This window comes from Phyllostomus hastatus, unplaced genomic scaffold (assembly GCF_019186645.2).
Source record: "Phyllostomus hastatus isolate PE091 unplaced genomic scaffold, TTU_PhHast_1.1 phas_contig_62, whole genome shotgun sequence".
NCBI classification, from domain to species: Eukaryota; Metazoa; Chordata; class Mammalia; order Chiroptera; family Phyllostomidae; genus Phyllostomus; species Phyllostomus hastatus.
Window position 1 is genome coordinate 16,491,301 of NW_025333921.1, and position 124,501 is coordinate 16,615,801.

General features: G+C 45.7%; 3 protein-coding genes across 11 annotated transcripts; all 3 read right to left on the minus strand.

Annotated features, from left to right (window-relative positions):
- Positions 1 to 965: 965 nt before the first annotated feature.
- GRAMD2A (GRAM domain containing 2A) lies at positions 966 to 39,946 on the minus strand. The gene is made up of 11 exons (XM_045848441.1): positions 39,850 to 39,946; positions 6,830 to 6,922; positions 5,891 to 5,948; positions 5,473 to 5,548; positions 4,760 to 4,863; positions 4,054 to 4,152; positions 3,872 to 3,943; positions 3,273 to 3,335; positions 2,127 to 2,271; positions 1,783 to 1,882; positions 966 to 1,074 (listed from the first exon to the last, which is right to left on the minus strand). The coding sequence occupies exons 1-11, from the start codon at positions 39,888 to 39,890 to the stop codon at positions 966 to 968; spliced, it is 960 nt and encodes a 319-aa protein (XP_045704397.1). The 5' UTR covers positions 39,891 to 39,946.
- A 1,321-nt stretch (positions 39,947 to 41,267) lies between these two features.
- PKM (pyruvate kinase M1/2) lies at positions 41,268 to 65,883 on the minus strand. 3 transcript variants are annotated; one of them, XM_045848461.1, is made up of 11 exons: positions 65,729 to 65,883; positions 55,165 to 55,331; positions 54,443 to 54,534; positions 51,897 to 52,028; positions 51,235 to 51,421; positions 50,393 to 50,663; positions 48,760 to 48,910; positions 48,399 to 48,551; positions 44,686 to 44,852; positions 42,682 to 42,863; positions 41,268 to 41,981 (listed from the first exon to the last, which is right to left on the minus strand). In XM_045848461.1, the coding sequence occupies exons 2-11, from the start codon at positions 55,316 to 55,318 to the stop codon at positions 41,875 to 41,877; spliced, it is 1,596 nt and encodes a 531-aa protein (XP_045704417.1). In that variant the 5' UTR covers positions 55,319 to 55,331; positions 65,729 to 65,883; the 3' UTR covers positions 41,268 to 41,874. The 3 variants fall into 3 exon arrangements, with proteins under 3 accessions (XP_045704417.1, XP_045704418.1, XP_045704419.1); XM_045848462.1 differs by lacking the exon at positions 44,686 to 44,852 and adding an exon at positions 45,230 to 45,396; XM_045848463.1 differs by lacking the exon at positions 65,729 to 65,883 and adding an exon at positions 65,572 to 65,596.
- Positions 65,884 to 72,509: 6,626 nt separating this feature from the next.
- Positions 72,510 to 104,112, minus strand: PARP6 (poly(ADP-ribose) polymerase family member 6). 7 transcript variants are annotated; one of them, XM_045848626.1, is made up of 24 exons: positions 103,974 to 104,112; positions 102,560 to 102,813; positions 100,448 to 100,645; positions 99,731 to 99,808; positions 98,894 to 98,988; positions 98,379 to 98,439; positions 98,049 to 98,139; positions 97,535 to 97,601; positions 91,293 to 91,442; positions 89,896 to 90,106; positions 89,175 to 89,228; positions 87,507 to 87,602; positions 86,801 to 86,893; positions 85,305 to 85,430; positions 84,093 to 84,158; positions 83,128 to 83,195; positions 81,602 to 81,650; positions 81,247 to 81,359; positions 80,253 to 80,325; positions 79,480 to 79,549; positions 73,912 to 73,991; positions 73,440 to 73,503; positions 73,187 to 73,271; positions 72,510 to 72,870 (listed from the first exon to the last, which is right to left on the minus strand). In XM_045848626.1, exons 3-24 carry the CDS (start codon positions 100,448 to 100,450, stop codon positions 72,768 to 72,770), a joined length of 1,896 nt encoding a protein of 631 aa, XP_045704582.1. In that variant the 5' UTR covers positions 100,451 to 100,645; positions 102,560 to 102,813; positions 103,974 to 104,112; the 3' UTR covers positions 72,510 to 72,767. The 7 variants fall into 7 exon arrangements, 6 of the variants coding, with proteins under 6 accessions (XP_045704582.1, XP_045704585.1, XP_045704584.1 ...); XM_045848629.1 differs by having other exon boundaries at positions 81,247 to 81,356; positions 89,956 to 90,106; positions 102,560 to 102,816; positions 103,974 to 104,104; XM_045848628.1 differs by having other exon boundaries at positions 89,956 to 90,106; positions 102,560 to 102,816; positions 103,974 to 104,104.
- Between the last annotated feature and the right edge of the window lie 20,389 nt (positions 104,113 to 124,501).

Sequence of the window (124,501 nt, forward strand, 5' to 3'; positions counted from 1 at the left end):
CCTGACCGGGAATAGAACTCGCAACCTTTTGGTTTCCGAGATGATGCTCCAACCAAGTGAGGTACACTGGCCAGGGCAAATATTCCTTTCTTGATGGAATCCTGGCCACAGGCCCTTCCCTCTCCCCTTCATAATTTGCCCACACCTCCCTCCAGTCTGCCCTAGTCCTGAAAGGTGGGTACCTGGACCCCTGCAGAGAAGTCCTGTGGGCCAAAGAGCAGGGACTCTTTGTATGTGGAGAGAGAACAGAGCCCACACTCCTGGTCTGAGTGCTGGCGTCGCTCCCAGCACTGGACTGAGCCATGTGACAAAGAGCTGCCTCTCACATGTCAAAACATGGCCTCTGTCCCTTGGTGTGGCCCCTAGTGCTCTGCCTGTGTGCCAGAACTGTTTCTGAGGAACAAGGTAAATTTTTTTTTTCACTGAACTGGTTGCTGAAGCTTAGTGTACAGGATTCCTCCATTGGTTCTAAAAATCTGGCTTTTTGTCTGAGTTCAAAAATTGTAGGAGCTTTTTAAACAGATACTTCAGTTCACTCAGAGGAAGCAGAAGAGTCAGGGGAAGAGGAGGGGTTCTGGGCTATTTTCCTTCATAGTCAGTCCCAGCGCAGCAGCAGCGTCATGGACCCAAGGGGGCCGCTGATGGACCCTGAGCACCCAAGGCATTCTTCTGGGCGGAGTGAGGACAGAGGCCGAGAGGCTGTTACCTGCACACAGGAGAGATGCCCAGATCAGAGAAAGGGCCTGGATGGTAGAAAGGTCAACGAAGCCTCCCCTCCTGACCTCGTAAAGTGGGTCGGGTGGGGTCTGCACACCCTGCACACTCTGCCCAGCCTTGCTTGGGGCCAGCCAGCCAGATTGTGGAGGGCAGGGCCAGCCCAGCGAGGGTCACAAGCAGCCTGGCTGTAGGTTTTAGTCCCTGTCCTTAGCCCTGAATCCCAGAGGCACTGGGAAGAGAAAGGGGCATCACCTGTGCCCAGGGACTGGGCCGTCCCAGTTCAGGGAGCACAGCTGCTGTTCCAGCCGGGAGATGCGGAATGCCAGATAGGATGAGGACGCGACCAGGAAGCAGATCCTGGAGGGAAAGGGGCAGGGGGGCTGAATCTCTCTTCTAGAAGAGGGGCATTTTTAGAGGCTCACCAAAAGTAGGAGCGGGACTGAGCTACTCTGGCAACTGGAAGAATTACAGAACCCCTCACCCCGCAGCCGCAGTCGAGCCTGCGACCACATGGGCGTGCTGAGACTCCTGTCCCTGGAGGTGTCCTCAAGGCCCAGCAGGAGTTCGGGTTCTTCAGCTGGTCCCGCCTTCCCTCTAACCAGCCACCTTGGTCCGGCACCTCCTCTGGGAGAGTAAAATCACCCTCTAAGGAGGTAGGCCCCAGCCAGCTGAGTTAGGGGAAGGCAATGAGGCTAGATGAGAGGAAGCCAGGGGCTGGCTATTCATGACACAGCCCACCCAGCTCACTGCCCGAATGGCGGCTTTCCCCTAGTCTGTCTGATGCCGGCCCTCCCCAGTTCGGTGCAACTTGTCCTTTTCCCAACAGTTTCATATCCTGCCCTCCTCTAACCCTAAATTACAGGGTTGTAAAAATAAAAACTAGAGATACTCTGTCTCACCACAGAAGGGTCTGCCAGGTAACCTCCAGACACCACCCAGGAGCTTCTAGTTGACTCAGAATCTTCCCCTCGCTCTTGACAGTGACCTCCCCACACACCAGGGCCCCTGTTCCAAACACCCAGACAGCCAGATGGGTCTACCCCCTTCCCTAATACAGTCACCTACAACACAAAGAAGACCTTGAGGAGCCGGTAATTCCAGAGCCTCAGTTCCTCGTTGCTCCTGGGCTCCTCCTCCAGTGTGTCCTGCTCACAGGAGGCATTTTCTGCAGTGAGAGAGCAGTTAGTCACCTTCCTGGGACTGGCAGGGCCCCAGCTCAGCATGGGCATGCCCATGTTCTGCCATCCTCTGAAGCAGCTGGGACTCTTGGCTTGCCCTATGGACTTGGAGGAAGAAAGGAACAGCTCTCAGAAGCCCTGCTGGCCGTGATGACCCCTTTACACAGAAGTGAGAGGAGGAGAAGCCTGGTTTTTGCCTGCCGCTACTGTGTACAAGCCCCCTGAACTCACCAGACCGAGGGGGTTTCCTGGAGAGGAACAGGCTATCCGGGGAGTCCACGGATGCCCGAGGGGCACAGGGGATGCTGTCTGGGTGGGACAGGGACCTCGAAGCAGGGCACACTTTTCTCCACTTCATCTCAGGGATGAGGACTTCCTGCAGGGAAAGCAGGAGAAGCTGTCCCATCATGACCCTTGGGATCTTACTTGCCCTAAGGGGCCCATACCAGCTTTATCAAAGCTTTCTTGACATATTACCAACGCAGATGCACAGCATAGCATGGAAGCAGATGCCCAGGAGGGGAACCACTGCCAGGGCAACCATGGCCTCTCCTATCTGTTTCCTTGCTGTGACCAGCTGCTCTTCCAGGGAACAATGTCTTTGCAGACTGCTAGTGTAGAGCCACAGCAGGATCCAAGATGTGAGACCACCCAAGTACGTGCTTGGGTCAGCTGAGTCCAAGAAGGCTCAGCACAACCTGTCTCAGGTGGGATAAGTCATGACTCCTAATCTGGACTCTTGGCCTAAGCACGTCACTGGTCTTGGCAGTGGGCACTTAAGGTCCCCGTCAACAAAAATGGGAACATCACCTTCTGTCTCCCTACATGGCATTGTGCATACTGCATGCTTGGCTGACTGCTTAATAGTTACTGAAGGAGGCTTCAAACACCACCATGGGGCCACTTCCACCTCCCATCCCTGCTCTAAAAACTCAACTCTGCCTACCCAGAACCCCAGCTGACAAAAGAAACTGCTAGAATCTCAGCAGGTCTAAAACGAGTCTCAGTTCTGCAGTAATAGCCTTCAAAGTTCTTCTCCAGGGATATCTCTATCCTCTAAAAGGCCCCCCTGACTTTGATAAAAGAAAAAGGATGGGTCACTGGTTCTGTCCCTATAAAGGTGTGGGATCCGATCTGGACTGTTCTGAGGGCTAAATATCTGTTCTGCTCACAAGGCAAGCAGATCTGCCCAGGACCTGGTGCCTCTGCATGGTATAGGGTGTGGTGGGTCTAGGAGACCCCTGATACAGCACGGCTGCTGGGTCTTGAGCTTGGTGCCTCGGTTGTGTGTCATGGCCCCTCCCTGCCTGGAAGGCCTGAGCCTCAAGCCACAGGCAACCCCAGCCAGCAATGGTCACTCCTGACCTCAGCTCTCACCAGGGACTCGCACTCAGGCTCCTCTGGAAATTCTCTTACACTCAGACTCTTCTTGCTGGAAGGCTGAGGAGGAAAGGGAATAGGGGTGACTTGTCCATTTGGAACAGCCATGGTCAGGCATGGCAAGGCATTAGCTTGCCTTAAGAGAGCTCTACCTCCCTTTTGGATCAGATGGAGCCTAGCTCCCAGCATTTGCAGGGGTGCCCGATTTAATGCTAGAGCAGAGGGGCAAGTCCAAGGCAACTCCTCTCCCGAGCTGCTGCCGCCCCTCCCCTTCCACACCTTACGCTCCAGGGAGCTACAGGCATCCAGGGAAGCAGCCCATGCTGCCATCTGCCTGTACACTGAGGAAGCAAGCCCAGGGGAGGGCATACATGTGGGGACACACCAGGTCCAGCTGGCCTCACAGAGGCATGCTCACAAATACACACAGTCCAAGGATGGCCTCTGACACAGAGGCTGAGCCCATTACTCTCCTCTCCCTGCCCCTGTTCCCTGTGCTCAAGAAATGGGCCGATCTCCCCAACAGCCTCATTCCCAAGACCTCAGTCCGGGCCGGAGTAGCCTCCCTGCCTCACTCCTCCTTCTGAGCTCCATACCTGTAGGTGAGTGCAGACCCTCCTCAGCATGTCATACACACTGTCCCGGGAGAGCAGTGACACAAAAACATACTGGGACAAGGGAAGAAAACAAAGGGGTGGGGTGAGTAAAGACTTGGGAGTGTGCGCAGCCCGGCTGCGGGGGTGGGAGACTGGCGAGAGTGCAGCTTGGAGACACAGACCTTCTGGCTCGTGTTGGTGGTGATGGCCAGGCCATTGGGAAGGAGCCGTGCCATCTTGTGTTTCTTGATCATTTGCACAGACACCACAGGAATGACCACCTTCGGGGGGGAGAAACATGCTGCTCTCAGGACTCATTCCCAAGGACGTTGTCCCTTTGCTTCTGGCACAGGGCCCCAGCCCTAGCCGGCAGTGAGCCAAGCACGGGTACCAAGGAGAAGCCTGGCCACACGTGGCAGAGAATGCCTGGAGCTTCCCCTTCCCATGCAGGCTTCCCTTCCAGCTGTCCCCCGCCGCGCCCAGCCCCGGCAGCACATCACTCCAGGCTTTCACCCTCTTACCCAAGAGGCCAAGGATGCGGCTCTGTTGAACCTATACCCTAGTGATGGACTTCCCTGAGCTACTTCCTGACCACAGTTATGGCTGCCCCTAAGTGTGACATCCCACTCTGATTCTGAAGGCATTTCAGAGGCAGAACAATTTGGCTGAGAACTATTCAGGCCAACTCAGGCCAGATGTAGAGGTGAGGCCCCTGTTTTGGAAGGGGCAGCACTGACACCAGGCAGGATGCTGCACGGCCGCTCATCCAACCAGCAAGCGGCGAGACAGGCGTGAGAAAAGGCATGCCCATGGGGTGGGGGCTATCTCTTCCCTGGGCTGGGGCTGGACCCTCACTGGGCTGTAACAGACCTTGCCATTCTTTACTACCTTGATATCCTTGCCAAAGAGGCTGGCATGGAAGCAGAGCCAGTTGGGGGAGATATAGAGCCGGCCCTGGAGAAGGAGGTCCCTCTGGAGAGCGCAGGAGCACACTGGGAAGTCACAGGAGAAAAGACCACCATGAGGGAGGTCAATCAGGAAGCCCCAGGGCCTGGGTCCTCACCCTCAAGAGTCCAGAATCCAGCCTCAGGAATGGTCTTCCTCAGACCCCCACTTCCCAAACAACCTGTCCCCAGTACCCCAAGAGTCCTGACTGCCCCCACCCCATGCCAGCAGACTGCTAGATGTTTCCTCTCTCTCCTTTCACACTCCGAAGGGCCTGGGCAGGTTTCTGCCCTGGTGCCCCCAGCCTGGATTCTCACTGCCTCAGGGAGAATCCCTTGCCGTGCCCGCCCTGCCCGCCCTGCCCACTCTGCCTGCAGAGAGGACTCCCACAGGCTCAAGGAGAGGCCCAGGCAGGAAAGAATAATCACTGATAAGAGCAGAACAGATATAAGATTTGGAAGCCCTGACATTTCCTCAAGAAAACTTTCATAAATTCAACTTCAGACCCAAACCAGCCTAGTCTTCTCACACTTTTGAAGAAAAATGGACCAACCACATCCAAAGGGCAGCCAGTTCCCATTTCTAAAGTGTGAGGCCAGTACCTGGGCCTCGGGCACTGTGGGCGCCTGCCCGGGCATGCAGGGGAGATAGCTCACCTTTGAGAACCACCTCCTCTAAGGGGATGTCCTTGAACAGCTTATGGTATTGCTGGTTGTATTTACTCAGCAGTGTCTGCAAACACACGGGGTAGGGCTGAGAAGTCCTGGGAGATCACACACCAAAGGGGCCCTGCTCCAGGCACCAGGTCATGCCGCAGGCCCCCCAGGGACTGAGCATGAAGAGGCCGGTAAGTAGCCAGCGGGTGCAGAGGGCTGAGTTCTGAGCACAGCTTGTTCTCTGGTCACGCTGGGTGCTGACAGGCAGCCTATTCCTGGAAGGGAACTGCACCACTCCCACCCAGGAGGGGACACCATTCAGGTGCACTGGTGGCCAAGGAGCCAGCAGTCACTGAATTCAGGTTGTCCAGGGCCCCTCCCTTGCTGGGCAGTGAGAAGTCAGCCTTCACACACTTACCCCTTCTCGGCTGTATTTCTTGATCTCTTCACTCTTCAGGCCTTCTGGCCAGTGCAGACTGCAAAGGAGACATTCCATTCCAGGGGCAAGGAAACTTTGAGCCCTACCCATGCATCCTCAGTGCCAGTTCTGCCCTGGCTTCAAGCCAGAAGCTTGAGGCAGAGATTGGAGAAGGGCCCTTCTCTAGGGGCTACAGCACAGCGATAAGCACAGCGATAAGCACAGCAGCTGAGTAACTCGACCCTAGGGAAGGATGCTCCAGTCTGCACAGAGGGGCCACACAAAGGAGTCCCAGTGACCCCTCCCTCCAGACAGCTGTGAGCAGTGCCTCCCCCCGGGAGATTTGCTCAGCCTGAGCTTAGATCTCCCAGAGATGCTTAGGAGCCATCCACCTCTGGGTGTTAAAAACCCTTCCCTATTTCTCTGGCCAAGGGGTAAGCAGAGGAACAGAGTCAAGAATAAAGGAGTAGGAGGCACAGGGAGGAAAGAGAACCAGTCTGGGGAGTGGGTGAGATGGTGGTGTCAGACTCACAGCTCCGGGTCCTGACTATGAGCCATGATCCCAGCTGGGCTGCCCTCCCAGCAGCCTCCTCCTGGTGGCCTGGAGCTCTGCAGTGAGGTGTTCTGCAGACTCACCTGACCTCACAGAGGCTACCAAGGTTGGGGGAGAATGGGGAGGTGCTGAAACGCAAACCTTTGTTCTAGCCAAGTTGGCCTGAGGACAGGTGGGCAGGGGAGGAGGCTGGTAACCTGAGAAGTAGGGACTCTGCTAGGTCCCAGTGCACTGGGTCAGGCCTGGGAGTGTGAGGAAGAGGCCCTGGGCAACCTAGGCTCCACCTAACATCCTCACTCAGCCTTAAGGTCCCATTTCCAACAGGTCACCTCCCCAGGGCTTCCCACTCCCAGTCCATATGCCTATCTGACTTAGCAGGGCCTCACCTGGAGTCCTGGGGTGTCGGAACCCTGTCCAGTTTCTCTGAGCAGAACACAGGGCTCTTCAGAGAAGTCGTCTTCCCAAGCATCTGTTGGTTGCTAAGAAGAAATAGGTCCACGTTGGGAAGGGGGGCTTCATGGGAACCCCTTTCCCTACCAGCTCCACCATACCCAGGGCAGCTGCCTCTGCTTTCCACCCCAGACTAGCCCCACTATTCAGGGTGAGACTGAAGACACTGCAGCCCTCAGGTAGCAGCTCAGACAGGTGTTCTGGAACAGCCAACAGAGGAAGGAGTCTCACTAGTTGTCTTTCCTAGAAGTCTGAGTTCAGTTTATCAGTGAGCTGGAAGAAAATCAATCCACCTCATGCAGATGCCAGGCAGAATTAGGCCTCTGGTCCCACCCTTAACGCACACTGGGAGGGAGGACTCTGAGACTCACTCAAGGCTGAAAGCCAGATCTGAGCTTTACTGTGAATCGTCAGTTTCTGGGAAAGGACGCTGGACACAGGAGCCTCTTCAAAGCTGAGGAACTGAGGTGGCCTAGGGTGTGGGGGTGGATTCTAGAGAGCCCACAGGGAAATGTGGGCCAGGAGGGGAGGGGCTGCCCCACACCAGGAAGTCACCACTGGCTGCCTTTGGACAATCAGGGTAGTGCAGCCTGAGAGCCAATCCGTCTCAAAAACATCCCAGACTGAAGGCCCTGGAAGGAGGAGCCTCCTCTCCCTGGGAAGAGTGAGCTCCTCAATTGCCTTTGAGTTCATGTCTCCACTAAATGGCTCCAAATAATAGGGTTCCCAGCTTTCTGCCCCTCCAGGAAGACAGGCTTGAAATAATAAAGCCTGAGCAGTCAAATCGGGCCCAGGGCTAATGGGAAGAGAGGGTGGCCAACACGCAGAGCTGAGGCAGGACAGTGCGGTGGCGGGAATAGGTAACAGGCCCTGTGCAGTGGTCTCTCCCAGGTGAGGAGCTGGAACCCAGAGCCTGCCGATCACAGCCCTCAGTTGCTCTCAGCTCGGTGACTCAGGCAAGTCCAAGTTCTCTCCTTTAAGAACAGAGTTACAGACTCAGCAGAGATCTGCCAGGACTCTCCGAGATTATTTAGTCTGATTCCCACCCCTACTCCCCTGCCACCAGACCCTTGTACAGATTAGGAAACAGGCCAAGCATGGCACAGGCTGTACACATATCACAACCAAGTGACCTCACCTGCAAAATCAGCCCAGCCACAGCTCTGTGACCTGGTGGCCTCCACCCCAGATTTACGGAGGGTTTTGATATACACATCAACATACATTTCAAATCTTGCAAAGTGACAGATTGTAGTGATTTGACACTTTGACTCCCAAAGTTAATTTCAGAATTTATTTTGTTCCATCATTTCACATTTCACAGAGGCTTTTTCCCCTTTGATTTAAAAATTTTTTTTTCTTTCATTGATTCTAGAGAGAGGGGTAAGGCAGGAGAAAAAGAGGGAGAGAAGCATCAGTGTGAGAGACCCACAACCCAGGCATGTGCCCAAAATCAAGCCCATGACCTTGGGTTTGCAGGATGATACCCAACTAAGGGTGCCATACCAGCCAGGCCCCCCCCTTGTTTTTTTTAATGCTAATTATAGAAAAAATATAAATATAATGATCAAAATCACCCATAAGAAAAATATCCCCCCAAATCACCCAAAGATACATTGTGCATAAATTTATAATTTATGTGAGTGGGATTATGTATCATATAATTTGTATGCCCTATTTTTCTTTCTTAACATAATTTCATAAGAAATTCTCCATATCACTGTCACTGTTCTAAGATACAGTCTCAGAAGGGAAATTAGTGGATTGAGAGTGAACATTTCTCAGGTTCATTAGACTCACTTCCAAAATGCTTTCCAGACGCTTTACCAGTGGACACGGTCTTAGCACTGACTCAGGGTGCCCGCGTCCTTACGTCCAAGCCCTACACTGGGCATTATCTTTTTCTCACCTTTTGCAAATTTGATAGGTGAGAATGTATTGTTTTTATTTCCATTTCTACTTACTGGTAGGTTGAACACTTTTTCCCAAATATTTATTAACCACTGAAATGTGAATTCTCTGTAAGGATCTTCCTATTTTTCTTACTGATTTGTACAAAGTCTTTATTGATAATATTAATCCTTGGCTTATCATTTTTGCAAATATTTCCCCCAGTTAGTCATTTGTCTTTTAGTTTTGTCCGGTATTGTTGCTATACTTGTGTTTAAGTTTTGTGTGGTAGATTCTATCCGTCTCATCTGTCTGTCCCTTCTTTGCTTTGAGTGCTTTGACAAGAGCAGCCCGTAGGGTGGCACACATCCAGGTCAAACCACTGAGCCCTCAGAGAGAATCATCTGGGCAGCCCCTGACCCCACTGGGCCACCAGGGACGAGGAGGGCATGGGCTCCACCCTAAGGAACAAGCACTTGAGCCTGAAGACCAGGGGATAAAACAGGACCTGGAGGAGAAGGAGATGGAGCCTGGCTCGTGGTTTCAGAGGCAGGAAGACTGTTCCTCAGGCACTGGAGAGTGTGATTTGAGCTGGAGGGGCTGCCGGAACTCAGAGGCACGTACATTGTTGGGTGAAAGAATTACAGGAGGGCTCTGAGAGAAAAGGAAGCTGAGCCTTACCCATGGGGTAGGACTATGACCTTGCATAATCTCACTGTGCATGGATAATCATGCCCTTGCATGGATAGATTCTAAACCTCTCGCCTTTAGGTTTAAATGTGACTTTCTTGGGGAGGGGAGGCTTCCCTCGGCCCTCCACAGCCCAGGGTGGAGGCCCTGCTGGGGCTCTCCCAGCACCCAGATCACACCTGTCCTGCTACTGGGGTACTCTCGCTGTTCTCCTCCAGGGCTCTAGACCTGAGGGACCCTGCCTGCTCCACACTGACCCCCTGAGCCTGAACCCCAGGCTACATGCAGGCACACGTTTGAGGAATGACTGGGAGAAGACAGTGTAAGCAAGGTAAAGAGCAGAAGCTGGAGGAGCTACAGACCATGAGGACAACAAAAGAGGGCTGTGCACATTACCACGGCATCTCCATGAAGAAAATCACAGTAATAAATGGTGTCATTTGGGAACACACAACTTCCAAATATCTTTAAACTAAAAGTGACCCCTTTACTTGTGGTCAGTAGGATGGTTACAAGTCATTCCTTCATGTCCATTCATGAGCCAGCTCTCCTGGCTGTCCCGGCGAGGAGACCGCCCTGTGGCCAAAATGCATGGCTTTCAAAATTGCCTTCAACTCAGATGTTCTGCTAATCAGTCTTCACCCCTACAGTATTTGTCCAGATGAGTTAAAATAAAGAAAGGAGAGTAAAGATCTAGCGTGGAGTGACCACTGAGCATTCACCAGCAGAACCAGGCAGGTGGGTGGGCACCCAGAGGCTAACTGGGTTCCACCCAGAGGACTAGGAAGGAGGCTTCAAGAGCAGGGAGCAGGGGGTGGGGTGGGTGGGGAACGACTGTGGACCCCCCACACTGCTGACAGCTTCCATCCATTCCTGCATAGACGTCTTCGCGTGAGTTGCTCCTACGCTGTGCGCTGTGAATTACACCCCCTGCCCATCCATGTCCATCCCACCTCCACGTGCACACTGTGGAGTTAATAATATTACAGGTTCTCCAAGAAGGCAAAAGACCTACACTCAGAGAATTATAAGATACTGAAGAAACTGAAGAAGATTCATATAAATGGAAGCATATACTGTGTTCACGGATAGGAAGAATTAACATCATTAAAATGCCCATACTACCCAAAGCAATCTATAGATTCAACCCAATTCCTATCAAAATACCAATAATATTTTTATTTAAATACCAATAATATATTTTTAAAGATTTTATTTATTTTTAGAGAGAAGGAAAGGGAGGGAGAGAAGGAGAGAAACATTGATGTGACAGAGATACATTGATCGATTGCCCTTCATGCACCCCCTTCTGGGGACCTGGCCCACAACCCAGGTATGTGCCCTGAGTGGGAACCGAACTGGTAGCCTTTAGGTTTGCAGGCTGGAACTCAATCCCCTGAGCCACACCAGCCCCGGCTACCAATAATATTTTATTTTTATTGATCTTGGGAAGAGAGAGAGGTGGGGGGAGAGAGAGAGAAACATTGACCCATTTCTCCACCTGTCCATCCATTCATTGATTGACCCTTGTATGTACCCTCACTGGGGATCAAACCCGCAACCTTGGACAAGACTCTTGCCAACTGAGCTACTCAACCAGGGCCCAATGGCACATTTCACAGTACTAGAACAAGAAATCCAAAAATTTATATGGAACCACAAAGAACAAATAGCCTCAGGAATACTGAGAAAGAAGGGAAAATTAGAGGTATATACTACCTGATAATCAAACTATACTACAAGGCTATAGTAATCAAAATAGAATAGTACTGGCATAAAAACAGACATATAGCTCAATGGAATAGAACAGAGAGCCCAGAAACAAACCTATGTCTATATGGTCAATTAATATTTGACAAAGGGGGCTAGAACATATGATGAGGTAAAGACAGTCTATTAAATACATGGTGTGGGGAAAATTGAACAGATATACACACAAAAAAATGAAACTAGATTACCTTCTTACACCATATTCAAGAATAAACTCAAAATGGATTAAAGACTTAAATGTAAGACTCAAAACCATAAAACTCCTAGAAGAAAACAAACAGTAAAATCTCTGACATTTTTTGCCCTGGCTGGTATGGTTCATTTGGTTGAAGAGTCAACCTGTAGACCAAAAGTTGTTGAGGGTTCAATTCTTGGTGTGGGTGCATACCCAGGTTGTGGGTCCAATCCCTGGTTGGGGCATGTATGGGAAACAACCAATCAATGTATGTCTGCCTGTCTGTCTCTCTCTTTCTCTCAAAGCAATGAAAACAATGCCCTTGGGTGAGGATAAAAAAAAATGAGTAAATAAAAAATCTCTGACTCTTCTCTTAGCAATTTTCTTCTGATATATCTCCTTGGGAAGGAACATAAAAAAATAAATAAATGGGATCACATCAAACTAAAAAGTTTTTGCACAGCAAAGGAACCCGTCAACAAAACAAAAGACAACCTGCTGAATTAGATTTGTCAATGATACATCCAACAAGGGGGTAATATCCAAAATTTATAAAGAACTCATACTACTCAAAGTAAACAATCCAATTAAGAAATGGGCAGAGGACCTGAATAGACACTTCTCCAAAGAGGACATACAGATGGCCAGTAGACATGAAAAAATACTCAATGTCACTAATCAGGGAAATACCACAATGAGATATCATCTCACACCTGTCAGAGTGGTTATCATCAATAAATTAACAAACAAGTGTTGACAAGGATGTGGCGAAAAGGGAACCCTCGTGCACTGTTGGTGGGAATGTAGATTGATGCAGCCACTGTGGAAACAGGATAGAGGCTCCTTAAAAGATTAAAAGTGGACCTGTCTTATGACCCAGCAGTTCTACTTCTGGGTCTATATCCAAAGAAACCCAAAACACTAATTTGAAGGAATATGTGCACCCCTGTGTTCATTGCAGTGTTATTTACAATATATGGAAGCAACCGAAGTGCCCATCAATAGATGATTACATATAGAAAAGGTGGTACATATATACAATGAAATATTATTTGGCCATAAAAAAGAATGGAATCCTTTTCCTTCCGATCAAGATGGTGGCATAGGTAAACACAGCTCATCTCATTGCACAATAACATCAAAATTACAACTAAATTATAGAACAATCATTACTCAGAACTGTCAGAAATTGAGTTGAATGGAAGTCTGACATCTATGGATTTAAAGAAACCACATCATTCCAGACTGAGTCACAGAGAAAGTAGGTGGGTACCATATCTGACACTCCAATAACCTTGCTAACACTGCTTTCCCTACCCTGGAGACTCCCTGAGACTCTGTCCCACCCAACTTATGGGCCCACCCAAGCTGCTTTTCATTAATATGGCTGGTCTTGGCTCATACTTCACAACTTCCTAAATCTTCTCGAAAGCAACAGCCAATCTCAGTGAGCCCTGAGCCCCCATACCCTTTTCTAAGTGGCCCCAGGCATGGCACTGGCAGCAGCCAGCCTAGATTCACAGTTTGGCTTTACCTGGGAATCTCTCAGACCAGGACAAGTAGCAACAATCTCAGAGTGCTTTAGAGCCCAAGCAGGGTGGCCCTGGGCAAAGACAGGTGGGGTTGACCCTGACCTGCACCACCCAGGAAACCCCAGAGCCTGTGCACCTAGTGGACAGCTACAGACCATATTGGAGCACCACCACCCTGCCCCTGGACAGCTGATCCTCCACAGAGGGTGTAGGTTGGTGGTCAGTGGTCACAGCCAGTCCCTACAACTGACTGGCTTGGGTAAATCCCTCCCATTGACCTGCCAACAGCAACCAATGCTCATCTACAAGAGGAGGGTATACTCAGCCCACACAAAGGGCACACCTTAAGTACCCAACTTGGGTGATAGGGAGGCTGTGCCACTGGACCTTACAGGACACCTAATACATTAGGCCACACTACCAGACACAGAGTCAAAGCAGCTCTACCTAATATACAGAAACAAACACAGGGAGGCTGCCAAAAGGAGGAGACAAAGAAACATGGTCCAAATGAAAAAAACAGATCAAATCTCCAGAAAAAGAGCTAAACAAAATGGAGACGAGCAATCTATCAGATTCAGAGTTCAAAACACTGGTTATAAAGATGTGCAAGGAACTTAGTGAGGACCTCAACAGCATAAAAATGATCCAGTCAGAAATGAAGGCTTCACTAATTGAAATAAAGAACAATTTATGGGGAAACAACAGTAGAGTGGATGAAGCCAAGAATCAAAAACATAAAGAAGCAAAAAACAATGAATCAGAACAACAGGAAGTAAAAAGAATCCAAAAACAATGAGGATAGTATAAGCAACCTCTGGGACAACTTCAAGGGGCCCAACATTCACATCACAGAGATGCCAGAAGGAAAAGAGAAAGAGCAAAAAAATGGAAATCTTTTTGAAAGGATAATGAAAGAAAATTCCCCCAATTTGGTGAAGGAAATAGACATGCAAGTCCAGGAAGCACAAAGACTCCCAAACAAGATGGATGCAAAGAGGCCCACTTCAAGACATATCATAATTAAAATGCCAAATGTTAAAGATAAAGAGAGAATCTTAAAAGCGGCAAGAGAAAAGCACTTAGTTACCTACAGGGGAGTTCCTATAAGACTGTCAGCTGATTCCTGAAAAGAAACTGTGCAAGCCAGAAGGGATTAGTAAGAAATATTCAAAGTCATGAAAAGCAGGAACCTACAGCCAATATTGCCCTACCCACCAAAGATATCATTTAGAGTTGAAGGTAAAGAGCTTACCAGAAGAAAAAACTAAAGGAGTTCATCATCACTGAACCACTACTATGTGAAATTTTAAAAGAACTCATTTAAGAAAAAGAAGATCAAAACTATGAATAATAAAATGGCAATAAATACATATCCATGAACAATTAAATCTAAAAAGCAAACTAAGCAAACAAGAAGAATACAGACAGAATCACAGATACGGAGAGCATTTTGACGGTTGCCAGATGGGAGGAGGATGTGGGGGGAAGGGTGAAGAGGTGAGAGGATTAAAAGTACAGATAGTTACAGAATAGCCAGGGGGATGTAAGGTACAGTACAGGAAATCAAGTAGCCAAAGAATTTATACATATGACCCATGGACATGAACAATGGTGTGAGGATTGCCTGAGGGAATGGGGGTTGTTGGGTGGAGGTTGGAAAAGGGGGAAAGTTGGGACAACTGTGACAGCATAATCGACAAAATATAACTAAAAAAAAAAAAGAATGAAATCTTACCATTTGTGACAGCATGGATGGACCTTGAGGGTATTGTGCTCAGTTAAATAAGTTAGAGATAGAAAGACAAATTATATATCACTTATATATGGAACCTAAAGAACAAAATAAACAAATAGAATTAAAACAGACTCAAAGATGCAGAGAGCACCAAGGAGAGAGGAGAGGGATTGGGGGGCTGGGTGAATAAGGTGAAGGGATTAAGTACAAATTGGCAGTTATGAAACCATCATGGGGATGTAAACTACAGACAGCATAGGAAATGCAGTCAATAATATTGTAATAACTGTGTATGGTGCCAGGTCAGTTTTGGAAATATCAGGGGGAACACTTTATAAAGTATATGATTGTCTAACAACTATGCTGTATGCCTGAAACCAATACCAAATAACATTGAAAGTAAACTATAATTGAAAACAAATATCAGAGCTTCTCAAATCCATATTTATTTTTTCAATCAAAGCCACAAACAATATTATTGTCATGAGGGTAATGGGGCAGGGGAGGCCCAGTATTTTGTACACTGAAGGGGTAGAAAAGTTTGGGAAAATCCTCAGACAAGGTCCTTTTACCCTGCTGAGCCTGCTTGGAAGGCAGGACACCTGTGCAGAAGACACAGCAGGGGCCTGCTCTGCCCTCCCGCCTCATTGGCTAGAGTGGGAACTGAGGTCACCTGCCCATTCCTTCATTCCTTCTGCAAATACTTACTGAGTTTATCATTCCAGGAGGCTGGTATGTGGCCTGCCAAGATGGCAGGGATGGGCAGCTAGCACCAGATGTCAGTTGGGGAGCCAGGCCCATCAAGAAAGGGGAGACACTAAGAAGGTAGGAGAGGGAGAGAGGCAAAGAGTAGGGAACCCAGAGATAGCGAGTGAAGCTGCTTCCCACAGACCTCACGGACTTGGCCTCACAGGACACCCGGCCCACACACTCTGCTCTGAATGCCTCCCCCAGGCACTCACTCCCACATTTACGCCTCTACCCAGCACCTCTGCTCCATCATCTAGGCGTATCCATCATTAAAGTGAGCTCAGTGTCATACCCCAGCCCTTCTCACTTCTGAGCACCCAGTGTCCCTGAAAGGCCCCATCCTCCACAGTGACCAGAGCCAGAGTCCTCCACTCATTCTTCACCCCACCACTCAACCAATCAGTCCCCAAGGCCCTGAGAGCCTTACCACTACTTAACCCACAGTATCATCCACTTTCTCCGTTCCTGCTGCACCATGCAAGCCCAGGCCACCATTGTCTTTTTCCTGGATACTGGCAACAGCTCCCTAACTGAACTTGCCCCAGGCTTGCCCTTCCTTACCTGGCCCTCTGCTGCATGCACACTGCCAAATAGCCATCTGGTGCCCAGATCTGATCTGGCCCCTCTCCTGCTGACTTTCCTTCTTTAGTTCCCTCTTGCCTCCTCAGCTGGTCTTCCTGATTCTCCTGCTTCCCTTTCTAGACTCCCCTGCAGCTCTGTTGAGCCCCTTTACTTCCTCACCACAGCAGCCCTTCACACCTCCATGTTCACTGTACCTGGAATTACTTCCTATGCTTATTTACCTGATCATCTTATAAATTCCAGTTCAAAGGTCACCTGCTCTGTGAAGCCTTCCCTGGTTTCCCTACAGCAGAGCTGTGGTCCCTTGTCCTCTGTGGTCCCTTGTCCCTTTTATTCTGCGCCAGCACTTAGTACAATAGGCTGTGCTTGTCCTTTTATGTCCATCCCCCCATCAACTATGGGCTCCCCCGGGCAGGTGTGTGAAACATCTCTGATCCCTGGGACACAGCAAGCACCCAGTGTTTGCTAAATGAATGAGTGAAGGAGAGACAGAGAAAGGAGATGACAACACACCGAGAGGGAGCAGGGGACACAAGACGGCAAGGCAATCAGAGTGAAGGGACAAACAGAATGCCTGATGCCCAGCAGGAGAGGGAGGAGGGGGCTGGACAGGAGCTGGTGGGTCACCCACAAATGGGCCCTTTCCTCTAGGAGCCCTGGCCTGTAGGGTGGGCAGGCAGCCCTGGCCCAGCACAAGTAGGCACTCAATCCACGTGGCTGACTGATCAAAGGAGGCAGACAACACATGGAAAAGGATAAAGTGGCCCAGACAGGATGGGATGGACTACTCAGTAAAGCACAATCTGGGTCCCTGCTGCCCCGACTGCACTGTTCCCTTGACTACAGCCCCCTGGGCTGTGGCTTGTCTGGGCAACACTCCTCCAGTGACCCGGCCCCCTTTCCCCAGCCCAGTCCTGTTGGCAGGTCAGGCCCCCCTGCAGGGCTCCCCCACATCTCCACAGAAGTAGTGCCACAGCCAATGCTGAGGCAAAAAGCATGGCCAGGCCTCACTGCCTGACCCAGCTGGGCCTTCGTGGTCACAAGTGGGTCCCCTTTGGTGTCTCCTGCTCCAGAGAGAAGCCCACACTCTCCCCGGAACATCTTGTGGATGTGGGAAATACCAGAGCATCCCCATGGATCTTGCCAGCTCTTCTCAAAGCCAGGCCCAGCGACAGCTGCACCCTCTCCTGCAGCCAGGCAGGGACCTGTGCCTCAGGGAACTACAAGGAGAGACCTTCCCTTCCAAACAGCAAAGCCACCTTAGCAGCAGGCATCTGTGATCACAAACCTGACGACCACGGAAATAGCCATCTAGGGACAGGGCGCTGAGTGGACATCTGTCCTAGAAGGAATGTTGACCACTGGGGCTCATTTGCTTCTTGGGGATGTTCTTTGAATGGAATCATATCTTATGTGTTCTTTTATGTGGCTCCTTTTACTTGGCAATGCACTAGTGACATTCACCCAGTGTTCCACGTAGTTTTGAACTGTGCGTTTTTGCTAGTGTTTAGAATTCTGTTCTATGGACCTACTACAATTGATTTTTTCATTTTACTACTGATAGGCATCTGGGTGGTTTCTGTTTTTGCCTGTTTCAAAAGTGCTGCTGTGAACATTCCAGTACCTGTCTTATGGACACAAGTATTCATTTGTATGGGTAGACACTTGGCATTGGAATTGCTGGGTCATAAAGTAGATGTATGTTCAGCCTCAAAAGGTTCTCAGGTGATGTCCAGCTCATGGCCAGGTTTATGAAACCACTGGACAAATCTTGACTCATTCCTACTTCCTTTGCAGTTTCTGGACTTGAGGGTCAATCCTTCTACACGGCCTCTGGACCCAGGGCCCTGACCTTCCGGTGCCTTCACCCTGCCCCTCTGGAGTTCCAGGAACATCCTTGGCAAGACAGAGAATTGCACTGTTAATAGAGATCTCCTCCACCCGTTAAGGTCATAGAGCACATTTACTAAGCTATGCCAAGAAGCAAGTAAGAAGGCCAGCAGCCTCCCCGTGTGGCCAAGGCCAGCTCCGAGCCATGCTGTGCCCTTCCGGAAGGACTGTGGCCCTGGCGTGCAGCCCAGACCTCTCCCAGAGGGACAGTGGAACTGTGGATAGAGTCAGACTCATCACGAGTGCGCCAAAATGTGAAGATAAAAGGTAATGTCCTCCTTCTACAAAAATAAAAAATAATTCTAACATTTCTAACACAGAAGCTGCACTTACACACTTGCCCAGAAGCTGCCCCTCACTTTTTATTTTCCAAGCTGCTATTTTATATCTAGGACAACTAACTGCTTTGCCCTTTCTGCTGAGTAGAAAAGGGGAGGAACTCCATAATGGAATTCCCTACTGAGTGTAAGGGGTGGGGCTTAGGGAGTTGGGACCACAAGGTGGATCCCAATCCAGCTGTCCTGCTCAGCAATGCTGGCAAAGGACTCAGGGATGGGAGGCACTCAGCATAGGCACAGACATCCTTCTCAGGAGCTGACCTGGGAACACCCGGGCCAGGAAGGTGCTTGGTTTCCCTCCACTACCTGTGGTATCTTTGAAATGAGGGAGATGTGAAGTGACAGAGGCTCTGCTTCCCGACATCACGGTCTGTGCTGAAGGACACTGGCCACAGCCAGCAGAGCCACGGGTGTGCTCTGGCCCCAAGCACAGCCCTCACAAGCTGACTAGCAACCTCTTTAGAGTGATGAGAGGAGCAGGCTCACCAGATTCCCTTTCTGAGCCCTATGAGGTGTGCAGGCAGAGGCAGTGAGCAGGCAATGCTGGAGCAGAACCTCTCCGTGCACCTGGTCAGGAATGAGGCAAGTGGGTGCAGAGAGGAGCAGGGGTCACGGGCCAAGCCCCCAGTCTGGGAACAGCAAAGACAGCCTGCTCCCCGTGGCTGCCCATTAACTTTGCACTCTGCTTCCCATGCCCCAGCACCTGCAGCCAGGCAAGAAGCCCCACACTCAGCATGCCCAAAGACCACACACTAGGGCACACACACACACCGCCTCTTAGGCAGGGGACACCACTTCTTTTTCCCAGGTGGAGATCGGAGGCTTGGCGGGGTTCAGTGATGGCGCACACAGGCCTCGGCAGAGCTGGGACTCCATGGAAGTGCGTCTGACACCCAAGCCTGAGTTATGTGATGCGCCCTGCAAAGACATCAGGGCCAGGAAGGGAGAGGCCTCACGGCATACTCAAATGAAGTCAAACCCTATTAGCTGAGGGGGCCCATGGGGAGAAGGGAGGTAACCAGATCTGGCTTTTTTTTTAATTATTTTCTATCTTTTTCAATATAGTTTATTGATTATGCTATTACAGTTGTCCCATTTTCCTCCCTTCACTCCCCTCCACCATGCACACCCTCTCCCACCCACATTCCCTCACTTTAGTTCATGTCCATGGGTCATACTTATAAATTCTTTAGCTTCTACATTTCCCATACTATTGTTGCCCTCCCCCTGTCTATTTTCAACCTACCATCTATGCTACTTATTCTCCATACCTTTTCCCCCTCTCTCCTCCTCCCACTCCCCTGTTGATAACCCTCCATGTGATCTCCATTTCTGTGGTTCTGTTCCTGTTCTAGTTGTTTGTTTAGTTCATTTTTGTTTTTGTTTTAGGTGTGGTTGTTAATAATTGTAAGTTTGTTGTCACTTTACTGTACATGTTTTCTATCTTCTTTTTCTTAGATAAGTCCCTTTAACATTTCATGTAATAAGGGCTTGGTGATGATGAACTCCTTTAACTTGACCTTATCTGAGAAGCACTTTATCTGCCCTTCCATTCCAAATGAAACCTTTGCTGGATAGAGCAATCTTGGATGTAGGTCCTTGTCTTTCACGACTTGGAATACTTCTTTCCAGCCCCTTCTTGCCTGTAAGGTCTCTTTTGAGAAATCAGCTGACAGTCTCATGGGAATTGCAGGTTACTGTCTCCTTATCTCTTATGCTTCTAGGATTCTCTCCTTCTTTTAACCTTGGGTAATGTAATGATGATGTGCCTTGGTGTGTTCCTCCTGGGGTCCAACTTCTTTGGGGCTCTCTGAGCTTCCTGGACTTCCTGGAAGTCTATTTCCTTTGCCAGATTGGGGAAGTTCTCCTTTATTATTTGTTCAGTTAACTTTTCCACTTGTTGCTCTTCCTCTTTTCCTTCTGGTACTCCTATAATTTGGATGTTGGAACGTTTCAAGATGTCCTGGACATTCCTAAGCCTCTCCTCATTTTTTTGAATTCTTATTTCTCCATTCTTTTCTGTTTGATTGTTTCTTTCTTCCTTCTGGTCCACTCCATTGATTTGAGTCCCAGTTTCCTTCCTATCACTATTTATTTCTCTTTATTTCATTTGGTGTAGTCTTCATTTGTTCATGTAATTTGCGACCAAATTCAACCAATTCTGTGAGCATCCTGAGCACTAGTGCTTTGAACTGTGCATCTGATAGGTTGGCTCTCTCTGGGTCACTTAGTTGTATTTTTTCTGGAGCTTTGATCTGTTCTTTCATTTGGGCCATTTTTATTGTCTTGACACACCTGTTACATATGAAGGGTGGAGCCTTGGGCAGGGCAACCCACATCACTGGGTTGTGACACTAAGTGGGTCAGGGTCCAGGAGGGAACAATAGCAGTTGCTCCACTCTCTGCCAGATTTCAGTCACTTCCCCTTCTTCTCACAAGCAAAGTGGGCCCTTCTGGTGCTGATTCCCAGGTGGGTGGGCCTGTGCACGCTCCAGAGCCCTGTGGGTCTCTCCAACAAAGTCTCCTGTGAGGCTGGAAGTCTCTCCTGGAAGTCAACCCCCCACAAATGTTTTCAATCAGTGTTTTGAGGTTGTATTTCCTGGTGCTGGGACCCTGGGTTGCCTGATCTGTCTCACTCCCCAGTTTCACCTGGTTTATCTGTATGTGAATGTAGGACCCCCGGTCAGCCAGCCACCTTGTGTGCCATGCCCCTCCACAAAATGCCGCCTCCCTGTGTCCCCCTGCTGCCACCTTGCCGAGAGTCCTCTCCCCCCGGCTGCCCAACTTCACCCCTCCTTCCAGTTTGGATAAATGTTTCTTCTTTAACTCCTTGGTTGTCAGACTTCCATAGAGTTCAATTTTATGTCAGTTCTGGTTGGTTTTTGTTACTAAATTATTGTTTTCTTTCTGTTGGTTGTGTGAGGAGACACAATGTGTCTACATACACCTCCATCTTGGCCGGAAGTCCCAGATCTGGCTCTTGATCTCCTCTCATCCTCAGTTCAGCTCTAGTGTCACAAGGGAGACAGCACCATCCCCATTGTACAAATGAGGAAAGTGAGGCCCAGAGAGGCAAAGCATCTTGCTCCTGACTACATAACTGGAAAGTAGTGGAGCTTGAATTTAAACTCCAGTCTGGCTGAAAGTGTGTACTCTTTCTAACATGGCACAGGGCTGGGGGAGCTCACAGACCTTGGCCTTCTGCTGTCTCCTGTGGCTTTCCCGACTGCAGGGCCAGGCTGTGGCTCTCCCCAAGAGCCCTAGTGCAGGGGGATTGGAGGACACAGGAGGGCAGTCTATTAGGCTGAGATGACTATGCAGGTGCCCTCTGGGGAGTGGGGTTCCTTAGATCACACCCTCCCCCTAGCCTTTATCTCCTCTATTCAGAGAACCATACAAACAGAGTTACTCCTTCAGGAGGACATGTGGGCTGGCCCAGCCCTCTGGGGATAGCCAGATCCATCTAGATCAAGGACCTATCTGGTGCTAACAAGAACTCCTTCTACCTACAGAGCTCTCAGAAACCCTGGATTTTCCATCCAGTAGGAGGTGGGAGGGCCAAGATCAATGTTGGCTCCATCACCCACTCTCAGCAGCCAAGATACTGCCTCCTGCCCAGGTTGCCCTTAGATGCTTGGCTGACTGGACCAGCCCTGGTTAAAGGACCCCAATTGCCCTTTCCTCTGATCTCTGACCTCCCACCTGGGCCTGAGTTCTCTCAACACACCAGAAAGGCCTAGCTCCTCATGAAGATGAAATTCAGGAGCAAATGCTTAGGCTGATGCCTCCCCTGCACTTGGGAAGTGGGCTAATGAGGTGCCCCTCCCAGCTCTGCCTGGGCCCCACTTCGCTAACCCGACCCTGCCCAAGGTGGAGTCTTGTTCTCATCCCACAGTACCTCTTTTCCCTGAAGCCTAGCTGGCTTGTACCTGCAGGGAGAGTAGATCTCCTCCCGCCTGTGTCCACATCCAGTCCACTCAGCTACTTTCCTTTGCTGCACTGCTTGTTTACATGGCTGTCTCCCCACTAGACTGTGTATTCCTCTCTTGCCCCAGGACCTCACACGACTTCAGGCATATAGTAAGTGCTCAATAACTGTTTATTGAGTAAACGAATGCTTCCCCATGAAAAGCTACTCTGTGTTTGTTCAGTGGCAGTAGGGCTTTAGAACACAAATATAAGACCTGGAGCAAGAGCAACCCACTCAAGTTTGCTTCTGGTTTCCTCTGACCCTCTGGGTGGCTCCCAGTGTCCTCCCTCTGAGTTTGCTCCTCCTTGACCTGCAGATCTTCAGGGCTGCAGTGAGAACCCAAGAGATCATGGCCCAGTACTGGGGAAGGGGCCAGTTCTCACATCCTTACTCATTGAGCCTCACTCCTGCCAGCACCACTGAGAGCTGAGTTGGCCCTGAGTCCATCATGTCCCTTGAAGGATCCCTAGAGGTACAGCTCTCCACGGAAAGCAGAGATTGAGGCACCATGAGGCCCCAAACTGTACCCACAAACTTTATACCTATCCTGAACAACTAAGTCTTTCCCCTAGACTACAGCCAGGAAGAGCAGCTGGGACCAGTGCCTTCTCCACACCTGGGCCGCACTGAGTGACTGCCTCCCACACCTCTTGAGCCCAGAGGCGCCCCCGGTCCTCTGCTCAGAGCACAGGCCGGGCCCTGCTCAGGATGTGGCCCTCTCTTCTCCTCCCTCCACCAGAAGTTTGAGGCCAGTGATTGCTGCCCCCTTCCTGGCCTGCAGAGTGAAAACAGTTCCCAGGGAGACAGGTAGGATAAACAGCTGCAATGTCGAAAACCAGGAGCTTTGCTCATAGGAATATCCAGGATTTCCTAGGAAGCCCAGGCCACATCATAAACAGGCAGCTGGTTCTGCAGAGAGAGATCTGCCTGTTCCTGAGGCAGCCTCTCTTTGAGCTGGCACCCCTGGACCTGGTCACAGACCACTTTTTCTTGGCAGGCCATTTGGGGCCTGGCCGTTCTCAGACAAGAAGCTGGTCATTCAGGTCTAAAAACAGACTTGCATTCATTAAGAAACAGAGCACCCCTGTGCTCCAGTGGCCGTTCTCTGGCGGACCTGCTGGGGGCGGGGGGGCGCTCACAGGCAGTCTCTGAGGCTCAGACACCCCCACTCGTGGCTGCCAGGTGGTGGGGCTACTCTTGGGATAAGTCAGCTCTGTCCATTCATGGATACCATCCAGCACACCCCACTCCACCTACCATACGCCCTTAGAACCATCCTGACCTTGTGGACCCACCAGGCTCTTTGCAGGCCTCAGGCAGATGGGAGGGGTCTCAGGGTCCTGAAGAGCAGGAAGACAGGAGGTGGGCCTGGAAGGACCTCCCACTGCTGAGGGGCCTCAGGTAAGCTACTCTCTCTTTCTGATCCACAGTTACTCCTCTGCAACAAGGCAAGAAACTCTCAGCCTGGGAGGGAAAGTAAATGCCCAAGGGAGAAACAAACCAGAGCCCAGCACTGGGAGCACTGCAGATGGCCACTGGCCCACTGTGGTCAGAAAAAGCCCTATCCTGCAAGGGACTGGCAGGAGCACAGTCCTCCAGGGCTGCCAGCCTCTCTGCCTTCCTCCTGCAAACACCACCTGAAGGCCTGCTGTTTGCTCAGCTCTGTGTGAGTGTTGTGTGCACTAAGAGGGATAAGGCAAGCTACTATCCCCAAAATGCCTGGTGGGAGAGGCAGACATGAAACAAATATTTATATAAAGCAATACATAATTACTGCTGTGAAATACATTCTATGAAGGAAAAGCACAGCGTCCTAGGAGGACCTCATCAGGGAGTCCTAACTCAGCCATGGAGAGCTGGGAAGACTTGTTGAAGCAACAGCAGCATTTGAGCTGAGAGCCAATGGAGGCTAATCAGATGGGGTTGGGGGTTGCTGGAGAAAGTTGGAGAAGGGGCATTGTAGACAGGCTGCGATGTGCAAAGGGCCTGTGGCCAGAGATGTGTGGCATTTATGAGGAACACAAACATAGCCTTTGTGTCTGGAGGGTACAAACGAACAGCGAAGCGGTGAGCAATGAGGCTGGAGCGGTTGGCAGGGTTAAATCATGCAGGGTCCTGGCACCAGTAAGGGTTTTCATCATTCTCTTAAAAGCAATGGAGAACCAATGAAGGGATTTAAACAAGGAAATACACTATCAACTTTGCACGTCAAAGAGATGACTCTGAGGGCTCGCTTCGGCAGCATGCTTGCTAAAGTTGGAACGGTACAGAGAAGATTAGCATGGCCCTGTGAAGTGTTCCACATTTCTTTGTTCTTAATCTTTTGCAATGTATTTTTTATCTTAGACATTTTGGTTTTTATCTATAAATATTTCATTAAAAATATTTCATACACTTTCGGTGGAATTGCAAATTGGTGCAGCCATTATGGAAAGCGGTATGGAGGTTCTTCAAAAAATTAAAAACAGAATTACTATATGACCCAGAATTTCCATTTCTGGCTATCCACCTGAAGAAAATAAGAAATACTAATTCCAAAGGGCTTATGTATCCATATGTTCATTGCACCATTGTTTACAATAGCTAAGATTTGGAAGCAGCCTAAATGTTTGTTGATGGATGAATGTGTAAATTAGATGAGGTATATATACACACAATGGAATATTACTCAGCCATAAAAAGAATAGGCTTGCATTTTTGACAACATGGATGGACTTTTAGAAGGTATTATGCTAAGTGAAGTAACTCACACAGAGAAGGACAAATACCATATGATTTCACTTACGTGTGGAGTCTGAAAACCTAAACAAGTGAACAAACAAAACAGAAACGGACTTACAGATGCAGAGAAAAAAACTGATGGTTGCCAGAGGGGAAAGAGGTGAGTGAGAAGGGTGAAAAAGGTGAAGGGGTGTTAAGAGGTACACATATGCAGCCATAATATAAATAAGTCACAGAGATATGCTGTACAGAATAGAGAATATAATCAGTGATATTATAATAACCTTGTATAGTGTCAGATGATTACTAGGTTTATTGTGATCACTTTGTTAGGTATGTAAGTGTTGAATAACTATATTATACACCTGAAACTAATATAATATTGTATGTTAAATGTATTTTAATAATAAAGATGAAAAGACATTAAAATTTTAAAAAAGAGAGATGACTGATGCATAGATGTGCTTCAAAGTAGATCAAAGGAGGTGGAGCAGAGGGAGTAGAGGGTGAATATTGACAAAATAGGAACAACTTCATGTCGGTGGTTATTAGACCTGGCTGATGGACACATCGGGGTCCACACTACTACTGGCCCCTCTTCTACATGTTTAAAATTTTCCATGAGGACAGATCGGTTAGGAGACTATATTCCAGCAGAGAAATAATGTCCCAGACTTGATGGCAGACTTGGTGACCAATTAGATATAGGGTGTAAGGGGAAAAAAATCAAATGTGACAGTTGATTTTTGGTTCAATCAAGTATAATACTGCTCTGTATTGCTGAGACAAAAACAGGGGAAAATGTTTTTGTATTGGAAAAAGAACATCTTTGAAGGCAACAATCGTGACTTCAGTCTTGAACATGTGTGAGAAATATTTAAGGGGAGGTGCCAGGCCATATATGGCTAAAAATCTCAGGAGAAAGGTCCAGGTTGGAGGGATAACTTTCTGAGTTACTTGACCTGTGGTGGGACAGAAGCTAGGAAGACACCCCAGGGAAAGTGCATCCATAAAGAAGAGAAGCTATCAACAAAGGTGCCAAGACTGATTTGATGAGGGGAAAAATCATTTTTCAGCAAATGCGCTGGGACACCTGGATATGCACAGGCAAAATAATTCAGTTAGACCCTATCTCGCACCACATAAGAATTTTAACTAAAAAATGTCTATTAAACTCTTAGAAGAAAACACAGATGTAAATCTTTGTGACCTTCGATTAGACAATGGTCTCTTAAGATATGACATCAAAACCACAAAATAAACAGAAGAAAAAGTAGACAAGTTAAACTTCATCAAAATTAGAAACTTTTGTGCTGCTGCTGTCATCAAGAAAGTGAAAAGAAAACCCACAGATGAGAAAACAACTGCAAATCAAATATCTAATAAGAGATTAGTGTCCAGATATACAAAGCACTCTCACAACCTTGAGGATAAGTATGCTAAGTGAAATAAGCCTTCCACAAAAAGACAAACACTGTGTGATCCCACCGATATGAAGTATCTAGAGAAGTCACGTTCACAGAGACAGAAAGTAGAATGGTGGTTGCCAGGGCCTGGGGGAGGAGAACATGAAGAATTATTTAAAGAGTATACAGTTTCAGTTTTGCAAGATGAAGTTCTGGAAATGGAGTGCACAACAATATAAATACATTTGACACTACTGAAACTGTACCAGTGAACATGAAGATGGTTAAGACGGTAGTTTTTATGTTACGCATTTTTCTTAACCACAATTTAAAACTTTTTAAAAAAGGGACTCTTAACACTGAACAATAAAAAGACAAATAATCCAACTAAGATGGACAAATGTTTGAATAAACATTTTTCTAAAGAAGATATCAAAGACCAATTAATACATGAAAAGATGCTCAACATCATTAGTCATGGGAAAAATGCAAACCAAAACCACAATGAGCTACCACTTCACACCCCCCCAGGAGAATGTGATCAATACCAGGGGCTGGTGAGTATATGGAGAAATTGGAACCCTCATTAATTGCTGGTGCAAGTGCTTTGGAGAACAGTTCAGTGGTTCCTCAAATGGTTAAATGCAGAGTGCCTGTATGACCCTGCAATTCCACTCCCAGGCTTATACCCAAGAGGACTGACTATATGTCCACATAAAATTTTATAGAAGAATGCTCACAGCAACTTCCAGCCAAGATGGAGGTGTAGGAGGACACACTGTGCCTCTTCACACAACTAAAAGAAGGACAACAACAATTTAGAAAGAAAACAACCGGTGCCTTCAGAAAATTGAACTGTATGGAAGTCCAACAACCAAAGAGTTAAAGAAGAAGCATTTATCCAGACCAGTAGAGGTGGAGTCGGGCAGCTGGGTGGAGAGGACTCTCGGCAAGGTGGCAACAGGAGGACCCAGCAAGGCGGCATTTTGTGGAGGGGCACGGCATACAAGGTGGCTGGCAGACCAGGCGGTTCCACATTCGTATGCAGATAAACCAGGCAAAACTGGGGAGTGAGACAGACGGCACAACCCAGGGCTCCAGCTCAGGGAAATAAAGCCTCAAAACACTGATTAAAAACATCTGTGGGGGTTGACTTCCAGGAGAGACTCCCAGCCTCACAGGAGAGTTTGTTGGAGAAACCCACAGTGTCCTAGAACGTGCACAAGCCCACCCACCCGGGAATCAGCACCAGAGGGACCCAGTTTGCTTGGGAGGAATTGGTGGAAGGAACTGAAATCTGGCAGAGAGAGGAGTGAGCGCCACTATTCCCTCTTGGACCCCTCCCCCAACTGGGTTGTCCCACCCTGGTGGACACCTACATATGCCCCTCACTACATAACAGGTGCATCAAGACAAAAAAAAAAATGGCCCAAATGAAAGAACAGATCAAAGCTCCAGAAAAAATACAACTAAGTGACCAAGAGATAGCCAACCTATCAGATACACAGTTCAAAGCACTGGTGATCAGGATGCTCACAGAATTGGTTGAATTTGGTCGCAAATTAGATGAACAAATGAAGGCTACACTAAATGAAATAAAGGAAAATTACAGGGAACCAATAGTGATGGGAAGGAAACTGGGACTCAAATCAGTGGAGTGGACCAGAAACAATCAAACAGAAAAGAATGAAGAAATAGACTTCTGGCAAGATGGAGGAATAGGTGGATGCACCGTACCTCCTCGCACAACCAAGATTAGAACAACAATAATTTACAGAAATAATATCACTCAGAACTGTCAGAGGATTTATCTGAATGGAAGTTGGACAGCCAAGAAGTTGAAGTAGACCCGTACATCCAGACTGGTAGGGGACGACGAGCCGGGCGGGTGCGGGGCTGGCGCAGGTCGGCGGCGCACGGAGGTCAGGGGAAATTTGGCGCAAAATCCACTCGACAGCCATCTGGGGCACAAGAATGCAGCGGTGATCCCTGAGTACACAAGCAGTGGCTAGGGGAATCAGTGGGGCAGTGATTGTGGACCAGGGCAGAGCTCACAGCTCGGGAGCCCAGGGAAGTGTCTGAGCCCAGGAGAACGGAACTGTCGCCATTGATCCCTCCCGTCCCCGCTCCCACCCCCGCCCCCACATATAACGTCACAATCTAGCGACTGGAGTGCCCAGCCACGTTGAACACCTATGGCCCCGCCCCCCACCTTAACAAGAGCGACCAGACCGGAAAAAAAAAATAATAGGAGAGACAGGGAAAGACATAAGACATGTTTCCAGCAGAACAGATCAGTCCCCCAGGACTCATCCTTTTGAGCAACCAAGAAATAGCCAATCTATCAGATGCACAGTTCAAAACACTGGTGATCAGAAAGCTCACAGAATTGGTTGACTTTGGGCGCAATTTAGATGAAAGGATACAGGTTACCATAAAAGAGATGCAGGAAGATACACGGAGGAGAGCCAATAGTGAAAGGAAGGAATCTGAGTCTCAAAACAATACAGTGGACCAGAAGGAAGATAGACTCAACCAAGCAGGAAAGCATGATGAAATAAGAATTCAAAAAATCAAAGAAAAGCTTAAGAGCATCAAGGACACCTTTAAACGTTCCAACATCCGAATTATAGGGGTACCAGAAGGGGAGGAGCAACAAATGGAAAAGTTATTTGAACAAATAATAAAGGAGAATTTCCCCATTCTGGCAAAGGGAACAGTCTTCCAAGAAATCCAAGAAGCTCAGAGAGCCCCAAAGAAGTTGGACCCAAGAAGAAACACACCAAGGCACATCATAATTACATTAGCCAAGGTAAAAACGAAGGAGAGAATCCTAGAAGCAGCAAGAGATAAGGGGACAGTAACCTACAAAGGAGTTCCCATCAGACTGTCAGCTGATTTCTCCAAAAAGAACTTACAGGCAAGAAGGGGCTGGAAAGAAATATTCCAAGTCATGAAAGACAAGGACACCTACATCCCAGATTGCTCTATCCAGCAAAGCTCTCATTTAGAATGGAAGGGAAGATAAAGTGCTTCTCAGATAAGGTCAAGTTCAAGGAGTTCATCATCACCAAGCCCTTATTTTATGAAATGCTAAAGGGACTTATCTAAGAAAAGAAGATAAAGAAAAAGACATGTATAGTAAAAGGACAGCAAACTCACAATTATTAACAACCACACCTAAAGCAAAACCAAAAGAAACTAAGTAAACAACTAGAACAGGAACAGATCCACAGAAATGGAGGGCACATGGAGGGGTAGCAGTAGGGGGGGTGGGAGGAGGAGAGGGGGGAAAAGGTATAGAGAATAAGTAGCATAGAATGTAGGTTGAAAATAGACAGGGGGAGGGCAAGAATAGCACGGGAAACGTAGAAGCTAAAGAACTCACAAGCATGACACATGGACATGAACTAAAGGGGGGGAACGTGGGTGGGAGAGGGGGTACAGGGTGGAGGGGAGTGAAGGGGGAAATGGGACAACTGTAATAGCATAATCAATAAAATATATTAAAAAAAAGAATGAAGAAATAAGAATTCAAAAAAAAATGAGGAGAGGCTTAGGAATGTCCAGGACATCTTTAAATGTTCCAACATCCAAATTATAGGGGTACCAGAAGGAGAAAAGGAAGAGCAACAGATTGAAAACTTATTTGAACAAATAATAAAGGAGAACTTTCCCATTCTGGCAAAGGAAATAGAATTCCAGGAAATCCAGGAAGCTCAGAGAGTCCCAAAGAAGTTGGACCCCAGGAGGAACACACCAAGGCACATCATCATTACATTACCCAAGGTTAAAATGAAGGAGAGAATTCTAGAAGCAGCAAGAGATAAGGAGACAGTTACCTACAAAGCAGTTCCCATTAGACTGTCAGCTGATATCTCAAAAGAGACCTTGAGAATATACCTACGCCAACAGTTTCTGAGGAGGCAGGTAGGGAGAGAAGTCTGGGACCTCAAGAAGCTCAACACTCACAGGCTTTGTGGGGAAGGAAGAGGAGTCCCTCAAGGAGCTTAGGAGAGAGGGGCATAAGAGGTAGAAAGAAAATCAAATGTACAAACTCTTGTGAATCCCAAGGAGTGTTTCAAAAAGGAGGAGTGGGAAGGTAGTGCACTTTGCCTAGAGACCCAGGACGAGGAGGAGACCGAAAGGCAGTCATAATCAGGAGTAGGTGCTAAAGGCCCGCCCCACTACCCGCTTCCCCACCCCCGACTGCATCCCAGGGGTGTACAGTGAGGCCAAGCCTGTGACCACAGGTGACAATGCTGCTGAGCACAGCTGAAAACTCGGGTCACCAGCTCAGCACCACACCAGCCCTGAATTCGGCTTTCCTCCCAGTGAAACCACGGGGACCCCTCCCCTGGAGCAGAAGGAGAAGCAATTGTCTGTGCCCTCCTGATTCCCTGAGGGGCATGTTTGGGGTCGGAAGGGAGAAGGTGCTGTTCTGGCCCTCAGCCCCACTGCCGGGCCCACCCTTCCCCCCGCCATCCGCCCAGCACTAATCCACCCTAGGCGCCCGGCCCTCAAACCACAAGTCCGTTTTCTGCGCCAAGAGGGCAGCCGCGCCCAGAATTCCAGCACGGCACTTGGCACTTCTTCGCCGGAGGGACGCCAGAGATCCCTCCTGCTCCGCGGCTGAGGCTCCGGGCTCCTTAGGCATGAGAGTAAGTAAAAGCTGGGGCAGCCTGGAGGCGCTGTAGGGGGTGCATCCGCTCGCTGGTACCTCTTGGCCTCCCTGCAAAGAGAGTCCGCGCCCCATCCGGGAACCCCTCTTGGGTGCATGCCCAGCACCGAACCCGGCAGCGGGCCCCGATTTGAGGCGCCCCACGCAGGCCCGGCTCCGTGCCCTGAAGCAGGCTCCGGCCAGCGCTGCTGCCCCAAGCAGTGCTCAGGCTATGCGTTCAGATTCCTGACCAATGACCTATACTAGTTTTAAGGAGCTCGCTGAGACCTTTTCCTCCAGGAAGAACCCCAGACTGTCTACATGATGAAACCCCCTTAGGAATGCCTGCTCTTGTCACCATTATTCAACATTGTTCTGGAGGTTCTAGCCTTTGCAGAAGGACAAGAAAAAGAAATAAAAGGTTTATATACTTAAAAGACGCTTATTATTTGAACAAAAGATGGTATGATAAACTACCTGGAGGACATATAATCAATCAATTGAAAAACCATAAAAACGGGGTCCAGATAGTCTTATATTTGGACACTGGTCTCGGCAAAGCTATGATTGGAACAGAAACATAATGAACTCTTGTGAAATTAATTATTACTTGGTACAAGGTCAATATAAAAATCAGTAGTTTCTCTGTAAACCTTCAATAAACAGTTGTAAAATATATTTTGGGGAATGACACATTTGAGGTACCCAAGAATAAACATTAAAAATGTAAAAAAATATGAGAAGAAAACCACAGACACTTTTAAAATGACATAAAAGGTGACTTGAATAAATGGAGAGATAAACTCTGTTCTTCAGTGGGAAGATTCAAAATTTTAAAGAAGCAAATTTATTCCCAATATTTTTAATCCTCACCTGAGTACACGCTTACTGATTTTAGAGAGAGGGGAACGGCAGGAGAAAGAGCGGGAGAGAAAGGTCCATGTGAGAGACAAACATGCCTTTCACAGGCGCCCCACAGGGAGCCAAACTGCTGCCTAGCCATGTGCCCCCACCCGGGAATTCAACCCACTACCTTTCAGTTTGCTCTGCGGGAAGACGCCCCACCACCTGGGCCACACCAGCCAGGGCACATTTATTCCAAATTAAATGCAAGAGCTTTGCCCTACCAGATGTCAGAACAAACGACAAAGCTAGGTCAATTAAAATAACACAGTATTCACAGATTTAGGAAAGATTTGTAGAGCCATAGCCCTGGCCAGTGTGGCTCACTTGCTTGTAGCTGAAGGAATGGGAGTGGATTCCAGTCAGGGCACACACCTAGGTTGTGGGTTTGGTTCCCTCTCAGGTGCCTACGATCCCTGGGACTATTCAGTGCTTGGGTGAGGATAAAAAAATTATACACACACACACACACACACATATGTATAAAATAAGTTATGTATATAACATAACTTATGTATATAACATATATATGTATAAAATAAGTTATGTACATAACATATATATTATATGTGAAATTTATATAAATTATAAAGCAGGGAAGAGAGAGAGAATGTAAGTCCAGGATAAGGTCAAAAGGTATCTGAGAATTTCGTATATAATTAAGAAAATATTTCAAATAAGTAGGAAAAGAATCGATTGTTCAATACAAGGTATTGGCTACCTCACATCATTCATAAAAATAAATTCTAGGTAGGGTAAATATCCAAATATTTTCTAAATCAATGAAAATATAAAATAAAATGGAGGACATTATTAAAATACCAGGAAAGGTCTAAGCAAAATGTAAAACCCAGAACACAGGAAAAAATTAATCACATAAAAATTAAAAACCTTTGTACATCAAAATTTAAACTGATGAAGAATTGGTATTTTTTAACATATAATGAGCTCATCCAAGTCAATAAGAAAAAGGTAAGCAATCTAATAGAAAAGTGAATAAAGAATACTAACAATCCAGTCACAAAAGAAGAAATCCCTTACCTACCTTGTTCATAAACCTTTTTAAAAATTATAGTGCTCAACATTACTAAAAATGTGGAAATAAGCATTTTTTATACCCCATGATGAAATTGAAAACTGAGTTAACTATTCTCACATACATCAAATGCCTTAAGAAATACAAATCTTTTGATTCAACAACTCCATTTCACAGAACTTGATATTAAAAAATGAATGGAGAAGTAGACAAATACGTATATTCATATGGTTAACAATTATGGGAGAAGTGGAAATAAAAAAGTAGTATTTTATCAACATAGTGGATTCCTATGCAATTGACTCAAAGAATGGAGTATAGCTGTTTGTGCTATTATGGAAAAAAGTCCAAAATGTGTTCTTTAGTGAAAAGGAGGTACAAATTAGTAAGATACAATCTACTGATAAGATTAAAAAATCTTTACTTAAAGGTGTATATCAAACAATAGTGATTATATATTAGAAAGAATTATGGGGTGATTTTCACTCTATAATTTTTGTTTTGTTTGAACTTACATAATAGGCATACAATCCTAAAAACAGCAAAAAAAGACACTTAAGTTAACATGAAATAAACAATATCTTTTTTTACTTATTAAATTCCAAAGGCTTAAAAGTTTAATGATATCTGCTGCTAGCCAGCATGTTGCTGAACGGCAGTCTCACACTGCTGTGTGCGGGGCAGTGTGAGAAGGGTAGGCACATTCTACATGCAGATGCCCAAAAGACTCATAAGTTCCACTTCTGATAATTTACTCTTAGAAATTAATTGGACACAAGTTTAAATGCATAAGAATGTTCACTGAAGTGTAGTTAGAAGAGAAAAAACAAATAGAGCATGAACAAATTATGGTTTATTCATAGGATGAAAGGCCATGCAACTATTAAAATATTTATCTACAGAGGGGAGAGAAGAGGGACTTTCAGGGGAGAATGGGAAGGGTTTACAGGAACAAACTTAAAGGACACATGGACAAAAACTAGGGGGAGGGTGGTAATGGGAGGGAAGTGGGGAGGGTTAGGTGGGTGGGCTGGATTGGGAGTAAAAGGGAGAAAACTGTACTTGAACAATGATTAAAATAAAAAATATATATTTATCTAGTTATTTATTAAAACTTATTTTTAAAAGTCTGTTAACATGGAAAGATAGCATTATATAACATTGGAAAAAGCATTATATAGAACAGCATGCATAATAAAATATATATGGAAAGGATCCTCACCAAAATTCTAATATTTTTCTCTGAGTTGGGATTTTAGGTGTTTTTTATTTTCTTCTTTATACCTTTTCATATACTTTGCTTTAATTTTATGACTGCAACAAACAAACTATTTTCATTTGGAGAAAAGAATTCAAAGGAAGAAGGAGAAGGATATAGCAAGAAAAAAAAACAACCCAAACTAACACCTTGTCCCTGGGGCACAGCAATATTCACCAGCATGAACCTCTGAAGTTCCAAATTCCTAACACCCATTCTTCTTACATAGAAACCCTCAGAATCCAACAGAAAAAGGAACCTTGATTTTAAAAATGAACTTTGCCAAAACTCACATGTAATAAAAACTGCACAAAACTAAACACACACACACACACACACACACACACACACACACACACCAGTGCATGGAAACCTGGTGAAATCCAAACAATGTTGATGAATTATGTCAATGTCACTTTTCTGGTTGTGCTAATTGTACTATTGACATTAAGGATGTTACCACTGGAAGAAACTGTGTGAAGTGTATATGGGATCTCTGTATTATTTTATACAATTGCATGTGAATCCACCATTATCTCCAAATAAAGAGTGTATTTTTAAAAAATGAACTTTGCACCTTGAAAAGGAAACCAGATCAAGCCCTTCTTAGAGCCAGGGCTAAATTATCAGAGTCCTGGTCTTAGATTTTCAAAGCTGGAGGCACTGCAGGGAACCCAACTTTTGGTGGCCAGACCATTACACAGCCTGAGAACCTTTAAGAGGGCCAGATGTGACTGTAGAGATGAAGACAGGGAGGCTCAGACCAGCAGTAGCTCAGCGTTAATTTGTGGAGCAAGGATGTGTGACCAGATCCTTCTGATGCCCAGGCTTTTCCTATATGATATCACAAGGACTACATTTGAGAATGAATAAAGGAAAAGAAAAAAGAATTTGTCCACTGTTATCCATACCAAGGAACTTGGTATAAAGATATAAATATTCAAGTGGGTGAAAAAAAGGTAGACTTGTAATTGGGCACACGTAATTTCAAAGTATGTGCCTACATGTGAATATCACCCACCACATATATCACTGTAGCCCTCATAATTACAAAATTCTTTCCAACACCCAGATAGACTGCACTCTATCTACTGATCTTTCACCAAGGAACAAATGTTTGTCATCATGTTCCTTCCTTAATAAAATTGGATCCCCACTGTTGCTGTGACCAGTGCAGAGTCTGGGCTGTGGCCACCCAGAGCCTCTCTTCTCCTGGATCTGATACTGGAAGACCCCGTAGCCTCATCTTCCCAAGTCCTCCTCCACTTGTATGCACCACAGCTGACAGTCTAACAGACCCCAGAGTTCAGGCAAAGGCTCAAGGTGGGTCAGTGAACTCCTGAAATGTTGGGCAAAACTGTTTGTCTGAACAAAGAGGCATGCTTCTGGAAAGAGAATTTCACTTGTATTAGATTTTTAATGTAGCCTATGACTCCCAAAATGATAGGAAATACAACTTTAATTTGATCAGCAACAAAATGGATTTAAAATATAAACTCCAAAACTGATTACTGTAAAAAATAAGTATTCAGCTAATAATAAACATCCCTGGTGCTTAGACTGTGGTCTCTAAATACCATTTCCTACTAAGAGGAACCTGCACTCCTTGGAGAAATGGCTGATTCCAGATTTGGGGGAGGAAATGCACAAATGAGCATGAAATAGCTAATCATGCAAGGAAGCCAGCAAAGACTTGGTCAGGACACAAGGACTCAGGAGCCTTTGAAGATGGTGGAAGTTGGGGCAATTTGCATATCAATAAGAATGATGTCTATGACGGACTGAGACACCTCAAATCTGTTTAAATCCATGAGGATATAATAATTAAAAAATGACTCATTGGTGACCTTTGGTAAGTACTAGGGACTCATTTCATTATTTTGAAAAATTGTAAATAAAAATAGAGTTAAATTTTGCCTTTCTAGTACTAGCTATATACCTCAGGGTAACCAAATAAAGAGGAAACATTTCTTTTTATGGATAGATTCAAGCTAATAAATGAAGAAACAGTGACAGAATTAAAGCAATACCATTTTACAACCCTGATGAATAATGGTCTAAATGAAATAATTATCAATGGCTGCTAACATCATCCAAATAGAAATAGCCAGGTGTGCTTCCTCAAAAGCTTAATACCTCTTGCATCTGGGCAACTTCTAGACCCAACTCTCTATTTATAGGAAATACAGGAGTCAGAGGAATATTTTAAACAACACCAACAAACTTGGAAATGGTATAGGACACATAATACTGTTTCTTCAACAAAGAAATTGTAACAACAACCAAGAAATGGAAGGGAAACCTACAGCTTACAAAAGATGACAGAGAAATAGATATATAGACTTGATGTGTCAACCAATTATAAAACCTCATTGGTATCCTTATTAATAAATAAGTGGTACAAAAACATTTATGAGATGTTGGGGGGACTTTAAATGATGACTAGATATGTGATGATTTTAAGGAGTTACTGTTATTTTTAGGTGTGAAAATGGTATTGTAGTTATTTTTTAAATAATATAAGCTTTTTTCAACATGTAATCAAGGAAGCCCTGTATGAATATTAATTCTGAGGTATTGTGACTAGGTTATTTTAAAATAAAATTTTGAGCAGTCTTTTAAAATTCAAAATTCAAAACTTATTTTAAAACAGCATTTTGTGTGGACCTGGTGATTATGGGCAAATTTCAGGTAATTTGATTAATGTTAAAGCATATCACCAATATTTAATTTTTTCTATAGAAGAGAGAGAAAACCATTCTTATAACCTGTCACAGTTGTATGCTCAGGCTTACCATCCACACTGCTGCTCTGACTGTAAGTCAGGTAAAATAAAGGGATGCCAACGAGATGAAATACCAGTAGGATTCTGACAGTTATTTAATACCACTGATGTGTCATGTCAACACATTAGGAGGAAAAGCAATTCATGTTTGATTAGAACTAATTCTTTACCTGCTTTTTATTTCATACTAAAGAAAAAAAAAACAGTGCCAGCCAAAAGCAAATGTCTATTTTAAAAATTAATGATGTGATTTTGTAGTGGATTTTCAACCTGAGAAAACACTGATTTAGGACAAGGACTTGGATTAACCTTCACAAGTTACTAAAACACTCCAGTCCCCAAATTATGACCGAGCATTTCTAGACCAATGAGAAGGCGCGGCTGTGGGGGGAGAAAGGAGGACCGCGTTTGCCCTGCAGGGCTCAGCTTCCTCCTCCCGGCATCTGTGTGCTAACAGGCCGCTCCTCCTTGGGGAGGCCATTCCTTCTGAATTACACAGAAAACTCCATGCCCAGGGGCTTCTGCTCCCCCACTTCTCCTTCTTTTCCTGCCTTAGTAAACAGCTGCAGAATTAATCAAAGCTTCAAAGGCTGGTGATAACAGGTGGTGACAGATCGATGCCCTGCAGCCCAGGTGAATAGCAGCAGAGTGGCCAAGATGGACCTCACACCAAAGAACAATTTTCACTTCTCCGAAAAGAGAAAAACAAATGATTTTCTGGTGTCCAGATGCAGACACTGGACACTAAAGTGGAGTGCTGAACTGTTCTCAAATTCATGGGCTTTCCATAGGTAGTCATAGCAGAGAAGAAATGAAATACCTTCAGAAACTGAGGAGAAACATGCTAGGTAGCGGAATCACTAAATGACTGCATGGAGAAGGGCTTTAGGGGGTCTACTGTCCAACTGCCTCACCTGGTAGGTAGAGGGACACCCTTTACGCCCTCTCCCTGCAACTCTGTGCTCTGAAAGGAGCTGGACTTCAGAGCTAGCTGGAGGTGTACGTGGGGCAAAGCAGGCCCAGAGAGAAGACCTGCCTTGTCTTCAAGTCACAGCAAAATAGGAACAGCATTTGGCTGAGAACCCCTGGTTCCCTGAACAAGGCTCTTCACATTGGTCTGATAAATATGGTATGTGGCATTCAAGGACCAAAGCCATAGCTTAACCAGGTTAAGAACTGGGTGGAACCACCAGAGCAGGTGGGTAGAAAAGCTGCAGGGAGGCTGGCTGCCATAAAGCCATATTGAGTACTGCACACCTCAACCTCAGGGGGCATCCTAGGTGGATAAATTGACACACAGATCTCTCTGGCCTGCTTTGAGACTTTGAGGACTTGCCTAAGCTATTTTTTTTTTTAAAGTAACTAGTAGCAACTAGTAACATCAAGACATAGATAGGGCCTGGGTTTTCCCCTCTAGGATATTCAGAACATTCTCTCAAAGGTAGGTCAGGAAGGAGAGCTTTGATTTGTCACCAGCAGAAACTCTCCTGGAAGCTCAGTGCCAGCCTCTGTCAGCTGCACCCTGCAGACTGCCCATTTGCTCCAGAGATGCTCACTGCTTCACTGGCCTGGTCAAACTGCAGCCTCACAGCTGAGTGTGTCTGCCAGCATGGACTGGACTGGACTCCAGCCAGTGTGCTCAGAGGACTGTGGAAGGGGCATACTGACCCTCACCCCCACTGCAGAGAGGGAGGGGCACCCTCTATCCCCCTCTCCTGGCAACTCCAGAAGTCTTTGCTCTGAAAAGAGCTGAATCTCAGAGCCAGCTAGAGGTGTGTGTGGCGCAAAGATATTACAGATAGTCAGGGTCCTCTTTCTCTAGGAGCCCAATCCCTACAACGATGGCCTCTTTAAACAATCATGGGGTGGGGGCAGCTGGGTAGGGCCCCACCAGCCTCTTTGAGGACAGGACAGAGTGAGCCCTGAAGCATTCCCACAGCTCCAAATACCTGCATAGCGTGGGCACAGAACTCACATTCGTGCCTTCCGTCTCAGTGCTAGAGGACTAGGGGTTCCAGGCCACCCTCCAGAGCTCAGGCTATGGCGCCAGGGACCTGAACAAGGGCAGGAACTCACAGCCTCATCCACTGGCTCTGTCTTCACCCCAATAATCCCATCCCTCAAGGGGGAGAGGCCACAATTCTTAATATCACCTGAAAGACCACCTCCTGCCTGCCCCTGCCTCCTCGCCCCTTCCCCAGCTGCAAGAACTTTTCTTCCTCACAGAGAGACTTTGGATCAGGACTCGGGGCTGAGAGACCAGCCCCAGCCCGCCCGACCAGGATGGGCCTGACACATGGGTGCGGCCCAGTCATGCCAGGACAGCTCCAGTTTGCCTCCTGGGCATCCGCAGGGCGCTACAATTGCAGACCTGGCTGGGAAGGCAGACAAGCTGACACCCCCACTGAGGGGCCATCAGGGAAGCGCCAGCCTTTGGGTGGGGAGCAGTCAGGGCTGGGGGTTGATATGGCTGGGGATTGAGTGCGTGAATGAATACATGTATGAATGAACAGCGATGATGGCAGAGGATGGTGGTGGTGGACTACGGGGGAGCGTCCCAAAGAAGGTGCCCTCCGCCGCCCTGATGCTGCCCAGAGGTCCCTCATCCCCACGTCCTGACTCCTCTCGCCGAGCACAGAGAGACCGGACGTCGTGAGCCCCGGCGCGAATACCCTGCAGCCCGAGAAGCACCAGGGCGGGCACGGGGCAGCTATGGACTCAAGCCTGCATTCTGGCGGCGGGAAGTGCCTGCCCTCCGGGAAGAAGGCACCCAGGCGCAGCGGGTCCCGCCCTGCCCCTCGCAGCAGCCTTGGGGAGGTGCGGGGGGAGCCCGAGCCCGGTGTGAGGGTTGCAGCCCCTTACCTGCTGGCCTCCGCAGCCTCAACCCTGCTTAGAGCGGTCATCGCAGAGCCTCCAGCAAGAGACCCAAGGACCAAGCTGCCAGAACGCGCTGGCCCGACTCCCCGCCTGCCAGAGGGCCTGCCTCCTCCCGCCCATTGGCTGTCATTACGGGACGAGCCCGGCCCATTGGCTGGTCCTTCCCCTCTTGACTCCAACGCCACACAGATCCTACTACTTACTCCTTGGGTTTGCACCTCACCCTTCACAGTGAGGGCCTTGGGATGCCTCCATGTTCTTCCTCTTCAGCCCTCCGTCTCGGAGCTCGGTGCTCTCTGCAGCAACTGATTCCAGCCCTCCTCCAAACCCTCCCAACACTGAACTCCAGGGTAGCTTTCAACTTCTTTCCACACCAGAGGCATGATGAACGTGACAGTTGACAAACAGGGAGCTAGAATGCTTTTGTACACTTTTCCCAGGATTGGAAACTTGTGTTGCCCAGGTAAAAAGCTTTTAAAGGAGCCTGGGAAAGAATGAAGATGGCCAGACTGAGAGGGGAAAGCCTGTAGAAGCAGAAGGGCTGATTGGTGGTGCTGGTGGGGTGACAATGAACTGAGCCACGAGAATGGGCTCACACTCTGATCTCCCCAACTCTTCTGGCCTACAGGCCCCTTCCCTTCTATCCCCACCCCCCACCAATCAGGAAGGGCAGGAGAGGGCGATGGTACATGCCAGATTGTTTCATTCCCCAAACTCTCCCACCTCCTTGACCCAGCTGCACCATGGAGGGAGGGCACTGGCAAAACCAAAGCAGCACAAACCGTCTGAAATTGTTCTGGGAATTGGGAGCAGAAGCCGGTCTCAGGAGCAGGGTATCATTCTGCAGCTCCCACCTGGGGCCTCTATTGCCTGAAGGCCTAAGAGGAGGACAGGGCAAAGGACACTTCACTCCCAGTCTACCCACCAGAGCAGGAGGGCCCCTTGTCACTGTCCTCTCATCTTTGGTTCAAGTAAGCCATTAAAATTTCCACTTGCAACGTTTTTTTTTTTAGGGAAGGAAAGAAACATCAGTGTGTGGTTGGCTCTTACACGCTGCCCCCCACTGGGGACCTGGCCTGCAACCCAGGCATGTGCCCTGAGTGGGAATCAAACCAGCGACCCTTTGGTTTGCAGGCAGGTACTCAGTCCACCAAGCTAAACCAACCAGGGCATCAGCTGCAGCTTTTATGCAGCCAGCATACCTTCCCAGAGTCCTGAAGGGAGTAATCTATGCAAGAGAATCAGCTGCTGCTTCCCTGAACTTCTGCACTGTGGAGATAGGATAACAGGCGGCCTGAGCTGTTCGGGAGCCTCCAACAGGAACCTTGAGGCCCATGCCATTTTCACCCTACTCAGAGGGCAGGGACCAGCCCCCACCCCCATCAGAAAAGAGAGGCAACACAGGTGCTTCAGCTGCTGTTTATTGACATACAGGTAGGCTCTATAGCAACAGGCCTGGAGGCAGCTGGAGTGGGAAAAATGAAGGTGGAGGGTGGAGTGTTTGTCTGTAGTGACAGCTGAGTCGAGTGCAGGAACAGAAGTGCACAAGAAGGTAGGAGTGGGGAAGGCTGACGGGGTTAGAGAAGCAAGTGAAGGCCAGAGTCTGCTGACACTGGAACCAGTGCCTTCTCTAGCTGGCTGTCACCTGACCCCAGACGAGGCTTGTGGGTTCTTTGAGTGTACATTTCTACAGGAACTGGATGGACTGCACAAAGGAGAAGCAGGAGCTGTTGCCCTCTATGTTAAGCTCTGGAGCCTCCAGTCCTGCACCCCTGCCTCTCTTGCTTGGGTGGGGCCATAAGATGAGTAGCCTAGCTCCGGGCTACCTCACCTGAGCAGGGTCTTAAAAGTAGCCGTGTTTTACAGAGGCATTAGTCTTCCTCCCTGGTGTCCCAGCCCACCAGTGCCACACCACAGCCCTAAGTGAGCACTCACTATAAGCATTGCTGGCCTAATGGATGGGTTGGGGGAAAGGGATGGGATAGGGGTCGGAGGAGCTTCCGGAGCCCATCACGGCACAGGCACTACACGCATGGTGTTAGTGAAGCCAGAGCCAGGACGCCACCCAGTCAGCACAATGACCACATCTCCCTTCTTGAAGAAGCCTCGGGCCTTGCCTGAAGGAAGAGAAGAGAAGCGTTGAGTCAATGCTAAGAGAGGCAGGTATGAACCTGGGACACTGCCCCACAACCCGGAAATAGGAAGCAGGGCTGGCTATTACTTTTTTACACCACAAGGTGGCACCAGCCTCAGAGCCCAGGCAAAGGGGATGAGGGCAGTCCTGAGATTTCCTTATCATTCCAATGGCAGGCAGAGTTGGCAGGGACCTAGGACATCATTCATTTTATACTCTAGGCGTGGAGAGCCTTGCCTAAGGTCGGAGCTAGCTGCCTCCTCTCACCCCATGGCATCCTATACTCACACAGGGACAAAGTCCATATCAGTACACAATCTGTGTGCCAACCAACGGTGCAAGTGCAGGAGCTCTGACCAATTTTATTTAAAAAACCTCAGTAATAAGATGCCAAAGAACAAACAATCCTGATTATCTGGATCCTTTGGCTTGGGGGCCTAGACTAGAAGAGTGAGGAGACAAACTGTGCTGCTCAGACCCATAGCGCAAAGTCCTCTCTCCCCTCCTGGGCTCAGCCCAAGACATCAAGGAAGGGGATGGAGGAATCAAAGAGAACATTCCCAGTGAGAGCAGCCAGGGCTCTTGCAGCCTAACGTCTCATGTGTCCCCTTCCATAGTGCCCCAGGGAGCCCGTGTGCAAGCAGCCTCACCCCAGGTTCGAACCCTTGTTCCCAGCCACGTACCAACATTCATGGCCAAGTTCACCCGGAGGTCCACATCCTCAGCCCAAGCCTCCTGCACTGGGTCCTTACACAGCACGGGGAAGATGCCACGGTACAGGTGGGCCTGGCGAGCCGTCTGGTGATTACGGGTCACAGCAATAATGGGGGCACGGGGGCGGTACCTGGCCACCTGGTGAGCAGACCTAAGATGGGATAAAGACAGGTGGAAGAGATCTTTAAACAGTGTCCCAGAAGCCTCCCAGGAAGCCCCTTAGGGGCTTCGACAGCATACCCTCTAATCCAACTCACTATGCCAGCCTGAGGCTCTCTGGCCATTTCAACATCTGCTCCCTGGGCCCCGCTGTGGGAGCCAGGAACTGCCTCCCATGGCTAGGGCAGGCTCCCTTCCTGTATCCCCCCCAGAGTACCACTTTTCTCCATAGCTGTGTGATTCATCTGCCCTCCACCCCTCCCCAGACCAGGGCCCCAGGATCCTACTGACCCAGCATGGTCAGTCTCGCCCACTTTCCCCACATGACTCATAGCTGGCAGAATGCCCCCTCCAAACTTTTCCATTCTGGCACAGGGAGGCAGCCCTGGCTCAGCCTCACCAGCACCCACTTCTCTTGATGCCAGTAACTGCTATAAGCCAAGCAGCATGTGAATAGCACCTGACTCTTGACATCTGCAAAGAACAGGAACAGAGCCTACCGCCCCCTGGGAATCTACAACACAAGCCACCTTCCCTACTGGTGGGCCCTGTCCCCACCCTACACATCTTCCAGGTCCCTGAAACAGTTCCAGCAACAAGAGTTCTAGCGATTGAGTCAAATCTGAGTATCTAAATGAGGCTGAGAAATCTGGATGCTACCCAGAGGGCGAGACCAGGAGCTGGAAGTGCTGGTGTGGGAGGCTCTGCCCATGCAGGTTCCTTTGGAAGGCAGGCGTCCCTCTGAAGCCCTGGTGCCAGGTACTTCCTGTATACTTGCACTTACAGATGTGTCTCAGGAGTTGGGGAAGAAAATGAAGGAGGGACTGGGCCCCAGAAGGCAAGCTATGAGAACACTCAACAGGTGTCAGGGAAACTTAAGCCATGTTACAGCAGAAACCGCCCTGCTTAGAGCCTGGCCTCCGTGCAAGACTCTCAGAAGGAAGTAATTGCTGAAGTCAGGATGGGCTAAGCGTGAAATTCCAGGAGACTGAAGCTAAAAATAGTCAGATAGTGAAGGCTGGACCTTTTCATAAAGGTCAACCCCAATCTCTGGAGCTGCCTATCCTAAGTGCTGTGCTGAGGGGATTGGCAGAGATCGGAAGTCTGCAGGCGGCTCCCCTGCCGCTGCTCGGTGCACGGGGACCGCCTGTCTGGCTCGTCTCCCAAGGAACCCCAGCTGCCTGCAGGGAGGGACGAGGAGCATGCCCCAAGACTGGGGGCGTGAAGGATGGTAACTCAATGTCCAGGACTAGGAAGGGGGGTCCCAAGTCAGTGGTCAAACATAGGCCTCAGCCTGGCTGCATGACAACACGGTGACCTTTCCTGAGCCAGAAATGTCTTCCGAGTTCAAAGACAGATGGACATGCACTGACCAAATGGCATGTCAGTGAACAGCACTGTTTTTCCAAAATGAACTTTTAAAGAGCACACAGTAACTGAAAGAATCAAAGCTGGTGGTCTGCTACTACTTTACGACCAGCTTTTAAATACCAAGTAATCAGTTGTCTATCTGCAGTTACGCAGTGAAGTCTCTCTAGGTTCATCTTAATGTGTAGACTTGCTTTGGGTCCAAATGGTCCCCCATACTTTACAAGTGCTGCCTGGAGTCCTGAGCCCAGGGGATGGGTGCTGCTCGTTCCTGGACCCCAGAGGAAGGCCAAAGGAGCTCCTTTCTTGCAGGGTCCAGGTGGCAGGCAGCAGGGTCTTACCTTGGCTCGGTGCTATCTGAGCATCATTCAATGGGCTGCTCCCAGGACCCCCATGGAAATGTGCCACCGAGCAGGGCATTTCCAGGAGCCGCTGCCACGTCCTACCTGCCAGACTTGGTGAGGACGATTATGGCCCCACTGCAGCACTTGAAGGAGGCCTCCACGGCACCCACGGCGGCAGCTTCTGTGGGGTCACTGGTAATGGGCGCCAGGCGGCGGAGTTCCTCAAATAATTGCAAGTGGTAGATGGCGGCCTCTGCCTCACGGGCAATCTAGGGGAGCAACATCCGTCCAGAGGGACGAGAGGGGGACAGAGCTTTGTCAGAGCTGTGTTGCAATGGGAGAGGGAGGGGAAAGAGTCCCACAGACAGCTGATGAGGAACATGTCCCTGGGTGCAAAGGCTAAGAGAAGCCCAATCACTATAGGTTCTGAGCTGAGCAAGATCAAGACTCACAGGAACCAGTCCTTCACCAGGTGCCTGTGACACCACCTGTGCCTACCGAGCTGAAAGACCCTTTGGCTCTGCCCAGCCCTGAGCTCCCTGCAGATGAGAAAAGAGGCTCTGAGCCCAGGGCCCTGGCTGTCTTCTAGAGCAGCTGGAGCAATACGCTGGTTATCCTACAGGGTTACCTGCCTTGAAGGCCCTACCTGCCAGACTCCGTCAGAACTATCAAAGCTGCCGCTAAACACTTATAAGAAGCCTCCACGCTGCCCATGGCCATGGCTTCCATGAGGTCTGTGGAGTGACTTGAGGCTCGCACAAGTTCTTCAAACAGCTTGCGGTGGAACATGGCTGCCTCAGCCTCCCGAGCTATCTGTAAGGTTTAGAGGGAAGGGCAGGCAAGGAAGAGGGAAGAAGGAGGGGGGGTGGGGGAAGAGACAACAACATGGAAAGACAGAATGGGGAATTAATCAGAGAAAAAGGTAACCTTAGGTTAATTGGCTAAATCTATCCTTCAGGCAGATGCAAAGAGGCAGGGTGGTACAAACCTGCTCAGGGGTGTGTGGAGAATTCCCAGCTCAGCTGCTGGGGCTTCCCTCCATCAGAGGGGGCATTGGTCCTTCCATTCTGAAGGAACTTTTGAAGGGGGCGGGGAGTGGAGGAAGACAGTATGGCGGCAGGCTGTAGCACCTTAGCATGGAAACATGCCCAGCCTGGGCCCAGGCCACACCCTGGCAGGACTTGACCACACTGCCTTATGACACAGTTTATAGGAAGGAACAGGCAGGCCCGCTCCTCACATGGCTGTCTGGTTCCCCAGGGATTTCCGCCCAGCTTCCAAGCATGCATGGAGCACTGGACTGGGCTCCAGGCACAGGGGTGCTATGGAGCTTTCCAAATGGCCCGCCACAGAAACACACGAAGCAGTGCCGAGAAGCTGGGCGCACGCACAGCCAGAACCATGCAGCCCAGCTGCACTCTAAGCAGGAGGGTGGAAAACTGGTGAACTTGGGAGGGTACACAGAACAGCCACGTGGAGACAGATGCCTGTGGAAGCACGCGGGCAAGTGTAACAAGACATCTGATGAAATCTTACGATTAAAAGTCATGAGAAAGCCACTGAGTTATTTACAGACCACCTGCTCAGATAATACCCAGAATTAGAAAGAAAATTTGAGTTTTAGAGGATTACAATGCAATCACCAGCATCTTAAGATAATGTATAACAGGTTAGGGAAGAATCAGCAACATCACCTCATTAATTTGACAGTGTGAGGACACGAGTGGCAGGGTTCATCACTGGGTTAAAGGTTTTCTCTCTGCAAGAATGGAAGGCATGCAGGCCGAAAGACAGGACAGAATAGGGGCGGGAACTGAACCATACCTGGTACTGCCCAGCCCTTAGTTACAGGTCATTAACTCCATCAGGTGGACAGAGGAGAAAGCAGTGGACAGTTAAGAGAAGCTGTCAGCCAGTGTTAACTAGGGACATGGAAAGGAGAGGCTGGTCCCACCTGGCCTGGACGCCATAACTTATCTTTCGAGCAGGGCCATGTAATCCAAGCCCTGTGGTTCTAAGATGTCCATCTATTATAAGAAAAGACTGGAGTCTGGAAAACATGGGCACGGAAGTCAGAGCACAGAGCCTGATTCTTAGTCTCTGACCCCAGATCTGGCCTGGTCTCTGTGAGATAAAGTACTGTGTTGCAGGACACAGCACTGGCTTTAAAGCCAGATCTGGGTACAAACTCAGGCTTTATTATCATGTAACCCTCATCTATAAATTGGGGTGACATCTGTTTCTCACAGGGGTTATAAAGATCACCTCAATCTACATAGGTACTTATCAGACATTTAATAACTGCAGTGAATATTTAACGCAAAGTGTATAATTAAACACATCCCAACTAATTCATTTTACAGATAAGGTGCTGAAGCCTACATGATTTGCCCACAGGCACACGAAGTCCTAGCACAGTCCCCTGGCTCAGAATTTAGATCCCTCTTCTACCTCTGAGGCCATGCATCTAAGCAAGGTAATTAGAGAGAGGGGATGTGTGGAGAAACCCATAAATATACCAGCAGGCACTCTACATGTGACTGGGTCAAGGCCCACCATCTCCTGGGGGAGAGAAGCACTTTCCCAGCACTGGGGCACACCTGTGAAGGAGCTCAGGGCTCCTGGGGACATCCGCAAAGATAGCCCAGAAGAAAACTTTAGTCAAGATGTCTTGGTTCACCACTGAAAAGGTGTTAAATTGTAAATGACAAGTCTTCTCCAGAAGGCAGTTATACATAATAATTGGACACACAGAAAATAGAGGAGGAAAGGGAGATATCTAGTCCAGATGTTCTTTCTTGGGAGTTGTTTTAAAACAAATTTGGGGGAAAGCAGGAGAGGGAGTGTCACGCAAAGGACGTTGGGTCCTTGGTTGACCAAAGGGGAATAGGAAGGTTAAAGAAAAACCATTTCAGGATAACAGACAAGGTTACTAAGCTACACCTTATAAACACTGACCCAGGACTATTGTGAGAAAGTTAATTTGTAGGACTCATTTTCCCAGGCATGAGTAGCTCTGATAGTGGATCCCTATGTTAACTCTTCAGTAAGCTCTAGAGCTGCAGCAGACAGCGGGAGGATCCGAGCACGGAGCCGCGAGAAGGAGCCAGGCAGTGGCAGAGCAGAGCAGCCTGCCTGGTTTCCTGGGAGAAAAAGGAAAGTCACCTCCAGGACACCTCCACATGCTCTCACTACAAGGCCAGCCAGGATCAGCCATCCTTCTACCTGTCTCTATTTGTGGACCTGTCACCTGTCACTTAAAGCCCACTTTTCAGTCTGGATGAGTGCAACAGCTCAGCGCAGCAGGTCCAGCTGCAGTCACCATGCAAAGCCAGCTTACAGTGAACTTAGTGTGGACAGCGGCCTCCAGAGCAGGCCCAGAGGCCCCCGTGGGGGAGGCACCTGTCTGTGGGACAGGTGTGGAGTCAAAATAGAAGCCAAATGAAGAGGATGGCTAGGAGCGGGAGTCCTTGGCCTTTTCCAGAGTAGGGCAGAGGAACTCAGGTCCTCTGAGCTTCCAGAGGAAGAGGCATAATTATCCCAGTATGTGACCCAAGGGAAGGAACCGGAGTGACTGGGCTATGTCTAATGAAAGAGAAGCCTCCAAAACAAAAGGAAATGAAGGGGGCTGTGGGTAGGGAAGGTAGAACAGAAAAAAAAAAATACACATGCCCCCAGCACACACCTCCTCACTCTTACTGTGATTTGAAAGGTAACAGAGATGTGGGTGCAGAAGCCTAAAAGGCTGTATACCAAGCTGCCTCCACCCCAGCCCAAGCCCGAGCCCGGGAGGTGGGCAGGCTCTACCAACTCACCAGGTGCTGCATGCGAACAGCCTCCAGGGGGTAGTCCCCTTTGGCTGTCTCCCCAGATAGCATGATGCAGTCGGCTCCATCCAGGACGGCATTGGCCACATCGCTGCCCTCTGCCCGGGTGGGGCGGGGCTTCTTGATCATACTCTCCAGCATCTGAGAGAGGATAGAGCATTAGTGAGACATGGCCCAGGCCATCTTCAGAGATGAAAGACTGCAAGCTCAACCCCTGCAGTGTGGGCGTACAGAGGACAGCTTTATATAGGTGCATAGGGGAGGGGATATGCAGGTATGTGCCTATGACATAGGAAAGGGTATGTGGAAGAGACCAGGGCAAGCATGCATAGTGAGGAGTGGAACATACCTGCGTGGCACAGATGACAGGCTTCCCAGCTCGATTGCACCGCCCGATCATCATCTTTTGAGCAAGAAACACCTTCTCTGCAGGAATCTCAATGCCCAGATCACCACGAGCCACCATGATCCCATCACTGGCTTCCAAGATCTCATCAAACCTGATGGGGAAAGGTGGAAAGAGACAGATCATGTGAACAGGAGCCACCAATATGGTGAGGCAAAGAATTTTTTCCCAGGCTTCTCTGATTCAGGTATCCTTGCAGAATGACCATCCATGATGTCACTATGGATGCATGAAGGTGAAGGTGGTGGCGTGTGTCAGCTACCTTAGTACCCCAAAGGGACCCAACAGTCTGCCGAGTCTTTCTTCAACACTAGCATGGATACTTCACTGGGGACAGGGGAGGGGGCAAGGTTCCATTCTCAAGCCCCACAGGCTCACTTCTTCCTTATCTATATCTTATGAGGCCCCTCCTGAGGACTCTCTGCCATCTGCACTCCAACCAACATTTCCAAGCCAGAAAGGAGAACCAAGGCCCGTCTGTGTATAGCTCCCAATACAAGGATCCAATGGCCTCTTCCAGCCAAGGACACCCAAGGACTGCTCTGTGAGGCTGCCCCCCTCCAACTTGCTGAAGGGAAGCGGACATATAGGTCTGACTAGCCTAAGGCCAAGGTCAGCTGGCATATCAGGATGGCAGAGGGAGGACCCTGAACTGCCTGTTACAAAGGACAGATACACAAAACAAGGTCGTAACAGTGAGTAGGGCTGCACCTTCCACTCTCTACAAGCACACATCTAATCCACAGGAGAAAGTCTCAGGTCTGCACTGCATGCAGCCCAGGATGGCTATGAATGCGGCCCAACACAAAACCATAAATTTACTTAAAACCTTCTTTTTGCTCATCATTTTTCGTTAGTGGTTGTATTGGCCCAAGACAACTGTTCTTCCAGTGTGGCTCAGAGACGCCAAAAGGCTGAATGCCCCTTAGCTGCACTGACTTGTGTTTCTAGTAGGAAGCCAGAGAAGACCAGATGTCACCAAGCTGGCCACAGTCATTTGGCTCTAGCTGGTGAGCACTGGGGAGATGGTGGGCTGAGCTAGGACAATCTAAGCCTAAAAGAGAACCACATGCGCTCTCTGGGAAGCTGATACCAGGACAGAGCTAGCCTGGTCATGGAGCGAGCTGCTTTCTCAGTTAAGATTCAGAGGCTGTAACCTTTAGCATCAACACCAGGCCCCGAGCTTCCTTCCACACAGTCCCTTCCTAAGAGCTTGCTGCCTTCCCTCTGGGTCCCCACATTCCAGCAGACACAGCAGTGCTCCTGAGCAGGAGTACAGCACGATGGCTCCTGACCCTGCCAGCAGTGACCCTGTCCCTCCAAGACAAGTGCTTGGGCCTCTGGAACGATGTCAAGATGCTGGCATCCTAATCACCTGGAAAACATTTTTTGTTTTGTTTTGAAATGCCAATGCTTTCCATTTCTCCCCTTCAGATAGTGTACTTCAGTGGGTCCGGAACAAGCTCAGCAATCTGAACTCTGAGGCACAGGCAGCCAGGTAACTCACAGGGTGCATCTGGCTGGTAGAGAGCTGGTCTGGGGCTAAAGCACAGGGGACAGATGGTGGGGCACTTACCTCCGAACCCCCTCATGATTCTCGATTTTGCTGATTATCTTGATGTTCTTTCCTTTTTCTCCCAGGACCTTCCTGACTTCATGGACATCGGATGCTTTGCGGATGAAGGATGCGAATACCATATCTACATCCTGCTCTACCCCGAACTTCAGATCCTGGATGTCCTTTGCTGACACGGCAGGCAGGTCCACAGCAGCCCCAGGGAGGTTCACACCCTTCTTACTGCCCAAAGAGCCACCATTCTCTACCTCTGTTACCAGGAAGTTAGCGCCTGTGTGAAATGGAGTGGGTAGAGAGGCAGATCAATGAGCGTACAGCCTCAACAGGAAGGCAAGAAGCGAAAAGCTGCTGCCTCATCGCCAGGACAGTGAACTGGGAAGCAGCACCTTGTGGGCCGTGCAGCCATAAAGCCAGAGTTCAAATTCCAATTCCACTAACTGTGCAACCTTGGGCAAGTCAATTAACCACTCTGTGCCTCAGTTTCCTCACCTGTTAAATATGAATAATATCTAATGTAAATTTAAACAAATTATTATTTAAAACGCTTAGAATAGTGCCTGAAACTTACAATATGAGCTGTCATTCCCATACACTGGAGTCCTGCATATATCACACTGAAGGGTGGAAGAAGGAAGCAAAAATCCCAGAGTAGTGATGACACATAAAAAGAAATCATATATGCTCCCCAAAAGCACGACTAAGCAGAATGGAAGTCAGTTTTTGAGGATAAGGAATTATAAAGGAAATCCTGAAAATATACACTATCTTGCTATGAGTCAAACAAGCTTCCTCTCTTCCTGATATCCAGAAAATTTAGAGATTAGAGCTGGTTTTAAACATACCTTTCTCCTTCACCTGCAGAGAAATGAGACCATCATCCACGTAGATCTTGCTGCCCACTTCCACCACCTTGCAGATGTTCTTGTAGTCCAGCCACAGGGTGTTTTCGTCACACTTTTCCATGTAGGCGTCGTCCAGAGTGATCTTGAGAGTGGCCCCTTTCTTCAGCTCCACCTCCGCGGTGCCGCTCTACAGACGGGAGAACAAGCCATGAGTCCAAACTTGAGAGGCCAGGCCCTCCTGGCAGGAAAAGGAACACTTTCCTCCAGGGAACAATGCTCAAATCTCAAGTAGAAGTTAACAATAAAGGCTTTCCCCTTGGGAACAAATAATCACATTGTCAAACTTAGCATATTTCAAGGAAATAAATCCAGAAAAATCTACAATATTTAATTATGGTATTTAATGACGGGGAAAAGAGATAAATTACTCCTCATAGGTAGTAAGTTTGGAAGCAGTGTTTTCGAGTAAAAAAGGTTCCTTTTTGGTATTGTTTCTTAGCCAAGTAGATTAAATCAACATTTTTTTACAGTGATAAATAAAACCCTCATTTATAGACCTAAACTCTGAGGAACGTGGCCGTCAGCAGGGCAGAGACGGCTAACGACATCTCTGGCTTCCCGACTTCTGCACCTTCCTTCTCACCTCCGCCCAGGATACTCACGCCCTTGATGAGCCCCGTTCGGATCTCAGGTCCTTTAGTGTCCAGGGCCACCGCAACTGGCCGGTAGAGAATGGGATCAGAGGCAAAGCTTTCTGTGGCTGCGCGCACATTCTTGATGGTCTCTGCATGGTACTGGGAAAGGAGGAGAAAGGATAAGCATGCTCCCACACACTGGGTGGGATCCAGCACTGGGCTGGAGCTCACTGCTCAGGAAAGACCTATGGATGCTCAGACCTTCTCCACCACCACCCAGCGTCCGCCCCATCTATGCGCTAGGTCCCCTCTCCCTGCCAAGTGCAGCCTTCTGGGCTTCCACCCACTTCTACCATGCGTGTGCACACTCACTCGAGGGCAAATCTCAGAAACCCATTAAAGGCATGGGTGTAAACATATCTTAACATACGGGAAGCCTGTGTCCCCTCAGTGATCCTCTTTTCCTCAGAACTCATTAAAAAAAAAAAAAAAAAAAAAAAAGGCAGACAACAGGAGTAAAAGGCCCAGGCTTATGTTTGGATAGTACTGACCTATCAGTCAATGTTAGACAAATAGATTTGGTAATTCTGAGCTTTTTCTCTATTGATTCCATCTACAACTCAAACTCAAAGTTATTTAAGTAAGCTAGCAGTAACCCAAGCTAAACAAACAGTGGCCTATCGCTAAGGTCATGCAGGCCTGTTTTCACAATTACTTTCTAGAGTCTGATTAGAGGCAAAGTGAACCGGGAGAGGTGGGAAGGTGCCCTTTTCTGGATTGCCCTTTGCTACTTCTGTTTCTCATTTGCAACAAATCCTGACTTTAATCTCTCTTAAGCCCTTCCTCTTTTTCCATTTGCCATTACTGTTCAACTCAAAGCTAAAGTGTCAAACTAAAACTTGTTTACATTATGTCATGTAATATCAGAACAATTTCAGACCAGCTTCCAAAACCCAGATCCCAGAGACAACCTCATCCTGGCCAAAAATCTAAAACAAACTCACAAGAGGGGCTTGTCTTAAAAAAAAATCCTAATTTTAATCTGTAAACAAGAGTTTACAGCACATATTATCTCCAAATGCCTCTTGCAGTTAAAAACAAAACCCAAATCCCTGAGCAGCTGCAGCAGACAGCACTTGCCCTTGCCATTTCAGGGTGCACAGTGTTATTTTACTGGATGGAAGAGGCTATGAACTATGAAGCCTAGTTAAAGGTCAACTTCTTCAAATCTATTTCTGCTCCTTCCCCTGAACACAGGAGCCCCGGATCCCTGATCCAGCAGTAGGCATCAATAGTGAACTCACCTTCACTGATGTCTTTAGCTCTCTCTCTTTGGGCTAACTCTTGTGGTAACTTCTGCTGACTCCTGCTAAGGACCCACACCTTTGGAAAATTACATAATGCCATTGCAGATGTGTCTTAACCTGCCTGGGGTGCCCGCCGAGCAGTTCCTCTGAACTTGGTCAGGCCCCCATGACATTTGGAGGCCAGCTACCTGCCAGGCCATAGGCTGTTTATGGAACATGGGTTAGGGAACCTATGATGCAGAGTCTCATGTTTCCAGAAAGAAGAAATTCACTTCTTGAATTGCTCTTCCTGAGGCTTTATTTTTAGTCTAAACTTAATACCAACTTCCAAATGCCAGAGGGCAACACCTCACTGCCTGCCCTTACAGGGCAGCATTTCATTCTGAAGAGGAAGTACAGAAGTCAAGAGTGGGAAAAATTTGCCTCATCCATTACTCCTCTATCAATGCCAGTGTGAAATCCCAGGGCCTATAGTTGAGCATGAAGGTTTTTAAAAGGCACTGTCCCTCATGGAGCCCCTATACTCCTCAAACGAGTTTGTTATGGACTTTGGGACAGAAGCAGGAATGAGGACTTCCTGATACCTGCCACCTTGTCTTTAGGTAAGGTCTCTGTCCACAGGTCAAGTCAGCTTGTCAACAGCCCAAGCACTAATACAATCCTACCAAACTCTTGGGGAAGTGTTATGACTTAGTTTTATCTTAATGCACCAGAACTCCTGGAAAGGGAGAGGCTGGGGACGCAATGCTGATGAGTGTATGAAATGTCAGACAGTTATTAGTGCATTAGACTCAGACCTTAACTTTCCAAGTAAAAACCCTTCTCCTGGACCCACCCAGTGATCTTGGGTCTAAGCTAGGCCAGAATCAATCTGCATGGTGACCTTTTGGTTTATAACTGCAACAGGAGCTATTACAGAAATCCTGGGGTAGGAGTGTCAAGCCCTGTGGCCCAGAACCTAATGGCTCAAAGAGGTTTCCAGCAGAACCCTCTACTTTCCTTTGTGAGGGCTAACGGCAGCATAGGTGTATGGGAGAACCATGGCTAATGACAAAGAAGGTCGTCTTTGTTTAAGGAGACATGGCCACTTGAGATGGCAAGAGAAGGGGAAAGGAGAGTAGGGACGGGCTAGTGAAGGCAATCTTCCCATTGGCTGTTAACTCCCAGTCTCGTTCTAGCCTGGCCCACTGTGGATAAATAAACGCTGCATCCCCACCCTGTTTCCACAAGCCATCCCAGTAGCCCAACTGCCCAGCCGAGGCTCACCTCATGAGTTCCATGAGAGAAGTTCAGACGAGCCACATTCATTCCAGATTTGATCATCTCCTTCAACATCTCCACTGATCGGGAAGCTGGGCCTAGTAAAAATGTTTTCAAGACATAAGTCTTAATATTAAACTTGCTTAGGTTTAAAGAACTCTTGATATTTTTTTCCCCATATACTTTTTCTCCCCTAAACAGCTCAGAATTCTTTTAAAAAGCCACATTCATGGGTATTACTATGTTAGTCCACATTCTTGATTTAGGGGAACACTTCTACCTCCTTCAAATTCTGCAGGCTCCCATCTATCAGCAGGAAAGCCTAGAAGACAGACCAGCAGGACCAGCAAGAAAGCTGGTCAGCCAGCTCTCTTTTTCCTCTCCCTGAAGCCCAGCCAGATGTCCAACCACAGCATCTTGGTTGCACAGAGAATGGCAAAAAGACCTTTCCTAGGTGTTCACGATGAAGCTCCTTTCCTAGGAGCACGATGCTCCTGTGCAGACATGCTAAGGAAGACGCCCTCTAAATTTTTCTGCTAATTTTACCTTTAGCAGAAAAGGTAAAGCATACTAATTCTTTATTGTAACTTTCTATGATCTGAGTTCCCACAGAATTCTATGTAGAGAATCTGGCTCAGCACCCAGGTTTGCTACATTTAATCTTTTCAGGAGAGAAAAGTTCACTGTCTCACGAAGGCCTGCTTGGAAGGAGGGGCACACCCACTCACCGATGGTACAGATAATGCCAGTGTTCCGGGCCGTGATGGGTGGGGAGTCAATGTCCAGGCGGCACATGTGCTCCAGGAACGTGTCCGCCATGGCCGCATGCAGTTGCTGGGTCTGAATGAAGGCAGTCCCAACGTCGCTGTGGGGCTTCGACATGACTTCTGAAGTCCTGGGCCCAGGGGAATTGAAGAGCGTGATCAGTCCCAGCAGCCTGGATCTCTAATACACAGCTTGGCACAGGAGACTGTTTCCCATTTACACATTAACTCAATAAGCACGGTTGGTGCACAAACCACAGGAAAGCCTGCACGCGCTGGCTACATGGGTGCTCCTTTGATTAGGCTAAGGGTTCACGGGACCACGAGCAAGTTAAAGCCTCATACTCAATGCATGTACTTAGTAGCCAGGCACCCAGTAGAAGAAGACCTCCCTCACACTGGTCTAGTTTCTACCTTGACAGCTTTCCTGCTTAATCCTATAAATAACATCATGTTACATGCACTGAAAGAGCTTCCTAAAAAGAACATTGTAACCATCTTTCAGTGATATAAAGAACTGACTCCTAGTTTAGAACCTAAGTAACTCTAGATCTTTGTATGAAGAGTTGTCTCAAAGCTACAAACATCTGCTATGAGTTGGGGCACCCCCACTGCCTCATAACAATGATGACCCAAACCCAAAGTTGTGTTCCTGGTTGTGAAGACAACCACCACTCAGGCAGTCCTCTTAGCTCTGGAGTCCTAGCTTTTCACTAACCCAAAGCACACATAAATTCATTCTCCCATTCACGCTAGGCCTCAGTAGGTCCTAGCCTACTGACAAGCAATAAAAACCAGTCCCTGGACATGAAGCCAAGTCCCACTGGAACCCTGAATGCAAATTTTTTCATACCAGGAGTTTATACCTAAAAACCACATCTACTTTTGATCAGAAGGACTTTCCAATGTACAAAGCAATTTGCATAAAACCAAGATAGCCCTGGCTGGTGAGGGCTGGACTGTGTGAACCTAAAGGTCACCAGTTCAATTCCCAGTCAGGGCACATGCATGGGTTGAAGGCCAGGTTCCTAGTTGCAGATGTGTGAGAGGGAACTGATCTCATTTCTCTCTAAAAATAAATTTTAAAAAAATCTTAAAAAAGAAAATAAAACCTCCTAAAACAAAGCCTCAAATCACTCTTTAAAAACAAAAACAAAAAACAAAACCAAAGATAGCTACAATGGCCCTGGTCTAGTTCTAAAATTATTACAACTACATCTGCAACACGAGGAGACTAAAGCTGCTTGTCAAATCTTTCCCCAACTGATTTCTGACGCACCAACCCGATTCCCTTGTTAAGTCCAATAAGCGCACCACTCCCAGTAACAAAGACCATCTGTTCCAGGTAATTAACCAGCCCAGGTTAAAATCCTGACAACTTTCCTGACCTTTGCTTTTCTTCATTACAGACTTACAACTAAACCCAGCCAGTTAGTTAGGTGATTTGAGTCAAAGAAGTCAGAAGCTTCTGGCCAGTGCTTTGAAGAGCTGTGAGGTAAGGGTAGAGAAGAGTGACACTCATCAGAAGGCTGTCCCTTTTCTCAAGTTCTCAGACCAAGGGCTACTGCTTCCCAAACCCTCGAGCCTCAATGCTTTAGCCCAGGCTCAGATACAAATCCCTCTTTAGCCCTGTCCCACACCCTCCTACAACTCAGGGCTCCAAATGAAAGCCTCCTGTCCCCCCATACATACAACCCTTACTCCTTTCTCCTTCCCTGACTTGGCTGGCTTCTTTGGGTGGCTCTGGCAGAGCATGCATCTAAACTCATCTCGTCCGTTCTCAAGAGTTTTTTGTGACCAGTTGAGGGCAAACCTTCTATCAGCTTTGGAAACTGATGGCTACAAGTCCACAACTATAGAATCTAAAACTTTTAAAATAGGAAAATAAGATACCAGTTAACTATTCCACACGGCATTCCCCAACTCCATAATACATACATACCAGGCCCCAGAATCAAAATCAACCCTCTCCTTGATAACCTATTTGGTTCTATACCTCTAGCACTTGGACGTATCCCAGTGTTGGCTAAAAACCTTTTCATGTATCTTAATGCCTCTTTGTCAAAATCAAAGTTGCACTTCTATTTTCCCATGCGCAAATCTGAGGAACTTCTGAATTCCAGGCAGGATGGCCTGGGCAGCCAGGTCCCTGTACTTGCACTCTCGGTTGAAGCAGGGCTATGAAGCCTTCAGAACACCCAGCTGGGCTTAGGTAAGTCTGGCTGTTAGGGAACATTACTGAGGAGGTGGTACCAGGTGTCACATGGAGCCAACTGGAACACAGGGGCCTTGCTGGGGCCTCCCTCCAAGGGGAGAGAGCCTTCCAGTCTTTAGACTGTGCTGTAAATAAAACACAATCTGAATGACCGGGTTGGAGTAACTAACCCCACTCTTCTTAAAAAGCATCAGCTGGCTCTTCACTAGACCTGAGACATTACCGTCTCCTTTCTAAGACCCGGCTGGGGCCACTGATTATCAGGTCATACCTTGTGTTCTCTGGGCTTGGGCTTCCGGTGACATAATGCTTTTTTGGCTCAGGGTGGCTCCTTGGCCCCACTTGCAAAGACTGCTCGGAGCTGAGTAAGGTTTTCCCTGCAGAGCTGTACAAGGATTAAGGTAAAGCTGAGTGTAACTAAAGCTCTTTTGGGTAACAGAAAAATTACCTTAATAACCAGGTATCCAGGTGGTGGCTGCTCCTAGAGATCCAGCTATGTTACAAAGGAAAACACAAGCCTCCCAATAAAATACCAAGAAGCTGATAACGGAAAATTCACAGGTAGAAGTGAGCTCTTCCTGGCTCCTCTATGATGCTTTATCCCCTCCCCTTATACCCAAAGATCTCTTCCCCTGTAAAGTCTCTCTGTGTGGTTTACTAACATTTCACTATTCTATACAAAAACCTGGTCCCCGCTCCCTGTTCAGATGGAAGGGACACTAAATTAAACACATAGGAAAGGACAGGCAGGGTGACTACCAAAACCACATGCCATCTGGGTGGTAGGAGTCCAGCGAAATTTCATCTTTATTAATACATTTACTGATATGAAATACTCTTAAAATAAAAAAAATTACAATATACCTCCTCCAGAAGCAAAATATTTACAAGGATCCTGGTAAAAGTGTTGGAATGAAAACAAATTGGAAGCCCCCAGTTCTATTAAGCAGCTGCTGCTTTACGCACTTCAGAAATACTGTGTAAATGTGGAAGTAAGATAACCCATCTTAGGCCCACCCTAGGCCCCAACTGGACAGCGTCACTGACTTAAGATCAACCTTGATGCATTCAGAACCTCAAAGCAAAAAAAGAAAAGTCAATATAGTTCATGGGAAAACTCAACGCCAAAAACCTGTTAAGTTACATGCCCAAACCCAGCAAATGTCTTTTCCTGTTTCGTCTGTCCTCAGGCCCCACAGCACAACTTTGTGCCAAGGGTGCTCTGGTACAAGAAGCCTGCCTTCAGGGCCAGGGAATGGATGCCTTTCGCAGAAACAATTGTACTGGGCTCAAACGCCAGCCTATTTCGCTATCTTGAATTAAATCTGAGGTTTACAAGCTCTGATCTTTTGTTCACCCAGGCTACCAGGTACAAAAATAACAAATAAAAACTGTTTGGTATCTGAGTGGAAATACACACCTGCAATAAAAAAAAACAACTTGCTTCTCAGCAAGTGGGTCCAGACTTCCACAGGGTCTCAGCCTGTCCTTAAGGCCCTCTACCAAACCAGAGACCTCATGTCTCATCCCATGTCTCATCCCTGGGTCACCAACTGGTCTCTCCTACCTGCCTCTTCTCTGGTGCACAAGCTGCCAATCTCACCAACAACCTACAGTTCTCCTAAAACACTCTCTGGACTCTCCCAGCCCTAGGACAGCAGCCCCAGTCCTGGTTTCTCCGGGCCAGCCTCAGGGAAGGGCTCCCCTTCCTCATGCTACTGTCTGGACAGTGCTTGCCAGGACATGCAGCCCAGCCTGTACCAGTCTTGACTCACTAGAGTGCATCCTCCTCCTTGGGAGGCACAGACATGCAGAGCCAACCTCCAGCCAGCAGCAGAAGCCCGGCATAGCCACTGATGGAGGGAAATGCTGTGCCCAGGTACAGCAGTCTCATTCTTGAGCCTGAGCCCCTGCAGTAGGATCTTCCTCAGAGCCATTTCTCCTCTGTGAGAAACAAGACACCATCAGAGGCCTTAGTGTAGGCTGACAGGATGGAGCAGGCAGTCACAGCTCAACTCCAGGTGCCCCTACTCCCACCTTTCCTTTCTCATCTCAGGCTGCTTTCTGGTTCTCTAAAACTATAGTTTCATCTGTGCTACTCTTCAGAAACCAGCAGGGGGTAGGGGGGACTCATTAAAAAAAAAACAACCAACATGCCACTTCTTAGAACCAGTACTGTTGGCAAAGCTGTTCTGGGAGATTCACACTTCATTCCACCAATTCTTTCACAAAGACCTGAATCATTCTGCCCTAGTAAACTGGCCTGGCCTATGAACCTGTATATGCATAAGCCAATCTTTAACCAGATAGGAATCTCTCCATCAATTTTGCTTTGATGCCAACCTCACCACACAGACTAACCCAATAATGATGTAATGACGGCACCGGATGCCTGCCAATTGTTTTCCTTGCTCTGACATCACGTTTTAAAATTTATTCATTGATTTTTAGAAAGAGACAGGAAGGGGGGGGGGGAGAGGGTAGGAGAGAGAGAGAGAGAGAGAGGGAGGGAGGGAGGGAGGGGAGAGGGGGGAGGGGAGAGGGGGGAGGGGGGGAGAGGGGGAGAGAGGGGGAGAGAGGGGGGAGGGAGAGAGAAACATGGCTTTGTTGTTCCACTTGTTGACACATTCATTAGTTGATTCCTGTTACCTACCAGGGGGAGGTACCCCACAACCTTGGCATATTGGGATGATGCTCTAATCAACAGAGCTCCCTGGCCAGGGCATAAGTTTGTTCTTCAGTTCCCAAATCTTCAGAAGGTCAGCACCCATACAAAAGTTTGCATCACAATATACTGGACAAGGTGTTCACACCAGCCTGCTCCCTAGAAGCTCCCTTCCCAGATGATGAAGCAGGGAAATAGAATTCCCAGGACTAGCCCTCATCTGACTGTGGCCGCAAGAATATCCAAACAGGTGCTGCACCAGCCACAGAACCTGGCAGGGTCTGGAATGGGCACAAATCCCGATAAACAAACAGTTAGAATCATGACAACAGTGTATTTGCATAAGGAGTGGGTTCTGGAAGTTAAGCAATTTTTAGCTGACAGATGTGAATCTGAAGTCCATTCTACACTCAGTAGGCTCCATAAGAGAAAGCAGTCTAGTTTACCCAGTTACACAAAACAAAACAAACCTGCCTGTGGATTCAAGTAAAACACCCTTGCTTTTATTTATTCAGGGCTAGAAATACAGATGACAAGGATTTCCTTGTTTGATGGCAGATGCTCAGAGAGAATTGTTTCAGCCTAAAGGAGGAAGTTTGGGTGAAGCTTTCACGCTGTGTTACGGTGTCTTTTTAGGAGGCCTAAGACAATGAGGCAGTGCTCCTAGGCATGGTATTCACATTTTGGTTTAGGGACCTCCCAAGGCAGGCACAGCCAGGCTGGGCTGCGCCCTTGGCATTTAAAGGGGGAGCCACCCTGCATCACAGCTGGTGGGAGAGAAAGGAGGCATGAAAGGAGGGTGATGCCAGCTCACCAGGAGCACTGACCCCGATAGTGTGACTGGTCTTCCCACAGTGGCTTCACAGGTTTGCTTCTGTTTTGTTTTGAACTAAAGAAATATTAACACCTGTATTTCTACCACCCAGAACTGACCACTAACATTTAACCAGATTTTTTTAGACTTAAAAGAAAATTACAATTTTATGGTTATTTTTTCCCCATCTCCAGGCCCCTTCAGCCCCTCCACACCCCATCAAAAACACTGACACCCACCACTGTCACGCATCCCATATCCTTCCAGTTCATTTAAGTGCCCATGTCTATACTGAGCCCCTTTAATACTGCTGTCCTGGAAAATGCCCTAAGTAGTACACTGTACAAATACCATTAAACTTGCTTTTTCATTCAGCGCATTTAACACCTATCCAGTTGAGACATAGATCTAGTTAATTCATAAGAACTCCTATAGTGTTCTACCACACTGCTATATGCTTTATGTATTCCCTCACTGGTTGGCCATTCCCCCTCATTAAACCAATCCCCCCCTCCACCAATTTTCAATATTGTAACAACTCTCCTATTACCTGTCTTGTGTGAGTGTCTAAATATCCAGAGATGAAATTTCTGGGCCACAAGCTGTGCTTATATTCTATTTTACTAAACATTGCTGAATTGCTCCCCAAAGTGGTTAAACCCACTTACAACTAATCAGTAATGTCAGTTCTTGCCTTATCACCCTGTTGAAAACACTTTATACTGTTAGATTTAAAAAAATGTTTGCCTATCTGATGGTAACTTTTGTTGAGTCTGCTGTCTAAAAAAGAAGTTTGGACTGCATCGCTGAAGCTGCCCCATACTCTGCGACGCTGTGACCAGTAACCTCACTGCCCCGTCACAGTGGTCTAGGCCTCACCCCACTCGGCCTGGCCAGCCTTCCAAACACAGCTCGCTGACGTCAGGACACGGAGGCTTAGAGCTCCCCAGGGGCTTTGCCTACAGTCAGGATTGGGGGAGGCTAGTCTCAGAGGCCACCAGCAGTACTACAGCTCGGCTCTCCTACGTGCAGACTGGCACAAACCACGGCAGGGGCGGGGCAGCACTGCTTGGTGGCCCAGCCAACCTCTTTGAGCTGAGCAGTCGAATCAGAAGGCCACACGGCCTGGCAGAGGTTACACACCACTACCCACCACCCACTTCGGCTCACCTCTCCCCGAAACAGCTTCTTTGACAAAGCTCTGAAGAATAAGATTATTCATTTATCTAGTCTAAAGCTGGCTCTTGGAGAAAAATGCAAGTTCCCAGAAAGTACGGTGGCATTAAGAATGGTTTTCATTAAGCTCTATCCCTATCTATACCAGACTTTCATGCTTTCAGTAATGACTCAAGGTGCTATAAGACCTTTTACCAACTAAATCTCACACATCTCACAAGATCCTCCACAAGTTTGCAAGAAAACTCTGCTCAAAGGGGTGACTCATTCTTGTGGTGTGCCAGTTAACTGAGATTGAATATGGATTCTCGCCAGTTAATTGGGATTTGAATATGGATCCTTGGAATGATTCAGAAATAACAATGTCAATAAACCACCTTGAGCTCAGTTCATGGTCAAAACAATAACTTTTGGTATGCCTTCATAAAAGCTGAAGCAAAATTCATTAAAACCTAAGTAGTGTGAATTTACAATACAAGAGTTACATTTTTCTACCTTCCTGCTTACAGTCATTTCCTTCTTTCTTTCATTGCATAACATTAAGAAATAAACAGCTTTAAGAAACAAAATGGCTTTTCCTGTAACCCCACACTGATGTCACAACATTCAACGCACAAAATTAACTCCAGTAAGGTGCTCGCTGTTTAATCACAGCTACCAAATTTACCACATCACGGGGGGGCGGGCAGTGAATTTCTTAAAGATCCACTAATGCACTTGGTTAAACTACAAATTTAACACTAACTTTATTTAATTCTAATGCAGTGCTTAAAATAAAAGCAGCTGTAATAAACAGGAAGAGACTATAATGTCCATATATTTTGGCTCAAGTCCAGTAACTCAGAAATGAGTTCAAGGACATTCTTTCAGGTATTATTCATGTCCACTAACAGCCCTGATCCCCAAAGGCTGCCATGCCCACTGCAGAAGACTTGGGAATACAGGTGCACAGACTGGGTGTAGGGCTCTGCCTGCACTTCTGCTCTTTAAGCAGCAGAGAGAGCCTGGGGACCTGGGCCAACCACTTTTCACTTAGTTGAGACATTTTTAACTGAGGGAAATGCATGCTTCATTGTTTGACTCACAGGGGGTGAAGGGACTTTTTAAATCCGCAAAGATCACAATGCAGTTTTCCACTCACCCAATGAAGAGAAATTTCTCAAAAGCAGATAAGTTGAAAGGTTGAGTCATCTTCCCCACAGAGCCTCCCCTGCCCCCACACAGACTTGGCGACGGCTTAAAAACCCAGCCCCTCCCAACAGCCCCACTGTATTCCCAGCAGCACCTTCAAGCAACCAGAGGGCAAATTATTTGCTAATAATGCTGCAGGGCGGGAGTCCTGACTTAAGCCCTCCAGTTATCCTAGGGAGTGGCCACACCCCCAGTACAGCCAGGAGGGCCCTACTGTCCTCTGCTTCTGATCCTAATTTCACACTTACCAGCAGGCTGAGCAAATCCCAGAAAGAACTCAGACAGGCGGGAATGGAATGTAAAGATTTCAGTCTTGGGGTTGCAAGTTTCTTTCTTTCTACTCCTACAGCCAAACACTAAAGATTGAAATACTCCCTTGCCTTCCCGGGTCCAACCTTTTGGCATCTCTGGGCCACAATGGAAGAAAAGTTGCTTTGGACCACACATTAAATACACTGTGACACATAATCTCACACACACACACACACACACACACACACGTCACAATATCCTAAGTAAATTTCCGATTTTGTTTTGGGCCGAATTCATAGCCACCCTAGGCTTCAAGCAGCCCAGAGACCACAGGTTGGACATCTCTGGCAGAGGTTTACCCTTTCTCAGGGGACCAAAGAAACGCTGTTGCGAGTGGAGAGTTTCAAAGTAACATTATTAGTTACTTTGTAAACAATGTACCAGATCCCTGAGGAAACTGGTTTCCAGGAGATACTTAGTATTTAGACTCCCAAAGATTAGCTATGAGTATGTGTATAGGGATGGCATAAAGATAAGCCCTCATGCTCAATTATGTATTAATTTGCTCAGTGATTAATAACAAATTTGGAGTCATTTCTTAACATCTCACCAGAGATTAGACACTGCACTGCCTATTCAACATATATACATGTAGGTGCATATATAGAAAGCAATCCTTCCGACAATCATGAGAAAAATTACTGTTTGCACTTAGGAAACTGAGGTCCTGAGGCTCAATTCCCTCCTTATCAGTGTATTAATGAATTAAACCTGATCTTAAAAGCCTGCTGACAACTTCCCAATGCCTCTATCCATCACCTCTGGTCGTCGTCACCTATCAGGATCCCTTGACCAGGAGAGGATCGATGTTCCGGGTTTGAGCAGCAGGGATGAGAAGCCAAGGGTGTGTCTTTCCATGACCTGGTCTTTAAATAACCTTCAGACCGAGAAGTGATTTCCTGCATCTTCAGGACCCAGTGTGATGCAACCTTGTGAGGCCTGCTGCCACCCCTCTTCCCAAGCAGAACGCGTGTACCTTCCTCACCGCACTAACCAGTGATAACTTCTCTGTTCGTTCTGGAGTGAGACTGTGAGCCCTGTGGGCTATGGTCGATCTACTTATCCTGGTCTCTATCCCTTTCCCTTCAAAGCTCCTACCATATAGTTTTACTGAATGAATGCGGTCTTGGCACTAAACCCACACCTGCTCTATTCCATTCAGCGCTCTACAACCCGAGCTCATCTGTTAAGCAACTGGAAGCAGAGGCGACGCCACGGGGCCCCAGGTACAGCTGGTCCAGCCTCACCAGCGGCTCGGTGCAGACCAACCGTCCCGCGGGGCGGGTCCTAGCCGCCGGCCGCTACGTGCGGGCCCACCACGGCGGGATGGAGTCTGGCGACGCTCTAGGGGCAGGCGCAGCGCCGCGGCCACCGCATCGAATCTGGGGCGCCCCAGGAGCGCCCACCCTTTCTCCCGCTGCTGCGGGGAAGGCCCAGGGTTACGTAACCCGGGCCGCCGCTGCACCCTAGCCGCACCTGGGCCAGCCCTGCCCGTCGCAGACCGCTGCACTTAAGACCACGGACCCGTCGGCTCCAGGAGAACCCTAGTCTGGAAGGCGTGATGGAAAAGGAACAGGACAGAGATGGGGGCGGGGGAGCAGGCGGACGTGACCGGAACGGAGTGGGAGGGGCGAGGGCCGCGCGGCGCGGAGGGCGAGGATGCAGAGCAGCGAACGTGACCGGAATGGAGGGGAGGGGCGGCAGCCGGGGCACAAACGGGGTAGGGGTGTGCACGCAGAGGGCGCGCAGACCTGAAAGCGGTGAGACGGCGGGCGGGAGGGGTTGAGAGCCGGAGGAGTGTCCCGGAGAGATCACACGCAAAGCACCTGAACACGGGGACGCGGGCAGGTTGAAGACGAGGGCTAGAATGGAAAAGGATTCAGGGGCAAGAGAGGGTGGCGGGCGGGGAGAAAGGAGGAAGGGAGCAGATCAGGAGGGAATGCAGGGAGGCGAGGATGGGACCAGAATGGGGGTAGGGCAGTAGAGGGGCTGGCTGACCCATCTGACTTCGGAAAAAACAGGCCCAGGGCGCGAGCAGGTCCAAGATGCCCAGGATGCCGCGCCGCCGCGGAGTGGGCGCCGGGGTGCCCCTGTAGCCCGGGCGCTGGAGCCCAGGAGGGCGCGGACAGCCAGCCAGCTTCTGCTCCCCGCTCACCTCCGGCGTGGTCCGGCTGGAGCTACTGCAGAGCGGTTCGGAGGCTACGAGGACGTCGCTCCAGTGCCGAGGCGGCCGTCTCAGCCTCAAGGTTATCTCCGCTGCAGGGGAGCCGCAATCCCTCCGCCGCCCCGCCCTCCACCCAATCCTCGCTCCCCGCTCGCCGGGCCCGCCCCTCTGCGTGCTCGCGGGGAGCAGTCAATTCTCTAGGCTGGAACGGGCCGGCAAGTTGCCCTTGTTCGGGGAGGACTACATTCTGTGGCGGAAGGACACTGTGTCTAAAATTTCAGACCACGCTCAGTAGAGGCCAATAGGGAAGCGGCGAGGCGGCCGGACCCGCCCTTGGAGCCGCGTAGACCTTCCTCCCAGGCCCCCGGGCCACCTGTTGCCGCCAATTGGCACGCTGGAGAAGAGCTCTGCTCCTGACCCTCGGCCCAAGGTGCCTCCGCCTCCAAGCTGACCCCAGGTGCCTTGGCCTATTGGGGCGGTGCCCAGATTCATGGGTCCCCTGCGCACACCTCGGTGACTGAGCTGAAAAGGAGGATGGGGAAAGATGCAGATTCGTGGGATGGTTAGAAGTCGGGCCGGTCTTTGGGGCACGCGGGTTTGGGAGTCGGGGTAGGGAGAACTAGGGAGGGCGGAAAGTACAAGGACCGGGAGGGCGAGGCTCTTGTGTTCTCAGAACTGGAGCAAGGAAGGGCAAATTGGGGCATGTGAGTACTTGAGTAGGGTTGTGGTCCCTGAGAGTAGAAAACATAAAAGGAATTAATATTAGCACAGAACTGACCATCAGGAAATACCAAGTCAGAATGTGAGGGCCGATGATCTTTGCAGGAGTCAGCACTTCTGTTTTCAACCTTGTGTATTTACATCAATATTGTTTTTCTTATATTTTCTCCAAGGCATTTCCAATTTCTCAGTAATTAGGCAAGAACCAGTGATAAAAGGAGTTAGCAATGAAACACCTGGTAGCCCTTGCCTTTATTCAGCCAAGTTGTAAGAGCAGATACATTGTTGCTTCATTAAAAATCATGAAGACTGTTTTAGGTTCTTTGCTTTTCCTGGAAAATGAGACCAATGGGTGTGACCCGTTCAAGCAGACACCCTGCGGCAGCTGAATCACAGGCCTTCATTATGCTTTCCTTTAGCTTAGATAAGCTGGCGAGAGAACGCGAGTCTGAAAGTAAATTTCTGTTTGAGATAAAATCTTTTAATTTCTTCTGTGAGCCTATTCGGGTCCCTTAATTAAAGATAGGAAGTAAATGCTTATTTATTGAAGTGGTGAGAGCACATGAAGTTGCTAGAGAAAAAAAAGGCCATGCTCCACCAAGGAGAATCATATTTCTTCCTATCCAGAGAAAGAGGAATGGCATAAAATGGCCCTCTCTGGCCCCTGAGCTAAGGATAAAATAAGTACAGTGGTGGACAATACTTGAAGAATGGTGGTCAGATAGGGGCAATGATCTGGTCAATGCTGTACTATGTTGCATTTCAAAGCTCTAAATCTAGATGTATTTCCAAGATTGAAATGTGCACCTATTAAACTGGAGAGTTGGTGGCAAACTATTGCCTTTTGGTTACAGATATTCATTATCCAACAGTTACAAAAATGCTGTCCAGGAAACTCGGGCAGAGACAAATCCAGCATATCCTAGCTCACATTAGACGCATAATGAAAATTTGTTATATTGAGTTTAAGGTGACTGTCATTTTGCTGGAAAGCAGTGTAGTGTAGAAGAAAGCTTAGGTTCCATCGTATCTTAGTTCCAATTCCACTCACTAGCTGTGTGACTCTATCCTCTGATTTAATGTGTGAGGAGTCCATTTCCTTAAAAGTAAACTGAAGATAATTCCCACTTTGTAGGGTGGGGTTTAATCAGATGATGGGTGTGAATGAGTATAGCACAGTGCCCAATAAGCACCCTCCTCCCTTGGGAGTTGACTAGTCCTGAGGGGTGTCCTTGTGACTGGAGCCTGGACATCTCCCTGAATCCAGGTAATCTAGGTAACTTTCTATTGGCCATCCTCCTGAATCTTCACTCCCTTGACTCAGCAACAAGTAACCACAGGACTACAGGAAACTGGAAAGCTAAGAAACGACAGACTGTCCTAGAGACCAGGCTCCTCACCCCAGAGCCAGCCCTTCCACAGTGCTCAGTGATCTGGCAGGATAGTAGGGGTAGCTGCTAGGTTCACTGGACAGGGGCATGAGTGCAGATGTAGATTGTTGTGTTACCTGTTTGGATTCTGGGCCACAGAACCAAGAACCTGGAGTTTAATGATTTAACTCTTGAAGGCCATTTGGAATCCCTGGTGGGGTAGGTCTGTCAGCAAAGATACTGGACCCAATCTTAGAGCCCAAAGACAAGCTTTGGCCCTGGTTACAGGCTTTACTGTTATGTGACCTCTTGGCCTCTGGCTGAAACAACAGTGTTATTTCTCTTAGGACAATATGAATTTCCAGGGCAGCGCATAGGCCCTGAATATCAGGTTTAAAGCACAAGTGCTTGTTACTTTGGACTTTATACATATGGCCTTTCCAGAGTCAGACCAAGTAGACTTACGTTTATTCTATGCCTTCCTTCAGGTTCTCAAGATCTCTTCAGGCCTACCAGAGTGGCACAAAATCTTAATTCCAGAGTTCCCTCCAGAAAAATTCTAGATGGAAGAGAAAGTTGGCTTTTTGGAGTTAAGGATAAAGAGAGAACAGGTTGCTGAGGAAAGGGAAGGTTTCACGGAGGAAGAGACGGAAGGCTGGTTAGGGTAGAGATGAGTAGTGGAAGGCCATTCCAGGGGAAAGGAACAGTAAAGAATGTTTTCTGAATTTAACTGTGTATCTAGGTACCCCCTCTTGAAGAAATGCCCCATCAGGACTTAGAAGCCAGAGGGAAGAAGCAGAAGGCCTGCCTCAGCCAAGATGTCCTGGTCAGCATAGGGAACCTCGAGCTGTCTTCATCCAGCCAGGACTGCTAGGGCTCACAGGACCGCCCTCCTCGGGGCTGGGTAATCCTGCCCACGAAACCGCTCCTTTGGAGGCCCTGTGCTCTCTGCCTTTTTCCTACAAGTGTAGCCAGAGCTCGAGCTCCCCAAGATGCAGATGGGAGCAGATCCCATATCCAAAAAGTAATCAGGATTTGGGAGACCAGGAAAGGCATTAGAGAACAATGAATCAAGTGTCCCCTTCCCCAGGAAGCCCTCCTGCTGCAGTTCAGTCCAAGCCTGCTTTACCTGGGCACCATGCTTCTAGTATCCACCTCCCTACTCACTGGCTACCTGCTGCCCTGACCCCACTTATCCCAATGATGACAGCTAGCACTAAGGAGACCTTGGTCTCTCTCTTAGATAAAATGATTTTGGTGGGCAATACTTTAACTTAGGGTAGCATCTTTGGTCTCATTGCAGGGGGGTTCTGAAATATTTATGTAAAGTCCTATACTCCAGAGAGAATGGTGCCCCTTCAAATGAATTGAAGCCTCCTTTATTCCTACCCCTTCTGGGAGGAGGGCTCTGGGGGAATTCTGTCACCGATGAATATTCCTTCCCACCACTCTCAAGTTGGGCCCAGAAGCTGAGACATCTTCCAAACCTCCATCTCAGAATACATCCTGTGAGAAGCTATTAAGTAACCTAGTTATGACTCAGCACCAAACACTTCCCTTCTTCTCCCCACTGGCCAGAATGAAAGGCAAAATCAAGCAGGAGGCTCCTCCCCTTTGAATGGCTACATCCTCACCACAAACTGAGTCATGGCCACACCCTACACAGATGGAAAATTACCATCACAGGGAAGGAAAAAGTTAGACTCCCAGGGTTTTTGAGTTCTCAATCCAGAAATCACAGTCATCTACCCTCCACCTGGAACTAATTGAAAATAGTTCTTTTCCTGTCCCTGGCCCTAGCCCAGGGGTGTCAAACTCATTTTCACAGGGGGCCACATCAGCCTCGTGGGAGCCTTCAAAAGGCAGAAATAATTTTAGGACTGTATAAATGTAACTACTCCTGGCCCTGCCTGGTATAGCTCAGTGGAGTCAGCGTGGGCCTGCGAACTAAAGGGTTGCCGGTTCAATTCCCAGTCAGGGTACATGCCTGGATTGCAAGCCAGGTCCCCAGTTGGAGACACGTGAGTGGCAACCACATATTGGTATTTTTTTCCCTCTCTCCTTCTTCTCCTCTCTCTAAATAAATAAAATAAATGTAACTACTCCTTAACTGTTTAGGAGTTGAAATTACATTCGGACCTTTGAAGGCAACTGTGAGGCTGATGTAGCCCCCCGTGAAAGACACCCCTGCCCTAGCCCTAAGCATGAGCAGGTCTCAGTGAGTAGGGCTGCTGAGCCCAGGACTATACGAAGGGTAGGAGGCCACTCTGGGCAGTATTTGTAACAGCCTTGGCCTCTGGCTTTCAGACATCTCAGATTCAGAGTCCCGTTACTTTTACAAGGAAAACTATAGAAGGGGGTTCAGTAAGTCCTCAATGTCTTCGGTAGCTTTCTATGACTTTAAGTGAAACATGCAACTAGATCAATTTTACCATAGGCTAGTTGATATAAACAAGAATTAAATTCCATTAATGTTATAAAGACATGTTACTTGAGGACCTGCTGTATTTAACTTCTTTACCATTTTTTGGCATTAAAAAAGGACCATCATCATGCGTATGTTCTAAAAAAAATGTGACATCCATGAGACTAGCTCAGGTGTTTGAGTTTTTCTGGTAATAGACCCTATGTTCATTACTTCTGTTTCCATCATTTACTTGTACTTACTATGTTATCTGCCACTGATCAAAGGAAAATTATAAGAAATGCTTACATCTGAGAAAAATCTACTGACAATTTCTGAAATAGAGCAAAAATGTTACACCATTTGAGTAGTCAAGCATCTAGGTCCAGCTGCTGGAACACTAGTGGGAGCGGTGTGAGAGCCTCCGGGGAGGTGAAAGATGACTCAGAGCTCAGGCCCTGGAGCGGGCAGATCTGGTTAAAGCCAGCATTACCACTAACCAGCTGTGAGGCCTTAGACACATTAAAATCTCGAGAGAAAACCTATCTTCTAGCTTTTGTTGTCAAGACTAAATGAAAAGATTTGTAAAACTTGAAAGGCTACCTAGTATAGAACCAGAACAGCAGTTCTGGAGTCAGTCATTCACGAGCTGCGGAACATGGGCAAATCCCTCATTCTCTGTGCCTCTGTTTTCTCATCTACAAAAAGGGAATAATGGCACCTACTTACTACATTATCAGTTTATTGTGAGAATTGTATTATTCAATACATGTAGAGAGCTTATAATAATGCCAAGCACATAGTAAGCCAAAGTATTAGCAAAGTATTAAATTGATTAGCATAATGCATAGCACCTACCAAGTAAAAAACTAAAAGATGTTAGCTATCCCTGGTCCTGAACATCAATTAGGGTAGGTTCCCTGATGGAGTCATTTACTTAGTGAAGAGGATTTCTGCTAGATCTTAAAGCTGAATGGGAAGAGAGCCTTAAGAGACTTGCAGAGTCACAATACAGTAGTCTTGAACAAGAACAGGTACAGAAGTTAAAGAAACAGCTCCTAGAGGGATGGACCTTAAGAATGGTACTTCGAACTGAAGGCAAGTCAGCAACTACAAAGCAGGTAAGGAACCCAGGCAAAGAAGGTTATCTCCAAAGTAGGGTGAAGGTAATGACAGAAAACAGCTGATGTAGCACAGGCTTTGTAAATCAAGAAGATGTAACAATTAACCTATACAAGCAGACCTTTTTTTTTTTAAAAGAAATGAATTTATTGGGAGGCAGACCTCCTTTTATTGCACGTTGCTTTATTGCAATTCACAGATGTTGCATTTTTTACAAATTGAAGTCAATACCCTCAACAGCAAAAAGTTACGACTTGCTCCATTGTGCTACTTGCTTTACAGCAATGGTCTGGAATGGAACCTGTTCTATCTCCAAGGTGTGCCTGTACTCAAAAACTCAGGCTTGTTTAAATGCTTTCATTAAAAAAAAAATTTCTGTGCTTATGTTCCTGTTTTCTTCATTAATATTTCAAACTATTTGGCAAAGTCCAACCTCTTTCTTACAGCTAACTTTGGGTTTTAGGTATTGTACATGGAGCACAACCTGAAAGGCCAGCAGAGGTTGGCAGTGGGAATTTCAAAAGGGAGATAGATTTCACTGAAACAATTAGATCTAGAAATGGCTGTTCTCCCTCACCTTGCTGGCTGGCCTTGGAGAATCTGGGTTTTGTTTCATTATGGGAGGCTGCATTTCCTTAGGATCTTTTTATAGATTTCCAGTTAGAGACAGACCCAACTTCCTATACCTCCAGTTCACTCCCCACCTCCCTATCCCAAAGAAGTAGCTGGGGGGAGGAGAGTAAGGACCCAGCCCCTCTGAGGTACAGAGCAAGGAAGAATGGATAGGTTTTCGTGAAGAAAGCAGAGGTCCTAATGTGATCTCATTTCCAGAGGTAGAAAATCCGAGCTAATTTGCCTCAATGGCCCTTTTAAATCTTGAGAAACATAATCATTGGTGTTGGATTCTAAATCCATCTCAGTTTGTGTCATTTGCATAACTGTTAATTTCCCTTCTTAATCTAACCCACTGATTAAAATGTTGACAGATCTGTAGTACACTACACTAGATGAACTCAGCTTTGACTCCTCTCAACTTAAATAGCCCCAACCCTCATGATACTCCACTCGTCCCAGCCCCACCCCCATTTGGGGGCTTGGGGTAGATGCTGGTCCAAAGCCAGTCAGTCCACAGCGATCATATCCAGTCCACAGCACCTTCCATTTTATTGTTTTATTTACAAACAGGGTAAAGTCAACTGGGAAAATCAGGGACAGGGGATCAGTCTGGTCCATCCAAATGTGGAGTGGTTCCTGGGTCAATCTCCACCGTGAAGGCTGCCTCTTCTAGTCTCTTCCTGCCCCTTGATAATGGCCCCTTGATTTCTCAGGGCAGCCTTGCCTGCTCCTCCTGAGTCCTTTAGTAAGGGCAGATCGATCCTGGGGGAACAGGGGTGGTACGAGGGCTGGGGCCCCCTCAGTTTGTGTAAACCTGAGTTCCGATCACACGCATGATTTCCTTCTGTATCTTGGGGTCCTGAGTATTAATGTTGGCATCGCCCACCTGACCATCCTCATATCTGCCAAAGATAGGGCAAGGGTGAGCACAAGAAAGAGAATAATATCAGAAATAATGTCAACTGGTAGAACTGTATTTGGAGGTGGGCTATCCCATCCCAGAAGTAAGAACCCTTTTTTGGATCTCCTTAGGGAGGAAGAGATTCAACTTATCTGGTTTCCTCTAAACAGACCCTGATCTATAGGCATTCCCAGCTTCCAAGATGAAAATCCCAGTGCCAGCTGCATTCAGGTAGCCACAGGCAAGTCTCAAGTAACAGAAACAGACTCTCCAGTAGTCAGACACCAGCACACCCCCAAGTACCCTCCTAGACTTACACAAAGAAGAACCGTGTGCAGACATGGTCGGACACAGGGCACACCCAGATGTTCCCATGCTTCTGGAGGTCTTTCGATGTAATCACTGAGAAGAAGGGGCCAGAAGTTACAAATATAATGTTTAGGTCAGAGTCCAGGCAGGGGAGGGAAGACGTGATGTTCCATCATCACCCTTGGCTGGATTGTGTGCCATATCTGCACCAAAAAGAAAGGTTGGGGACCCAGAAAAACAGGGGCTGGGTGAGCTACCTACCTTCACAAAGTGCTATACAGTTTAGATTCCGACTCTGCAGGAACCTCGACTGAATGGATCGGGTCTGGAAGAGAAAGAAAGCAGAGCCAGGTAAACTATTATCGTTTTCCCTATAGAAGCTGATTAGCTGGTGATAGGTAGGGATCAGGGATATCCTGGGCTCCCAGCCAGCAACCCCCCTATATGCACATACATTTTCCTTTCCCACAACCAGTCTGAATGAGTCCACAGCTTCCACCTTTACATTTTCATGTCACTGCATTTTTCCATAAACTCAGTCTCTACTTTCATCATTGTGACTGAGGCCACTTATTACTCTGGGAGTGTGTTCATCTTAGAATGCAGTTGATTACTTCAAATGATCTTCAAACTACCTACCACCCCCACCATTGTTTCCCCATCCATCTCTGTAGCCAAAACTGATCCCAGGAGAAGGGTCTTGCCTCACTGGAGCAGGGCCAACCAATAATACCTGGGGGATGGTATTCATCCTGTTATATCTCTGGACCAGCTCATCCTTGGAGGGCATCCTGTGCTGTCCTTTTCCCATTCCTGTCACGGAACAACAAACAGGAATTCATTTATCTATTCCTTAATCAAACATTTACTCAAGTGCCTACTAGGTGCCAGGCACTGAGCTAGACACTTGTCAATACAGCAGTGAATAAAACAAACAAGATACCTTTCCTCACAAAATTTAGTCTGGCGGAGAGTACAGACAAAGAGCAAGCAATTGTGACACAGTATGTAAGTGCTGTGATGGGGAGAATAGAGAGCACTGTGTGAGCCAGAGGCAGAGAAGGAACCTAGCTTAGGGGTTTGAAGAAGGCTTCCTGGTGACAGCCTAGCTGAGAACTCTAAGATTGGGAAGATGTAGTTATATGAAGAACAGGCAGTGGTAGCAGGATATAGAAGGCCTGAAGGAAAAAGCAGCACGCCTTAGTTTGTATGGAGCATGGTCAATGGCAGAGGAGTGGCGAGAGATGATGTCTAAAAGGTGAGCTACGATCAGGTAAAGCAGGCCTTGTAGGCTATGTGAAGGCACCTAGGGTTTATCCTGAGAACATCAGGGAATCACCGAAGGGTTCAAAGATAGGGGAATAACACATGAAATGAGACAAGAATGAGGGCCTAAGAAAGTGTGGCATTAACACTTCGGATCAAATGCCAGGCTGAGTGAACAGTGTAAAGAAGAAAGCAGAGCAGGTTAGATATGCTCTAATCTCAAAGTTACATAAAATACTGTGACTCCAGTCATTCAAGAGAAAAGGAAGAAAGCATAGCAGTTAGGTAATAAATGATTTTCCACAGATAACCACATGGCAAAAACCTTGAGGAATACTGCTTGCTTTGGAAAGTCTTCCCACACTGTAGGGAGTGGTGCCAATTCCATCCAGATTCCACCTATCTAAATCCATAAATCCTCCCCCATCCTTAGTCCCCAGTAAATAGTCCTGTTTAAGACATTTGTAGACTCATTCTGGATTTTTCTTATTTAGATATAAAACAGTGCTTGTGTGCCCCTACTCCCAACTCCTTCTGGCTTGTGATTAGGACTTCAGTCTCTATGCTCAGCTTTACCACAGGCCCAGCCTTCTCACAGCCTTGTGTGTGTATGAGACTGAGAGGAAGATGAAGGAGATGGAAAATGATGCTATCATTACAGGCCATAAGCAGGGTGTTTATCAACCACTCCATCCTGGAACTTTCTATATTATTACTAACTTTACTCTGCCTCAATTTTTGGTCTTTTTATAGCCATGTTGTAGCTGTGGGGATGATAACCACTGGACTGATGTTCTTCACTGCTCTGGCTGTCAATTCTTCATGCACTCACACTAAAGCCTCACGACAGGTTTATGGCCTGAACAAAACTGAGGCAACGATAGCTTCAAGGCCTGAACTGCTAATTTCTTCCCCCTACGGACATTCACTGCCCGTTTCCACCTTCTCCATTACCCTGAACTCGGTTTAGCTGTGCATTCCAAACATGACCTCCTCCAACCTGGGTATTTCAGTGCAAGATTCTGAGTGAAATTCTCATTCAGGTTCTACCCCAGAGGATAGGAAAGAACAATCTGATTTCTATAGCTGCTCTTAGAGATGGCCCTTACTTGTCCTGTCCAAATTCTGTTGTGCACTGCCCTATCCACACTACCCCAAGTGATCTTTAGTCAGTTTCCCCAAACTAGACCCTAAGAACATGATGGCTAGAAATCCCTGGATATTTATGTCCAGAGTATATACTTACTACATATCTCTAAACAAATGGAATTCACCACCTCCTTTCTCATTGGCCCTCATTTTAACAAGCATAATACTCTGGCCAAATCAGTGGAGGCTTCGCCAGTCAAAGAGATGCTCTCTACACTGCTCCCAGAAGGCATCCAATGCCACTGGGCTACCTTGAGGAAGATCAGAGAAAAGGAGACCAGAATAAGGTTGAAGAACACATGTAAGAAGATAAAGCTGACCAAATGCTAGAGTAACTATAGTTAAGTTAGACAGCTGCACACATTCTACCTACTGTCTTAGAGACTCAAATACCTATAAGGTCCCTTAGGTGTTTGAGTCAGTCCAATACAATAGTAAGAACATTGTTCTAGAACTTAGGAGATCTGGATTTCAGTCTTAGCTTTGCTACTCACAGCTGTGAGACCCCAAAGTCATTTAACTTCTCTGAGTTTCAGCTTTTTAATTTATATAATACGGGATTGGACAAGATGATCTATAACTCTAATAAAATCCTATGGAGAAGAGCAGTATCATAACATGATGTTTTTCAGTAATCAGTAAAGTGACAAAAAAATATAAGAAGTCGGTGTAGATTCCTGGCTCCACCCAATAACTAATGGTATTTAGCCGCTTAGTGGTAAACAAAGGCCAGTGACAGAGGGAGAAAATAGACAGGAAGAAAGAATTTTGTGGGCACTGAGAATGGGGAGAATTTCACCATTTGGAAAATAATAAGAGCTTTATAAGAGGCAAGCTTGGGCTGGGACAAAGACAAAAATTGAGGAACCCATACAAAGAAGCCAGAAAGACTACACCAACCCCACTCTACTTTAGACCCCAGGCACACAGAATGAGACCCATGCACACATTCAATAAACATTTATTGGGCCCTTACCCTGTGTGGATTAACCCCAACGTTTGGTTCATGCACACTGTTGGTTATTTAATAGGACAAAGAATACCTGAGAACTAAAGCCAAGAACTAAACATTACCAGTGACTTACGTTTAACTACACGCTCTTACCCTATCCCACTTATCTGCCTTCCTTTGGAAGGTAACCAACATCCTGAAATTTCTTTAGTTTTATCACACACACACCCACACACACCCCTAATGTTTAATTTTGTTTGCTTTTGAACAATATAAAAAAAGCAGTGCATACTAGTCTTCTGGGCTTGCCTTTAAAAAAAAAAGTTGATTTTTAGAGAGAGGGGAAGGAAGGAAGAAGAGACACATCGATCGCAGAAAGAAACATCAATCAGCTGCCTCTCGTGTGTGCCCCGACCAGGGACTGAATACGCAGCCCCAACCAGGAATTGAACTGGAGACCTTTCAATCTGCAGGACAATGCCCAACCAACTGAGCCACATCAGTCATGCTTAGGCTTGTCTTTTTTCACTACGATTTTTCCATGTTGTTAAATGCCATTGTTCATTCATTTTCATCACTGAATAATAATCATAAGGATATATTAAAATATATTTATCCATTCTCCTGATGATGAGCATTTGAGTTGTTTCCAATATTTCTTGTGGCAAACAGTAACAGCACTGCTTTGAACATCCGTGTACACACCTTCGGGTGCACATATGCAGGAGTGAAAATGCTGGGTCACTGGGATAAAATTCAGCTTCAATTTAACATCAGGCGATTATATCAATTTATACCCCATAAGCAATAAAAAAGATCCTGATGATATACAACCTCTGGTATAATCAGATATATTATTAGGTTTCTTAATTTTTGCTAATCCATTATGGGTGCTAAAATGGTAAGTCATTTTTGTCGTGACTTTACTTCCTAATACTGGTTGAGCATTTCTTCAGTGACAAATCTGTTCATATCACCTGACTACTTTTTCTTATTGATTTTTTATTGTCTTTTTCTTACTGATTTATAAGAGTTTTTAAAATATATTTTTATTACTAATCTTTTGTGGTTATGTGTATTGCAAATATCTTGTTTTGTATTTTTTAGTTTTAACAGTCAAATATACCAATCTTTTATGATGTATAATTCTATCTTTTTCTATTATCTGGATGATTTTGTATACAACTGTGTAATAATCTGTCCCTTGAAACTCCGGTTTAAAAACTGACTTTAAAACTGAGCTCGGTGAGTTTTTTGGGTTGTGTGTGTGTGCATACGGGGAGGAAGGGGTGTACATAAAAGTTTAAACTACTATTTCAAAAAAAACTACTATTTCAATGCATTGTATGGTTTTAGGGCTATTAAGGCTTTTTATTTTTTCTTGATTCAGTTTTTAGTTATATTTTGCTAGGAATTTATCCATTTTGTCAAAGTTTTCAAAGTACTGGAATAGAGCTGACAAAACTCTCCCATTAACTTTTTAAATTTTGCTATTATCTGTAATTATGTTCCCTTTTTCATTCATCCAATTATGTTCTTTATCTTCTTAGTCTATCCAGCTTTGTGTGTTTTTTTTTTGTTTTTAGTCTTAAAAAAATCAACTTTTTAAAAATTATTTTATTTTGCCCTGGCTGGTGAATAGGCCAGTAGGGGGCATGCAAGAGGCAACCACACATTGATGTTTCTCTCCTTTCTCCCTCCCTTCCCCTGTCTCTAAACATAAATATGTAACATTAAAAAAAAATTAATGTATTTTAATTTTTGTTAAAGATTTCATTTATTTATTTTTAGAAAGAGGGGAAGGGAGGGAGAAAAAAGAAACATCCATGTGTGAGATACATTGATCAGCTGCCTCTCACACTCCACCAGGTGGGGACCTGGTCTGCAACCCAGGCATGTGCCCTGACTGGGAATTGAACTGACAACCTTTCAGTTTGTAGGCTGGCACTCAATCCACTGAGTCACACTAGGTAGGGCAAGAATCGACTTTTTGGCTTTTGGGTTCTCTCTATTGTAATTTTTTTTACTTGGTTGATTTGGGTTCTTACCTATATTATCTCTTCTATGTTTGGTTTATTCTGTTGTTAGAGACTTTTCTAGTTCTGATCCTCTGGGCTTAAGTTTTCTAATCTTTATAATAGTTATGATTACTGGAAGATACGAAAAAATAATCTATAAAAACTCTAGCACTGTCACCTTCATGTGGTAGGCATGCAAATAAATCGTGGCTCTCCTTTATGTGCAGAGACCAGAAAAAGAACAAAAGAAGGCAGGAAAGAAATTAAGATATGAACATGGAACACTGAGAGAATTCTAAGTCAGAATCACATTGTGAGCAGGACAAATCTAGACTGATCTCCCGAGTAGAATCTGAACTTCCTTCATGCCTTATCTTGGGAATAAAATGCTTTTTCTTGCGTTGACTAATGCAAGTGACTAATATCATAGTACATAATTAAATACAGTTGAAGAGATTGGTAATAGGGAGAAGAACAAGTGTCCAGAAATGTAAGCCAATGGAAAAGACTCTAGCTTTCAAGTGTATTCACACATAAACTCACATGCATATGTGTGCACACACAATTTATAATGACGGGCTATTGCCAACACCACAGATGTGGTCTACAAAAAACCTAGTTTCATTTCCCAGTTATTCTCTAACCAATTCCCAGGGCCATGCCTCTGTAATGAATAGAACCATCCCCATGGAGAAAAGGATTACCCAAGAGAAAGGGAGATAAATGGCCTCACCTTGTGAAGAATCCAAATTTCCAATGAAATAAAGTTGAGAAAGACAGACTATATCCATGATTGGGGAGAGAGGTGACACAGACCAAGTATCCATGATGGAGGAGGAAGAGACAGCACAGATCATGTATTCGCAAACTGGATGCAATATAAATAGAGTCAAGATGGCCAGAGAGTATTTCTTACCTGAGTATCCAAAGGAAATACTGGAGATGGGGCTCAGGTAGATGCCTTTGCCATAGGCTGCTCCATGCAGCTTGCAGGGAAACACCAGGGTGAGCAATATGAGCCTGGGCCCTCCCATGGCTGTATATTAGGCAGCCACAAGGCTTATCTAGTCCCCTGTACCTCCACTATCTCTCTCATTCAGATAACTCTAGGCACCTAATATCAAAAAGCTGATTGGCTGAAAAATTGATGCAGGTTAATCCCGTTGTCTATGAAATACTAGATATTAAAGCCTTGGAGAGTAAGGAATAGCAGATCTACTGAGTCAGTCCCTCAGAATCCATGCTTCTGTCCCTAGGTCTTGGTACATATGCATATTCTAAAAAAAGGAACTACAGAACAGGTAGTCGGGAGGTAGGACAATAACTGTTCCTTAGAGTCTCACAGGGCAAAGAAATAAGCCTCCTATATCAACTCTCTGAAGGAACCATCACACATATTGAAAAGTTCTCATAGCTTAATTCATCTAATGGCTGCAATCAGCAATTCATATGCCTGCTTACAGCTACATTCCCATTCCAAACACCACCAAAAAACAGCCTGGGGTAAAATACACACCAGCCACTTTCATTCTATACAAACAGTTCCAACTTCCTCCCTAGTGAAGTCACATGGCAGGCTAGATTTGAGGATGCTGAGGAAAAAACCGCTGAATACTCTAAAGCAGACTTCCCCAAAACTGAGTGGGGCAGAAAAGGCGTAAGAGAAAGAAAAAAGGGTCACAGCCTCACCTGCAGTTTGGTGTAGGATGCATTCACCAGCCCATTGCGCAGAATCGAATGCCAATTCTCAATGTGGGACCCACTGTAAGGCAGGGTAGAATACATGTCTCCTTACAGTGAGCTTCCCAGGAACACTTCCAAGACTGCACCTCCCACCCACTCTCACCCATACAGATCATGAAGATGGACACAAATATCTAGCAACAGACATGCACATGGACAGAGTCACAGGCATGCAAGATGTGTGTGTGTCGCTAACTCCTGTATTTTAATTTCCAGTCCCACTCTCTCTTCTGCATTTTAGCAAGTCCCTTCATAAATCCTCAACTACTGATTCAGTATTCTCATTGGCCTATTTTCCTATATTTCAAATTAAATTCTCAAACTCAAACTTATCGCTGAATCCAAATATGGCTTCCAATTCTGAATTCATGTCTATTTTGAGAAAAGTGTACCATCACTCCCTTTGCATCACCTTTAATACGCCTTTCTTTCTCTCTCTCCTCCCACAATTAGGCACCAATTGCTGATATCCTCAAAGTAGCTTTCAAATCTAATCCTTCCAGTCAGTGTCTTCAGCCATCTTTTTATATGTAAATGTCATTTCTCCTCAACTAACAGTAATGATCACATCATATGCATCTTTTTTTAATCCTCACCCGAGGACATTTTTTTCATCGCTTTGTATAGAGGAAGGGAGAGAAACATTGATGCAAGCAAGAGAATACATCGATCTGTTGCCTCCTGCATGTGCCCGGACTAGGGATCATATACACCTGGACTGGGGATTGAACCTGCAACCTTCCAGCTATGGGACAAAGGGCTCATATGTATCTTTTTAATCCTCTACAATACCTACCACAATAGCACTTAATAACTAATTGTTGATTGACTGATTGGTCGATGGACACAGGTAACACAAACTCATTCATCTCTAGTGAACTTGCTCTCCCATCACATTACACTATTTGTTGTCCTCCTCCCCGACCTCCACACTCCTTACTGGAAGGCAAAAGTGCTGCCATAGAGCTTCTTGGCGGTCCGGAACCGTGCCTCCTTGGCAGGAGGGCTGCTCAGCAGGAGGAACTGGTGTGAGGTGTGCATGAACTTCAGCTGCTGCCCAGGGTGGGGGTGGGGTCAGAAAAACAGAGCAGAAATGGAGATCAGGGAGGGAAAGGTTGGGGATAAGGAGCAAATCAGTTTGCCTTGACCCCAAATAAGGGAAACATGCTTAGGCCCAAAGACTACCATTGATGGACAGAGGCAACCAGGCAAGTCCACCAGTGCGGTTGGCTGGTTTGGAGCCCTCTCTGTCTCTCATCAGAAGTTTAGAGTTTGAAGGGGGAAAGATCACTTACCCTGCTGAGAGGTAGTTTGACAATGTGTGACCTGTTGCTAGAGATGATCCTAGGACAAAACAGAGAAAAGGGGAAAGGAGAGAACCAATGTGTGGTTAGGCCATCCCGAACAAAGCAGCTGCCTTGCTGTGCCTCTCAAAGAACAAGCAAGAATTCCAGAGTTGTCTGAATCCTGTGAAATTTCCAGGTCACACTTTGGATATTCTCTTGGGTAGTAATGCTTGTATATAAAAATGTAAAAGGAAAGCTAGTTACTGGTAGTTAGATAATGGATGAAAAAAGAGAGAGGGGTGGGAGGTGAGCTGCTGCATCTAGGGAGAAAAAAGAACAAAAGAAAGAGCACAAGAGGTCAGCTAAAAAATTAGAAGGGAGGGTCTGTATTAGGGTGGTGACACTCATCTGTGAGATTTAGAAACTCAGAACTAGGCTCAGGAGTTATCCCACCTGAGCTCAGAGGAAGCCTGATGGCTCTTAAGGATGGCAAAGAATGGATAAAAAGTTACTGTTTAGGCTGGAGAAAGAAACAGAAGAAACTAGAACAAAATTCCTGAGGATTCAGGGGTAGACTGGGCTGTGGGTAGGCAGAACTCAGAGGACAGGAGAGAACAAAGGCATAAATAAAACACTGAAGCCTCAGCAAAGGAGCATTATCTCCTACAGTGGATGATTTGGTTTTTTTAAAGCTTTCACCCATGTACTTGTGATGCCACCCTAGAGGACCTATGCCTGGTCATCCCTCATGCTAACAGAGAGCATGCTGCACTTAGAAAGTACTGCTGTCAAAGGCTGACTATGAAGAAAGGGAAAAACTATGTCAAGAAAATAGAACAGAAGTCCTGACCGGTGTGGTTTAGTGGGTTGGGTGTGGTCCTGCAAACCAAAAGGTCACAGGTTCCATTCCCAGTCAGGGTACATGCCTGGGTTGTGGGCCAGGTCCCTGGTTGCTTGTGGGTGAGGGAGAAGCAACCAATCGATGTTTCTCCCACACATCAGTGTTTCTCTCCCTTTCTTTCTCCCCAACCCCTCTAAAAAAATAAAAAAGAAAACAGAACAGAAATCAAGATCAGAGAGGGATGGTGGGGACTGAGGGCAACAGAGAATGGTCAGAATCTTTGCTAGAAGGTAAAAATAGTGCCTCAAGGCTCTGGACAGTCTACCTAAACAGGGTGGACCTCAAGACAGGGAAAGGGAGTAGAAAGAGGAGATATACCTCTCTGGATACACAGAAACTTATTTGAAATGAACAGTGTTAATTCCTACATGCAAGGAGCACTCAAAAACCTATAGGGAAATAAGAAACCCCTGAAGAGAAGTCAAGACGTTGCAGAATTTGTGGGCTCTCTGTAGGACCTGAGCTCTTGTCAAAGTCAGATATGTCAATGATAACCCCAAGAAAAAGCAGCCATGATATATACAACCTCGGGAAAGAAGAAAGAAGCTGAAACCGACTTGAAGAGAAGGTGCAGGCTCCGTGTCTAATACCATGTCCCTGCCCCACTCTGGGAAGAATTAACTTCTATCCATACCACTGCAGGAGAGGATGGGCCAGGGGATCCAGCTTGTCCATCTGCTTCTTGATTTCCAGATATGAGCCCTGTAAGACAACAGCCATAAGTTTAACTTCCTGGAGTGGTGGGAACCCTCCTACTTTCCACAGACTGACTATCAGGGCCCAGGGCAAAGTAGGCAGCAATGGCCACACAAAGGCAAGAGAAGATGGGGTTCCCACCCACAATGAGCCTGGGCAAACTGGGAACACTCATAAATAAATATGAAAATGACAGAAGATGCTTACAAAACAACATGCAGGTGGGTCTCCCTCATTTTATGCAATTCCTACAGCCTTACAAAGTTAATTGTATATTAAAAAATAAATAAAATCAATGTCCAGAAAGAATAAGCTAAGGAATCCTGTGATAAAACTTTACATAAAACAGAGTCCCTCTGGATACTCATCCCTCCTTGGTGTTTCTTATGTGTTAATCTGAACTGTAATATATAGGATTTGCTGAGAAGAGGCCCACCTGTAAATGAGCACAAATGAATGTCTATTCATGCAGAGACTGCAGACGAGGGGTGGGGAAGTCTGATGAGGGACAGCCTTGAGTCAAAGGACGGTCACTGCTCCATGTGGCTGCCCCACCCCTAGAAGGATAGAAGATGCAGGCCCCTGGGTCTAGTTCCTTAACTCCAAGGCCCCCCGCCACCTCAGCCTCCCAACCCTGGGCACAGGTCTTTCCCTCGCTTCTCTAATTTCTTAATAATTATGGGGAAAACATTAAATATGAACCACTTGTTAAGGAATCAGCAGCAAAGGTAAAGGTTGAAAGAGAAGAGTAACAGCACTAACAGCAGAACATGAGGGAAGACTAAGGAAAATACAGTAAGGAATCTGAGTAGCATCTCTAAATCTTCACTCCACTCCCATGAATTCCAAACAGAATATGACACTTGAGTGGCACAGGCAGGGGAGAGGTGAAGGGCAGAGTACCTGGGTCATCTCCCGGATGGACATCACACTATCCAGAGCTTTCTGAAGTCGCTCATAATTCTTCTTCTGTGGGGAATCAATGGAAAGAGAACCAGATGAAGAAATATGGAGAATAGTAAGATGTGATGAAAAGGAGGACCAGATGTACAAAAAATGTCTAGGCCCTAGGGAAATGGTGTAGCATGTCATGTGAAGAAAACAGATTTAATGTTGGGCAGTTCTGGAATCACATGCTAGTTCTTTTACCAGCTGAGAGTAATAGGGTAAGTTACTTAACCTCTTAGGACCCCAGTATCCCTGTGAATAAATGAAGATAAAAATTCCCACTACCCCAATATCAATATTTTGAAGTGTAAAGAACCTGGTATAGTATGTGATACACAGCAATGAGTAATAGCCAGGCACTGTGATGGTTAATTGCATCTATTTGATGGGTCCATGGAGTGCCCGACATTTGGTCAAATGTTGCTTTGGGGTGTGTCTTACATCAGAACACTGTGTAAAGCACACTGTTCCCCTCTAATTTGTGTGGGTCTCATCCAATCAGTCAAAGGCCTGAATAGAACAAAGAGGCCAAGTAAAAGGCTCCTGCTGCCTGACTTTCTAAAGCTGGGACATTGGTCTTTTCTTGTCTGTAAACTTGGAACTGGAGACTGCTAGCTTTTGGATTGGAACTTAAACAATTGGCTCTTCCTGAGCCTCCAGCTTGCTGACTGCTGATCCTGGGACTTCTTAGCCTTTGTTATCATATAAGCCAATTCATTATAATAATAGTTATGCTTCTGTGGGGAATGCTAACTAATGCAGTACTTTACTTATATTATCCCTCATTTTTATAACAATCCACAAGGGAAATAATCCCTTGTGCAGAAAAGGAAATCAAGGTTCATTAAGGTTAACTGACTTGCCTAACACCATTCAGCTAGGAAACAGCTGAGTCTCAAGTGGAGTCCAGGTCTGTTTGGCTCCAAAGTCTGTATTCTTCCCTTTCATGGCATAACAAATGTTAATTCTTTTCCCCTTCTGACAAACTCAGGTATTTATTTACTAAAACAGCCAAAGCTCAGGGTTCAAGAGTTGCCAAGAAACAAGTGTTTCATTTCTTCTGATTCTTAGTCCAAGATGTTGTTTAACTAGAATGACAGCCCATAGTCTCCCAGTCTTCTACTGTTTCTGCTCCTTAGCCCTAACTTTATTCCCAAGCAATTATACCTTAGGGTTAAAGGCCAGAGTCTTGGGATCAGTGGGGTCCACCACAGAGGGATAAGGCTCAAAGATGATGCTCTTTCTAGGGGACTCCAAAGCTGCCCTACACATGGCCACCAGCAGATCCACCACCTTAGGGGAAAGGAGAAAGGGTTCAGCAGAAGCTAAATGATTTTTTATAAATCCTTACCCAAGGATATTTTTTCATTGCTTTTTAGACAGAGAGGAAGGGAGAGAGAAAAACATCATGTCAGGGAGAAGCATCAATTGTTTGCCTCCCTCCTGCATGGACCGGGGATCGTCTCATGCGTAGACTAGAGACTGCACGTGCCCAGACCAGGAATGGAACTTGCAACCTAGGTACATGCCCTGACCAGAATCGAACTGCAATCTTTCAGTTACGGGGCACAATCCAAATGAGCCACACTGCCAGAGTGCTAAATGATTTCTCAGTGTTGTAAGTCACATAGTGTCCAGGATAGGTCTAACTTTTGGAGTCTCAGCATTTCTCCCTGCTCTTCTTTCTAAAAGCAAGTATGTTTATGGTTTTTGCATTAGAAAATATAAGCTCATTATAAATATTCAAGTAACAATGATTTAAAAAGTGCTTAAAGAAAAGATAAAATTTATCCCCCTGCCTCCAAACAAATCTCATTCCTTACAGATAAGCTGCTAAATTTGATGTATATCCTTCTAGATATTTTCTCTATGGAAATACTTATTTTATTAGATAGTCAATTTAAAAAAAAGAATTGCACTATACATACTGTTGTGTTTTTTAATGTTATAATATCCTTTTTTAAAAAAACGACTTATTTATTTTTAGAGAGAGGGGAAGGGAGGAAGAAAGAGAGGGAGAGAAACATTGATGTGAGAGAGATACATTGATGGGTTGCCCCTTTCACATACCCTGACTGGGGAATGAACTCAAAACCCAGGCATGTGCCCTAACTTGGGGACCTTTCATTTTGCAGGACGATGAAAGCCACACTGGTCAGGGCTTATATGTTACAATTTTCTATCCATAAATAATAGCTGTATAGTATTTCCACTGTAAGGACATACCATAATTTAACTGGATACCCTATAGATGCAGTTGTACCCATATTTGTTTGTTTGTTTTTACTATTACGAATAATACTATCTTTTTTTAATGATACATTTTATTTATTTATTTATTTATTAAGATTTTATTTTTTTATTTATTTTTAGGGAGGGAAGGCGGGGGGAGAGAGAGAGAGAGAGAGAGAGAGAGAGAGAGAAACATCAATGTGCGGTTGCTGGGGGTTATGGCCTGCAACCCAGGAATGTACCCTGGCTGGGAATCGAACCTGGGACACTTTGGTTCCCAGCCCACACTCAATCCACTGAGCTACGCCAGCCAGGGGAATAATACTATCTTGAACATCCTTACATGTGGATGCTTTTCTGGAGGTTAAGTTCAAAATAATGAAATTGCTGGGAATGACCCGGTTCTCCAGCAGCTTTTCCCTCTCCCATACCTCTGCTCCAGTGGCCACCTCCTCTGCAGCTCCAGACATGACGCCCAGTGTGTAGAAGGAGAAAACGCACAGTTCACGAGTGCAGACGGCTGGCTGAATGGACATATTAAACACACAGTGGTAGTAGGAGAGGTGCAGTAAAAGGCTGTTGTAGGGAGGGAGGGACAATCCTGACCATAGACAACTCTAGAATGAGGTAGGAATTTGGGGCCCTTTATGTCAAGAGAAAACTGTAAATAAGTAAAGTCTTAATTAAAATGCTTTACTGGTAAGTTTGAGAATTCATGCTGTCTCCTCTACGAAGCCTTCCATGACCTACCTAGGTAGCTATATGCTCTCCCTTCGGAGCATCACAACACCGCTCATATCCCTTCTATACACTTACAGTAAAGTATCTGTCTACTCATCTAGATTTGGAGTTCTTAAGGACAGCATCATATCCAATCATTTTGGTCAATATCTGATACCTATTTTTAAATGTTGGGTGGGGATTATATCTTCAAAAATATTCACACACCCGCATCCTTCCTAGCAGGACTATTGACATTTATTTAAGAAAAACCCATTATTTCTACAGTCTCAAAGAATAAGGACAGAATTTTACCTTTACCATAGACCCAGAAAGAAAGGAATAAAGGACAGATGAGAAGTAAAGGGGCCTTGGCTAAAGGGCAAAAGACAAGGGTCACAGAACAAGGGATCATACCTTGAGCATGGACCCATTCTGGAAGACATGCTGCTCATCACACACCACACAGTACTCATTCAATGTTGGAATCCTCTGCTCTGCATACTTCATGATCTAGGGAGAGAAGAGGTTCTACTCAGTCTCTTGGAAGTACAGGCCCAGATATGGGAACTAATTTGAGCTTCTTTTCAAGGTAGTCTCCTCCCTCTCAGTCCCAAGCCTACAACAGAATCTCTTCTTGGCCCTAAATTTAGTTAAACTAAATGGCCTGACTCTAGAGCTAAGACCAAATATGAAGGGTAAAAACAAGACCAGCCATGGTAAGACCAGTCTTGACCTAGGTTGAGACTCTCCTCTTTACTACTTACTACCACAAGTAACTTCAGACAAGTCAGTTAACCTAGGCCTTTGTTTTTTCATGTACAAAATTGAACATTATTCACCTCACATAAGTATTAAGAGTAATGAGATGATTTCTGTGAAAGTATTTTTAAACATTAACAGTAATCAGCTATTAACATTTAACATTAACATTAATCAAAGTATTAATATTAAACATTAATCAAACTGTTAACATTAGTTGTAGTAATTACAGATTGTCCCTCTGGGATAGATGAGTGTTGAGTCCATGATGAGATGGTGGGGGGGCCTGAGAAGGCATTTCAACCACCTAGAACAATCGGCCTATCAACTGATCACAACTACAGATACAACTCTGTGCTGGGAAGAGAGAACAAATCCAGAGCTCATGGAGCAATATCCTAAGGTATTTTTTTAAACATTGCCTTAACATGGCCTTTTCAACCAGATACACTCAGTGTATAAAACAAGTTGTTCCCATTTAATATTCTTTGGGGCTAGTAAAGGGACACACAAGGGCTTTTATTCATTCAGATTTACTGACTTCCTACTATGTACCCAGCTCAGTGAAAAGTCTCCTTGATTATGTAACAATATAAAAGACTGTCTTCTCAGACCCAGTACTCCAATAGGGAGGTGTGGTGCGTATACAAATTAATTACAATTCAATCTAGCATATGGTACATAACACATAAGTGCCATATAAAACCAAAAGCATCATGACAGCTCAGAGAGAGGAGCTAGAACTTCTAGCTAATTAATTAATATACATACTGGAGTAACAGAGAATATTTAATGGAAAAGGTGACACTGAGCCTTGACTCAGTGTCAGATATAGGGGAGGAATAGGCAGATATAGGGGAGGAAATCCAGTGGAAGAATGACAAGAACAAAAGTAACAGGGATGCAAAAATGAAAGCATGTCCAGGGAATAAAAAGGTTTAAAAAAGAAGAAATGACCAGTAGTGGCTGAGCAGTAAAAGAAGTCTACAAGGAAAACTGAAGAGTATTTGCGTGAGAATGTTGGGGATCATAAGCAAATCAGTCAATTACTTTCCTGTCTCAACAGCAAGGCATTTAAAACTTACAGTGCATCATTTGGCACTTGATCATAAGTGGTCTGTAAACATTCTTCCCAGTAATGCTGTAAGCTTCTTGAGGATGGGAACTATGCTTTTCTCCTATTCAATTAAAACTTAATATAGTTCTGGGAGCAGAGCAATTCAGGAAATATTTAATTGACTAAGGAGATAGGAGACATTAGGTGATCAAATGGGTCAGACAACAGGGGAAAGGCTTTGGAATGAAACTTTGAACTTGATTTACCTGGACAAGGAATCCATATTCCAGAGTGGGGATGTTCTTGCAGTGACCACTGACCTGATTAAGAGTAAAAAGACCCCATGAGCCTCCTATGAAGCTGGCACCTAGACAGACCTCACTCATGCCCATAAAGTAGCTAAGCCCTGGCTCCAATCAGCCTAAGTACTTCCAAAGCTGGAGAGACCTTTAGACATTTTTCCCAAGGATTCTTGAAAAGAGCTCACCTAGCCTTAACCTTAAAGGTGGGTGGACTAGGTTAGTATAGCAGCTGATTATCAAGTCTTAACCATAACCTAATAAAATCGTATGTGACATTTCATTGGGATGTCCAACCCGAGACTCTGCTTCATGGCCTACTCTCAGAGAAGCTTGCCAAACAGTTATTTATTTTTTTAAAGAGAGAAAAACATTGATTTGTTGTTCCAAATATTTATGCATTCATTCACTGATTTTTGTATGTGCCCTGACTAGGGATCAAACCTACAACCTTGGCATATTGGGATGATGCTATAACCAAATGAACTACCCGGCCAGAACACAAATAGTTCAGGTATAAGTTTTCAGCTATCACAAAATGTGTTCCATTCCACCTACTCATGCTACCTGCCCAGGTTTGATTTATGATGCCTAGAAAACCATACTCCCACCCCACTTTGATAAGCTATACTCTCACAATTCTACTCCCACCCTAGCACCCGAGTCAAACCCTCCCTAGCTCATGTACCAAAGGAGAGGTCCGTGCTGGGGGAGGGAAGCCCACGTGCTGGGAGCACAGGAGACCTGCCTGGGGGCTGGGTGGGTAGCCAAACACCTCCACTTTGGGGTTCTTCATGGTGCAGGAAATGGAACGGTTCATGAGGCGCCCAACCCGAAGCTCTGGTACAGCAAGTTTGCCTTTCAGCATGGAGTCCTGTATGATAGGGAAACTGGGAGACCTGGAGAGAGAGCAAGAAGTGGTGAAACTGGGGATTCGGTATGAGCCCTGGAAGATGCCTGGAGACAAGTGGGTCCTAGGCCAGCATGAGGGAAGTGACTGATTTGCCTAACACCAAAAAGAAGCCAAAAAGAACATATGAGGAAAATTCTATTGGATCTCACCACTGTTAAAACAAATACGTAGATCACACATCTGAGTTGATTTTTATGCCATTATCTGTGTGTTTTTCTGACTGGAACATGGAGGTTAGGCAGAGACCAAGCTTAGGTCACTCTATGGCATCTAAGCCAGGTATGGAATGCTCCCTTGAAAAGGATGCCTGTTTCATTTACTCAATGTGTGTGTGTATTTATATATATATGTAATTAAGTGCTAAACACTGTACTAAGCAAGTAGTTTCATTACAAAGAGACTGATGCATGACTGTCAACAACAGTACCTAGGAAGCTACGAATCTGGATCTGTATTTGCTTTTAAGATGATCAGAAGGCACGGGATGGGGTGTGTGTGTGTGTGCTTTATTTATCAGATCACTGATTGATTAGTTCTGGAAACAGAACTAGATAATACAGAGCAATCTCAGTTCTCCAACTTAATTCATTCCAGAGAAGTGTTCAAGAAACAATTTGTTCAAAAACTGAATCTCCTATGCCATGTGACTGATCATACAGGTATCAGCATGAAAGGGTGGTGGGGCAGAGAATCAAGACCAGAAGTTTTATTAGCTAATTGAGACATTTTTTCCATGAGCAACTCAGTCAAGAACCAAACTGTTCGAGAACCAAAGAAGTCTGAGAACTGAGGTTTGACCATAAATCAATGTACGCTTACATAACAGCAAGGAGTTGGTGCCTATTCTCTGACTCTGCCTCCCTAGGATAAGAAATAGGATGAGGGTCAAATAAAGGAAGGATGGACAGATTAGCACACATTTCTCCAAATATATATTGTTAGTTAAGAACTGCATTTTACATAAAGGACAAAGTATAAAAATTAGGGTCAGGAGTGGAATTAGCACACATAGGGGACTGGGCCGTGTGGGTACTTTTAGTAGTAAAAGGTACAGAATTTAGAGGACCCAAGGAGAGGACAGAATAAATAAATACAGGTAATCAAGGAGGTGGGGTAGGAGCTTAGACAAGAGTAAGTGATTAGAGACGGTCAGCTCCTGGAGGAGCACTTACTTGGGGATGGGTGAAAAGATGCTGAGGCCAGCTCGGAACTTCTTGATGGTACCAGTTGCCTTGAACCAACTGTGCCTCTTCTCCTGCTGGGACTTCAAGAAATCGTTGCTGAGATGTTTCCATTGTTGGGATGTGAACATACCCAGGATCCTAAAGAATCAAAGAAAACAGGCTTAGGAAAGCTCAGGCAGGGGAATTGGTCAAGAAATGGGACTATGAAAGGCAACTAATCTAAAAATTGGACCTAGGGACTGCAAAGGTAGTTGTGGTGGGGGAATGTGTCTGAACCCTGCTCTGCCACACATGACCTTAGCACATGAAAACTTACTGTGCTATAAAGTACCTATTTACCCTAGGGTATTAACACCCACTCCCATTACCTGGTCTAAGGGACCAAAATAAATTCTGAAATTCTTTGCCTTTAGAGGGAGATCTCAGCTTTCAAAAAGCTGAGCTTTCAAAAGTTTGAGTCTTAGAATTCATTGCCAAGAATGACTATATACTGAGAGTGAAACAAAAGTAGTGGGAGAGAGGTGAGTATCACCTTCTACCTTGTGATACATGGGAGGTACTGACATTGTTAGGTTAAAAATTACATCTCCAAATCTGCGGTTTCCAACTTGAGCTGGGCCCTCAGCTAATCTTATCAATTCTGTCATTTGTCCTTGATTGGTTCCCTCTAGCATTACTCAAACCCAGTGATTTTCAACCAGTGTGCCGTAAGAATTTTTTTAACCATGCAGTACCTGACTATTTAGTGAGGAGTAGTGACCCCTTTTCCCTTAGATTATCAAATTAAAAAAAAAATGACAACAGCCAACACAATAGCTGTCTGGTGTGAATTAAAATTATACTCATTTTTTGTCAGATTGGCAAAAAAATGTATTTTTTGGTGTGCCATAGAATTTTAGTAATTATGTGTGCCATGAAATGAAAAAGGTTGAAAATTGCTGCTCTAAGCTATTATCCTAATATTTATCACCTTTTTTAAGCAACTAACTTCACCTACAACAAATGACCTCTCTTCTAGAGAAAACCTAAGCCATCAGATATCAGCTTTCTTAATCTTCCACCCCTACTCCCAAATCATTTTCCATTTCCACCCTTACTTCGATCCCTCCATTCTCTGGAGACAAGGTAACCCTCTTGTTAAGGATCAGTTCCTCTGTGCTCTAGATCTCAGTCCCTTCTTGCCTCTTTAGAGGCCTTCATCCATCAACCATCCCTCTCTCCTGTCAATTCCTTGCCCAAAGTCTACAAAGTTTCAAGTTTCTGTCCCTCAGTCAGCTACCTCTCCCTTTTTCCCTCCTACCCTCAGCCAATTTTCTCAATCCATAGCTATTGTTTATACTTTGTTGCCAATCACTAACTTCTCAACATATTCTACCTTCACTACTTCACCACAATTGCTCTCTTGGTGATGCTAAATCCAACAGAAACTACTAAATTCTCCTCTTATCCTCTCTGGAACCTGGCCCTCCTTGTAGAAACTCTCCACCTTGCATTCTGTATCACCTTTCTCTTCCTACTCTTCTCTAACTTCCCTGACCTACCCTCAGTGATTCTTCTTCCTCTGGCTACCCTGCTAATTTCTTGGGTACTTTGCCTGGGTGTTAAAGGGTGTTTTACCTTTGATCTTTTCAACCCCATCACACTCTCCTTTAGCAATCTCAAATTCCACACTCATTGTAATTTCCACCCATACACTGATATATCTGTCACCCTAAAGTCTCCTGTGAGTACCCAATTTACATATCTATTTACTAAGCATGTCCACTTAAATATCCCAAGGTTACCTTTAAATAACATGTTTAAAATAGAACTACCCTCATTCCACAAATCTGCTTTTTAAAAATATATTTTATTGATTACGCTATTCCAGTTGTCCCATTTTCCTCCCTTCACTCTCCTCCACCCTGCATACCCTCTCCCACCCACATTCCCCTTTAGTTCATGTCCATGGGTCATACTTACAAGGTCTTTAGCTTCTACATTTCCCATACTATCCTTGCCCTCCCCCTGTCTATTTTCTACCTACCATCTGTTTATTCTCTGTACCTTTTCTCCCTCTCTCCCCCTTCCACTCTCCTGTTGCTAATCCTCCATGTGATCTACATTTCTGTGGTTCTGTTCCTGTTCTAGTTGTTTGCTTAGTTTGTTTTTGTTTTAGGTGTGGTTGATTATAGTCGTGAGTTTGCTGTCATTTTACTGTATTTTTAATCTTCTTTTTCTTAGATAAATCCCTTTAACATTTCATATAATAAGGGCTTGGTGATGATGAACTCCTTGAACTTGACCTTATCTGAGAAGCACTTTATCTGCCCTTCCACTCTAAATGAAAGTTTTGCTGGATAGAGCAATCTTGGATGTAGGTCCTTGCCTTTCGTGCCTTGGAATACTTCTTTCCAGCCCCTTCTTGCCTGTAAGGTCTCTTATGAGAAATCAGCTGACAGTCTGATGGGAAATCCTTTGTAGGCAACTGTCTCCTTATCTCTTGCTGCTTCTAGAATTCTCCCCTTCATTTTAATCTTGGCTAATGTAATTATGATGCGCCTTGGTGTGTTCCTCCTGGGATCCAACTTCTTTGGGACTCTATGAGCTTCCTGGACTTCCTGGAAGTCTATTTCCATTGCCAGATTGGGGAAGTTCTCCTTTATTATTTGTTCAAATAACTTTTCCACTTGTTGCTCTTCCTCTTCTCCTTCTGGTACCCTGATAATTTGGATTTTGGAACGTTTAAAGATGTCCTGGAGGTTCCCAAGCCTCTCCTCATTTTTTCGAATTCTTATTTCTTCATTCTTTTCTGATTGGATATTTCTTCCTTCTGGTCCACTCCATTGATTTGAGTCCCAGTTTCCTTCCCATCACTATTGATGCCCTGCACATTTTCATTTATTTCCCTTAGTGTAGCCTTCATTTTTTCATCTAATTTGGAACCAAATTCAACCATTTCTGTGAGCATCCTGATCACCAGTGTTTTGAACTGTGCATCTGATAGTCTGGCTACGTCTTCGTGGCTTAGTTGTATTTTTTCTGGAGCTTTGATCTGTTCTTTCATTTCGGCCATTTTTTTTGTCTTGACACGCCTGTTACATAGTGAGGGGTGGGGCCTTAAGTGTTCACCAGTGTGGGGTAACCCAGTTGCTAGATTGTAACGCTGTACGTGGGGGAGGGGTTGAGAGGGAATAATGGTGCTTGTTCTGCTCTCTGCTGACTTTCAGTCACTTCCCCCACTTCCCACAAGCAAACTGGCCCCTTCTGGTGCTGATTCCCAGGTGGGTTGGCTTGTGTACATTCTACCACCTGTGGGTCTCTCCAACGAACTCCCCTGTGAGGCTGAGGGTTTATCCCGCTGCTGCCTCAACCCCCACAGGTGTTTTCAGTCAGAGGTTTAAGGCTTTATTTCCCCTGAGCTGGAGTTCTGGGTTGTGTGGTCTGTCTCACTCCCCAATTGTTCCTCCTGGTTTACCTGTGCACGAATGTGGGACCACCCGCTCCACCAGTCGCCACCACAGTCTTGCCGGCCAGCTGCAACCTTGCTTGTCCCACTCCACAATCTGGCGCTGGGTCCTCCAGTCACGTCCTTGCTGCGAGTCCTCTCTGTCCACCTGTGTGTCTCTACCCCTCCTACCAGTTTGGATGAGTATGTCTTCTTTAACTCCTTGGTTGTTGGACTTCCATACAGTTTGATTTTCTGTCAGTTCCGGTTGTTTTTTGTTTTTAAATTGTTACTGTCCTTTTGGTTGTGTGAGAAGGCACAGTGTGTCTACCTATGCCTCCATATTGGCCGGAAGTCCCCATGCTCTTCTTCTTAAATCCCTATTTAAATTAGTAGTATTACAATTTACCCACACTTCTGGGATGCAAACCTAGGAGTAACTTTCCACTATTCCTTGGCTTATGACCACATACAACACATCCAAATCAATCGTCAATTCTTACTGATTTTTAAAAATATCACCAATAAGATTTTTTTTGTCACTGGGGGCTCATATTCAGCAGCTTATTCAACTTTAGTACTTGTCTCATCAAGTGTAGTTTTTCCAGAGCTGCTACCTTCACCACAAAGCTCTATGAGGTTTTCTAATGCAAACTTGGGTTTCTCCAGCATTTGACTTTTGTGATAAAGACATCATGGAGTGCCCTGGCTGGGTGGCTCAGCTGGTTGGAGTAATATCTTATGCAGCAAAAGGTTGTGGGTTCGATCCCCGGTCAGGGCACATACCTAAGTTGCAGGTTCGATCCCTGGTCAGGGAGCATCAAAGGATGCAACCGAGTGATGTTTCTCTCTCTCTCCCCTTCCCTCCCTGTCTCTCTAAAATCAATACACATATCTGTGAGTGAGAATTAAAAAATAAAAAAGACATCATTGAATGGATAAATACATTGGCAAGCCTTTTCTATCTCTTTCTCATGCTATCTGGAATCAATCTATTGACCATTTCTTTCAAGTCATTTGTCTGTACCTATTGGGTCATGATTTCTATCATCCTCTTCTGGATTTGGTGGATCTGCTGATGCTGAGAATAAATGGTCTTATGCATCTGATTATTTCATTTTTTAAGTAAAACAAACATAGAATAGATGAAGTAAATAACCATCAGTAGTCTTGACATCAACATGAACTTCAGTGATGGTCTGCCATTTTTAATCATGAAGCACATTTTGTCATGGGTAAGATCCATGCCATGGAAATCAGTCAGGCAGTTTCTGACCTAAACATCCTCAGTAATTAGCTTGAATTTTCTAAATACAACTTCATAATTCTGCCGATCAGCTAGGTTCATTTCAAAAACACAACCTTTTGAGACCATCAGATGTGATTTTGGATCCTTGAGTTCTCATGACTAGTGTTTCCAATATTTCTTACATTCAGCATCACTGGTACTTTCACATCACACCAATCTTTCTTAGGAAATGGATCAACCACTTTCCCCTTGGCTTCTTCTCTGCCGTCTTTTATAAGGCACTTATTCTTTCCCACCACCATGGTGCTGCTCAGAGAGCCAAAAGAGAAGTCTTATTGGTTTTACATCTCATGAACCTCTCCAGTGTGTCTCATCTCTATTCTTATCTACAGCCACATTTTGGTGCGGGTCCTCATCATATCATGTGTGGACTTCTACAAAAGCCTCCTGCTAAACTAATTTTCTTTGTCTAACATCCTCCTACCTATTTTGCACAATGCTACCAGAATAATGTTTTTAAAACTAAACCAATTATGTCTTCTCTTTGCCTAAAAGCCTTCAATGTTCCCAGTGCCTACAATATAAAAGGCCAAGATCCTCTCTGATTTGGATCCCTTCCTACTTCTCTGGCTTTAGTTCCTACCACTCTTCCCTTGCATTTTAATAGCAATATTTAACTACTTGAAGCTTCCTATGTATATGCTACTTCATGTTACTGTACCCTAGCAAATGTTATTCACTCTTAGAGTCTGTCTACACAGGCAACTTTTATCTATCCTTGAAAACCATTAATCATCTCCCTTTCATTCATTCATTCATTCATTGTCCTCTGCCTGCCACAGACTGAGTCACTCTTCCTCTGTGTTCTTTCTAAAACTTACATATTCCCTTATATTAGAACATGTATCCACTGGATTCTATTTGGAATTCAGTGAGTAGAATCTGTAGCTCATTTTTCTTTGTATACCAAATACTTAGCAAGGTGCTCAACACATTCAATAAACTGAAACTATCTGAGCTCCTAGGCCCCACTCTAAAAAAACTACAAGAGGAAATGTGAAGAGCATGGCTTTAATTCCAGGGTTGTACTTTCCCTTAAATATTAAATACTAATGAACATATATTCTTCTCTCTTTTTTTAAAAAAGATTTAATTTATTATTTTCTAGACAAAGGGGGAGGGAGAGAGAGAGGGAGAGAAACATCAGTTGGTTGCCTCTAACATGCCCCCAACAGGGTACCTGGCCTGCAGCCCAGGCACGTGCCCTGACCAGGAATCGAACCAGCGACCCTTTAGCTTGGAGGCTAGTGCTCAATCCACTGAGCCACACCAGCCAGGGAGAACCTATCTTTTTACCTTCAAGATGCCTCAAGGCACCCCGGAACCACAGGCTCCACTGCCTAACCATAAATTTGGCTCCCCAAATTTATTTTATTTTTACTTGGACATATCTCAGAAAGACATTTTTGAAAAAACAAACAAACAAACAAACAAAAGCATTCCATTTGCCTATCCATCACATATGTCCATATCCAGAAAGATCAAAGTTCTTACTTTTTCAACTGAAGACCCAGCCCAAACCCTTCCTTATTCGATGGCTGGAAAACCTCAATTGATGGTTCTGCAAAGAGAAGAGAAAGTTCCTAGTATGTACATGTCTGTATCCTCTTGGGAGTCCAAAGCTCTAGCTCAGTGAACTAGCTTCTTCAGATTCTAACGGTTCTCTAAACAATAGTGGTGGAGAAGGAAAACATATGCGGCAAAGGGTAGATTCTGGGAGCTGACTGACCAATTCAAATATTCTCAACTTCTATGAGGAAGCTGAATGGAAGGGGAGGAGTAAATAATACCTGGGAACCAAAGAAAACAATTTCATTGACCAAGGATTTGAGGGGATTGCTATCAGGTGAGAGGAAATGAAGACAGCAGTCAGAGGAGACTGAAAAGCCCCTACTAATGGCCTGCAGATTATGTTGAAGGTCCTTGCTCCTAGTTTTTCTATTTTACTTAATTTAGGACTTTGGATTTGCTCACAGAGAACATACTTGGCTAAAGTCATTGCCCTTACCTGGTCCATCAAGGTACTGAGAAAGAGAAAATCGCAGCCTCAACACAATAGGTTCTGTCCGGAGGACCTTCCAAGCTGTAGAGACTTCCTCCTAAAAGCGTAAAGGAGACATTTTCCAGTTTAGCAACACAGAGAAACAGGCTGGACGTTTTCCCTACACGACACACACATGCACACAGCAGTACACACCACTGTCTGCTTATGATCTAAAAGACAGGGATAGAGAGTATGTGCTCCAAATACAGTACTCCAAAACAAGACTCCGGGCCAACATTACAAAATCCACAAGTCCAGCTAGATATGCTATTGGCAAGCACTAGTACCACTTACATCGAGGAAGCTGATGTTAATGTTGAGGTCAATGTCCACGTCATCGATAGTTCCATATTCTCTACAGAGATACAGGCGACCACAGGTGAGACTCATTAAGGGAGAAAGAAGGGAGCAGAGGCTGAAGTGCGGGGAGAACTGAGCCTGGGGCCAGGGGAGGGGGAATGGCAAAAAGGTAACTCTGTACCTAGGTTCTTAGCTACAGTCTCAAGCCACCTAATAATCATGGCCTTCTTCAGGCCAGAGGCCCTTCTTACCTTAAAGGTGAAACTATCAGTCTAAAGGGGTCTAGGAGGACAAAAGGGAATTTCTAAGAAAAGTGGCTATACTTCCCTACTTTCTCCTGTTAGCCACACTTAGGTGCTCTGAGCAACTCTCAGTATCATTAAGGTTGTAATTAAATTTATTAGTGTTCACACATTTCCTAACATACCATAAGAAGAAAAACCTCTAGCCTTTTAACAGCTTAGAAAAAAGTGGCTTGCTCCCCTGCCACCCTTGAAGTGGAATCCCACCTGATGGATACAGAGTTCTCACTGTAGATCTCCTTCACGGCTTCAATGTCTGCATCAAGCTGTGGGTGTCGATATAGGTCAGCTGCACAGCTCCCCTGAATCAGCAGCCAAAACAGCAGGGGGTGGGAAGGAAGACAGAGAGTTAAAGAGAGGATAAAAATTAAAAGAAGAAACACCAGGAACAGAAAAATCAAGCAGCAATAGGACATGTAGCAAAAGGCTATGTATACAAAGGGGCTCTTGGAAGCAGCCCTAGCTGGGGATTCCATCGACAGACAAGTCTCCCTACATCACCACCCTAAGACGTTTTAGTAGATCAACTGCAGGTTTTGCGGAAGTTCACATCCTTAAGCCTCAGCTTTTCCTCTCCGATTTTGACCAGAATACATAGATGTCCCTTCTATGAGAACTTAGAACAGACTGAAGAGTACAGAATTTAAGGCAGAACTCAGATTGGTTCTGCCTTAAGAGTCTAACATTCCTGCTCAGGATTGTGCCTTGGATAGTGATGGCATTAAGCAATCACTGGCAGGGTAATTTTTAACAAAAATTTACCCTAATGATTGGAATGACCTCTCTGGCTAGTTAGTGAAAAATCAGAAAATAATTACTTCCAAATAAGAACACATGGGTAGCCCCCTATACCGAGGATGTAGTTTACACTGGGAAAGGTATGAATCCCAGGCAAGAACAAGGATATAGCAGCTCTGACAAGACAATGCTGAGACCACACCAACACTGTATCTCTGGTCCAGAATAATTGCTTTCACTCTTGATGTTTCCAGAGAGAAGTTAATTTCAATCATCCAACATGGATCTTATGGGCTGTAATCTCACCTGAACTCCATAGAGAAATTCCTCTGATTCATTATCTCCCTCTGAATCATCATCATTCCAAAACTGGCCTTTGATGTCCTAATAATGAGAAATAACAACACAACCCTTTATTGATCTGTTTCCCCATGGAATGGAGTGGGGTGATAGGGTGGGAAATAGATCCCCCAAAAGAAGGGGAGGTCCCTTGGGATAGCAATAATCGAGTCCCTAATCCATTTATTTCCTTCACCTCACCCTTTGGAAGCATCTAAATCTCTTCCTAAATCTGATCATATCCATGGCCTACCTGCAACTTGGTGGGATGGAGAAAACCAGTAGAGAACTTGGCCTTCGTAAATGTCAAGTATAACTGAGGATCTGGTAGCCAGAGTGGGAAGGGACGGAGAACAATTCAATGTCAAAGTTGATTTCTAGGTATATCTAGGGTCTAGTATAAGCTAGCACTTCTAGGATTATTTAGGGACCCCAAGCAGTTCCAAAGCATACCTAAACTCCCTTGCTTCTTCACTCCCTTTCTATCCCTTTCCTTCCCAAGAAAATCCCCCTATACATATACCAAGTAATATTGTTTCCATGCCCCTTCTCCTTCCTCTAACTTCAAAGAGCCACTCTACCTTCCAAAATGGTGGGAGGGAAAACACCAGGAAAAAATAAGGTCTGCTTTATCCCATCTACCCCCTGGATGATCAGTCGCAGAGGTGGGCAGTCAGTCCTCACCATTGGGTCAATGGGTCACACACACTCCCAGGTCAGTGCTAGGCAGCACCCCTCCATACCACCAGCTGAACCCAGGCCAACAAGGTGGGCATTTAGGAGGCCACAAAGGGAGGCAAAGGAGGGGGTGATGTCAGGGGCTGACTGGAGATCCGTTGGGGATGGCAGGCTCTGCTGTGGTGGTGGCAACAAGTCACTGTCCTGTGAAAAGTAGACAACAATTGATTTCATCACCACTGAAAAGCTGGTGGTTTATACCCAGACACATGTTTATGGACACTTTTATTATACATATGTACAGATACTTGTGCATAGAGACATACTTGCATGCATGTACACACACTTGTACACATAGTTCTTTAAAGATAATGAACCATAAGACACTACTGTTTCATTTAAGCTCAAGAGTGGGGATTGGAGCAAGTCCCTGCTCCAGTTCAGAACGCTGTATCAATGCTGAAACCAAAAGCAACAGTGGCAGGACCAGATGCTTATGCTACTCTATCAGTTCATTTGGAACATTTTTCACAGTACTAACATCCATCAGAATCAGCTTTTGGGGGAGTTTTTAACTCCTAATTACTCCCCAAGTTGAGTCATTATCTCTTACTAAGCTTAAGTATCACTAGAAGCCTTTATATGACAATCATACCTAACTTAAAAAGTCCTCAACAATACTGAACACCCTCTGGTAGACACAGTTTGACCTGTTATGGCCAAAATAATGCCCTGGACTCATCTTGGAAGCTACTCCCCAAATTAAAAATACAACGATCCCAACAAATGCTCAAAAAAAAAAAAACCCAAAAAACTATGAACTCTTAGTCCTTTAAAAAAGAACCACTGTTCTAGGACTTCCTGGCTCTGCATGTATTTCAGTCTCACCCACTCCAACATTAAACAGAGGGGTTCTTGGTCTCTAACATGGTTCTGTTGGACCTTAGGTTCTAGACCAGTGGTTCTTGAGTAGGCTTTGCAGATCTTCAGCATCAGTACCCTCAGAGGACTTGTTTAAAATGCAAACTTGAGGACCCCTACTGAGAGACACTGAATTAGAAACTCCGGAGATGGAGTTGAATAACCTGTGTTCTAGCAAGCCCTCCAAGTTAGTCTGATGCATAAAATTTGAGAAGCATGGTTCTAAATCCTTGTGTGTTCCAACAGCCTGTGGTCAGTTTCTCAGATACTAACTTGAGCCTGGTAACTGACCCAGGATGGGGACGTAAGGCACAATGTCAGGGCAAACAGCACAGCAGTCCCTCAGCCAGCAGCGCTGCCTGACTTGTCAAAAACAATATGCAAAAGGAAATTGCAAGTGAAGTGTTCAGAGATGAAATAGCCTGATATCTGAGATCCGCCTTAAAATACTACTCCAACACAAAAAGGGGGGAGGAGGAGGATATTTGAAATAAATGTGGCAAAATACCAATTATGGATGAAGCTGAGTAAAGGGTACATGAGTTTCTTATAGTCTCAACTTTTGTGTATAGTGGGAACATTTCATAATAAAAAGTTTTTTTAAAAAATCAGAGGTTACTCTTGGACTCTTGCAAGGGCTCTCCCTAAAAAGTCAACTCTAAATGTGAACAGGAAGATTACCTCTAAGATTCCACAACTGTCTTCTTGTTATTCTTCAAACATACCAAGCATATTCTCACTACAGGGTCTTTGTCCCTGCTGTTCCCCCTTCTTGGAATGCTTTTCACCCAGATATCCACATGGCTTGCTCCTTCATTCTTTTAAATCTCTGCTCTAAGATCACCTTGACCATCCTATATAAAGCAGCAAAACTCCAACACATATATAGCAGCATACTCTACCTCCCCTCCCTGCTTTATTTTGTCTCACAGCATTTACCGTGCTCTGACATACAAAATGTTTGTTGGTTGATGGTAAGGTCTGTGGTGGCATAAGCTTTGACTTTTTTCACTGCCTCTATTGCCAGTCTCTCAACACATACTCATTAAATGAATGAATGAATGAACAAACGAACGAACAAACGAACTGTCTGTTGGATACCTAAGCCAAAGGGTGAATACATACAAGCACCTAAATGCACCTACACATAGACAAAAATCATACAAAAATGAGTTTAAAAAGCAAGACTCCATTCACCTTCAAGAGCAGCTGAGAACCAGAATATGGAGATCTGAGGGCTGGGTCTGTGAGACTTACAAATAAACAGTCAAATGCTAATCTTGATGATCACAGAGAACAAAGGAGGCACTGGTGTCCAGCCCAGGCTGTCTTGGACTGGGTGGTGGGATGATGGCAGAGTAGGCCAGAAGTACCAACTTTCTCCAGGTCTTTGTCACTATAGAAGTCAAGAAACACTTAGCCTCTCTCCAAGAGCTGTTGTTGCTTGATTTCTGCTGTTAACACAAGGAGAAAAAGGTAGTTCAGAGAGAATTTTTCTTGTCCAGGGAAGAGACAATTCAGAGACTACCATCTTTTTCAAACTAGGCTGTTTCAGTGAAAGGTACTCCCACCTTTTACTGCCACTGCCCATTCCTCTCAAGAGATGGAGAAGAGGCTTAAAAGGTGAAGAGGGGGGAAATGGGAGCGATAATAAAATTCACAAACATTTTTCAAGAGAAATACACATGAAAGACAACCTATTTCAAAGTTTTCATGTTATACATACTCAGGTGCAGGGAGGCCAAGCAACTTGCTTAGAAATAGAGTTGAACTGGGACTTAAGCATATTTGACAGGTCTTAATTACATCCAATCTTCATGTGATGTGGTTTTAACTAATTTAAGGAGCTCTTAATGAATGAAACAAAAAAAAAAGGAGGGATCCTTTCAAAAGAAGCTGGGCCACATAGACTGTGTGAACAGTGCCCAGAGAAAGGTGTCTCTTCAGCTCAGAGTTTAGTTTGGATGATGGCAGCTAACATACGACGCTTTATGATATTTCATAGGAATAGGCCGAATGTAAGTAAGTCTCAAGTCTGGATCACAAGGGTCTTTCCCTGGTCCACAGGGGCTTCTCGATGTGATAACTTTACACCTAGTTTCTGCTCTGGGTTTGGCTCCCAGCTTTGCGGTCCTGGGAAAGGAGGTTACTCTGCTCCGCATCGAGTGCCCCTTTCTCCGAAAGAACAAAGAGTGCGGAGAAGAACCCAAGAGGGGCCATTCTCGCAGACCAGTGCTATCTCAACTACCCAGCGGAGGAAGAGGACGGGGTGTGCACCGCCCCCCCCCCCAAAAAAAAACTAGCTGCCACCCGCGATTCCAGGTCAGGCTCCGAGGCCTCCCTTCGGGGAGCAATTAGAGCTCTTCTCTCATCTCCTTCACAGACCCCCAAAACACCCAACACCTGCTTCCCGGGGAAGAACCTCCCTGCCGCTCTGTGTTTCCCACCGCCCGGCCTTGAGCGAAGCCTGTCAAGCCTATAACGGCCCCTCAGGGCCACCCTGTCCCGGCCCCTCACTTCATTCACCCCGGCAGGCGGGGCAGGCCTCGCACACCCCACCCCTCCCCTCCCCGCGGCAGCCGCTTCACCGGCAGGCCTCGCGAGTACTTACGGCGACCCCGGGCCGCGCACGGCCACCGCTGGGGGAACTAGCGGCCCGGGACGCCCCGCGGGGGCGGAGCGGCAAGCCAAGGGGCGGGGGCCGGGCCCGGAGGGCGAGGTCGCACTTCCCCACGCCTCGTCGTTCCGTCACGGGCGCGCTGAGCCACTCTGCGCACGCGCTTGCGGCGATACTGTGGCCACGTGGGCCGCTCCGGACCAACAGACACCGGGCTGGCCCCTGGGCACGCCACCGCTCCGGATGCCGGGTTCCAGCGCCTGCGCAGTGCTGGCTGGTTGGGTGGGTGGCGGTGCTGTAGGGTGGGAGGGTTGCGACTAGTTTGGCGGGGCGGGGGTGGGGGAGGGTTCTGCGCCGCGGATCTGGGCGGGTGCGTGGGACAAGAGGGACCTTGCGGGTGAGCGGAGGTCCCTCCAAAAGAGACGTTGGTATTTGGCGCCCCGTGCGGTTGGGAGGAATAAAAAAGGAGCGCGATGGGCGGCTGCTTCTGGGCGTGGGAAGTCAGGCGAGCAGCTGGAGATTGATAAGGTCCTCCTGAGGCTCTGTTGTTTCTAAGAATCTCTGGTTTGTAATGGAAGTCAAACACCTCGGGGTTTTTAAAGTCTTAAGTTTAATGCATTGACTCGTCTTGCAACTGCGGTGTTCTGGAAAGCACTCTGACCTTCTAATTCAGACAGTGGGGTTGTGAAGAAAAGGGGCAACGTAGTAGATGGGAAAGTTCAGGAGGCTACTTGGCTGGCTGGGCAAACTCAGTGACCTGGTTACACAGGGGTCTGATCATGAAGACGTAACTGCGTGGGTCATGGCAGGTCAATCATTATCTTAAGTGAGCCCTGTCCATTGTTCCTAGGCATCTAGGATAACATACCCTTGAAATGTCAAGAGTAATTTTCTTTTCCAAACCCCAAGGAGGCACAACTCCTGGCACCAGAGCACAAGACCACTAGAACGTGAAGACTATAAAATTCCTTTGTTACCTTATTGCTCACATACCATAACTATTCACTGTAAATGTTAAATGCTAACTCTCCTGTACCCACCAGTCTCTCTCCATTTTACTTTTCCTCTAATCCTAAACATCTAATCACTTTGCTTTCTCCTGCTTCTCTAATCTATCACTAGATTTCATGTAACCTTCCTCATGTAACCTTCTTTATGTTTTCTCCCTTGATTCCAAATGTATAAAATAAGCTGTAAAACCATCATTTACCAGAACATTTTCTCAATCTGTTGAAAACTTGCTTCTGGGGGTGTCCTCAAAAGTTTGGCTCAAGTAAAGTTTTCTTCAGGAAGGACTGACAGGGTTTAAATCTTTGTTTCAGTACTCATTGGCTGTTAGACCTCATTTCTAAGTTTTTACACCTGTAAAGTGGGGACAATAATACCTAATTAATGGGGCTCACGTAGTGAGAATGAAATGAGATAGTTGGTTGAACCATATGGAAGTGCCATTTTATAGGATATAGAGTCAAATGCCTGCAATTTCATGTGGTTTAACCTAATACAGTTGACCCTAGAATAACATGCAGTTTAGGGGTGTATTACTGTCACCAGAAATGGACTAGGACTGAGGTGGGTCTGCCTTGGCATGGTCTGGAACGTGTGGGTTCTTGACTTCGTGCGGGCAAGATTCCACAACCCAAGGCTAGGTGATATTAGAGTGTGTGTTAAAGCTCAGGAAAGTGAAGCAGAGGAAGAGCTTAAAGAAGAGGCAAGATCACAGTGATAGGAGTGAGCCTAGACTGGACTGCTTTTTTTCGGCTCAGTGTAAAGTTAGACAAAAGAAGGGTGCTAAGAGACAGATTCAGGGGGTTAGCCCCTGAGGAGGGGCTGTTGCCTGCTGCTGCCCTGGTGGCCAGCCTCACTGGGATCCTTAGAGCTAAGGAGAAAGAAAGCAAGGGTGCATGCCTGAGGAAAAGGGGGACATGGTCATACTCTGGAGAGATAGTACGTGGGCTTGCTTTATCTTGAGGGGTTTTTTTGTTTTCCAAAGGGGAGAATTTTAGAGGAGGATTCCAATAGAATATTCACCAGTGTTCCAGGACTGCTTGGAAGCACACATCATGTTTGCTTCAATATGCTGAAGCATATAGAGGGGCCAGGGTCATTCTCTTGTCAGTTTCACCTTCAAAGAATGTCACTGAAAAGGGACCAGGACTGAGGTGGGTCTGTCCTAATATGATCTGCAATATGTAAACCATTTGCTCCTAAGTATCCTTGGTTAGGGAAGAGATCTTGTGACTTATTATCTGGCTATAGATTACTCAAAGAGTCTGTTCAGCTATCCATCTCAGTTTCCCCATTCCACTTGCCAAGGAATCTTCCTAGCTTCTTACCAACCTGCCTCATATCCCCCTCAGAGGTTTCCATCCCTGAAATCTTTTAGGGGTGATAAGGGAGAAGGATGTTTTCATTAACTGCGTCCTGCTGACAAGAGTCATGGTCCCTGCCTGTGCAGGGTATGGAAGTCTCTTCCTGCCTGATCTAAGGGAAACAAGGGAATGGAATCCAAGACTGGAATGGAATCCAAGACTGGAATGGAGAGGTTGTGAGCTGATTTTTCTAAAGTGGGCTGGAATCCCTGAAGCATTATCATCTTGGTGTGAAATTACTATATTCTAGAAGTGACAAATTTGATAAGAAGATTAAAAAGACATGGTCCAAATATGAGGAGGAGAACTATAACTACTAGAGGTCCAAGTAGGGGTAAAAACCAGGTAATGGAGGGGAGAGCAGGCTTCACAGAATCACAGATTGAGCTGGCAGAAGGTTCCCCTTTCCAAAGTGATGAATCCATGAGGCCTGGTCATACATTTCTTTTTATGTCTTCCCTTACTTGACTTGAAGAGTTCATGTAAATGCAGGATGTTTTGTTTATGACTGTGCTTTCCCCTTCCTCTCTTGCTAGTAAGTAATCAAAGGCTAATCTATTATCTTGCATGTTAGCAAGCGAATCTAGAGACCACTGTAAGTTTTTGAGGGCATCCCCAGGACTTTCTAGAGCAGCTATACTGCCTGTTAAATTTCTTAACAGGGCTTCATGACAGGCAAATCATCCCCGTGGGGCTGCTAGGTTGACAGCTGCCACTATGCCAGTTACAATGAGACCAATGACCCTTTTATTGCAAGGGTAAGTGGCATTATGAACAGTGACAAATCCCTTGAGGGCCAAGAAAACCTAAGGTGCAGCTGGCCTTGCAACTGTGTATTGTCAACACAAGAGTAGGCTATTGCAGTTAATGGCTGATGGAACTTGATATAAGGCCTGCTATCGTGAGGTAGTCTATTTTTGGGATACCACAAAGGAAGAGACACCCACAAGGAGCACATGCCACTGGGGAAATGTTTTTGAAAACCAAGCTCATAGGGCTGGATCCCAGTAGGCGTCACCCTTGCAGTCAGGGGGCAGAGGGGTCTCCCTTTTAGGAGGGTGCTATTATGTGCTGTGGGGATCTGGTAAAGGAGTTTCCAGTTACTCTAAGTTTCTCCTTGCTGGTAGCAGCTGCCAGTGTTCAAGGGGTCAATTTGAGAATTAGTCTCCCAGGTGTCTGGTTGGCCCATGCAGACTAGTGGGCACCAGTGTGTCAGATTAGGGATACAGGAAACACTGTTAGAAAAAGTTTTTGGATATGTCAGAGATGGGACAGAGTCATCTAGTTCAGGCTTATTGATACATTTGGTGGACACAACACAATGACAACAGGGTTCTTTAAGATCCTTGCAGAAGAGCATCTGAACTGACTAGCTACTTAGTCTGATTCATGACCAGAGTGAGGTGAGTGCCAGGAAAGTCACTGAGAATTGGAGGGAGGTTAAAAAAAAAAAGAATTAGCCTTTTTAAAATTCTTTGGGGACCCCAGTACTAAAATTAGATTCAAGTTGAGGGCTGTAGGTTGAAACTGAGGTGGGGGTGCTATTGTAATTGGCTATCTACAGCAGATCCAGTGATCAGAAAGTTGATTTCCAGTAGCAACAATATTGGAAAAGTTTATTAAGATACTGTTCTTTCATTCTCTGTATAGGGGTTCTGGATACAGTAGGGTCATGAAAGTAAGAACAATATACACTGTTGCCGTGGTCACATGGCTCAATTAGTTGGAACATCATCTTGTACACCAAAATGCTGTGGGTTTGATTCCCAGTCAAGGTACATAACTAGGTTGTGGGTTCAGTCCCTAGTTGAGGCGCACATGGGAGGCAACCTGCCATTGCTTCTCACACTGATGTCCCTCTCCCTCCCTCTCTCTCTCTCATATCAATAAACATAATCTCAGGTAAATGAACATTAAAAAAGGGGAAAAGATATTATACATTGTTGGTTAGAATTTGAATGATTTGAGCAGAGTAGAGAATCTGGGACTTTATCTGATAAAGATTAAATCCAACAGGGACAGAAATTTTTTTTTCCTGGGGAGGGAAGAAGGCTGGGCATGACAGACTGGTAGAGTGTCAGGAATATGAGAAAGACAGCCCTACTGTGTGGCCTATTATGTGGCTCAATTGGTTGGAGTGTCATCCTGTAACTGAAAGATTGCAGGTTTGATTCCCAGTCTGGGCATGTATGAAGGGCAACCAATTGATGTTTCTCTCTCACATTGACACTTCGCTTTCCCTTTCTCTCTAAAAACAATGGGAAAAAAATGTTCTTGGGTGAGGAAGAAGGTATCCAGCCATGTTATATGAAAAATAGACACATTTGTTGAAGAAGATACAAGATACAAGATACATTGTACATAGGACAATGACACCTCAGTCTCCTTCAAAGTAGACACCTTGGGACCTCACACAGTTCTCCCAATTGCTATCGGCTGCCCCATTGTATTTTCCTGAATCTCATCAACATTCTGAAATCTCTTCCCTTTCAAAGGTGATTTTCGTTTTGGGAAAAGCCAGACATCACAGGGTGCCAAATCTGGGCTGTAGGGAGGCTGAGTCATCTGGGTGTTTGATGTTTCACCAAAAAGCTCTGCACAAGATGTGGGCATATTGTGGTGATGAAGCTGCCAATCACTGTTTGCCTATAGCTGTGGCTTTCTGAATTATTCCAATAGTTTCTGTGGGGAAATGTTCAAGCTTAATGCAAAATTAGATGCAGATTCATTACTCTACTTGCTCAGTCATTTTGAATGTGACGGCCACACAGTACACATTCTCACTTGGTGGCATCTACTGCCCCCACTGACTAGTAAAGTGAAGTCATCATTGTTCACACATGTGCATTCCAGTTCACTCTCCTTGGTTGCCAGATTACATCAATGTCATGAAAACTTATTATTATATTAACAATGTCTAATTTTTTCCAGACAGACAACATGTATCTGTGTGTGTGTGTGTGTGTGTGTGTGTGTGTATGAAAGACAATTATACTAAAGCCCGGTTACCACATTACTTATCTATAACAGGTTTTTGTTTCTTAAAGAGGAACTTGAGCCCTCAATGGGTTCAAATAGTAAGTTTCAGGTTGTGGTTCCTCTGGGGACTCACAAGAAACAGATTTAATTTGAGATATGTGAACCCAACTGTTTATCCCTATAAGCTTTACTGCAGTTGGGTTGCTTAGTAGAACCTGAAGTGAACCCTTCAATTTGGGTTGTAGTCGGGACTCAGGAGAGTTGTCCCTCCTAGACCATGTCCCTGGTTTTGGTTGGTTGTGCTGGCAGTCCTTATTGGGAGCAGGTAGAATTTTTTTAATACATTTTATTAACTATACTATTACAGTTGTCCCAATTTTCCCCCTTTGCCCTCCTCTGCCTGGTACCCCTATTCCCTCCAGCAATACCTGCCCTTAGTTCATGTCCATGACTTATGTATATAAGTTCTTTGGCTACCCATTCCCTATACTGTTCTTAACATCCCCTGTCTATTTTGTACCTACCAATTTGTACTTGTTAATCCCTGCATCTTTCCCCCCATTCTTCCCCTTCCCCTCTGACTGATAACCCTCTGAAGACCTCCATATCTATCCTTCTAATCCTGTTCTGCCTGTTTGCTTAGTTTGTTTTGCAGATTTGTTGATGGTTGTGAATTTATTGCCATTTTAATGTTCATAATTTTGATCTTTTTCTTTTCTTGTATAATTCCCTTTAACATTTCATATAATAATGGCTTGGTGATGATGAACTTTAGTTTTACCTTGTCTGGAAAGCACTTTAACTGCCCTTCAATTCTAACTGATAGCTTTACTGGATAGAGTAATCTAGATTGTAAGTCCTTACTTTTCATCACTCTGAATATTTCTTCTAGTCTCTTACAGCTTGCAAAGCTTCTTTTGAGAAATCAGCTGACAGTCTTATGGGAATTCCTTTGTAGGTAACTATGCATTTCTCTTGCTACTTTAAAGAGTTCCTCTTTATCTTTAACCTTTGGCATTTAAAAAAATATTTTAAATGATATTTTAATTTAAAGATTTTATTTACTTTATTTTTTTTAGAGAAGGGAAGGGAGGGAGAAAGAGAGGGAGAGAAACATCAATGCATGGTTGCCTCTCACATGGCCCTCACTGGGGACCCGGCCTGCACCCAGCCTGTGCCCTGATTTGCAATTGAACCAGCAACTCTTTAGTTTGCAGGCCAATGCTCAGTTCACTGAGCCACACCAGCCAGGGCAAACCTGTGGCATTTTAATTATGTACCTTGGTGTAGTCCTCTTTTGGTGTATCTTGCTTGAGACTCTCTGTGCTTCCTGGGCTTGTATGTCTATTTCCTTCACCAAATTAAGGAAGTTTTATTTTTTAAGTATATTTTATTGATTATGCTATTACAATAGTCCCATTTTTTTTCCTCTCTTTTATCCCCCTCCACCCTGCACACATCCCTCCCTCTAGCATTCCCCGCCTTAGTTCATGTCCATGGGTCTTACATATAAGTTCTTTGCCTTCTCCATTTCCCATACTATTCTTAACCTCCCCCTGCCTATTTTGTGCCTACCAATTATGATTTTTATTCCCTCTACTTTTCCCCTCTTCACCCTCTCCCCATCCTCACTGATAACCCTCCATGTCATCTCCATTTCTGTGATTCTGTTCCTGTTCTAGTTGTTTGCTTAGTTTGTTTTTTGCTTTTGTTTTTTGGTTCAGTTGTTGATAGTTATGAGTTTGTTATCATTTACTGTTTATACTTTTGATCTTCTTTTTCTTAGATAAGTCCCTTTAACACTTCATACAATAAGGGCTTGGTGATGATGAACTCCTTTAACTTTATCTTATCTGAGAAGCACTTCATCTGCCTTTTCTTCTAAATGATAGCTTTGCTGGACAGAGTAATCTTGGATGCAGGTCCTTGCCTTTCATGACTTCAAATACTTCTTTCCAGCCTCTTCTTGCCTGCAAGGTTTCTTTTGAGAAATCAGCTGATAGTCTTATGGAAACTCCTTTGTAGGTAACTGTCTCCTTTTCTCTTGCTGCTTTGATGATTCTCTCCTTATTTTTAATCTTGAGTAATATAATTATGATGTGCCTTGGTGCATGCTCCCTTGGGTCCAATTTCTTTGGGACTCTCTGAGCTTCCTGGACTTTCTGGAAATCTATTTCCTTTGCCAGATTGGGGAAGTTCTCCTTCACTATCTTTTCAAATAAGTTTTCAATTTCTTGCTCTCCTTCTCCTTCTGGCACTCCTATGCTTCAGATGTTGGAAAGTTTAAAGTTGTCCTGGAGGTTTCTAAGCCTCTCCTCATTTAAAAAAAAAAATCTTGTTCATTCTTCTCTGGTTGAATGTTTATTTCTTCCTCCTGGTGCAAATCTTTGATTCAAGTCCTGGTTTCCTTCCCTTCACTGTTGGTTCCCTGTATAGTTTTCTTTATTTTACTTTGCATAGCCTTCACTTCTTCCTCTATTTTATGACCACACTCAACTATTTCTGTGAGCATCATGATTACCAGTGTTTTGAACTCTTCATCTGATAGGTTGGCTATCTCTTCATCACTTAGTTCTATTTTTGGAGCTTTGATCTGTTCATTTGGACCATATGTTTTGTCTCCTCAGGCCTGTTATGTAGTAAGGGGTGGAGCTTAGGTATTCACCAGGGCAGGGCAACTCATGTTGCTAAGTTGTGGCACTCTAGGGTGGGGAGGGATCTGAGAGGGAGCAATGCCACTTGCTGGGCTCTCAGCTGGCTTTCAGTCACTTCCCCAGCTACCTACAAGCCACTTGGGCCATTCTGGTGCTGATTCCCAGGTGGGTGCATTTGTGTACATTCTAGGACCCTGTGGGTCTCTCCAATGAACTGTCTTGTGGGGTTGGGAGTTTCTCCCACCTCCTCAACCCCCACAGGGTTTTATAGCCAGAGGTTTTGAGGCTCTACTTCCCTATGCTAGAACCCTGGGTTGTATGGTCTATCTCATTCCTCAGTTGTCCTTCCCAGTTATCTGCAGGCAATGTGGGACCATCTGGTCCACCAGCCACTGCCTTGGCTGTTTGGTCCTGTAGCTGACTCCTTGCTGCATGTCCTCTCAGCATCAGCTGCTCATCTCTGCCCCTCCTACCAGTCTAGATGAATGTTTCATCTTTAACACCTTGGTTGTCGGACTTCCATATAGTTCAGTTCTCTGGGAGTTCTGGTTATTTTTGTTGTTAAATTTGTTGTTGTCCTTCTTTTGGTTGTGGAAGGAGGCAAAGTGTATCTACCTATGCCTCCATCTTCTGAATTCTTTTTAAAATTATTTTTAGTTTTTCAAAGACTTTATTTATTTCTTTTTAGAGAGAGGGGAAGGAAGGGAGAAAAAGAGGGAGAGAAACATCAATGTGTGGTTGCCTCTCACATGTTCCCTACTGGGGACCTGGCCCACAAGCCAGGCATGTGCCCTGACTTGGATTTGAAGTGGAGACCCTTTGGTTTTCAGGCCGGCACTCAACCATGGAGCCACACCAGGTGGGGCAAATTATTCTTTCTTCTTTCTGTTCTGATTGAATGCTTTTTCCTTCCTTGTTTTCCAAATCATTGATTTGATTCTTTACTTCATCCCCTCCATTGTTGGTTCACTATAGATTTTTCTCTATTTCACTTAATGTAACCATCATTTCTGCCTGGTCTTTTTTATGATGTTGAACTTCGCAATGAGTTCCTGGAGCATCCTTATAGCCAGTGTTTTGAATTCTGCATCTGATAGATTACTAATCTCCATTTTTTTTAGGGTTTTTTTTTCTAGAGTTTTGTTCTATTCTTTCACTTGGGCCATATTTCTTTGTCTCCTCACTTGGCAGCCTCTCTGTGTTTGTTTATGTGTGATAGGTAGAGCTGCTTTGATTCCCTGTCTTAATAGCATGGCCTATTGTAGAAAAGTGTACCTGTAAGTTGAATGGGGTGGAGCCCTTAGGTAACTGCCAGGGCAGGATAACTCCTGTCACCACTCTCTGGCTCTGTGTGGGGGAGGGCTCAGAGAGGGGGCAATGCAGCTGCCTGGCCTCTGGAATTTTTCCCAGAAGGAAGCTGTCTCCCAGCACTCATCCTGTTGCCAGTCACTTCAATTTATCCCTGTATTCCACTGGTGCCCTTCCAACTGTTGCTGTGGTGTTGAATCTCATGGGGGGGGGGGTGAGTCAGCATAAGTCCTAAGTCCACTGTGTGCCCTTTAAGAGGAGTCTCCTAAGAACCCTACAGTTTTTTCCACTGCCTCAACCCCCACTGATTTTTACAGTCAGAAATTACAGGAACTTATCTTCCTGGTGCTGGAACCCTGGGCTTGGTGGTCGGTCTGGGGCTTCAATCCCTCACTCCTGAGGTATCCCTCCCAAGTTTTACTGACTACATGTGGAAGTGTGCTTCCTGATCCCCATTCATGCCTCTCTGCACCACACTGCATCACCACACCTCTCTGTGCATCTCCACACCTCTCCGTGCATCTCCACAACTCCACCCCTCCTACTTGTCTGAATGAATGTGGTCTCTTTAAATCCTTGGTTGTCAGACTTCCATACAGCTCAATTTTCTGACTTTTCTGGGTGATATTTGTTTTGTAGTCTACTTGTAATTTTTGCTGTAGGGGAGGCAAAATGTGTTTACCTATGCCTCCATCTTGACCAGAAGTCTAGAATTTTGTTTCCATATCCCTGTGATGCCTTTTGTACCTGTCCTAGATTAATGGTATAACAAATGGAGGGTGTCCTCATCTAGTAGCAAGTCATATACAAGAAAGGACCTGCTACAGATGAGTTCAAAGGGGCTCATTTGTAACTTTCCTTTAGGTGCGGTTCTCATTCTCATGAGACCTATGGGTTACATAGACACCCAGGATTCTGAAGATTCTTGGCATAGCTTGGCTAGAGTCTTTTTTTAGAGTTTGATTAGGTCTTTCTACCATACCTGAGGATTGAGGTCTCCATGATGAGTATAAGTGATAATTGATCCCTAAATCTTGAGCCAGCTGTAGTGTAATTCTGGCTACAAAAGAGTATTCATTGTTGCTCTGTAAGCTTCTTGGTACTCTGAATCTAGGTAAGATTTCTTTTAATAAATACTTGTCTACCTCAGTAGCATTTTCTCTTCTGATAGGAAAGGCCTCAATCCATCTGGTGAAAGGGTCTACAAATACCAGTACATATTTAAATCCAGCCTTGGGGGGCATCTGAGTGAAATCAATCTGTTAGTCATTCCCAGGGAATGTGCCTCTGTATTGTATTGGTGTCAGGAGAGAAGGAGGAGGGAGGTCTGAAGTGCATGGTGTAAGGACTGAAACCAAAAAGAGAAACTTAGTGACAGGTGTTACATGACAAGAGTGATGTTTTCAACGTCAGTGTAATAAATGCTCCAAATAGAGGATCAGGAGTTACAGTATGAGTCACAATAGTAGCATTGTCCAGGAGCCCCATTAACGCACCTTGAACCAAATCAAGTAAGTTGGGTCCCTAATAGAGAGAGGCCTGTGGATGTGTTTACCCCGTGTCCTCTGGGCTGAATTACCAATGGTCATTGCAGTGGCCAGACACTTAGAGGTTGGATTTACTCTGCTCAGACAGAGGACTCAACTCCACACAGGAAAAAGGTGGTGGGGGTGTGAGTGGATCAATTTGAATAACAGGAGTGATCAGCCACTGACTCACCAAACTGTCACTTAAGGATGGTCATGTGGGCAGGTTACTCTGTGTCCAGACGGCAGACTTACCTGTGGTCTCAGCATTGATGAGATACGTCTTCATGAAGGTTTTACTCTGCTGCTGACAGATTTGCCACACAAACAGGAAATGAGAAGTGACAGGAAAGATGAACTGGAGAGTAAAGGAGAAAATACAACTCCAGGTCCCATCTAGGGTGTTAAAAAGTATGTCACTGGAAAGGGACTGGGACTGAGGCAGGTCTGCCTCAGCATAGTCTGGAATGTGTAAAACATTTGCTCCTAAGTGTCTTTGGTCAGGGAACATATGACCTTGCAGTTTATTATCTGACTGTAGATTGCTTGACCAGTTTGTTCAGCTGTCTATCTCAGTTTCCCCATTCCACTTGCCAAGGAATTTTCCTAGCTTCTTACCAACCTGTCCCACCTCCAGTCAAAACTTAACATGTAACATTTGACTCCCAAAAACTTAATTACAGTAATCCCTTATTCCTCAATATCCATGGGGATTGGTTCCAGGATTGCTCATGATATTAAAATCCCTGGATGTTCAAGTCCTTTATAAGAAAGGGCATAGAACAATGCAAACAGTCAGCCCTTTGCATCTGCAGATTCCCAAACTCAAATCAAAAGCTGTTTTCCATCCAGGTTTGACTGAATGCACAGATGCAAAACTTGGGGATGCAGAGGGTTGACTATGTATTTTTTTTTAAAAAAATATGTGTATAAGTGAACTTCAGCAGTTCAAACCTGTGTTATTCAAGAGTCAACTGTACCAACTTCCAGCCAAGGTGGAGGTGTAGGTAGATACACTTTACCTCCTTCCACAACCAAAAGAAGGACAACAACAAATTTAACAACCAAAAATAAAGAGACCTGCCAGGAAATCAAACTGTATGGAAGTCCAACAATGAAGGAGTTAAAGAAGAAATATTCATCCAGACTGGCAGGAAGGGTGGGGACTGGCAGCTGGGATGTAGAGGACTTGAAGCAAAGTGGGGCTGGGAGGACTGGGGTGGGTGAGGCAGTGGCTGGTGGACATGGTGAGGTGGCAGCTGGTGGACTGGGTGGTCCCACATTTGCATGCAGATAAACCAGGAGGAACAACTGGGGAACAAGACAGACCACGCAACCCAGGGTTCCAGCATGGGGAAATAAAGCTTCAAAACCTCTGGCTATAAAACCCTGTGGGGGTTGAGGAGGTGGGAGAAACTCCCAACCCCACAAGACAGTTCATTGGAGAGACCCACAGGGTCCTAGAATGTACACAAATGCACCCACCTGGGAATCAGCACCAGAATGGCCCAAGTGGCTTGTAGGTAGCTGGGGAAGTGACTGAAAGCCAGCTGAGAGCCCAGCAAGTGGCATTGCTCCCTCTCAGATCCCTCCCCACCTAGAGTGCCACAACTTAGCAACATGAGTTGCCCTGCCCTGGTGAATACCTAAGCTCCACCCCTTACTACATAACAGGCCTGAGGAGACAAAACATATGGTCCAAATGAACAGATCAAAGCTCCAAAAATAGAACTAAGTGATGAAGAGATAGCCAACCTATCAGATGAAGAGTTCAAAACACTGGTAATCATGATGCTCACAGAAATAGTTGAGTGTGGTCATAAAATAGAGGAAGAAGTGAAGGCTATGCAAAGTAAAATAAAGAAAACTATACAGGGAACCAACAGTGAAGGGAAGGAAACCAGGACTTGAATCAAAGATTTGCACCAGGAGGAAGAAATAAACATTCAACCAGAGAAGAATGAACAAGATTTTTTTTTTTAAATGAGGAGAGGCTTAGAAACCTCCAGGACAACTTTAAACTTTCCAACATCTGAAGCATAGGAGTGCCAGAAGGAGAAGGAGAGCAAGAAATTGAAAACTTATTTGAAAAGATAGTGAAGGAGAACTTCCCCAATCTGGCAAAGGAAATAGATTTCCAGAAAGTCCAGGAAGCTCAGAGAGTCCCAAAGAAATTGGACCCAAGGGAGCATGCACCAAGGCACATCATAATTATATTACTCAAGATTAAAAATAAGGAGAGAATCATCAAAGCAGCAAGAGAAAAGGAGACAGTTACCTACAAAGGAGTTTCCATAAGACTATCAGCTGATTTCTCAAAAGAAACCTTGCAGGCAAGAAGAGGCTGGAAAGAAGTATTTGAAGTCATGAAAGGCAAGGACCTGCATCCAAGATTACTCTGTCCAGCAAAGCTATCATTTAGAAGAAAAGGCAGATGAAGTGCTTCTCAGATAAGATAAAGTTAAAGGAGTTCATCATCACCAAGCCCTTATTGTATGAAGTGTTAAAGGGACTTATCTAAGAAAAAGAAGATCAAAAGTATAAACAGTAAATGATAACAAACTCATAACTATCAACAACTGAACCAAAAACAAAAGCAAAAACAAACTAAGCAAACAACTAGAACAGGAACAGAATCACAGAAATGGAGATGACATGGAGGGTTATCAGTGAGGATGGGGAGAGGGTGAAGAGGGGAAAAGTAGAGGGAATAAAAATCATAATTGGTAGGCACAAAATAGGCAGGGGGAGGTTAAGAATAGTATGGGAAATGGAGAAGGCAAAGAACTTATATGTATTACCCATGGACATGAACTAGGGTGGAGGAATGCTGGCAGGACGAGAAGTGCAGGGCTGAAGGGAATATAGGGGAAAAAATGGAACAACTGTAATTGTATAATCAATAAAATATGTTTTAAAAAGAAGAGTCAACTGTACCTGTAACATAACCAGCAGAGTACCTGGGACTGGGAAGTATAGCAGGTCCGCAAATGACATTGTGTTCAATGTTGTTTCATTGTAACATTGACGAGGGAAAATAATTTTTATTCCCAGTCAGGCCACTCACTATCTATGTGTAGTTGGAATATTCTCCACATGTCTGTCCGGGTTTTCTCCAGAAATTCTGGTTTCCTCCCACATCCCCAAAATGTGCACATACGGTGTGAACTGGCACGTGTCCATTGCCCCAGTCTGAGTGTGGCGGCACGTGAACACCTTTGCCACAGGAAGGTGTCCTGTCCACTGTGGGTCCTATCTTGTTCCCTGAGGGGCTGGGAGAGGCTCCAGCCCCTCCTCAACTCTGAACTGGAACAAGTGGGTTAAATAATCATTCTGTTACTTACTTTCATTTATCTTTCTTAAATGTAAGTATAGCTCATATTTATGTCAATGTCTAATATTAGAAGTATTTGGGGTCTTTATTTAGAAGTTTGATAATGGCTTGTGACCAAAGATATGCCATAGGAACTTAATTATTGTTTGTGTAAATTAGCCTACAATAAAAGTGGTTTTCTTGTATGTTGTTTAGCTTAAAATTACAGTTTGTAAGAACCTATTGATGACATTAAGTGAGAACTTACTGTAGTTTATAAATGAAAGTTATAACTGGTTATCATGGTCACTAACCTTAGATATGGTCAGACCTATTTTCATCTTTATGAAGTGGGTGTCTTGGCTCCTACATGTCCCTCTTTTCCACTGGCACTGATGGGGCAAGGCTTATCTTTGATCTACCTCCTTCCTCACTCTCTCTCTTTAGCTGGACACAGCACACACAGGAAGGCTTTGGTCCTGAGTGATAACATGCCATCTCTATCCCTCCTGAACCAACCTCAGTCATAATTTCCCCAATGATGTTTTCACATTTGAGTAGCCTCATCTCCTTTCTGACTCCCTCTCCTTTTTGATGCCCGCCCTTCTCACCTTACCACTCAATGTGGGACACAACACTGTCTCAGTATTAGTTTGTTATACCCATTGCTTATAATGCCTGAAAAATTGAGGGATATAAAATAACAGGACTTACAGCCTTAGTCTCAGAGAGCAGAAGTTCAGAGAGCTTGGGGAAGGTGTTGGTTCTGTTACCTAAAGCAACTCACCAGCAAGGGCCGCATAACAGCTTTTGAAGAGGCAGAGACCAGAGTGGCAAGACTGCTCTTTGGTTTCTGAATGTTTCCTAGGTTTTTCCTGAGGCCCTCTGACCTTGGGGTCTGTGAGTCACCTTTATCTACAATAAATTGCTTAACTTTACCCAACACAGGGTACTACAAATTTAGTGTCCTCAGCTGGGCCCTTGGAGTACCCAGCAGTCTTTCCACACTTTGCCACCGTCCCCTATTGTGCTTTACAGAGAAAATAAATGCTATGGGGGAAATCTCTCAATTTTCAGCACCCTCCAAATATTGGAATCTCTCCTACCCTTTCTTTCTCAGAGGTATAGATGTCTCCCTTCAGATCCAAGGTTAACTCTTTCACTATAACATGTTTTTTGTTCCCTTTTCTCCTTGACTTAAATGCCTTTCCTTCATGGATATTCAACTTTTTCTTCTCCACTACTGTTTGATCTTAGCATATAAACTTGATCACTCAACAAACCTTCTTTAAAAATACAATTTTATTTAAAAAATCCAATTTTAATCCCACATACTCCTGGCTATTACACACTTTTTCTTGCCTTCAACCCAGCTTCTTGGGAAATGGTCTACACTCGCCATCTCCACATCCTTACCTCCCATTTATTCCTTGGATCTAGTGCCATCTGACCTCTCCCCAAAATCTCTGCTGAAAATACTTTCACCAAAGTCACAAATGACTTCCAAACTACTAAATTCACTGGGAAATTTCAGACTTATTTGGCCAGTTGATGTGACTGGGCATTGTTGACCACCCTATTCCTGCATCCCTTCCTCTGCTGGCTCCTGTAGGCTGTGCTCTTCCAGTTGTTCCTACACCTCACACAGCTTCTTCACAGCGTCCCTAAAAGACTGTTCTTCTGTCATTCCCTATTTAAATAGAAACTCACACTCATTTCTACCCTCATCATTCTTTTCAGTGATTGCATTAGTGCCTATCTAAAACAGACCTTGGTAATTTTGGAGTGCCCAGAATCTGAATCCCCTTTCTATGTTACAGGTCTTGGAGGTAAGCAGAGCCCACCCTCCATGACTGACATCAAAAAGGTTTGGTCTTTGCTTTCCCAGCTTTTGGGCAACTAAAACAGAGGCACACGATCTAGTCCTGGCCAGGTAGTCCCTAGAAATGTAGATCCTGGAATACGTTGATTTAGAGCACAAGAAAAACAGATAATTCATTCTGGTGACAGTGGCCACAGTAGAGTCAGCTTTATTCCATGCCAGAGGGCTGTAGTGGTGTGGATATCAGTCATGGTGACATTCAGTGTCCAGTGATGATGACAGTGGCAGTATTGTCAGTGGGCTCTTTCTGGCATCTGATTTTGGCTTTTACTTTGGCCTCCCATCATTCCTGCTCATTTTCTAAGCTTGTATCTGCTGGTTGGCAATCACATGTCCTGCCCAATGTCCTTTTAACAAATGGCTTTTCTGTTTAAATCAGCCTGTGTGACCATGAACTGTAAGTTACTAAGACTCCCAAATCTATATCCCTATCCTTTACATCTTGAGTTTCAAGTTGCCTTTTGGATAAGTTGCCTTTTAAGAAAACACTATTTGTATGCCTCCAGGCAAACTTGTCTCCTTCTTAATCTGTATCCCCTCCATATTCCTAGCTTGATAAATAGCACCTATGACTTGTTCATTCTGAACCCTGAGAGGGAAGCATCTTAGACTTCTTCTGTCCTCACTTAAAATTAACCAATTTTACCTCATAAACATCTTAAATTTTACCTCTTAATACATCTCAAATCAACTCCTCCTTCATATTATTAAGCCTCCTCACCAGAACCATTGTTCTATCCTCCAAATTAGACCCCTTGTCCCACTATCTACCCCTCTGACCTAGTCTCTACTTAGCTGCCCGAGGGAATCTTTCTAAAACCCAAAACTCATCATGTCACTCCTCTAGGGAAATCCTTCCATACTTCTTTATTGCCCCTAGGATAAAACTTTTACCTCTTTCTTTGGATCTGCCTTCTACTTGACTTTTACTACTTCCTCACTTGCATCCTGTTCTCCACCCAGGCAAAATTACATGTTTTTCCAGACCATGCAGTACATGTTTTTATACTCCATTGTGCTTGGAGGGTCAACAGTCACAATGCCACCTTTGACCCTCCCATTCCACTCCACAGAGATGGGTACCTGAGCCATCAGGCCAGGCAGGGGACTCCGTCACCCCAGCAAAAGTGATAAGTTTAGATATAGGTTTGTGACCTAAGTGGAGCCAGTCACAGTCTTACCCTCTAAGCACTTTCTCACCCTTTCTCACACTTTCTCACATGGAAAAGCTATGTCTATGCAGGAAAGAAAATTGGAGCAAGGCACAAAGCACAGCAGAGCCCTCTTTGAGCCCTGAATTCAGCCCTACCTGAGTCAATAATACCACTACACAGTTCCCTTCTTGCTTAAGCTGGTTTGTGTTGGTGCCTATCATTTGTAATTAAACTAGCTCTCATGCAGAAATGGGAGAGAGTGTGCAAACAACAGACTTCAGAACATGGAACTGTCAGAACTGAAGTGAAATGGAGTCAGTGGGGACCTGATGATCCATGGTTAGGAAGTTGAAAATCCTTGTTATCTTGTATCAAGTCAGCTGGTTAAGTGATTTATTTTATCTTGAGATTTGGGTCAAGTATCCATCCTAGATATTTCAGCAACAACACTGGGAAGATGTCTGGATGTTGGAGTATGCTGGCCTCTTCTCAAGATTTTCAATAAGATTCTGTAGTTCAGCTTTCTTCCATACTGGCAGAACCAGTATTGTATACAGCTTTGTTTAGAGTTGCCTTTTCTGCCCGTGGCTAGCAAGCTAGACTGGCAAGGGTCTGATAATCATGTGTCTCATAGATGATAAAAGCCAGACCCCCTTCTTGCAGCTAAAGTGAGTGAGAACAAAAGCACAGAGGTAGGACGTTCAACTGAAATACTGGTGCTTATAAGGCCTGGGAAGTTCCAGAGTAAAAGACTGATCCTCCAAGCTATACCTGAATGCTTCTTTTTTCTCCCAAATTAAATAGTATTTCTCTCACTCAGCATTCAGACCATGCCAAGGGTTTCGGTGCCTGGGAACTTGGCTGTGAATCCTGTGGGTCATAAAGCTCATACTCGTTCTTGGACTCCCAGGCCGCCTTCTTTCTCTATCTTAGCTGGCACCCCACCTATATGCCGAGTATCCCCTCCACTTCCACATGCATGGTAGAAATGCCACATGGCAGGCCATGGGATCTGACTTCCCAAGCAGACACCCAAGAAGGCAGTGATGCAACTTGGAGGTGCAATGGAGCTAGCATTCTGTGGGGTACATGTTGGCCAATGGAAAACAGGAGACAAGAGCGGGGTGGATTGATAAATTCCTTCTCAATTCTCTTCTTGGTGAACTGCTCCAAGGTACAGTTTCTCCTTGCAGATGCCTTGTGCTTAGCAAACAACCCTGGCAGATGATCTTTTTTCTCTTCCTGGTTCATGTAAAGCAGTGGCCAGCACAGTAGTTCATTTTCTTACATTCTTTCCCATCTTTCCTGGCCTCACATTTCCTTCTCCCCATTCACCATCCTGGGCTTCCATCTCCCCCAAAAAGTATGAGCACTTTAATCCTTGCTCTAAAGTCCTATTTCTAGAGTGCTTCAGTTAAGACACAGGGCTACCATCAAAGCCCAACATTGGTCTCAATAGTAATGAGAAGGACACAACTGATTTATCCTGCTTAAAAACAGGGACTGTTATTAACCAGTCACCCCAGTAAATTTATTTTTTTTAAAGGAAAAAACAGGGAACCTAGTTCAGACTGCTAGCTTCCTACAAGGGACCTGGTGCCAAGGTCGCTGGGTCAGGCCATTTCTGGCCTGCTCTCTAGGAGAAAATGAAACTCATTTCAAAGGCTTTCTTCACTATTTCCTGAATTTTCTCCTGGGAACCTAAGACTTTTCGTCAGAAAAATCAGACCTAGACTTTCAGCCTGCTCTGCCTTCTGGGTCTCTGTGCTCTTAGGCAACTAGAAGGTAGGTGGCCAGGGTCTGGAATTTCAAAGTCCCCTCTACAGATGACCAGTCAGAGGCTCTGATCAGCCCAGTCTGCTAGAGGCTGGAGAACATTGTGAGAGTGATGTCTGAAGCCAGGGCTGGGGAGAAAAGGAGTGGTGCTTGGCACAGATTTAGTCACCTCTTTGCAGGCTGCATGTGGCTCAGGCTGGAAGGATAGCCAAATAGCCTCCATCGGCTCTGAGCTCCCTGAGCCCAAGAGGTTTCTTTCTTTGTTGGCTCTTCCAAAGAACACAGGGCTGTGTAACATAACTGTGCAAATATACCGGCTGTGAAGGGAGGCCCAGAGGCCCAAAATAGCCTGAGCACCTTCTGAATTTGCTCTTGTCACCATGCAGGCAGGTGCAATCAGGAAAGTGGTTGCCAAAAGATTATATCAAATCTGCAAAGGATCAAGAGAAATCCTGTGATCTTCCCATCCTTAGCATACTCTTTTCTAGAGTATTGCATGCATGCTCTATTCCACAGAGGTAGAGGTCAGTCTCCAGGTCTGATCAGAGCACACAGCAAATCCAGAGCTGCTTCTGAAGTAATTAGTAACTAAGAGGTAATTAGTCCTATCTCAGACCAAAGGTCTTTTCTCACTACATTTGAGACTCCCAGAGAGAGAAGTTATAAGGACCCTGCTAAAGGCTGAATACTCTGTTCAAGGTCTTTAGGTTATACAAGTTCTCAGAAGGTTCCTAAATTGGGTGTCCACTGACAGACTCCCCTCAGGAGTGTTTTGGTGATACAGCCTCAGTGTAATAATGGACCATGGCCAGAGGGTGAGGAGTGGAGCAGCCTGCAGGTCGGCCAGAGTGAATGCTTGTGTGGCTGCCCCAATCCTGTCCTAAGCATGTACTTGGGGCTGAGGCTTAGCAGTCAGGTCAACTCAGGGATACCTGACTATCTGGTCAGGGCCACTAGAGCATGAACTAGCCAAGTGTGAATAGGTAACCTTTCTCTGGGGGCATTGAGCAGACAGGCCATTATGGAAGCCATGAAGTTAAGGGGGAAGGAAATGGACAAAGTGTGACCTGTTTCTAAGAGACAGAAATCCCAAGGGCCAGATCCAGACTCAAGGACAGAGTCAGCAAGATTCTTGATGATGGTTCTTAGCTCGAAGAGAGCCCAAGAATCAAATCGATCAGTTTGAAAAGAATTGTATCACCAGAAAATTCTCATGCCTGGCAAATAGGGATCTGGAAATGTGTAATCTCTAAAGCAATCTTTGGGCCCAAAATCATGTCAGGAAGAGGGAGACTTCGATTCCAGAAGAGGCATTCCCCTTTGGGATGTCCATAAAAGACAATAGATAAAGAATCAAGTGAAAGGACCAAGAACAATCTGTTTTGTTGAACAAGAAAGTTGCTCCACTGTCTAGGATGTGCTGTGTGCTACAGATTAGTGACCATTGTTTTCTCTTCTCCCCTATTCCAAATGGAAGGTTTCTCTTTTTTAAAACTTGTTATCCTATTTTCTGTCACTGTTTCATATTGGTTATGTAGGGGTAGCTAAATGTATCTTT

Excerpts from the sequence above, each read along its gene's own strand:
- GRAMD2A (XM_045848441.1), bottom strand. The coding sequence starts at position 39,890 with ATGACCGCTCTAAGCAGGGTTGAGGCTGCGGAGGCCAGCAG. Across the intron at positions 5,949-6,829 it reads CCGACACCCCAGGACTCCAG|TCTGCACTGGCCAGAAGGCC; the intron begins GTGAGGCCCTGC and ends TCTCCTTTGCAG. Across the intron at positions 4,864-5,472 it reads AGAGGAGGTGGTTCTCAAAG|TGTGCTCCTGCGCTCTCCAG; the intron begins GTGAGCTATCTC and ends GTGACTTCCCAG.
- PKM (XM_045848461.1), bottom strand. The coding sequence starts at position 55,318 with ATGTCGAAGCCCCACAGCGACGTTGGGACTGCCTTCATTCAGACCCAG. Across the intron at positions 51,422-51,896 it reads GAACGGGGCTCATCAAGGGC|AGCGGCACCGCGGAGGTGGA; the intron begins GTGAGTATCCTG and ends TCCCGTCTGTAG. Across the intron at positions 48,552-48,759 it reads CTGTCATCTGTGCCACGCAG|ATGCTGGAGAGTATGATCAA; the intron begins GTATGTTCCACT and ends ATCCTCTCTCAG.
- PARP6 (XM_045848626.1), bottom strand. Across the intron at positions 86,894-87,506 it reads AGAATGGGTCCATGCTCAAG|CCAGCCGTCTGCACTCGTGA; the intron begins GTATGATCCCTT and ends ATGTCCATTCAG. Across the intron at positions 73,272-73,439 it reads CTGTATAGCACTTTGTGAAG|TGATTACATCGAAAGACCTC; the intron begins GTAGGTAGCTCA and ends CCTTCTTCTCAG.